Source organism: Delphinus delphis, chromosome 6 (assembly GCF_949987515.2).
Source record: "Delphinus delphis chromosome 6, mDelDel1.2, whole genome shotgun sequence".
NCBI lineage: Eukaryota > Metazoa > Chordata > Mammalia > Artiodactyla > Delphinidae > Delphinus > Delphinus delphis.
Genome location: NC_082688.1, coordinates 826,267 through 930,609, shown reverse-complemented (window position 1 = coordinate 930,609; position 104,343 = coordinate 826,267). Strand labels below are relative to the sequence as shown.

The following is a 104,343-nucleotide window of genomic DNA, read 5'->3' as shown; positions in this document are numbered from 1 at the left end:
AGGCCGCAGCGATCAGCGAGGGGGTCAAAGCAGTCTGAAGCCAAAGCAGTGGCCGGCGCGGCCTGCGCCCAGTCAGGGTTTGCGCGAAGGGGGGAACCCCGGACTCAGCGGGGACAGAGCAGGGGGTAAGGCTCAAAGAGACCCCGAAGTGTGCGCGGGGTCCCGAGTCCCGGAGCGCGCTGCACAGCCCTTGTCCCGTAAAACAGCGCTCAGGACACGCCAGCCCAGCCCGGGAGCCCCGCCCTCCGCACGAAGCTCCGCCCCCACCGGTGCAAGCACCGTCCCGTGACTAAGCTCCGCCCAGCTAGCCCCGCCCCGCGCAGGCCCCTTGGGCACCGCTCGGCACTGCCCCACCCCACCCCCAGCCCGCCCACTGGCACGGGCCCCGTCCCCGCTCCGGAAGCCTTCCGCCCGCGCAGGCGCCCTAGGTCCCGAGGTGGCCCTAGGTCCCGAGGCGGCCCTGGATCCGTCCGGTCCCTCCGCCTGCCGAGGTGCCATGGTTCCGCCGCCGCTGTCGCCGCCGCTCTGCACGCTGCCGCCCGGCCCCGGACCCCCGCGCTTCGTGTGTTACTGCGAGGGGGAGGGCAGTGGGACGTGGGAACGCGGCGGCTTCAACCTCTAGTGAGTAGCGGGGTCCGCAGGGCTGCGGGCAGCTCTGCGGGCGGTCCTGCCTGACAGCCCCTCCCCTGCAGTGTGACGGACGCCGCGGAGCTTTGGAGCACCTGCTTCACGCCGGACAGCCTGGCGGCCCTCGTGGGTAACAGGGCTCCTGGGCGGCCGGCAGCCTCCAGCACCCCACGCCCGCAGCGCGGACCACGTGTGGGATCGAAGGGGGCGGCCTGGGATTCCCCGGAAGGGTCAAGACACCCTTCCCACGGCTCTGTAGCTGTAGTCCTAAGATTGGTCCCGGGCGGCTCTGGGTCGGGCAGGTTTGGGGTGTCCCCAGTAGTCCTAGGGTGTCAGGCACCTGGTGACCAGTCCCTGTGCCCTGTAGAAAGCCCGTTTTGGCCTGAGTGCGGCTGAAGACATCACCCCTCGCTTCAGGTGAGCCCCTGAGGGGGGGCAGGTGGGATGGGGAGCGAGCGGCGAGTGGGTCTGGTCACAGCGCTCAGCCCGCCTCCTTTCCCAGGGCAGCCTGCGAGCAGCAAGCTGTGACTCTCACCCTGCAGGAGGACAGAGCATCCCTGACCCTTTCAGGGGGGCCCTCTGCGCTGGAATTTGACCTCTCCAAGGTGCCGGGCCCAGAGGCAGCCTCCAGGTTGCAGGCACTGACACTGGGCCTGGCAGAGCGCGTGTGCAGCTTGGAGCGGCGGCTGGCAGGTAGGGTGGGGGGTAGGCATCTCACACTCTCACTGGGGTCCCCCTGCTGGGGCCTCCATTCCTGCTTTCTCCCCAGCTGCTGCAGAGGAGACGGCCAGCAGCCCCAGGAAGAGCTCCCGGCAGGTGGGCCCTCCGCTCTTCTTACCAGGTAAGGCCTGTCACCTGTGACTTGGGTTGGGTGACTCAGTTTCCCCAGAGAGAGGATCTGTCTGTGTGGAGAAGGGGTTGTGGCCCTGGCATCCTGCTAGATTCAGGAGCCACCCTCCCTCATCCTCTTTTCCCCAGACCCGGATCCTCAGAGAGCTGGCCCTAGACCTGGGGTCAAGAGGCGGTGTCCGGGAGAGTCTCTCATCAACCCTGGCTTCAAGAGGTGCCCACCCACTCCCCCTCCCTCTTGTGCCCAGGGTCCATCCCTGGACCCTGCCCGCCCGCCCACACCCCCATGGTGTCATTCCCTCTTCTCTCCCAGCAAGAAACCAGCTGGTGGTGTAGACTTCGACGACCCCTGAAGGTGCAGCAAAACGTGTGACCGTCGGGAGGCTGCTTGCCAGGGGAGGGGCAGCCCTTGGGACCCTCCCACTGGCACCTGCCCATCGGGCTGCCAGGCAGGAACAGGCCTGCTCCTCCAGCCCCTTCCCCATCAAATAAACATCTTCATCTGGCGGAGGTCACAGAGGTCAGGGCCAGGCTCTGGTTCCTGGGGGCTGGCTCCAGGAGAGGGTTCGGGGATTGCCAGGCCTGCGGTCTGGGCGTGGGGCCGCATCAGGCTCTGCGCTCCATGGTGGAGCTGCCCGGCTCTCCCCACCTGCCCAGCTGTCCCTGCCTGGCCAGCCCAGGAGCCAAGAAGGTTGTGTGAGGTGGGGCTGGGGCTCTAAGAGGCTAGAACTCTGCTCTTGTCCCTCCGGGCACACGCCTCCCTGATGCAAACCCACGTGATGACCAGGGAGATGGGGGTGGCCTGCCTGCCACCTGGGGCAGAGCTGAGGAATGTGGGCCCGCCCTCCAGCCTGGAGACCCGAGTTGCCCAGACGGGGCTCTGTTCCCCACCCTCCCCAGCCATCCTGCCGCCCCACCCTGGCCTGACTGGTTTGGGAGCCCAATCCAGTCCCACCATCCCTGAGAAGTGGGGGTATGGACCGCGCGCCGCCCACTGGGTTCTCTGCCGGTCCTTCCTGGCTGTCATCTGGAGCTGAGCGTCTCACGGTGGGAGTTTGGGGGTGGCAGAAATTGCGGGGCTTCTGGTCCTCATATGTCCGTACCCGCTCACTGAGGCAGAGATGCCTTTCTGGGGCTGCAGAGGAGCAGGTGGGTGGCGGGGAAGGCGGGCGCGCTAGCGGGGGCGCACGGCGGGCCGGTAGGCCGCCAGGATCTCGGCGCTGTGTGGACACGTGTAGTTGAACTCTTTCTCCTGCAGGGCGTTGTCCGGGTAGCAGCGGACGCCGCGCAGCCCAGAGGGGATGGGCGCCTGGCGGAAGTGCGCGCACACCGTCTGCGGGCGAGGGGCGCGGTCGGGGTCTCCTCGAGGGTCCGCCCCGCCCCACCTTGCCCCCCCGGCCCGGCGCTCCCGTTCACGATGTGCAGCTTGGGCAGCAGCCTGCAATCGGCCAGCGTGAGCTGGTCGCCGTCCACAAAGCGGTGGCGTGACTCGCGCAGCTGCAGCTCCCGCGCCAGCTCGTGCTCCAGGGGCGCGCGCAGGTAGCTGTCCAGCTTGGCGAGGGCGCACAGCAGATGCTGGTACAGGGCTGGGGGCGGGGAGCGCGGTGAGGAGCCGGCCGGGGGCGCCACTCCCCCCAGCCTCGCCGTGTCTCCGGACCCTCCTCATCATTGTCCAGCGCGGGCACCGGGTTTTTGATGAAGGCGGAGAATTTGTGAAAGACGTCATTGCCCGCCGCGGTGGACTCCCTGTATCTGGGCTCTAGGCTGGGGAATCTGAGGGTGGAGGGGTTTTGGGTCAGACCCTTGCTGCCCCCTGCGGGGCCCCGGGCTCTGTCCTGGGGGTCCTGCCTGAGGGCCCCATCTTGCCCCTCCCACCGCACCGGGCCCTCACTCTGGGGGGCCCAGCGTCTCCTCCAGAAACTCCTCAGTCTGCAGCGTGTCCGTTTTGGCGTCGCCGTCATACAGCAGGACGGGCAGCTGTGAACCCGGGGCAAAGTCTTTCAGCACATCTGGGGACCTGTGGGCACAAGGCAGGGTGCCAGCGGCTGGCACAAGGCAGGGTGCCAGCGGCTGGCACAAGGCAGGGTGCCAGCGGCTGGCACAAGGAGGGCCAGAGCCAGCAAGGGGTTCCCGGGGCAGGGGCTCACCTGCGGGGTCCACGGTGGCGAGTGTGAAGGACACGCCTTTGAGAAGCAGGATCGTGGGGACTCTGACAAGAAGGGCGGTGACCCACGCTCTCGCTGTCCTCGCTTGCCTGGATGGGAGGCGTAGAGGGGCGTCGGAGCAGGGAGCACACCCAGGAGCCCCGCGGCCTCCCACTGCCAAGAGGTTGGAGCAAGGCTAGGGCTCCAACTCAGTTGGGCATGGCCTGGACAAGCGGCCGCGAGGGCCCTTCACTCGGTCCCTGGGAGGCGGGGAGGGCTGCAGCGCTGCTGAGAGCCTGGAGGCTGGGCCAGGGCACCGGGGTGAGGGGTGCAGAGGCGGGAGCCTGGCTCTGGAGCTTGGTCCCTTGGCCCTTAACTTCAGAGCCTGGGCTGAGGCCAGGCCCCTGGGCACCAGGGCCTGCAGGCTGGTCACAAGGGTGGGGTGGGACAAGTGAGCTGTTTCCGGAGTGATTTACTTTGCTGTACCGGGTACCTCGCTGCCCCGGGCTTCAAGGGTGGGAGGAGGCCAGGCCCTGGCAGCCCCTCACTGGGGTCGGCAGATCTAGGCACGGAGGGCTGCCTGGCACAGCCCCTCTTCTGCTGCATTGACCCCAGCCTCCACCGGGCCTCGGCACTGCTCCCTGCCTGCTACGTGCCCGCCCCCCAGGGGCTTTTCCTTCAGGAGGGCTGGGCTGTGCCCGGGAGTCAAGGCTGGGAGTCAGGGTGAGGCCACCCCAAGCCCTTTGGGAATGGTTCACCGGCGCTACGCCCCTCGCCGCCCCCACCTACACAGCCTCCAAAGGACAGCCGGAGCCTAGCGCAGGGCAAGGGGTGCGGACCCTGCCGCAGAGACCCACCCTTCAGCCCTCCCAGACCTTCTGCAGCCCGGCCAGCCCGGCACCTTGACAAACAGCCGGGCTTGGCGGTCTCAGCCATGGTGGGGAGCTTCGAGCGGCGGCAGGGCCCGGGCGAGGACCTGCGGAGCGCCCTTTAAGGGTCCCCGAGCGCCCCGCCCTCCCCGGCCCGGGAGCCCGCCCTGTGGAGTCACCTAGGTGGCGCACAGGCAGCGAGGGCTCAGTGCCGGCGTGAGGGTGTGACCGTGGAGAACTGAGTGCTGGGAGCTGGACCGGGGCGCCACGGCTTGGGGGGCGGAGTGGTGGAGGAGGCCAGTGCACTGGCAGTCGGGGTGCCGACCTCGGAGGGGGCAGCTCTGGAGCAGGGCCGCCCCCACCGTGAGCCCAACAGCCCTCCCTGCAGTGGACACCCCCCACCCCCCCGCACCCCCCCACCCCCCCCACCTGTGAGGGTTCCCAGCCCAGAAAGCCGAGGAGCGGGAGGGAGATGAAGAGCCCGGCCACAGCCTGTTTCGGCCACAGCCTGTTTCCGCATCTGCCGACCAGGGCACTACAGGAGTGATAAATCCTTGGGGGGGGCGCCCCCCTCCCACGTACTGACCTCCGTTAGATACAGCCCCCCCACCCCCACCCAGGGCAGGGCCCACATTCCAAACGTGCCCGAGGGGGACGGCCCGGCCGACCCCACACCCCTGCCCCTCCGTTGTGGGCTCAGGGCGGGTTTCTCCCTGCTCTTAACCTTTAAAAGAGAGAACGTTTGGGGTTAGAAGCCACAATCTTCTGAGCCATGGGGACCTCGCCCCCCCACCCCCGCTCCACCTCCCCACCCTGGACTGGAAGGAGGCCAGAGGAGGCTGGGGGAGTGGGCAGCCTCACAGGTGTGCGCCTGCCGGCCCGCCCCGATAAGGGCCACTCACCGGACTCCCCACACTGGGGCCCAGCGCCTGGGGGGGGAGGGGGGCTTAGGGAGGAGCCATCGTGGGGCAGCGCCACCTGGTGGCAGCAGTGGGATATGCACGGCGCCTTCCACTCCAAGCCCAGGGCCTCGTTCCCCCGTCAAGGCTCCCAGCCCGACAGACCCTCTCCGGAAGCAACAGTGGTCAGCGCTCCTGGCAGAGGGCCCCTGAGCCTGGGGCTGACCTCGACATACTGTGGAGTTGGGGCCTGGGCCTCCGGACCACCTGCCACCACCATGGGGCTGCCCTCAACAACTGGGCGGTCTCCTGGCTCCCTTCCTGCTTCCCTGCCACCCTGGAGAAGGGCCGAGGCCCCTCCACACCTGCGCCTGTTCGCCAGACGCCCTGTGTGTAAAGGCAGCCTTATGCGTCCGTTAGAAAAATGGTGGCATGGACAAATGAACACGCGGTGCAGAAAAAAGGAAATAAAACACCAACAGAACACATGACTGTGTTCCGTTGTACACGTATTCCAAGAACAAATGAGACCGACATGCATACGGTTTGTGGTTACAACGGGCAGAAATGTGGCAACCACGTTCTTGGCAAGCGTGGGGGAAACACACTCTGGGGGCGTCCCTGGTAAACACCTGCCACCGAGTCGTCCCCATAAGTACACGAGGGACAAACGGGTGTGCAGTCCCCCGGGGTGTGGCAGAGTCCCGGTGCGTCCACAGGGGCGGACGGAGGAGGTGGGTCTCACTAGCCTGAGATTTACTAGTGTTACAGGCTGAACTGTGTCCCCTCCAAATTCAGATGAAGTCCTCCTCCCCAAGCCCCCACCCCTCAGAACGTGACCATATCTGGAGAGGGGGTCTTCACAGAAGTAATCAAGTTAAGATGAGGTCATTACGATGGGCCCTAACCCAACATGGCTGTGTCCTTATAAAAACGGGAGGGACTTCCCTGGTGGTCCAGCGGTTAAGAATCTGCCTTCCAAAGGAGGGGACCTGGGTTCAATCCCTGGTCGGGGAACTAAGATCCCACATGCTATGGGACAACTAAGCCTGCGCGCCACAACTACTAAGCATGCAGGCCACAACTAGAGAGAAGCCCACGCACCGCAACGAAGATCCCGAATACCGCAACTAAGACTCGACACAGCCAAAAATACATGTTTTTAAAATATATACATACATATAGAAAAGGGGGAGATGTGGACACACACACACAGGGAGAGAGCCCTGTGTGAAGGTGGAGGCAGAGATGGGGGTGACGCTTCCAAAGCCAGAGGCCCCAAAGAAAACCACCAGCACCTGGGAGGGCAGGGAGCAGACCGTCCCTCACAGCCTCGGGAGGCTCCACCCTGCCGACACCTCGATCTTGGGCCCCCAGACGGCGAGAGTAAACGTCCGGTGTTTAAGGCGCCGCGGTTATGGTACTTCGTTATGGCAGCCCTAGCAAACCAGGCCAAGTGGGAGAGAGAAACCCAGCAAACTGAAAAACCACCCACTAGTGTATGTCACTCGGAGCCTATGCTTGTGTGTATCCTGCAGGCTGACCTCTGACGAGCACAAACACAGACATTCCATTTGTGTTTTCTATCCACTTGCATTGTATGAAATTTCTACCATGTTTCGAAGTTTTTAAAGAAGTGAGAACAAACCTGTGGTCACCAACATTAACCAGACCACAACCTACCCCAGCCACTTGCACTGTCCCTAAGCAACCCTCCCCGCCGTCCCTGCCACATGCACAGAGCAGCCCCCCGAGGGCCCTCGGGGGCTGCCCGCCCTCCTCCTTTCACAGTCCCTGCGGGGCAGGCTCGGCCTGGCCCGAGGTCCCAGGGCTGCTGTCCTCAACCTCATCCCTGTGCTGGAAACTCTTCTCTCCTGAGCCCCGGCCTGCAGGGGGAGGAGCCCACCCCTCCTCCAGGCTGACCCAGTCACCCTCCCCCACCCTGAGCCTGGCCTACGGGGCAGGGGCTGTACCTTGGCATCCAGTGCGCCCACCTTCACCCCACACCCCACCCTACACACGCAAGCTGGCGTGAACTTTTCTGTTTATTTATTTAAAACAAACATCTGTGCACTCCGTACGGGTCTGGCTCCCGGGTGGGCGGGCAGGGGGCCAAGCTGGGTGGGAGAGCAATGGCAGCTGGAGGGGGTGGGGAGGGGGTCCGGCCCCTCACCGGGCCGGTGGGGCCAGCTTCCCCATTTCTGCTACCCGGCCCACTGCCCCGTGGCGGCCCCCTCCCCGGCCCACGACAACGGCTCCCTGTGGGAAACCAGGGTGACGAGGCTCGTCCCGAAGCAGAATGAACAGGCGCCTTGGGTGGGACCTAGCCCCGCCCCCCAGTCCCAGGCTGGCAGCAGCCACCATCCAAACTGGGTGTAAGAGAACCGCCCGTTCAGGAGGGCAGGGGTCGCCAGGAGAAGTCGGGCGGTGCCTGGCAGCCCGGGTCACCCCGTGGCCCTGGGGGTGGTAGGCAGAGCTGGGCAGGGGCGAGGGGCTGGCCAGACCCCAAGGCTTTAAGGCAGAGCAGGGTGAGGGTGTGCGCAGCCCGGGGCCGGGCCAGCCTTTGGCACAATGAGGGGAGGGCGGCGCGATGGCCGAGGAGGGCGGGGCTGGAGGGGCCTGAAGCCCTTGGTCCTGGACCTCCCACTCCAGGGCCTTGGCGGGCGGGCACTGGGGGCACAGGGTGGGACCTCAGCCACCGCCCGACTTCCGTTCCCACAGCGTGACCTTGACCCAGCTCCGGCGGTCAGCAGAGCGTGTCCGTGTTGAAGGAGAGCTGGGCCTGGGGGACAGGGACAGGCCTGGTCGGGCGTCTGGCCCCACGCCTGCCCCAGGCTGGCCCGCACGCAGGCTCTGCCACCTCTGTCCGCCCTGAGCTTCCTCTCAGTGGTCAGCTCCCCACGTGGCCTGCCTCTGCCAGGCCGGTGGCCGCTGTCCCCAGGCTCTGCTCCCCCCACCTCCGCTCTGTCTCTGAAATGCCCTCCGTTTCCAAGCTGTGCTGGGATCTGTGTGGGTCTGTCTTCTCTGCCTGTGCCCAGGCCTCCTGTGTCCACTACAGTCCTGAGCACCAGGCGGGTCCCTCTGTTCCCGTGAGCTCAGGACAGCAGGGGCCCCGGGGCCACCCCCCAGCCCCACCCCCACCCCGAGCCTGGGCTCTCTGGCCAGCTTGGCTGCCCTGACTCTAGGACCCTGCTCACCCTCTCCTCCTCGAAGCTGATGAGGCCCTCGTCCTCCGTGTCCAGGTCCTCGGGCTCGTCGGCCACGAGCGCCCGCAGCTCAGTGGTGGGGGGCCGAGGCCGGAAAAGGCTGAGTAGGCGGCCCAGCGGGGACTGCAGCGCCGAGGGGGGCTCTGCCTCCTGCGGCTCCAGGTTGTCGCTCTGCTTCTTGGCGAAGTTCACGAACACCTGGTGGGCAGGGACAAGGGGGTGGGTGGGGGCCCGCCCAGGGGGGCCCGGCGGCCCCGGCCCAGGGCACTCACGTTGTCCAGGGTGGTCTGGCTGACTGAGTAGTCCTCGAGGCCCAGCACGCCCACCACCTGCTCCATCTTGCTGAACACCTGCGCCAGCGAGATGTGCTCCGACTTGAGCTGGTACTGCACCTTTGTGTGGTGCCGCTCCTGGCGGGGCACAGTGGTCAGAGGCCGCTCGGGCAGTGCCGCCCCGCCCCGCCCCTCGCCCCGGGGCCCCGCCCCTCGCCCCGGGGCCCCGCCCACCTTGAGCACGGCCTCCGGGAAGTTCCTGCTGAAGAACCGCACCACGTCCTTCACGTTCTGGCTGCCCTTGGTCCTCACTGTGATCATGTAGCCGTCCCCGAACCTGCGGGACAGGCCCTTGGCCCCAGCCCGGCCGCCAGGGGAGCCCAGCCTCCGCCTGCCGCGGCCCACAGCCCACCGTCCCTGCCGCCCCCGCTGCTCACCGGTTCTTCAGATGCTGGATGCTGCCCAGACAGCGCAGGCGCCCGTTCACCATGATGGCCAGCCGCGTGCACAGCGCCTCGCACTCCTCCATGCTGAGGGCGAGACGCACAGGCTGGCACGGGAGGTGGGGAGGGCCCGATGTGTGGGGGCGGGGGGGGGGCGGGGGCGAGCGGACCTGTGCGAAGTGAGCACCACCGAGCGCCCTGTCTTGATGAGGTCCAAAATGAGGTTCCAGAGGAAGCGCCGAGCCTTAGGGTCCATGCCTGTGGTGGGCTCGTCCTGGGGGTGGTGCCAGGCTCAGCTGCTGGACCCGTTCACCCCAGCTAGCCCCACCAGCTGCTTCCTGCCCGGCCCCCCAGGAAGACAAAGGCGGGGCGCTTGACCCCCATCCCACCCCCGGGCCCCCCACAAAGACAAAGCCGGGGCACTGGACCCCCATCCCACCCCGGGCTCACCAGGAAGATGAATGCAGGGTACCCGATGAGGGCAATGGCTGTCGACAGCTTCCGCTTGTTGCCTCCGCTGTAGGTACCGGCAGGCTTGTCCGCGTACTTGGTCAGCTCCAGCTTCTCCAGGGCCCACTTCACCACCTGGGAGGGAGAACGACGTCAGGGGCCCTCGCTACACACCAGCCCCCTCCCCCGCCGGGCGACCCTCACCCGGGCCTCATCCTTCCAGGGGATGCCGCGGAGCCGCGTGTACAGCTGCAGGTGCTCCCGGGCCGTGAGCTCATCGAACAGGGCGTCGAACTGTGGGCAGTAGCCCAGGCTCTGCTGCACCTGGAGCAGCTCCTTGAGCACGCTGAGGACACAGCGCCGTCAGCACGGGTCACTGCCGTCGCCCCGCCCACCCAGACACCCGCCCGCCCACACCCGTGCCCCGCACCTGTGCCCGTTGACAAAGGCCTCGCCCCCCGTCGTGCTCTCGTCGCCCGTCAGCATCTTGAAGGTGCTGGTCTTGCCCGCGCCGTTGACGCCCAGAAGGCCAAAGCACTCGCCAGGACGCACGCCCAGGCACAGGCGGTCCACAGCCAGGATGCGCCCGAGCTTCCGCGACTTGTACACCTGTCAGAGGTGAGTGGGCGGCCCACTCAGCGGGGCAGGCGGGCCGCCGCCCGGCCGGACTCCACCTGGGCCCCACCCTACCCCGAGCCCCGCCCCCACCCGCCCAGGGCCCACCTTGGTCAGGTTCTCGATTTTGACCATGTCGTTGTCAGCGTCGCCCCGCAGCACTCGCTGCCGCTCGCTGGCCACGTCCACGTCGTCCTCCACGGGCTTTGTCGACACGGGCATGCGCCTGGGAGGACACGAGGGCATGGCCGGGACCCCCGCCATCGCCCAGCGCTTGCCCCACCGCGGCCACGGCGGGAAGGAGGGCGGCGCCCAGCCTGGCCCCACCCCTCCGCCCCGCGAGTCGCCCGGCGCGCCCCCACTCACTGCGGCTGCCGCAGGAAGTTAAACTGGCACATGATGGTGAGGAGGAAGCCCACGAAGCCCTCGACCGCCATGGCCACCAGGCCCCTGGTGACAATGTCCCACTCGAACGGGGACTTCATCTTGTCAAACTGGCCTGTGGGGCAGCTGGTTCAGGGCTGGGCCTGGGGCCTCAGGAGCCCCCATTCGCCCCCAGGCCCGGAAGCCCCTCAGCCTCCCCGCCCAGGGGCGCACGCTGTCGCCCCCTGCCGGCCTCACCGATCTTGGCGTAGTACTCGTTGATGTACTCGTTGTAGGCCATCTCCATGAGTCCGTGGCCCAGGTTGTAGTTGGGGAAGATGAGGAAGCAGCTTTTCAGGTAACTGTTGACAACCTTCAGGTCCTGGAGGGTCACGGGGGTCAGGGCACAGTCTCAGCCCCGTCGCACCGCCATCCCATCACCCCAGCGCCCCTCCATCCCATCACCCCGCCGCCCCGCCCCACCTTGTCATGCTCAAAGAGCTGCAGTAGGAAGGTGGCCACGGTGGCCGTGATGCCGATGAAAAGGTTGATGACGATAAGAAACACATAGGCCGAGCTGGGGACCTCGAACCAGAAGGAGGCCGGGTACATGATGGGGGTGATGGACCACCTGCGGGTGGCAGGCGGGCGGAGGTCACTGGGCGGCCCGAGCCTGCCCTGCGCCCACTCCCCCCGCCTGCCCACTCCCCCTTACCCGTAGAGCAGGAAGAGGGAGAGCACGGCGGGGAAGTTGGTGGGTGACGTGTAGGCCGGCAAGTCAAACACAAATAGGATGATGACACAGCAGGTGGCCGGGACCAGGTAGTTGAGCTGCCAGAGCAGGGGTGGCAGGTGAGGGGCCAGGGAGGGGGTGAGGCCCGGGGGCGGGGGTGGGGGGCCCGGGGGCAGAACCGGGGGCCCAGCAGGGGACGGGGGGGACGGGACAGCCAGGGGTCTGGGGGCACACCATGTCCCACACGTAGTTAGCCAGCCAGTAGATGACAGGGTTACAGCCGCTGACAAACTGCAGGTGCTTGGCCTTGGTGGCCTTCTCAGCCACCAGGAAGACCACGAAGCTGGCCGGCACGAAGGACATGGCCACGATGATGAAGATGGCGATGACCACATCCGTGCCCTGCAGCCTGGGGGCGAGGCGGCCCTCAGCCCTGCGCGGCACGCAGTCCCACAGCGGCGCCCCCCACCCCGCCCGCCCCCGCACCTACAGGTAGTCCAGGGAGAGGCTAGCGCTCGTCTTGTTCATGGGGTGGTTGGTGACGGTGATGCCTGCGGCACAGGGAGGGCAGCCTCAGGGGCCTGCTCTGCGCCCGGCCTGGCCCACCCCCCGCCCCAGCTCACCCACCATAGGCCGCAGGGCTGCCCTTGCTCTTGGGCAAGTTGGCACGCAGGATGGCATTGTTGAGGCTGTTGAGGTAGGTGGGCATGCTGTGGTAGCCCTTGTTGTTGTAGAAAACCTGCGGGGAGTACACAGAGACCCCGAGAGCCACGTCGGTCCCTGCAGACCTCGGGCGAGGGCCAGAAGGGCCGGGGCCCGGGGCCAAGCGGCGCTCACCTGGGCTGCCCGCCGCACCGCGATCCTCCGCACCATGGCCGGGGCCCGGGCGCCAAACGAGGCTGGGATGGACTTCTGGACGTTGCCGAAGGTGATGGCCCCGTACCTGGGCAGCAAGCCGAGGACCGGTGAGCCAGGCGGGAGATGGGTGTCCGCTCCTCGCCCACGGCCAGCGCGCCCCTCCCGCCTGGCTCACCGGTGCAGCCGGAAGCGGTCGGAGGTAAAGAGCAGGTACTCAGAGACATTGTGGCCGGTGATGTCGGTCAGGATGTCACCCGTGACCACCCGCATCTGGGGCGGGTGCCCGCCCACACTGCCGGGACAGGAGAAGCCGGTGCCCTGCCCAGAGCAGGTGCAGCGGACGGGCTCCCGCACCAGGCGTGGCAGGGAGGGTGCCGACGTCCAGTTCTCTGTGGGCACAGCGGGCAGAGTCAGCCCAGCCCGTGCTGCCCCGAGCCCCAGGCATCCCCACCAGCCGGTACCTGGCGAGGAGGTGGGCAGCAGGGAGGTGTTCCAGGCCTGCGGCGGGTCCTCATCCAGGGACACGGGGGAGTCAGACGGGGCAGGCGAGGGTGGGGGCGGCACAAAGTTGGACAGCGGCAGCCCCTGCGTGAAGGACTCGAGGCACATGCTGTCGAAGAACCGCGTGGCCAGCAGGCGCGACTCACCACTGCTCAGGTTCAGCGTGGGCCCCAGCGAGCCGTTAGCCGGAGACTTGAGCACACACGTGGCGCCCACGCCTGACGGCAGCCGGAAGGTGCTCACCAGCTGCTGGGGTCCGGCGTCGGGGGACAGCCGCAATCTGAGAGAGCACAGAGCCAGTCTGGGTTCGGGGACAGGACCCCCCCTCCCAGCTCTCGCACCGGCCCCCACCCCGCAGGGCAGCCTGTCCCACGGCCTCACCGGTACTCCCGGCGCTCCTCGTTGGCATAGGGGATGAAGTTGCCGCGGGGCTGGGTGTAGTTGTGGTACTGGGAGGGAGACAGGACCAGCGGGGGCAGGTCGCCTGGTGGGGTGCATGGGGAAGCCTGAGCAGGTTTCTATGGCCTGCCAGCATCCCCTAGGCCCAGGTCCCCTCTTCCCAATACCCACAGGGCCCAAGCTTGGGGTCTGGACCCCAAGGAGGCAGGAATCCCAGATGAGCCTAGGAGCATGCCCACCAGCCTCAGGCGCAGCGCCCAGGCCCAGAGCAAGTGCGGGTTCCCCACATGGCTCCCGAGCAGGGCAGACGTCCTGATGCCTGGCCGGGCAGCCATACCGATCTCTGGGACGGAGAGTGCCACCGTCATAGCCACGCAGACAAAGAAGGCAGGTAGCAGGATCTGAGAGGACAGCGCCTTGGAGTTGCGTCGAGCACAGTGGAAGCGCTTCACCAGGAGCCCGTGGAACTGGCGCACCTTCAGCCACCAGCCCTCCAGCTTGCGGCTGCCCTGGCCGACCCGCAAGAGGGTCTCCGCCTCGGCCTCTGCACGGGAGGGGCTGCTGAGCAGGGGGCCCTAACCACCCTCCAGGGACCCTGCGGCCCCACCCAGACGCCGCCCACCTTGCAAGCTGACGTTGTCGGGGTCCTGCAAGTTGTCACAGAGGGGGCGGTAGTCGCCACAGACATCGGTGTAGCCGGCCCCCTCGTCACCACGGGCAGAGCCCACCGAGGACGCAGACTGCAGCGACACCTGTGACTGTGCCAGCTCTGCGCACCGGGCCAGGTTGCCAGCGTGACCCTCCCTCGACAATGAGTCCACGGCCCCAGGCAGCACGTCTTTCCTGGACTCTTTCACGTCTGCAGCGGCAGAGAAGCCACGGAAGGGGATATGGGGCTCAAGGCTGCCTGCCACCTGCAGGCCCGTCCAGGACCCCAGCCTCCACACTCACCTACCCACGGAGGGGCCCAGACCCAGTCTGACCCTGGGGAGATCTGGATCCTTATTCCCACCTAAGACCCTTGGCCCCCACAGACAGAGGAAGAGTGAGGCCCAAGTCCGGACCTGGTGGAGTAGGCTGGTGGGGGCAGGGGCAGAGCTGGTCAGCCGCTCTGGAGCCTCTCACCTGCCTCGCTGTTCTCCAGCGACTGGTCCTCCTCCGATACCTTAAGGAACACCTCCTCCAGTGTCGTGTCCATCAGCCCAAAGCTGCTCAGGTGCAGGGCATCCAGACTGCGCTCCAGGTGCTGTGAAAGAGCTAGGTGAGGCCCACCTCAGGGTGGGAGGGGGGACCGCACAGGGAGGGTTGGGCCCACCTCCCCTCCAGCCCCGCCTCCTCCACTGGCCCCGACCCGGAGCCCAGCCCCGCCTCCTCCAACAGTCCCACCTCCCCTTCAGCCCCGCCTCCTCCACTGGCCACGCCCCTGATCCCAGCCCCGCCTCCTCCAACAGTCCCACCTCCCCTTCAGCCCCGCCTCCTCCACTGGCCCCACCCCTGATCCCAGCCCCACCTCCTCCAGCAGTCCCACCTCACCCTGCAGCCCCACCTCTGCTGGCCTTGCCCCCGAGCCCTACCCCAGCTCCACCTCCTCTACCAGCCCCACCTCCTCTGCTGAACACACCTCCTGGGCAGCTCCACCTCCTACACTGACCTCTCCCCTGAGCCCCAACCCCTCCACCAGCCCAGCCCCACCCCCACACCTGAAAGAGGCGCTCAAAGGCTCCCTTCTTGGCGGCCTCGCTGGGCAGGATGTAAGAGAGCTCGGTGCTGGTGTCCGAGACCAGCAGGCAGGAGGCCACATGTTTGCGGATGAACTGGGAAACCTGGGGCTCGGAGCAGCTGCTCAGCTGGGCCCGACCTGGGGGGCTGGCTGTCAGCCCTGGCTCTGCGAGGGTAGGGAAGGCTTCACTCAGGGGCTGGCGGAGAGTGTGAGCCAGGCCCAACCAGCACCCTGGGCCCACTGGGGCAATGGTGAGGGCCCAGCCCCTCCACCTCACTGGTCTTGGGAAGGGGTCCGGGGTAGGCAGCCTCAGCACAGACCTTGGGGGTCCCCGGGCTCGGCAGGCCGCTTGACCAGCGTGAGGCGGTAGCCATCCCCGTAAGCACCCTTGAGAAACAGCGGGGAGCCACAGCACTTGAGCTTCCCGTGGGAGATGATGGCAATGCGATCCCCAAGCAGGTCGGCCTCGTCCATGTGGTGGGTGGACAGGAGGATGGTGCGGCCTGCGGGAGGTCAGGATTGGGGTCGGGGCGGGCGGCCGGGCAGGGCTGGGCAGGGGGCTGCTCACACCCACCCCGCGCCCCGCCCACCTGGCTTGTACTTCAGGATGAGGTCCCAGATGGCGCGGCGTGCGTAGGGGTCCACGCCGGCCGTGGGCTCATCCAGGATGATGGCACGGGAGCCGCCCACAAAGGCGATGGCCACGGAGAGCTTGCGTTTCATGCCGCCGGACAGCGTCTGCACCAGCGAGTGCCGCTTGTTGGAGAGCTCCAGGTCCTCGATCATCCTGAGAGCAGGACAGGAGGGTCGGACCAGCCCTCGGGAACCGGTGCCTCTGCCCGCAGCCTCGCCTCCCACCCGAGCCCCACCCACTTGTCCATCTCCTTGCGGATCTCCCCCTGGGCCATGCTCTTGAGCCTCGAGTAGAACCAGAGGTGCTCCTCCACCGTGAGCCGGTCGAAGAGCACGTTGTGCTGGGGACACATGCCCAGGTTCTTGCGGATCTCGTCCATCTCCGTGCGAATGTCGTGCCCGTAGATGGTGGCCGAACCCGATGTCGGTGGGAACAGGCCGGTGAGGATAGACCTGGGCGGGGAGGTGGGGTCATGGCCCCCACCTCCTGCAGGGAGCCCTCCCTGCCGCCCGCTCCGTCAGGAACTCCGGGCCGACCCCCACACACTCACATGGTAGTGGTCTTGCCAGCCCCGTTGTGGCCCAGGAAGGACACCACCTGGTTCTCGTAGAGGTTTAGGCTCAGCCTGTTCAAGGCCAGCTTCTTGTCGTTCTTGTAGACCTTGGTGAGCTTGTCCACGCAGACCACCAGCGGCAGGTGGGTGGGCTCCTCCTCCATGCCCCGCGTCTCCTCTGCACCAGGGCCGAGGGTCAGCGCCAGGGCTGCCTCCGGCCGCTGAAGCTCAGCCACTGCCCGTCCCCGCCCTGGTGCCCGCTCACCCAAGCGCCGGCTCTCCATGGCACAGGCCTGGTCCTCCTCCATGACGCTGAGGCGCGGCGCGCGAGCCCACGGCCAGCTCCACTCCCACGCTTCCGTCCGCCCGCTGCCCAGCCAGTAGGACTTCTGCAGTGGGAAGTACCAGGGCCGGGGCAGCCCGTACATGCCTATGGGGTAGAGGGGAGGCTGACCCAGGGTCTGGGGTCACTGTCAACCCCAGGCCATGGGTCCCCCTAGAGACAGCCTCCTCCTCCCCTCCCCCACCCCTCCCAAGGGCTGGCACCTGGGTGCACGGCCTCGATGTACCACGTGAGCACACCGTAGACGACTGCGTCTGCCATCAGCATGGTGACAGCCAAGAGCAGGTTGAAGTCGTCCCCTTCCACGGGCGACTGGCTGAACGTGTGCCACTGGATACCCACGCCCGCCACCTCGTACAGGGCGAAGTACTTGGAGCCCAGGCCGAAGGCTGTCGTGGACATCAGGGACTGAGGAGACGGCGGTGTCAGTGGGGGAGAGGAGGCTGGACACCCCCACCCCGGCCCACCCCCACGACCCTCACCGCGATGCACTTCTCGAAGGCGGTGATCTTGTCGTGGGCCACCTCCTCGCGGATCGCCACGTACATGTAGGGCACGTAGCTCAGGAAGTAGATGATGCCGCCACAGGCCGAGGCCAGCTTGGCCTTGGAGTACAGCACGGACACCAGGAAACTGGGGGCACGCAGGGCCACGGCTGTCAGCCACACCTGAACGCGCGGAGCCACCCTCGACGCCCACCCTGCAGCCCGCTGCCAGCCACACAGCGCTCACCAGAACATGATGGTGGCCACGGCGTAGACGGCCAGGAAGAGCCAGATGATGACCACGTGGCTGTGCATGAGGACCTGGCCGTACTTGAGGATGGCGGTCAGCGCCGTCACTGAGATGGAGAGCTGCACAAAGCCCGTGATGAACCAGGCCACCCAGTGCACGGCATTGTTCAGGCCCATGGTCTTCATCACCTGTGGGCAGGCGGGCAGGCATGAGACCTTGGGACAGGGGCACCAGGAAGGAACACCCTGCCCCTGCCTTGCCAGCCCAGGTCCGGGGAGGGAGGGCTGCCCACAGCTACCCCCCTCACCTGTAGTCCTCCCCCTTCTCTAACCTCTATCTTTTTTTTTTTTTTTTTTTTTTTTGTGCGGTACGCGGGCCTCTCACTGTTGTGGCCTCTCCCGTTGCGGAGCACAGGCTCCGGACGCGCAGGCCCAGCGGCCATGGCTCACGGGCCCAGCCGCTCCGCGGCATGTGGGATCTTCCTGGACCGGGGCACGAACCCGTGTCCCCTGCATCGGCAGGCAGACTCTCAACCACTGCACCACCAGGGAAGCCCTAACCTCTATCTTTATCGCCCCCATTCCCCACCTCCATCCCTCCCCTCTTCTCCCCTCCCCCATCTCCCCCTCCATCCCTCCCCTCTTCTCCCCTCCCCCATCTCCCCCTCCATCTTCCCCTCTTCTCCCCTCCCCCATCTCCCCCCTCCATCCCTCCCCTCTTCTCCCTCTCCTTCATCTCTTCCGCTCCAACCCCGCACCTCCTTCAGCCGATGCTCCTTCTCTGCCACAATGTGCTGGATGGTCATGGCCACGGAGTAGACCCAGGAAATCACCATGCAGAGCGGCATCATGTGCTCGATGACAAACAGAAAGCTGGGGAGGGGGAGGGGAGGGGCGTGAAGGTGGGGCTCCACGCCAGCCCCGGGCACCCAGCACTCGGTCCACACTCACTCGTCCCGTGTGTAGCAGGGGTAGGGGAACATCTGCACGTAGTTGCCTGGCTCCACCACGTCGTGGCCCACGAAGGTGTCAATGATGGCGCGCTCCATCATGTCTGCGGTGGGGGGCAGCGGTCAGCGGAGGCCGCGCCCTGCCCCCCGTGGCCCCAGGGCCGGCCCTCACCCTGGATCCAGACGAAGCCATACAGGAAGTAGAAGCGGCCGCCGGTGTTGGGCCCCGGCCGCCAGTAGGCCCTGCGGATCTCGTTGGTTTTCTCAGTGAAGCTGGAGTTCTGGCGGATCTTGTAGTGCACGTGGGGTGGCAGGGAGCCATCCTTGCGGGTCTGGAAGATCACGCCTGGGACGGGACGAGGGGCGGGGCCGAGGAAGGGGATGGGTGAGGGGCAGGGCCGAGGACCGGGCGTCAAGGGGTGTGGGGCTGGGAGGGACTAGGGGAGGGGGGAGGCAGAGAAGCAGGGGCCGGGACCTGCCCAGGGGACTGGCTCACTGGCAAACACGGTGACGTTGTCCTGGTAAGCCTGGTTGAGGGTGTAGTTGACGATGCTCTCCTCGTCGGGAAAACCCTTGAAGATGTCCACACTCACCTGCGGGGAGGGAAGGGGCATCCTCAGAGCCGACCCCAGGCACCAGCAGACCGCGGGGCTCGCCCACCCACCTTGGACATGAACTGGATCCAGCCGCAGGCCGCATTGTCGATGGTGTCCAGCTGCTGCAGGAGGACCGAGCCATTGGGCAGGGAGAAGTTGTCCTGGCGCAGGGCAGGCGGCAGCTCCTCTGGCGACAGGCTCAGTGCCTCCGGGTGCAGCCGCAGCTCTGCCACATACTGGGGGGTGAGGGAGGCCAGTTCAGAGGGTGGCCTGAGGACAGAGTGGGCTCCGTGCCACCCCCACCCCAGCCCAGCACCCCCAGCACCTGCTGCAGCCAGCGCAGGTGTTGCTGCAGCCGGCCCTGCTCCAGGTAGCTGCGGATCTCAGCTGAGATGTTGAGCCAGACCTGGGCGTAGTGAGTCACGTTGCCTACAAGGGCGAAGGTCTCGTTGGCCTGCAGAGGGTGAGGGCAGAGCATGGGGCTCATTCAAGGACCCCGGCCAGCAAGGGGATTCTCACTCCTTGCCTCCCCCCATGGCTGGGGGCCAGCCACTGGCCAGTCCCCACCAAGCACTAATCTTGGTCTGGCCAGATTCTACCTGGAAGCTCCAAGCCCTCCCCCTCCAGGCCTCTCTTCAGCGCCTCCGCTGAAAGCCCCTCTGCCCAGCTACCAGAGAAGCACGGCCTCCGGTCCCCCCCCCGACAAATACCTTCCCTGCTCCTTTGGGGGACCGCTCCACGCATCTCTTGGGCAGCCCTGACACTTGGTCCTCGTCCTCCCCCGTGGTCATCCTAGGGACCCCCTCCACAGCCTCTCCCTTTCCTGGGCCATTTCCAGCCCTGGTTTCTACTTTTTCCAGACAGGAGCTCTACCCTGGGATGGCCACCGACACTGTGCCCTCAGCTGGCCCCAAACCACCCAGCTGCCCCGCCCAAATCTCACCCACTGGATGCTGCTCTGGACGGTTTCTGCAAGCGGCCCCTCCTCTATCCTCACCAGCACTGCCCGGCCCTGACCATGTCCAGCCAGGCCAGGACCCTGCACCACACCAGCCATCCAGTGCCTCCCCAAGGCAGCCTCCAAAATGTCCTGCCTACAGGTCCCCTCACCCACAGAGCCTAGCCGGAGCTGGAGAGCCAGGGCCGCACCCCTCCCGTGCCCATTCTACGAACCACACCACCTGCCCCCTTCTGCTCAGGGGACCCCGGCCTGCAGAACCCTCTGCTCAGCTCCTCCAGTTCCTGTTCCAGACGACACACGCAGACCAAGTGCATCACACGGCGGACACGCGCACCTTGAGGATGACGCGATCTGCCTCGGAGCCCGCTGGCGCGTACAGGACCTTGGGGTTGCTGGTCATGAGGTGCACGAGGAGGCCCAGGTTCCGCTGCTCCTTGCTCGTGAAGCCCAGGGAGCTCATGTTGCCCCTCCGCAGCGCCTCGGGCTCGATGGTGCTGGGGCGGGTGGCGGGTGAGACCTCAGGGTGGAGTGGGGCGTTGGCAGGGAGGGGCGTGGGGCGGGGCTTCAGGGTGGAGCGGGGCGTTGGCAGGGAGGGGCGTGGGGCGGGGCTTCAGAGCAGGTCCAAATGTCAATTGACGGAGGTGGAGTGGGGGCAGTGGACCAAGCCCAGGGAGGGGGCGTCAGGAGCAGGCCTGGGGTCGGGCCCCGCCCCCACTTGTCTTCCCCCTACCCTCACCTTCTCCTGCCACCCACCTACCGGTTGTTGCCACACAGGATGGGCTGCAGGCCCGCCCAGAGCTGCACAAAGGCTGAGCACTGGCCCTGCAGCACGTCCGAGGAGGAGGCCGGGGCTGCAGCGGACGGGGCACCCTCCTCGGACGTGGTGTTGGAGCCCACGCCTGCCCCAGCCCCGGTGCCGTTGGCCGCCCCGCCAGGGCCGTTGGCTGGGGGCCCAGGAGGCCGGCCCGTGCAGGCACCCTGAGGCAGCAGCAGGGCCAGGGCCGAGAGGACATCCACATCCTGCAGAACCTTTTGGGCGTCCAACAGGTCTTCCAGCAGCGCCTGCAGCCGCCGGGGAGGGGCTGGCTGCGGCTGCGGGGCGGAGCCGTTGGGGGCATCCAGGCCCAGCTGAGGGGAAACGGGGCAAGTGGGGAAACACAGGCCCAGGGAAGGGAACAGCATCTGGGGGCTGATCTGCAGATGGATGATGAGGTCAGGGTAGACTAAGGAGGACACCCTCCGGGGACACGAGGTGGGAGGAGGGGAGCAGGCTGGGGGGCAGGGGGCGCAAGGCACAGCATTTACAGGGCCGCAGGCGCACCCGTGCACAGCCTCAGGCCCAGGAGTGCCGTGACGCCGTGGAGCCCTGGCAGCAGACCTGTGGGCCAGCTGGCGGGCAGGGCCTCACCTGCTGGGCAATCTTGGCCACATCCAGTTGGTTCCGGAGCTCAGCGGCCAGCCCAGAAAAGCGCTGGGCACGCACTGCAGCCTGACCCCTGCAGATGGCGTCCCGGTAGCCCTGCAGCGCTGTCTCCTGACCCGGGGGCACCGTGAGGATCCGGCCCAACTCCCTGGAGCCTGGCGTGCAGGTGAGCTGCTCCAGGAGGGCAGGGGTCAACAACAGCTCCTGGGGCAGGGTGCGGGGGAACAGCTGAAAAGGAGCCCCAACCAAGAGGAAACCAAGGGCCTGGCCCAAGATGGGGACCCTGCCCCACCCACTGTGCCAGGTCTGAGACCACCCAGGTTCTGCAACAATAGGTTGGGGGGGGCGGGCGGGTAGGGACGGAGACACATCACCATCCCCTCCCCGTGCCAACCACAAACTCCTGGGGACTCTCCCTCACCCCTAAGGGGCCCCTATCTTACCCACCCAAGCAGAGACACCCACCCAGAAGCAGGCAACGTGTCTCCCATCCCACTAAAAGTCCCCCTCACCTCCATTCGGAATAGGGGATTGCTGCCCTGGTGGCTCCAGGGCTCCGGATCCCTGGGGATGCCTGACCCCGCATCCAGGGCAGGTGAAGAACCAAAAAGCAGGCGATACACCTAGAGCGCGCGGGGGTCACGGCTCAGGCTGGGGGCGCAGGCTGGCGGCCCTGCATTTCCCACCCGAGACCAGGGGAGGGCAGAGCGGAGAGGCCAGGGCCGGGAGCGTCCCCGGAAGCAGACGCCTCACCTCAGGCAGGTCCACCTGGGCGGCCAGGAGAGCCTGGGCCGTGCCATCAGGCAGCGACAGGTTCTGCGTCAGGAAACGCCAGAGCTCCCGTGGGTCCCTGACCGCCGAGTCCAGAGAGAAGGAGGACACTGGACAGGTAGAAGGATGGGGCTGAAGGCCAGCCCTGCCTGGGGCCGACGTGCCCCGGACAGCCTCAGAGCTGAGCTCCCGGCATCACAGCTTGGTCACAGTGGCGGGCGGCGCGCCAGGCCCCAAGCACGTGCACCCTGAGAACTCAGAGCTAGCGTGTAGATAGCAGGGCCCGAGGCACACGCAAGCCCAGGGCAGGAAGCGAATGAGCTGGGCCTCAAACCCAGCTGACACTAGAGCTCGGGGCTTGGCCGCCTGCAGCAGACGCACTGCCCCACCCACCCAGGGCGCACCTGCAGGTCGGTCAAGGTGGCTCTCCCAGGTGTCCAGGCCAGATCTGAGGGCCTCCAGGTGCTGGCGCAGCGCCTCGAGTTCCGAGCCCAGGCTGGGCCTCGCGGGGTCAAACAGGTTGCCCTCCTCCACCACGCGGTTGAGACGCTCCAACAGCTGCGTGACCCTGCACCACCACCACTGGATGTCATCCGCAGGTCGCCTAGGCCTGGGATGGGGGGCAGCCGAGGTCCGAGGGGGCACTCACGTGGAGTTGGCGTACTGAAGGAAGCCAAACTCGTCCCGCTGGCCATCCGGGCACAGCGACTGCATGACGGGCAGGATGCCGGCAGAGGTGAGGGGGGCTGCCGTGTAGAAGGCTGGGGGGCGGGCAGGTGAGAGGGCCCAGGGCGGGGCCGGGGGGGAGAGAGGGACAATCAAGAAGGGGGAGGGAGACAGGCCGAGAAAAGAGATTTAGAGAAAGTCAGGAAGGAAAAGCAGCTTCAGGCAGCAGACAAGAAACAGAGGACCAAGAGTTCTAGTGCAAATGACCCAGCAGGTCAGAGGTCAAAGGGCATCTCACCATCCCTTCCCGACAACTCCCGGAGCGCCCCCCTTCCCTCGGCCAGTCAAGGCCAAAATGCTCTGACGCCTTTCCCGAGGATTCAGATGCGGCACTGCCCACAGGGCCCAGGGGAGCACGGGGGCCCCTCCTGGGCAGCGACCTCTGACCTCTCTGGCCAGCTGGTTAGCAGAGTGAATGCAGGAGCCCACAAGGGTCTGAGTGGAGAGTGGCCAGGCACCCCAGCCCAGCAAGGCGGGGCCAGGCAACCCCACAGACAGAGGGTTGACCCCGAGGAGCTTGACCTGGGAGCCACTGTGGTCCAGGGGCCTCCACCCTTGACCTCCCCCCACCCCCACCCACCGAGAGCCAGCCGCTCCTGACAGCGGGCAGGGGGCCCTGCAGGACCCAGCTGGCCAGGAGGGGCTGTTAATGCAAGCGAGCGGGCGGGGGAGGGCTCAAGCCGCACCAGGAGGCCCCGCAGGGCTCCCGTGGCTGCCGCCCGGGCCAGCCAGGAGGCGGCGGCCGCGCACTTACAGACTGCATGCAGGCCCGGGAGGAGGACAGAGACCGTGCGGGGGAGGGGCAGAACAGAACAGAGGAGAACAGTGAGAAACGGGCACCTCGGTCACCTCGCAGCCGCGTGGCCAGCCACGTCCTCCGGCCCGGCCAGCAGGCATGGCCAGGGCCCGCGCCGGGGGACGGGCACTCAGACTGCACCGAGACGTGCGTGTGTGCTGCAGTGAGGGCCTGCCCTCCCCGCCCACCCGGCTGTGCCCGGGCCCCTCCCCTCCCCCCAGGCCCCTCACCTTCCTTCACAGAGATGGTCGGCTTCTTCTGCCGAAGCCCCAGCAGGATGAAGAAGAGGACGAGAGGGATGAAAATCTCGAAGGCCAGGACCCACTGGGAAGGGCAGGCTGAGTGAGCCACTGTGCGGGGCAGCCCGGCCCCCCACGCCACCTGCCCAGCGCTGGGCAGGACAAAGCCAAACCCTCCTCTCCCTACCAGACACACGCCACCCTCCCCGCAGGGCCAGCCCAGCCCAGCCCGGACCCTCCATGCTCCCCCAGGGGCCACAGAAGGTCACGCCAGGCCCCCCCAGGGCCACAGAGATCACGGCCCCTTCTTTCCAGGACCTCTTTGAAGAGTGAGAGGGTCAGCGTCATCCGGCTCAAGCAAATCAGGTCTCCCACCCCCAGCCCAGATTCTGCTTGTCACACTGAAGGCCAGCAGAGACAAATCAGCCAGCTTGTGGTCCACTCTGACCCTTGTGTCTGCCCAGCTCATCTTCTCTCCCATCCGCAGGGGCACCTGGGCAAGATCTCGGAGGCAGTCTCTGGACTGGCCTGCAGCTCCCACACTCCCCCAGGGTCAGCCCTCCTTCCCGCCACTGTGGCGCCGTCACACCCCCACACAAGGGCCTAGGCGGGGAGGCCTGGCTGTAGCCCAGGGCCCTGAGCCTCCCAGAGGACCTGCTCAGGGGTCTGACAGCCCCCAGTCCCTGAGGCACAGGTCCCTCCTTCTGCCCCGGCCCCTCTCCGTCACCCCAGGTGACTCAGGCGGGCGCGGTGGCCCTGCCTGCCTGGGGCATCAGCTCAGGGCTCCCAGGGCAGCTCCTGCCACTCCAGGCTGGGTACCAAGGTGAGCCCTGCTGGGACCTGCTCGGAGTGGCAAAGAAGTACCAGGGGCCCAGGGGCCCAGACTTCTCTCTGTCTCACCTGGAAAACGGAAGGACTTTGCCATTCTTACCTCCACCTCTCCTGGCTCGGGCAGGGAGGAGTGCAAGGGGGAGGAGGACCTCGGGCCGGCTGCTCTTTGGGGGACCACCCCCAACCCTTCCCAGAGGCACCAGGGTTGCTTCACCCTCACCCCCCACCCCAAACAGACTTCAGAGCCCCCAGTGAGTGGCGCTCCCTCTGGCCCAGGGCCCGAGCCCGGTGCCCCAGGGCAGGGGCAGCTGCTGCCCTGTTTACTGGGCTTTGACAATAGAGCTCTGTGGTCTGGAACACCCCGCTGTGTGTCTGCGCCCCACGCCCGCGCCAGCCCGCGCCAGCCTCCACCCCCACCCGGAGCCAGGATCCAGCCCAGGGCCAGCCAAGGAGGCATCGTGGACTGAGAGGCGCCTGCCACACGCACGCAGCGCGAGGGTGGCTGTGTGCAAGCGGCATGCGGGAGGCCAGGGTCATGGCCGCGGGGCCAGCCCCAGCCGCACCCGCCCTGCCACCAGGCACCTCCACCAGTAACTGCAGCAACAGGCCTCGCTGCCTCCTCATTGCTATAGCAACGGCCGCGCACGTGCTGCTGGGAGGAGGGAGGCCTGCTTGGCGGGCGGGCGGCCAGAAGGGCATCTGGTTACGGCAGGCAGTACAGGTTCAGCCCCACCTGGGCGCCCCACCCAGCGGCCTGCAAGGTGGTCAAACCCCTGTTCCTGGAGACCAGCCTGCCACCCCATGCTGTCCCACTCCGGGCCCCCTCCTCCTGCGTCAAGGGGAGAATAGGTGAGGCCTGAGGATGGAGGTGCTGCCCCCCACTCCAGGGACTTGGTGACATTGACCTGGTCCCCCCACCAGGAGTAGCCTATGGCCCCAGAGTAGAACGAGGTCCAGCTAAGAGGGCACAGGCCACACTGACAGATGGAGAAACCGAGGCACAGAGCTTGGGAAGAGGGAGCAAGCAGGGCACAGAGATCCTTGGTTTCTACTCCCCAGACCAAGCTTTCCACAGGACACACGCCCCCCTCAGCGAGGCACACAGCACGCAGGGTACAACCTCTGCCAGCCGAGCCCAGGGGTCCGAGTGTGAAGCCCAAGACCCTCCCAGGAAAGTGGGGGACTGTGCCCGACATCTAGCCAGCCCCAGCCCATGGCGTGGGCCCGGCAAGGCCTCAGCCACCCTGGAGGAGGAATTTCTGGTTTGCTGTGGCCACAGACCGAGAACCTCCAGATGCCTAACCGTGCCCTGGAGTGCCGCGGGGCAGGGGCAAGGAAGGTTCTGGGGGAGGTCCAACCTGGCACGCGGGAGCTACTCCTGGGTGTAGGTCAGTGGGCACCTCCCACCTGCTTGTCAGGTACCCAACGAGCCACTGCTCCCTTCCCCGAGCCTCGGGGTCCCCAGTGGATGCTGGGGCCGTCATTGGAGCCTCTGCTCCCAGCCCCTGGGGGTCCCTCCTGCCAAGAACTCTGGGGCTGACACTACTGCATGCCCATGTCCCAATCCCCCTTCATCCCCGGATCCTGCCCTGCTGTCACCAGTGACCCAAAACCTGAGGTGGAGGAAGGTGCGCCAGAGGCTGCCCGAGGCTGCAGGCCTGATCATGGAGCCCAGTGCCAGCCAGCCCCGGGCGCCCCGGGCAGGGAGTGTACACAGCCCTGGCTCCCTGCCAGGGCCAGGTGCCCAGGGGAATCCTGCCAGGCCCCGGCGACGATGGCCACCCTGCCCAGCTGCAGGCCAGGGTTTCCCACTGTGCACTTCAAAACCCCTCTCAAGGAGGAACCCAGGCAGGAGCTGGTCAGCCCAAGGGGTCCCGGGGCCAGGGGGAACAGGAGCCTCCCAGACCCCAGACGGGCAAGAGGATGCCTCCGCCTCAGGCTCCATCTCCAGACCCTGACCTGCTCTGGGCCCCATCCTGGAAAATCCCCAGGGCCCAGTCAGGAACCCGAGCTGCCCAGGCCTCTCTGGTGTGTGTGGCTGCTGCCGGTTGGGCAGGCCAGCAGGAGATGCCCCTGTCCTTCCCAGGGCCCGAGCAGTGACGGTCGGCATGATGACATCCATGATGATCCCACCCCAGCACCGCCCCTCACCGGGGCTTCTGCCCCTGACAGCTGCTGTGCCCTGCAACCTCAGGCACAGGGCAGAGAGCAGGGGTGGTCACAGCTCCAAACAGCACGACCCAGTCCCCAGAGGAGGTTGGGTGGGGGAGATCAGAGAGTGGATCAGCTTCAGGGAGGATGGCCCCAAAGGACAAAAGGATGCAGGGACTCAGGCTGCCTGAGGCTGGCACAGCAAGGACACTGCCGGTGGTGAGAAAGCAGGAGCAAGGGCCAGTGGATGTGGGCGGGGGAGGGGGGAGGAGAGGTGCCTGCCCAAGGACAGAGGGCTGCTGCACGGAGGGGAGGGGCAGGGTCCCTGCAGGGGCGCCAGGGGGCTGGGCCCAGGGACCACAGAGCCTCTGAGCTGGACCCATACACCCAGCCAGCCCTCTGCCCCGGGAAGCAGAGCCTCTCAAGACCCCAGGGTCCCAGGGCCACCTCCCACCCCCGAAGCTGGCCCCGGAGAGTGCGTTGTGGAGGACGCCCGCTCCGTGACTCATCCGAGCACCACGAATGTCAGCGGACGCGGGCGGCGGGCCGGGCACTGCCGACCCCCCTCCCCGGAGGCCGGAGCGCGGGCAGGGGCGGGGGGGGGGGTGGTCTCCGGCCCTCCGCCCCGCCTGCCCGGGGTCCGCGCGTGCCCGGCCGGGCCGCCGCACGTGCTCGCGGGGAGCGCGCCGCTGGCCCCGGTGCGCGCAGCCTCCCGCTTCCGCAGGCCCGCGGCGCGCGGGGTCGCTCACCGGGCTCCGGCGCTTCAGCGTCACGTTCTTCCAGAGCAGCAGCTGCAGCTGGTGCAGGAAGCCCATGGCGGGGCCGCGCTCCGGCCGCCTCCGCGCCGCGGCCCGCTCCTCTGCGCGCCCCGCCGCCCGCCGCCCGCCGCGCCGCTCGGCATCGCCCGCGCGGGGCGGCGTCTCGGGCGTCCCGGACCGGTTCGGCGCTGGCTCCGCCCCGGCGGCCGCGGCGACAGCCGCTCGTGCCCGCCCCCCGCCTGCGCCGCCCCCGCTTAAAGGGGCCGCCCGGTGCCCGCCGCTCGGGCCCCCCCGCCCGCCCCCGTCCGGGCCGTTCCTGGAGCTCTGACCCGCCAGGAATGGCTTTCTGGTCGCCCCCCACCTCGCTAGGCGTTGAAGTGACGCGCCCAAGAGCCCACATCTAAACCAAGACCCCCGACTCACTCCCTTCCAGGGCGCTCTTCTCCCAGGGGCGCCAGGCCTGTGAGCAGCGCCCCACCCCCTTGAAACCCTCCTCCCACAGAGGCACCCCAAGGTCGTCACTGGCCCTGGCCGAGGGCGCCCTGAGGGGATGCTGGGAGCGGTCGTCCCCCACCAGGTCCCCACCTCCGCCTTGCCCTCCCCGCAGAAGGGCTGATGGCAGGAATTTCATCTGGACCTGAGAGACAGGTCCCAGTGCCCAGGGCACTTGGGGCCTGGAGGGAGGCAGCCGCCCACACCTGGGGAGGGGAGCTCCGCCTTGCATGCAGATCCCACCTGTGCACAGGGCGGGCCCTGCTCTCACCTGCTTCAAGGCTCAGCTTTCCTGCCCCACTGGGTGCAGCCCCGACCTGTACCCCTTACGAGGGGGTGGGGCTGGTGAGAGGGGCTGCAGGTGGGCTGCCCCACCCCTGTAAGAGTTTCCTGCGTTCCTTGTGAATGAGCCGCTTGGTGACCAAGTAGCAGGACTGGCCTGGCTGGGCTCGGCCCGGGCTGCAGCTCCCTGGGCCCAGCGAGGAAGGGAAGGGACCCAGAGAGAGAACTGCTCCCTGCAGGCGGGGTAGGCCGGAGTTCGGGGAGACTGAGGCTGCTCCCTCTGTGAATGGCTCATTTTTCTCCCTATATGCGAGGGTGAGTCTGGCCTCTGCACAGGGAGTCTGGGGTCCAGTGAATTCCGCAGAGGTGGTTTGGTGCCTGCCGGAGCCAAGCGGCGGGACAGCCGGAGGCCGGGTCTGAGCCGGGTGGGGCGGTCCATTCCCAGGGAGGCCAGCAGAGGTCAGGCCGGCCCCTGCGGGGAACAGAGGCCTGGCGGTGGGTTCTGATGGCTCCTCCCAGCCTCAGTTTCCCAACTTGTGAAAGGGACGGGCAAACCGAGTGGTGTCCAGCGTCTGGGCTGCACAAAGAAGACGCATCCTAAACTGAGTGGCAGATCTGGGGGCCGCACCTCCCCACCCCGTCCCAGCTCCTTCCTCACCGGGCGAGGAGAAGCAGTCCCGGGAAGAGGGGCAGAGCACAATCCCCAACCGCTCCACCCAGCAGCCTGAGGACACTTCCTTCTCCTCGGCCAGTACCGGGGCTAGGGCAGGGCCGGAAGTCACCGGTGGGCCTTTCCCACAAGCCACGCCAAGGGTGCGGGCAGCTTCCTGCCTCCACCTGCTGCCCACCCCACCTGGGGCCGGGGCGAACGCGCTCCTGGGGCCCTGTCGGTACCACCCGGAGGCTCACCATCGGCCTCCCCTCCCCCCGCACAGCCTGCCACGAGGGCTCCCTCGGCTGCAGCAGTAACCCTGGTGCCTCCTCGATGCCCGTGCTGCCGCCAGCCACCAGTCAGAGGGAACCCCCCGTCAAAAACCAGACCTCGTCACACCTCGGACACCCTGCAGCCCGAGAATGAAATCCCAAGGCCTTCGAGATGGGGCACCTTCCCCCGCCCCAGCCGCATTTCTGTCCTTGGCCTCTGCTCTCCGCCCCCAGGCCTTTGGGGAGTCAGGGAAGGCTCTCTGCTGCGGTGCCTTTCAGTGCGGCTGAAGCAAGCTGGGAGGACAGAGGTCTGGGATGGAGAGGGCGGGATCCAGCCAGGACAAAGGCCTGTGTGGCCAGGGTGGCAGCGGGAAGCAGACTCGATGCGTGCCATGCCATCCGTGTCCTTTGTTTCTTTATTGATTGGTGTCCCCTCCCCCGAGGGGACTGACTGCAGGCTGCCAAAAGCCCAAGAAGCTGGTTGGCTGTCTCGGGTCCGGGCCACACAGGTCTGTTCGCGGGGCTCCAGCCTGCACGTCCCGGACGAGGGGACCGTGGCTACAGGTTTTGCCCCCACAGACCTCAGGAGGACAGCCTTGACCGGCCCAAGGTATGATCAAGGTGGGGAGGGAGGGCCTCCGTAGCCTCTCATCTCTGATGGGCCCCAGCGACGTGCACCCCCATTGCTCCCTCCCTGCTCACACCTCTGCCCCCAAATAGTGGCTCCAGTGCCCACCCGCCTCCGCCTCCGGGCAGCCTGCCAAGGCTACTCTTGCTTCCTGGCCTCCATCCCCAGACCCCAAGTCAGCCTGTGGGTTGCCCATGGGGGTTGGTCGGATGCCGGGGGGTTGGATTTCAACACCCAGGCCTCCGCCCACACCTCCGGCTCCCAGCCACCTTCCCCTGCCTCCTCCAGCCGGCAGAGTTCAGGCCTGGAACCAGCCCTCGAGGTCCTGGTAGGCCTGGCCACGGGGCAGGTGGGGGTAGCGGGCGCAGATGGCGCAGAAGCGTTCCCGCCAGTCGCCGAACAGCCGCACTCGGAGCCGGTCTCGCCAGGCGAAGTAGCGCCGATAGCGGCTCTCGTTCATGCCAGCGAGGAAGGCGGCCAGCTCGTGGGCCGAGCCGAAGTCGTCCACGTGCACAAAGGCGTCAGGTGGGGCGAAGGCCTCGTAGGTGACCCTCGAGGGGCCCAGGACCACGGGCACCGTGCCAGCCAGCAGCGCATTGCGCCAGAACTTCTCGGTGATGTAGTCTCGGTGCTGGGAGTTCTCGAAGGACAGGTAGAAGAGGTACCGGGCCACGGTGGGCAGCAGGCAGTCGGCGCACAGGGGCTGCTTGCTGGCACGGCCGAACACGTCCACCTGCAGGTGGGGCGCCAGCTGCCGGTACAGCTGCACGCGCCGCTGCCGCTCCTGGAAGTTGCTGACCACCCAGGCGGCCACCCTGCTCTTGGCCGGCAGCGGCGGCGCAGGCCCCTCACGGGGCTCCAGGCGGCCGTAGGGCACGAAGATGTCTGAGTCACGCCGGTAGCTCAGCACCCAGTTGAAGACCCCACGGAGGCGGCCGAGGCCGCGGGTGTGGCTGGGCGACTCCATGGAGGCCCACACCCAGGGCTGCCCTTGCGGCCGCTCGGCTAGGGGCAGGCGGGCCTGCCGGGTCTGCAGCTCTCGGTGGTGGAAGACCACGGCGTGGGCGCTGGCCAACAGGCTGCGGTTGGTGGTCAGGCGGCAGTGGGCCACACCGTAGCTGCTGCAGGTATTGCTGGGCAGCTCTGGGGGCTGGCTGGCGAAGGGCCAGTGCCAGATGAGGATGGTGATTGTGGGCTGGGGCGCCGGAGCTCCCCCAGGGGCCGATCTGAGCAGCCACAGGAGCCAGAGGGCCGAGAGAAGAGCCGCTACCGCCAGGCCCCCCAAAGCCCGAGGCCTTGGAGCGGGGCTTACCCCTGCACAGGACACAGGAAGAGAGGCTGTCTCCTCGGGCTCACCCCAGGCCCCATCCTCCCAGCCCAAGCTTCCCCGAAGACCAGACACTCACCGGCATTATGCATTGGCAGCTCCCAGATTAATTACTCGAGAAGCCGGAGGTTCTCAAATCACAGCCGCGGCTGCACGGGGATGCCCTGAAATCACGGCTGCACCCCTGCACCCAGCCCCACCTCGAAACGCCGTCCTTTCATCTGCTCAGGAGGAGGGCAACCAGGGTACCTTCCCGCTCCCGTCCCGCCCTCGCCCCCGCCCCGAGGTGACCTATGGCATCGCTGCCATCCTCACCCCGCCTCCCCCTCTAGCCCTCTGGCTGCTGAGGGGAGGCGGCTACAGGAAGGGCGCCGAGCCAGGGTCCAGGACCGTGTCCCCCACCCCGGCTGGCCTCTGGAAAGGCCTGGAGGTGACGCACGGGGCAGGCACGGGAGGCAGGAGGAGGAGAGGGCCCGTGGGACCTCAGGGAAAGGGAGGCCATCCTGAGCGGAGGTGGCCCCCGCCCCAGAAGGGTGGCCCAGCCACTGAGCACCCAGCTATTGCCTGCTGCCCAGGCCTGGGGTGCCCGTGGACAGCAGGCACGCTTCCCTCGGAGGCCAGCCGAGCCCCGGCCAGCACCACCTCCCCCAGTGCTGTGTCATCACCCACTTCCCCTGCTCACCGCCCGTTCAGCTCCGCTGTGGGCTCCCAGACCCTCTTGCCGCAGATGTGCTGCACTCAGCTGTTTGCCAGGAGGCTGAGGTCTGTCCTATTCTTTGCTTCTAATTGGGCCACTCCACCCCACCCCACCCCTGCTGCCTCTAGGACACCTTTGTCCCAGAACCCAGGTTCCCAGAGAGGGGTTCCGTCCAGGGGTCCTAGGAGTGTCTGCCCACACAAGGCCCCAGCACGTGCCCGTGGTGGGCAGGTGCCGGGCTGGGCCTGGCCCCGGGGTGGGCTGTGGGGCTGCCACAGCTTCTTTTCCCTCCCAAGGAACCGTGTCTGTGGAAGCCCCGGCGGCGGGGCCCAGGTTCTGGCCGGGCCGGGAAGAGCTGCAGGAACCTGGGGTGGGAGGCCTGCCCTTGGGGTCTCCAGGTCTCTTCTTCCAGGTCCCACAGCCCAGGGTGGGAGTGGGGGCAGGGAGGGGGCTTTCCAGGCTGGAAAGGGAAGGAGTCGCTCTGTCCCTGGCGTGGGCAGGGGGCTGGCACCCGCTCCAGGAAAAGGAAGGCTGAAGTCCAGAGTCCCTCTCCTCCCCCGCCGTCCGGCCAGCCCTGGAGGCCCAGGCATGGAGGTCCTGTTCCTTCCCCTTTTGCTCTGGTTCCTCGGAGCTGGACGGCCCTGGCTCTGGCCTGCACCCCGCGCTCAGCCATCAGCTTCCTTCAACCTGGCTGGACGTGGCTGGGCAAGGCCCAGCCCTCATGCTAGTGTCCTAAAGGCCTCAGGCCAGTCCAGTTTTTGGAGGCTGCAGGCTGGGTGTCGTGGAAGGAACAGCAACCAGGAACCAGTGGTCGGATCTGCCGCCCACGCCATCCTGGGCGCCTCCCATCGCCCCGAAGTCCCTGTCCTGATCCACGCGGGCTCCCGGGGCTGCTGGCCTCCCCCAACTCCCGCCCTCCGGTGAGGACTGGCTGGTTCCCTCAGGGCAGGAACCGGGGAGCTGGTGGCAGACCCATGGAGGGGGACAGAGGCAAGTCCAGGAGAAGGGGGGCAATTTGGCCCCTCTGAGGCTCCCCACCCCCTGCATAACCTCTGAGCTGCGGTGAGGCCTTGTGCAACATCGTCCGGGGGGCGGAGCGGGGCCTGCGGGATCGGTCGGAAACCATCTGGTGGCCCAAGGTGTGGATGCAGCCGCCAGGCCTGGCTCCCGCGGGCCAGCGTCAGGCCCTGACTGGAGCAGACAGCTGCTGCCACCCCTGCCCTTCCGGCACCCGTCATTTAGAGAGAGGACCACAGTGGCACTGGGCCTTTGGTCCCACCCAGGCGTCTCTTCCCTGGCACAGGGGCCCCGGAGGAGACCACCCCCTCTGCCTGTGGCAGGCGCCCCTCGGGCGGTGGGGGAGAGCAGGAAGGAGCTGATCCCGCCACAGCCTGCCAGTGACCTGGCTCCTGGCTGCCAGAGCCTCTGCCCTTCCTGTTTGCACTGCCAGGCTGGCTGGGGCCCTGCCACCGGCCTCACCCACACCCGCAGCCCACTCCCTTCCTGGGTGGACTTGAGGGAACCTCCCCCACCCTTACGTGAGGTCGGCTGCTCCTAGGGGCCCCTGGCATGCCTGCCAGTCACTGGGGCCCCCCCCGTTCGTGAGAACCTGCTGGCTGGGAAATGGGGCTCCAAGGTTGGCCCAGAGATGGGTCAGAACGAGAGGTTCTCAGAGGAAAATGAAAAAGGTGAGAGCGTCTGAGTCAAAGGGAAAGTGGCGCCTCCTCCTGCCAGCTCAGCCCTGGGCCTCGGAGTCACTGGGATGCCGGCGGGCACCCACCTCCAGCTTAGCAGCCCGTGAGCATCTGGGACCCAGGAACACAGGGTCACTCCCGCAGCTGAGCGCAGGGCTGCTCCAGGGCCAGCCTCCTGGCGGGCACCGATCAGACGGCCCCCAGCCTCTCCCCAGGGTCCCTGCTTCCCACTGCCCAGGGCCCAAGGGAAGAGGATCCCCCTTCCGGCAGCCTCCGCAACGAGTTAGGGGCCAGCAGACCGGGTCAGGGAAGGGAGGGCAGGGGCTTGGGGTCCCCCAGGGAGGAGGGCCTCCCTCAGCCCACTCACCGGGCGCAAGGCCCCGAGCAGTTCCATGTCCGCTCCCCATCTGGCTTTTTTGGCCTCCACTGGCCCCAGGCGAGCTCAGACAGAGCCGGCCCTTGCTTGGTCAAATCCTCAACCACCCTTCCTTTCACAGGCCCTGGGGTGCAGGGGGCTGCCCTGGGGCTGGAGCTGCTGCTCCCGTCCCCAGCCCAGGTGCCCTGCCCACGAGCACTTTTCCTGGCCACCGCACCAGGAGCCCTGAGCCCACCTGGGACTCTCACAGGCCCCATCTCTGGCAGCCCTCACCCCACCTCCACCCGGTTCTCACTAGAGGGCGTGGGGGGGGAGCGGGGCCGGTGATGCATGTGTGCCTCCGCTCCTTAGGAAGCTTCCCTGGCCTCTGTCCTCCCGAGTGCAGGTGCCAGAGGGGGACACTGCCACAGCCCAGCATAGACCCTAGGGCCAAGATGGTGCTTGGCACAGGCCGCGGGGTGGGGTGGCCCCCTAGCCAAGAGCCTAGGCAGTGGGAGCCTCCCCAGCTGCAGACCCCAGGAGGAGATGTCCTCCCGCCAGCCTGGGTGGCTGAGATGCTCCAGGGTTCCGAGTCCCCACCCTGCACCCCCCCAGGGCCCTGGAGGAGCCCCCAGCAGGTCCTGGAGCTCCCCCTGGACAGGATGTGGCCATGCTCCACAGCCTGGGCAGGAAGGGAAGGAGGGCTGGCGGGGCTGGTGGCCTCCAGGTGGTCCACGGGGAGGCTGCTGCCTGCTGTGACTGCCCTCCGGCACTGCCCTCGTGCTGCTCCCTCAGCTGCACCCCCAACCTGGGGCGCCCTTGGCCACCTGCCAGCCTGGGCGCCCACCTTCCCAAAGGCACTCCCTGAGCCCCTGCCTCACCCTCTCTCTGGGAGTAAAGGGTGTGCGGGCTCCCTCTGCCGCCTTCAGCCCGCTCCTGCAGGAGCCGGCGGCTGGGAGCATGGCCACCAGGGGGCCTCTGGGCACGTGTCTGGACTTGGCTCTGCTCAGGCCCACCCCTGGGGCAGACAGCTGGGTAGCCAGGCTCTGGCCCTCTCTCCCTGAGGCGCCCCTCGGGCTGGGGCTGCGTGCTCCCCACTCCTGCTGCCTAGGTGCTGTCGTCTGGAAGGTGACAGTGGTCAGCACGTAGGGTGGCCGCTCTCTGCCCCGGTCAGGCCAGCACGAGGTGGGAAAGGCAAGTACCAGGAGCCCGGGGACTGACCCCAGGGCTCCAGGGGAGCCGCCGGCCCTGGGTCTGCAGGTCCCGCTGGCGAGACGGACTGGCCTGGCCAGATCAGCTGGGTGCCTTGCTCTTGAGTGAGAACTTAACCTCTCTGCCCCCCAGTTTTCTTCGTGGCCATTTCCCCTCACGATACAGATTAGATGACAGTGGACAGCGGTCCTCGTCGTCCTGCCTGCATCCCACCCTACCCTCATTCCCAGCTCCCTGTACCCGGCCCATTTCATCTCCCACACCAGTGCCTCAAAGGAAAACTGAGGCTTCCTGCTGAGGGCCAGCCCAAGGTCACGGCCCAGGAGTCAGGGGTGGGCTCTAGCCCCAGAAACATACCGCTTTAGGACAAGCCATTAGCTCTAAGCAGAGCCAACCCCATTTCCCCGGCCCAGCCCCACCTCAGGGACCTGACTGTCCCAGACTGGCTTTGTGCTCCCCATTCACGGCTGCCCCCATCCATCTAGGAGCCAGAGGTCCAGCATTCTCTAGACGCCCCACCCCTAGGAATCACTAAGGGGCTTCTGAACCCAACCCATCCCTCATTCCCAGCCTTGGGGAGGCAGACAGGTGTGATACCCACACCCTGTGTGCACCAGGCCCCGCTGCCCCTGGACCCCAGAAACCCCGCTGCCAGGCCCAGTCTCGGCACTTCTGACCACGAAGCTCGGCCACCACTCCGGGCCTTCAGCTGGAGGTCCCCTCCCCCTCCACTGGCCTCCTCGCTCCCTGGCGGGGGATTGGGGTGCACCAAGACCCAGCTCCTGACACTCAGGGCCCCTGCCACCTCTGTCCCCTGACCTGGCCCACCCACCTGTGTGCAGCCTGTGTCGCTCTGCCTGGCGTGCCCCCCGCACAGGGTGCAGGGGCCCACAGTCAATCCTGCATGCCGTCCCTCCCCGCCCTCCAGCCCATGTGGACACAGGGCAGGAACGGAGGCCTGGGGTGCCCGCTCCCAGCCCTTTTTATCACACAAGAGGACGGGGTCTTGAGGGAGGGGCACCAACTTCAGACTGGCCTGGCCCTGCGCCGCACTCCTCCCCTCCCCGGCTCTGGGGCACGAGTGTTGGTGGGGGGAGGCCTGGAGGAGAAAGAGGTTAGGGTGGTCCTCTGCCTAGGAAAAATAAAGCCTCCCTTCCCCAGCGGGCAGTGACAGGGTCTTCCCACGAAGGGCACAGAGATCCCGCCTCTCTAGGGGCGTGGAAGGAAGCCTGAGGCCCGCTCCAGGGTCCCTCCCAGTGGCGGGGAGGGGGGAGGTCAGTCTCCGGCACACCCAGCCAAAGTTTTGAAATGTACTTTAATTGGCTTGTCTCCCGGACTCCCAATCCAGGCCTTGTCTCTCGGGTTGTCTTCCTCCCCTCGACTGGGGGTGTCCAGATGTGAGGGGGCAGGTGCAAGGAGCAGAGAAGGTCCCTGGCAGCAGGGGGAGTCTCCCCGGCAAGGGCTTCCCAGCCGCCCCGGGGCCCCAGCCGCAAGCACACGCGTGTCAGGACACAGTCTCTTTAATGGCAAAGGCTGGGGCCTGCCCCTCCCCCCCCGTGGGCCGCGCATCCACGAGAGGGTGGGCATCAGCCTTCGGGTCACTGCAGCGGGGGCGCGGACAGCGAGGCGTGGTCGAACAGTGGGTTCCGCACCTCCATCTCTCCAGTCTGCGAACGCTGGCGTTAGGTGGGTCCAGGGCTGGGGAGGGACACCCACCGCCCACCCCCGCACTCACCGGGGCCAGGCCGGGGCACTCGTACACCGTGAAGTCGCCGTCTTCGTTCTCCTCGTCGGAGGAGGCGGAGTCCAACTCCTTGGGGGGCTCCTTATGCCTGGGTGGGGTCAGGATCGTCGGGTCCTCCCTCACCCTCCAGGTGCCAGTGGCCCGGGATAGGGGCGGGAGCAGCGGGCCGGGGTAGGGGTGGCTGGGCCAGGGGTGGGGCGGGGCGGGTGGGGCTTCTCACCGCTCCAGGCACCGCATCTGCTGCCTCTGGTGCTGGTAGTGGTACATCTCCGCGCTGTGCGCCAGCCGCTGGTCCCCGGGCTGCTGCGGGAGTGGGGAGACAGGGTCAGGCCGAGGCAGAGCGGCGGAGCGGGACGGGACGGGGCGGGGCGGGGCCGGGCGCGGCCACACACCGAGATCCTGGGCGTGGCTGGGGAGCTGGGCGCCTGCGGGGCCGCATAGTCGGCCTTTTGGGTCAGGCGAACGTCTCGCTGCAGCCTGCGGGGAGTGGAGACACCACACCTGAGACCCGCGGGGTCACCGCCCAGCCGCCCGGCCGCCCGCCCCCAGCCCGGCCCCATGCTCACCGACACCAGCAGAGAACGGCCACGGCAAGGGCGGCCGCGCCGGCCACGGAGCACGCCACGATCAGCACTGCAGGGAGGGGGCGCAGTGAGGGCAGCCTTTCGGGCAGGACCCTGCCTCCCCGCCCGGCCAGACTTACGGAGGGCAAGGCCGTCACCGCGCCCGCCCCGCGGCTCCAGCGGGGACATGTGCACAGGCCCAGATGACACAGTGGAGCGCAGGGAGGAGGTGCGGGGCGTGGGCGCTCCCCGCGTGGAGGGGAGGCCCAGGTTGGGGCCCCGGCCACGCTCTGAGAGCCCCAGGGTGGATGCTGCAGAGGGAGAGCAAGTTAAACGGCAAGACCAGGCCGGGGTCAAGGGCGGTGGGGAGTTGGACAGGGGAAGGGGGCGGGGTCTCACCAGCCTCCAGGAGCCGCAGTCGCCCCTCAGGCTGGGGTGGGGCCGTGAGCCTGGAGTGCCCCGCCTCCTGCCGGGCTAGCTCCTGGGCCAGGAAGTCGATCTCCTCTTCCAGTCTGGGCTGGGGTAAGCCCTCCCCTGGGGAGGGTGAAGGGCTATCAGGTGGAGAGGCCCCCAGCCCCTCCCTGGCAACACCAGCTACCCGGCGCCCTCCGAGAGGGAGAGAGGGAGAGGCCCATCTGGGAGCCAGCCCCAGGCCGAGGCCTCCTTCTCCCTGCAGGCTCCTCCCAGGCACCTGTGGCCAGAGGACCAGGTACCAGCCTACCTGCTCCTGGCCATCCCGGTTGCCATGGTGACAACTGAGGGAGCTCTGTGTGAGCACCAGCGTTCCCAGGAAAGCGGGCAGGGGGTGCAGGTGCTATGGGAACGTGCAGAGGCCAGGAGAAGGGCAGGGGTGCTGCCCCACACCCCACGCATTACCCACAAAGTGGTGGGAGGAGCACGGGGACAATGCGTCACCTGGCCCACTGCCTCCGCTGCCAAGACGAGCAGGACCCCCCAAGGAATGCGGAGAAGCCCCATTCTGCACCCCCGCCCCCACCAGGCCATCAGGAGGAAGGGAGGGCCGCAGCTGGGGCGGGGCCGCGGCTGGGTCCCCCTCGGCCCTGCCGTGGGCACCACAGTCCGGACAGGGGCTCCGAGTAGACGCCCCCGCTCAGCACCCAGAGCGCAGAGCATGCGCCTTCTGCAGCAGGCCCCCGCCCCGCTCGCTGCCAGGAACATGCTCCTCCAGGAAGCCCCTCCCAGCCCACCCAACTCTTCAGCCCCCAGAGCACCCTCTGCAATGCCCCATCACACCTGGAGTCACTCTGGCACCATCCCGACAGACTCTGGGCTCAGGCCGGCGGGCAGGGCACCGCCAGCACAATCAATCAGACAGGACAGGTGAGCGATGGAGAGAGAGGGGTCGCTGGGCAGGGAGCAGGGGCGGCCCAGCGGGCGGAGAAGTGGGTGCCTGAGGGGTTTGGGACCAGCCCTGCGGAAACCCAAGCCTGGGGAACTCTGACCCCGCCTCTCCCAGAATCACCCAGCACTTCACACTGGATACCTCTTGCCCTGGGAGGGGCTAACTGCCCCAGGCCTCAGCCCACCACCCAGCTCTGGGCTGGTACCATCTGGAAAGGATCGCCAGGCCACTTGGAGGGCGACTTGAGAGTCCCTGGCACCCCACAAAGCGCAGGAGACCTGAGAGCTAAGGCTGGGGTCAAATGTACCAGGTGGGGGAGGGAGGAAGCCATACCCTGGGGCTGGCGCATCCTGGGCACACAGAGCCCCTGCTGGTCCTCCTGGAAGGACTGAAGGCAGGGCCCACAGACACGTGCACCCGGGGGGCACCGCGCCCGCCTCTTCAGGGCACAGTCCAGGCTCCCAGGACAGACGGCTGCATCTGAGAAGAAAGCGGAGGCAGAACAGGGTCACGGCCAGCCTGACTCAGCCCCTGCACAGTAAGTAGGACTGTCCTGGCCACCCCAACCCCTCCCTACAGAGCCGGCCAAGCCTGGCTCCGGCCATTGTTCTGGGCAGGCCCTTCCTCCCCTGCACCGGGAATCAGAACCAGGAAGACAAACAGTCCTAACACTTATCGGAACTCTCTTGCCTCACTCCCTCCCCAGAGTCCACTCCCCTGACCTGAGCCAGCTCTCCGCACAGGAACTGTCCCCTACCATCCAGAGAACGTTAGGGCCTCGCAGCGCTCCAAGTCCCATCTCCAGTCTCAACCTGTCCTAGAGCGAGTCTCTCACCCCTGCCCAACCTGGGAGCCCCAGAGGGCGGGGCCCAGGTCACTCCCTCCCACCACCTCGGGGCTGTCTCCTATTTCGGGGCTGCCTCCCCACCCCACCGCAAACCTCATCATGACATCCTACAGCCCTAGAGGGCCAAGCTGGGAGACAGCACAGGTCGAATCACTGCCCCACATCTAACCACTGGCTTGTCCCCAGGGCACAGCCGAGCTGCTGGGGCTGGGGATACACGCGACGGAGTCTGCCAGTCTCACTTGCTTCGGAAACACAAGCCAGGCGGGGGTCACTCCTGCAGCCACCACTGCCAGGGACTGGGGAAGGCCTGGGACTACAGGCCAGGCCATTTCTAATTTGGGGCCCAGACCTCAGTGTCCTGTACACGTGACCAAGGCTCCCATTCTGATGCTGGGGGGTGGAGGGCGGTGGCCCTCTCTGCCTCAGTTTCCTCTCTGGATGCAGAAGGTGAGTTGCCTCAAAGCTGGGGAATGTCTCGGGCTTCTCTGGTGGTGCAGTGGTTGAGAGTCCGCCTGCCGATGCAGGGGACGCAGGTTCGTGCCCCGGTCCGGGAGGATCCCACATGCCGCGGAGCGGCTGGGCCCGTGAGCCATGGCTGCTGAGCCTGCGCATACGGAGCCTGTGCTCCGCAACGGGAGAGGCCACAACGGTGAGAGGCCCGCGTACCGCAAAAAAAAAAAAAAAAAAAGGTGGGGAATGTCTCAAGACCTGGGACACTAGCCCCATTCACGGGACAGCAGAGCCAGTGGAGCCGGGGGAGACCCAGCAGAACTGTCAGTGGTGTCTGGGGAGGTGCGGGTGGGCACATCTCGGAGAACCAGGACAGTCCCTGCTGCAGAAGGGTGACATGGGGCATCCGGGAATGCCCGCTCTGTCCTTCTCCAGACTTTGGCTGGCCTGGCTTGGTTTCCTTGGTAACCTGACACCCACAGCCTCTTGGCTGTAGGCATCCCTTCAAGGAAGTTCCAGCAGCTCCTACAGCAGGCGGGCAAGTGGGCTGAGGTTGCCATCCCAGGGATCCCCCCTCCAGCACAACCTGGGTCGGCAGGCGCCCGTATCAGTGAGCTGGGCCCAGGGCCTGGGCTAGTTAAACATTAAGCCTGTGCCAGCTGGTCCGTCTGGACCCCACCCACCAGCTGGGCACCTGGGGAGCCAGGCAGCCCCAGCCCCTAGTGCAGAGAACCCAGAATGCGCCAGAGCAAGGGTAGAGGCCTGAGTTCCAGAGCTGGCTCTGGGTTCCGGGTTCCGGGGCCTCCCTCCACTCCCAGTCCCCCACCCTGGGACCATGTGGCTGCTGCCCATTTAGCCCTGGGAAGGCCCCTGCTCCAGACTCAGGGTGAGGGACGAGGTCCCAGGAACAGCAGCAGCTGGGGAGTGCCTGGCACCCCGCCCCGCACCTGGGTGCAGAGCTGATGAGCAGCTGGGCGGCACCGGCCCAGCCCAGAGGCTCAGTACTGGGACTATAAGCCGTTTCCCCAGGAGGCCCCACCCTGTACGCCCTGGAGCCAGGCCGGCAGCAGGCAGCCTCCACCATCCCTGGCCAGCCATGATCTGGCCCTCAGGCCTCCTTGGGAGCCTACCCTGGTGGTGCCAGGCCTCTGTCCAGGGGTGCTGTGGCCAGGAGGAAGCCTGCCCTGCTCTGGCCTCTTGAGGCCACACATGCAGACCACACGCACTGCCCAGGTTAGCATCCCAGCGGCATCATACAGTGGTCACTTCTCTGTGCCTCAGTTTCCTCATCTGTAAAATGGGCTGAGAACAACACTTCTCCTATGGGGCTGCCAGGAAAAATGAGTGAAGTCATGGGTACGAAGTCTCCCAATTCTGCCATCTGGCAGAGTGCATTTTGGGTTCTGCGTTCCTGCAGACCTTTGGAACCCCAGTGCCCACCTGGGGAGCCAGGAGCATCTCCCAGGACCCTGGGCTCATCCCTTTCTGCCTCAGTCTACCTTGGGGGGTGCCCTCCAACCCCAAGCACAGAAGACAGAATGGAGGGGCCCTGCAGAGCAGAGGGTGAGTGTGGACGCAGAGACTGTAAGCTCCTCCTGTCCCCACTGAGGCCAGAGCAAAACCCTAAGCCTGGGACAAGCTGTCAGATGCCCAGGGAAACTTCAGACCCACCATGGCAGCAAAGCAAGGCGCATGTCCACCACCCGAGGCACAGGGACCGACCAGCACTGCGACTCCGACTCCAGGACGGACACCGGCAGTAAGGACGGCAGGCACCCAGGGCCGGGCCCGCACCCGCGGTGCCCGAGACGCGCACACACAGAAACGCCCACGGGGCAGACTCCAGGCCGCGGGGCCACGCAGAGAGAGCCCTCCTGAGACACCCACCCACCAGGCTCACGGACCCAGACAAAGACATGAAGCGAATCAACATCAGAAGCCGGCAGAAGCCCCATCCAGAGGAGCCCCTCGGCAGCCCGGTGCCGCGCCCTCCCCGCCGGGCCTGTTTTCCCGACCCGCGAGAGGCGGGGCCGGCGCGGTGGCTCGCAGGCTGGGCCTGCGGGGCCCGCGGGGCCTGCGAGGCCTGCGGGCCCTGGCGAGGGCGGCGGCGGGGAGGATGACGGCGGCGCCGCGCTGCCGGACCCCCGCCCGGCGATCCCCGTCCCCGGGGCGCCCCGCGCGCGGCCTGCGCCCAGTGCACTCGCTCACCCGGGCGGCGGGCGGCCGCACCGCGCAAGGCCGCGCCGAGGACGAGGCCAGAGAGCAGCAGCCGCAGCAGCCGCAGGTGCCGCGGGGAGGGCGGAGGGACAGGCGTCGCCATCCTTCAGCGCCGCCGCCGGGGCAGCATGGCACCGCGCGGCCGGGGGCTGGGCACGGGCTCCGGGCGCCGCGTCGGGGGAGGCGGCGGAGGCGGAGGAGGAGGGGGCGGAGGAGGAAGAGGAGGCAGAGGCCGAGGAGGCGGAGGATGAGGAAAAGAGGCGGCGGCGGCGCTGACGCTGCGGCAAAGGATCCGGGACGGAGGCTAGGCAGCGAGAGGCGCGCGTGCCGGGAGTGCGCCTGCGCGCTCCACCTGCGGGGGCGGGACGACGCTGTGAGGCTGCGCCCCCTCTCCCTCCCTCCGGTTCTGCTCCCCCTTCCACCCACCCATCCAGCCAGTCCTCCGGGTGCCTCAACCACTGCCGCCTGTGCTGCCGGGGATGTTCTCTAGGCTAGGGACTGGTTGGGGATGGGTTTCCCCGGGATGCGCTTCCCCCGGGCCCCGTCCCTCTCGGGCTGCTAACTCCCACCCCACCCCCACCCTCCGGGAGCGGAGGACCTGCCTGGACCTGGAAGGACACCAGGCGCACACAGCTGGACAGGTGCACAGAGGTGCCCAGGTGTGCGCAAAGACCCAGGCATTCAGACACACTGTGAAGGCAAACACACGCGCACAGAACGAGGTCGGTGCCGGCGGCCACGGTGGTTGCAGTGGGACGGCCGCTCTCAGTGAGGCCACCAGGGGGCAAGAGTGACCTGGAGCTACTGATGACAGCCAGCTGAGAGCTGTCCACGGTGCCCAGGTGACAGCCTTTTAGCTCCGGGGTGCCCCACGACAGCAAGCACTGTGATGCCCCCTCTTACCCCCACCGGCTGCCTCCTGAGAGCACCCGCACCCCATCCCACCTGGAAACCTCCCAGGCTCACGTTACTGAGAGAACAAGTGCGGGGGGGGGAGGGGGTGGGCCCCAGCACGGTGCTTCCCTTCAGCCCTTTGTGTTTCAAAACTTCGAAGATGGGGCTGGCTGCCCTCAGGTTTGTGAAATGGCTCAGAAACCAGCAGAAGTGTACGTGGTGCGTGCGTTGGGCAGGGGGGTGATGAGCGAACAAGGACTGCCATCCTCCCACACAAGGCATGACCAGACAGAAATAGTGTCTGAGCTCACTTCCCAGAAAGGGGGAGGCGGCGGGGAGATGCCGCCAAGACCACGCGTTCCCACGCTGGAGAAAACAGTGCTTAGGGAAGGGGGGTTGCAGGAGCGGCAGGTGGGGGCGGCTGATGTCTCTTGAGGACGCGGAAAACAGCACCCAGGCAGCAGGGACGCGACGTCTGGTGTGATTGCACGGCTTGGCGCCAGATCCAGGCTCCTGGCAAGGGTCATCCTTCTGAGCAATGGGCCCTTCGTCCGTCTTGGCCCCGATCTCCACATCCCCCGACACCACCTCCTGTTGAGGGTTTGCCCCTCACCTCCCCCCCCCCAGGTCTTGAGCATTGCCTGCACCCTAGGCAGCTGCCTTGCCCACTCACTCTCCGGCCTGCCATTCGCACCTGCACCCAGGCCAGCTCGAGGCCGGGGCCCAGACTCCAGTCTGGCCTAGGTCACTGCTGCAGATCTGCCATTGCTGCAGGGGCTCTGCTGGCCAGAGAAGACTCAAGGGACTCAGGGACTCTTTTAGGCCAACCAACTGGCAGCTACTCCAGGCCACAACCATGGAGCAAGAGACCAGGGTCAGTCAACACCACCCCAGGTCTGGGCCCAGAGAGGAAGGAAGTAGAAACAACCGGGGTCCTCCCTCGGGTCCAGGAGGGGGCCTGTGCACCCAACACAACTGCGGGGAGGGCTTCCCTGGTGGCTCAGTGGTTAAGAATCCGCCTGCCAATGCAGGGGACACGGGTTTGAGCCCTGGTCCGGGAAGATCCCACATGCCGCGGAGCAACTAAGCCCGCGTGCCACAACTACTGAAGCCCGCGCACCTAGAGCCCGCGCACCGCAACGAAGAGTAGCCCCCGCTCGCCGCAACTAGAGAAAGCCCGTGCGCAGCACCGAAGACCCAACGCGGCCAAAAAAAATTTTTTTTAACTGTAGCGAGGGAGGGCCGGCAACAGCAGAGACGCCCCACCCCACGGACATTCTCTCCACTGCTCTATGAAAAACTTTTTACTACAAAATTTTTACAAGTAGGCGCTGGGCTGGCTCCCAGCTTGTGGGCTCTGACCCTCCCCCTAAAACCCAAGACTGGGGGTGGGAGGGGACTCTCAGGACTCCATTCCCTGCGGACCCAACCCCGCATTCACAGGCTGAGGGCTGCGGGGTGTCTGAATCCCCACCCACAGTAAGAGGAGGAGGCACACTAGGCCCAGCGATGAAGCCAAGGCAGGAGTGGGCAGGAGGGCGCTGGAGCCGGTTGCCTTCGCCGATCCGGCCAAATGTGGGCGTGGTCGCCAGAGCCTTGCTCCCGGGCTTCATTAGGGACAGAGATGTTGAGAGTGGGGTGGGGTGAGGCATGGGGGACTTGGGGCTGGGGCAGCTGCCTCCAACCCGCCCCTAGATGGCGCTCGGCGACTTGGCAGAGCACGCCCGGTTCAGCAGAAGGACGAACGCAGCCAGGGTCATGGCGGCGAATAGCAGAAGGAGGACGACCCGAGAGCTGAAGTCTGTGCCCTTGCGCAGCCCGGGCGGGTCGGCGGGGATCAGGTTGGTCAGGTTCGGCATGTAGCCGAGCGCCCAGCCGACAGCGGTGTCCCCGGCCTACCGTCGGGAGGCGCGGCCTCAGCCTAGGCGCAGCCCGGGAGACCCCGCCCCCCCGCGCTCGGCCCCGCCCCCCTGCGCGCGGGCCCACCGGCTCCCACTTTCTTCTGGAAGGTCACGCCTCCAAAGGTGCGCTCGTCGAAGCCGTAGCCGCGGCACAGCAGCGGCTGCACGAATGTGGCCCCAGCGCAGTAGTCGGGCAGGCGGGCCCGCTCCCCCGGCGCCTGAGCCTGCAGCTGGAATGCAGGTGGGAGACTGTAGGGCCAGGGGCCACCGGGAGATCTCTGCCCCACCAGACACAGAAAGGCAATGCAGGGCTGGAGACCCCCCCGCAGGTCCCAGAAAGAACGAGGCTGAGGGGGCCTCCCCCAGGCAGAGCTCTTTCCTCAGGGCAGAACAGCGTGACTTCCAGATGGCAGCAAGAACCTGCGCCTGGGAGGGGGACCTCCAGGGGACAGCAGGGGTGGCCACGCAGCGGGCAGAGGGCTGCAGCAAACTTGGCGATGGTCGGGGTAACAGGAGAAGCTCTAGGCTTGACCCCAGGCCCCTGGGCTTGCCTCCCGATCCCCACTTTTCCAGCAGCCCCAAGTCTGTCTGAGACTAGCCACGAAGAGGACAGGATGGGGCCTCCGTCACCACCGAGCCCCACTCCAGAGACACTCCAGTGCCTCTCCCGGAGTCACCTCTTCCTCTGCATGTCCAAACCCCTCCATCCTTCACCTGAGCCAGTGTCCAGTCCATGGTGGCAGCCAGAAACCTGGGGGTTTCTCACTCCCCCACCCCCAGTTCTATCTGCTAAGTCTCCCCTGAGTCCTCTGCTTCTCCCCTGCTTGGCTGTTCTCCCCCACACTCTCCCAGCTACACGCCTCCCCACCCTGTCCACTCCATGCTCCCTGCTGCCCCAGGGCCTTTGCACTGGCTGTTCCCTCTACCCTCCTGATCTTGGTTCTAGGGTCAGGCCTCAGGGAGGCTTCTGCAATCTCATCTGGCTCCCGGCCTCCTTGCCGTAGCCTGGCCACTTTTCAAGTCTGATTAACAGTGTATCCCCCACTGCAGTGGGCACTCTGAGAGGCCTAAGACTCCCTCTACTCGTAGAGCAAACGAATGATCAGGACGCGTGACACTGGCTGGCGGAGCCCCCTGAGCAGCCCTGGAGGAGGGGGGTGCAGGCCTCACCTCACTCCACGTCTGGTTGCAGATGGTGACCACGGCCGCCTCTAGTTGCTGCAGGGTTGCCACGGGCAGCCCCATCCCAGTTCTCAGGAAGTCCACCGTGTGGAAGAAAGCAGAGAAGGCCTGTGAGGGGGGTACAGTCACACCGTGACCAGACCCCAAGCACTTCGGGGCACGCCCCCGGCCCCCCAACCCCAGTCCTCTGGACTCACAATGAACTTTCCAGGCAGAGGGGGCTGGAAGATGCCGTTGAAGGAGCGTCTAGAGAAGCGGCAGGAGGAGAAGTTAAAGAGCTCAGACATGAGGCCACGGCACAGGGCAGGGTCGCTGCTTCCCGACAGGCTGACCTTGGCGCTCCTGTTGAAGGTCTGGGGCCGCTGGGCTGCAGTGCATGGCGACTCATACACATCCTGGAGCAGCACATGAGTGGAATAGCCCTTCGGCCAGCAGGGGTGGAAGCCGTGGGTCTGGGCAGATGACAAGGGTGTGTGTGGCAACACCGCCACTCCAAGCACTGCCCACCATCCCCGCCCTAAGACCCTAGGAGGGCCTCCCCAGAGGACCAGCTGATAAATCTCCCACAAGTTCCACTTTGGCAACATCACTTCTGAGCTCAGGAGCAATCCATGGCTCCCCCTTCTTGCTGGACAAAAAGCAACCCCCTTAGGCAGGCTGTCCAGGTCCTCTGAGATGTGGCCCTGGCCCTCCTTCCTCCCCAGCCAGCCACTCACCAGGCTCACCTCCAGCCCCTGGGCCTTTACCCATGCTGGATCCCTGCCCACCTGTCCTTACAGCTGGTGAAAGCCCAACTTTGGCTCCTGGAGAAGCCCCCCTCAGTACGGCTGCTGTTCGGGCTCTGCTCTGGGCCCTCGGCCCCCACTCCCCCTGGCTCCCTACCTCCAGAAGGACTCAGTGGAGGGTACCTGGAGTGCACTGGCCAGCAGCCTCCAGAGGACCTGGTCACGTCCATAGCAGAGGAAGCTGTGGGCCGTAGAGCCGCAGCTGGACCTCATTGGCCGGATCCTCAGCTGCGCTGGCCGTCTCGAAGGTGATCTGTGTGGAGGCGCCCCCCAGGTCCATGGCCCCCAGCGTCCCCTTCCTTGGCCGGAACCACTGGCCCACCCAGCCATACTGTGGGAAGTGGAGGTTGAGGTCAGTCAGTGGGTGGGGGCCACCGGGCCCACCTTGATGAAGTTCTCCAGCAGGCAGTTGGCGGCCACCCAGCCAAACACCCCCTCATCCTGGGCTGAGAGGATGCGGGCATCACGGAAGTCAAAGGGATACTGGGTCAGCGTCTGTGTCGCGGACGCGAGCACGTTGGCCGCAGCCTCTGGATTGGTTAGGCTGTGACACAGGGAGGATTCTGAGGGACATCTTCCCCAGATGGCCGTGATCCTGCTGCTGGGGTGCACAGCCAGCCGAGGGGGCCGCAGCCCAGGGCTGCTGCGGGGGACATGCAGGGCCCGCCCTGTGCTGAGGCCATCGTGGTCCCCGGGGCCAGGAGGTCACTTGAGCAGGCGCATGCCCGCTGTGGCTCCCAGGTAGAGGGGCGTGCCCGCGTGTCTCTCCTTGGGCACATCCCGAAGCGCCTGGTTCAGGCATTCCACAAGACTCTGCCCAGCCCCAGAAGGGTTGTCAGCGTAGCTAGAGATGCCCCCACCTAGAGGGAGGCAGCAAGAGGGGCCTAAGCCTGGTGGGCAGCCTCTAGGTGGACCATAGGCCAGCAGGGCGGGGGTGGTGGGGGAGGGGCTTGCGCTCCTAACAGGCGGCAGTTGAGACCAGTTCAGAGACAAAAGGGCCCGCCCGTGTGCCACCCACAGTCTCTGAGCTGCCACCTGCCCAGTGGATGTGCACACAGGTGGCAGGACAAAGCACTGGCTATTGTCAACCCAGCCTAGCCTGCCCAGGGGCCTGCCTGGGTGTGCCCACTGGCTCCTCGGACCCCCTCCTGCCCCACCTGGGATGTAGAGGCCAGTCTTGGGCCAGGGAGGGCCCAAACCTTCCAACTGTTTCCTGGGGCTTCTCTTCTAGGAAAAGAAGGGACGCAGCCTGTCTTTGGGGGAGCTCCTGCAGCTCCTGCCTGGATTGGGCCCCACCTGGCATCAAGCAGCGGGTTCTGATGGCTGGTGTCTGCAAAGGCTAAGGCCGGAGAGGGCTCCTGAGACCCTACAGTGAGTGGGTGTCCAGGCCAGGGGGCGCCTAGTGCACAGGGGACCCTTACCACGCACATCACAGGAGCTGTGCTGGCCCACGATGCCTGTGTCGTTCTCTTTGTCCGCTGGCCACTTGTAGATGAACATGGATGTGTGGGAAGAGCCGGCGTCCAGAACGATGCCATACTGGGGGTGGGGGGAAGGTCAGCCTCGGGGGGCGCGGGGGCCTGAAGCCATGCCCTTTGACTCTCTCAGCTCTCCAGCCCACCCCACCCCACCCTGTGTCGAGGGTGGAAGCTTCAGAATGAAGCTCTGAGGCTCAGAGAAGGCCAGGGACAGTCACTGTGCCACAGCTTGCCTGGGGGGAGAGTGGGAGTGGAGGCAGATGGCCCTCTGACTGTGGGAGCCTTCCTGGCAAGGGCAAATGAGGGGCAGGATCAGAGTCAGGTGTCCCGGGACCACGCTTGGAACCTTGCCCGGGGGGGCATGAGGTCCCCAGGCTGCAGGAGAAAAGCTAGAGCTTCAGGAAGCGCCCCTTCGGGCCTGCTCTTCCTTCCTCCCCTCTGTCCTTATCTCTCTGACCTCAGCCCAACCTGAGGATGTGGAAGCGAAGGGGAAAGCTGGACTGAGGCTGCGCGTGGGCCTGCGATAAGCAGACACCCCCTCCCTGGGCCTCAAAGGCAGGGCCAGAGAGAGCTGCCCCGGCGCCACATGGGCCTTCCAGGCAGGTCTGGCGGGTGACGGTCAGCACCCAGGTTGCAAGAGTCACTTTCCAGCACCTGCCCCCAGGGGCCTGGATTCCAATAGGAGGAGGCGGTCTGGAGAGCATGCCCTCCTGAGCCGGGAAGGGGGCCCCTCTGGTCCTCTCCCTGACACAGGGAACTCCAGCAGCAGCAGGCCAAGTGGCCCGCCCCACCGCACCCCTACCGGGTGGTCGCCCTTGGCTACAGGGCACCCACCCCAGCGATCTCCATCCTGGGCTCCTGGGCCTTAGAGCACCTACCATCCACCCACGCATCAGGCCGGCCCACAAGCCCAATAGAGGGTTAGGGAGGGCGGGCTCCTGGAGGCTGAGTCTGGCGGGGATGTGTGGGGGGATCAGGCCTAGCCCGCTCCGACCCCTTCAGGACCAGCCAGGGCTGCCCCCTCACTGTGGGAGCCACCGGAGAGGCTGGGGAGGAGTCCCTGGGCCCCAGCTCCTGTCGCACCCCATCTGGGCCAAACCCCGAGGTGATGCCTCCCTGGAGGCCGAACGTGCTGGGGGCGCGGGCCGGGCCGCGGTCAGGGAGCCGCGGGGGTGTGGAGAGACGCCCCTCGGCCGCGCCGCGAAAGGCTCCGCGGCGGGCGCGGCGAGCGGAGAGCTCCCGGGACTTCGGCCTCCCGCACCGCGTCCCCCGGAAGCGCCGCTTCCGCGCCCTGGACCGGGACCCGGAGCGCTGGTGAGGGGCCTGGGACCTCATCCCGCCGGGCCGGGAGCGGAGCGCGCGGGGTCCCGGCTGCCACGCGGGCGCAGCCTGGCCCTGCTCGGTCCGAGCCTCTCCGCCCGGCGCCCCGGCCCAGCCAGCAGCTCCCGGACTGCGCCGGGTTGCCAGGGCGCTCCAGCGTGCACCTTGAGGGCGGGCGGCTCCCGAATGTCGCGGGTGGGGACACACAGCAGCAGGAGGCCGGCGAGGCCGGCGAGGCCCGCCGCGGCCAGCAGCAGCGGCGGCAGCAGCGACAGCGCCTTCCCGGCCATGGGGGCGCGGGGCGGACCAGGCGTTGACGGCGCGGCGTCGGGGAGCCGGAGGCCCAGGTCCCGGGACCGCGGGGTAGGCGCCTGGGGCGGGGCGCGGACCGGTCCACGGCTGCCACGCCCACTGGTGGGCCGCCCCGCCCACCTCCCGCTTGGCTCCGGAGCACAGGTGAGAGACGCGGCGGCTGAGTCACCCGCGCTGCCCCTCTCGGCGCCCTGGTCTCAGCCCTGGCGCCCTGAGTCTATGTCCCACCTTCTTCCTGTCCGCTCAGCCCCAAAGATTCACCCCTTCTGACCTGTCCCGCTGACCTGTAAGCGCCTGCCGACCACGCTCTGCCTCTGGGCACTCCGCTCCAGCAGGACCTAGAGAGCCCCCAGCCCCTCGGGCCTTAGGGCACGGCGGCAGAAGGCCTGGCCTGGGGGTGGGCTGGGCTGCCGCCCAGGCAGGCTTGTTCCAAGGGTCTTGCCGCTTCAGAGCCGGCTTTCCCCCGGCCTGGTCGTGAAGGAAGGAGGCAACGCCAGCTACAGGAACCACGTGGGCTCCTGGCTGGGCCCCTGCCATGCCCTCCCGGCAAGAAAGGGCTGGCCAGCCTGCGATGCTGACCCAGTCCTGGGCTGCATGGCAGGGCATCGCCCTGGTCACCCCCCAGGACACTGAGCTGACCCAGGCTGAGCCTGCTCTGGAGGTGCTGAGACCTCAAAGCTGAGTGCCAAGCAGGGTGAAGCCAGACCTACTTCACACAGTTCCAAGGTGACAGATGAGGGCACAGGCAGAGAGAGGAACAGGATGGCCACAGCCGCACCATGCCCAGAAACAAGAGAACCCACGCTCAGGCTGGCCCACCCCCCATCCCGGTGGCCCCCTTTTCCTGGGGGACCCAGAAGCCTGGGCTGGGGAGGCCAGAGGCTTCCCAAGGAGGGAGGAGGAGCCTCTGCGGATGAGGGAGAGGGTCCCCCAGGCCGGGCTTGTCAGCACCCAGGTCCCTGCACACTGGGCTAAGTGCTCAGCTGGTCGCAGGACCCAGCTCAGCCCTTCCACCCCATGAAATGCCTGGCCGCTATGCTTGGAATCCCCATGGGCCCTGTGTGCCACCCTGGCCAAGCATCACCCCCTTCTCTGGCCAGGGGCCACCCCCATTTTGTGCAAAATAGGAATTCCAGCAGCAGGGAGCCATGTGGCAAGACCACCCAGGAGAGCCAGCAGATGGGGGCGGGGTTAGGGGACCAAAAGGACAGCCTTTGATGGGCACAGGGTCTGGGCAATGGCCCGGCCGGGTGGAACCGGCAGGGACAATTGGGATCGCTGGGACGGCTGCCCAGGCTGAGGGTCTGGTGTCTCAGGCCCAGCAAAGGAGCCTTTCTTCCAGCTCAGGACCCCAGTGGGAAGGGTGGGCGACTCGGGACGTTGCTGGGCCTCCCCAGCCCCGCCGGGCTGGGTTCCAGCAGAGAGACACTGGGTGCGGCAGGCCAGCACAGGGCTCCAGGCCCCGTTTTCCTGCCAGCTCTCCTCCCCCTCCCCCAGGCCCTTTCTTCCACCCCAGAAAGTTCAGAGGAGCCAGAGGCCTGCAGTTTAGGCTGAAATGTAAGAGACAAAGGCGGCCCAGAGAGAGGCCTGCACATGAAAGGGCAGGAGACACTGGTGCTGCCGGCCGGCCCCTGCCCCCTCCTCACCCCTCTAGGCCCAAGGGAGCCCCACCAGACCTGAGAGGAGGGGTCCTGGAGAACAGAGAACTGGACCCTGCCCTGGTGCTCGTGGCAGGGGCCCAGACTAGCCTGGGGAGAGAAGAAGGGAAGAAGCCAGGGGACATGGAACAGCCACGGCGGAGACTGGGAGCGAGTTCTCTCCCAGGGAGACCAGGGCGGGAATCCCCTCTTGGCCCAGAGACTTCCTTCGATGGGACCCTGGAAACTGGGCTGGGGGACAGGCGGCAGGGAGGCCCTGGCAGGAGCCCACCGGCAGGAGGGGGCTCTGGCGGGGCAGCCCCAGGCCTTGGGCCTCCGGGAACCTCAGCAGGGGTGGGGCTCCAGATGTGCTGCACATGGCTTGGCCCTGGCTCCAAGCAGAGGCATGCGGCTGCAGAGAGGTGCCGGGAGAGGCCCTCAGGAGAGGGGTCCTCAGAACCCTCCTCCCCCCCGACAGGATCCAGACCTCCCAGGGGGGCCGGTTAAGGTCTTGGCTGTCCCTGGCTCAGTCTCTCCATCGGAAGCCACAGTGTCTCGTGGCTGAAACATCTCCTTCACTCACTGCGCCCTTTCTACACGTGCTCATCAAGTCATTCAACAGACGTTTGCCGAGCACCTCCTATGGGGCCAGAGGCATACCAGGCTGCGTGCATGCACAGTGAGCGAGGGATGCTCACGGACTCCATGGCATGTGGGGGGACCCACCACCGGTCCAGGGGAGAGCAGGCTTGTCAAAGGCTCCCCGGGTCAGGGGAGGCCCGTGCTGCCTCGTGAGATGCAGCAGACAGACAGGAGAGCAAGTGCGGTACACATGCCCTGTGGAAAGAATCACAGTGCAGGAACAGGCATATCAGAGAGCCTTCGGTTGTCCTGACCAGAGGTGTCTACTCTCTTGATTTTTGTACTTGCTACTCTCTTGCTTTTCTTTATAGTTTTCCATCTCTCTAAATAATATATTGTGCTATTTCTCCTGGTTGTTTCTTTTTTTAGAATTTTATCTTTTATTTATTTTTGGCTGCGTTGGGTCTTTGTTGCTGCGTGAGGGCTTTCTCTAGTTGTGGTGAGCGGGGGCTACTCTTGGTTGTGGTGCGTGGGCTTCTCATTGCGGTGACTTCTCTTGTTGCGGAGCATGGGCTCTAGGCGCGCAGGCTTCAGTAGTTGTGGCACACAGGCTCAGTAGTTGTGGTGTGCAGGCTCAGTAGCTTTGCGGCATGTGGGATCCTCCTGGACCAAGGCTTGAACCTGTGTCCCCTGCATTGGCAGGGGGATTCTTAACCACTGGGCCACCAGGGAAGTCCCTTTCTTTCTACTTTTTTTTTTTTTATACTGGAATACTGTTCTGGGATTTGCTTCTTTCACTCCCACTGTATTTTTGAGATTCAGCACGCTGGCTTGTGAAGCTGTAGATGGTCCGCCCTGTGGCTGCATCGTCCTCTGCTGTGAGTGTTGCAAAGCTCGCATTTCAGCTGTGAGTGTGTCGGGGGTCCTGGCTTCAGGCTGTTTTCACTAAGATTGCTCCTGTGCACATTTGCACGCGGGCAAGCCTTTCCCTGGGGAATAGCCTAGGAGCTGGTGACCAGAGCGCACCTGTGTGTGCAGGTTCACCTGCAAATAGCTGCACTGTTTTCAGGATGGTGGCGCCACCTGGCGATCTCAAGAGCACACACCACCATTTTGGTTGGTATTGTGCAACTCTTGGCTTTCTCTAGTTGCGGTGGGCAGGGGCTACTCTTCGCTGTAGTATGCAGGCTTCTCATTGCAGTGGCTTCTCTTTTTGCAGAGCACGGGCTCTAGGGCATGGGGGCTTCAGTAGTTGTGGTTCGCGGACTTCAGTAGTTGTGGCTCACGGGCTCTAGAGCGCAGGCTCAGTAGTTGTGGCACACGGGCTTAGTTGCTCCACAGCATGTGGACCAGGGCTCAAACCCGTGTCCCCCGCATTGGCAGGCGGATTCTTAACCACTGCGCCACCAGGGAAGTCCTCTCTTTGAGCTTTTAATGTCATTTCCTTGATTACTGAAGAAATAGAGTCTTTCCTGTCTTCCATGAGGCATCTTTTCAAATCTTTGTTCATTCTCTAGGGATTGTTTATCTTTTCCTTATAGATCTGCAGGAATTCTTTATGTATACTGGGGACACGAGTCCTTTGCAGTGAAATCATAGAAGTGCTTGATTAGTCCAGATGTATCCATTTTCTGCTCTATCATTTGCTCCTTTTGGGTCCTGTACGCATAATCTACCATGAGGTATTTATCCACCGCTAATGGATTGGCATAATCTTGTTTAAAATATCCTGTTAGTGGGAATTCCCCAGTGGTCCAGTGGTTAGGACTCCACGCTTCCACTGCAGGGGGCACGGGTTCAGCCTCTGGTCGGGGAACTAAGATACTGCATACCGTGCAGCAGGGCAAAAAAAAAAAAATCCTGTTAACATCTACTTAATTTCTGCAGCATATGTTATTATTTTTTTAAATTGCTCAGTCATTTTATTTCTGCCTTTTATCTCTTTTATTCTTCACTATTCCAGGCAGATGCTTCTGCACTTCACTAGTTTCCTCAATCAAGTCTTTGCCTTCATGGATGTTTTCTATAAAGTGTGTTTGTTTTCTATTTCACTAATTTCTGCTCTAACCTTTATTATTCTTACTCAAATATAACTTTATGTGAGCAAGAGTTTTCGTGTCTCTTTTGTTTGGATGTTCCCCAGCATCAAGAAAAGTGTCAGGGAATTCCCTGGTGGTCCAGTGGTTAGGACTCCATGTTCACTGCCAAGGGCCCGCATTCAATCCCTGGTGGGGAAACTAGGATCCCACAAGCCACGCAGCGTGGCCAAAAAAAATGTGTCAAGTACATATATATAGTCAATAAAAATATTTTAATATAATGTGTTATAATTTCTTTCTTCTATATTCTTTGTATTTATTTCTATTTCTTTTTCCAACTTCTGAAGTTCAATGCTTAATTCACTTCTTACAAGGCTTTCTTCTTTCCTGATGTATCTAAGTGTCTGTATACATTTCCCTCTGGTCTCTGCTTTTGAGGCACACTCTTTTTATTTTCATTTAGATAATTTTTTTTCATTTTCATTGTGATTTCTTATTTGATGTATGAATTGTTTAGATGTGGGTGTGGGTTTTTTCCTTTTTTAAATTTATTTTTTCCTGTTTTTTATTTTTTGTGTATTTTTTCTTTTTTTCCTCCCCTTTTTTTTTTGTTGTTTCTTTTGGTTTTGTTTTTGGGGGGAAAGTGTGTGTGCTTTAATATCCAAAAGTCTGGGCTGTTTTCTAAGGTACCTGCATCGTGGTTGCATCATGTAGTCTGCATGAGAGCAATCTTTCGATATTTGTTGCATTGCCTTTTGGGCCCAGCATGTGGTCATGAGTAGTTATAGATGCTCTCTGTGTGCTTGAGAAGAATTCTCCAATGAGTGAGTGTCTCGGTCTGGATTTGTCCATTAGATCAACATTACCAATAATGTTCGAATCTACTATATCCTATCAATTATCAAGAGATATATGTTAAAATTTCTCACTGTGATGGTGAGTCTGTCAATTTTTCTTTATAGTTCTGATAAGTCTTGCCGTATAGATAGATAGATAGATAGATTTTTTTAACATATCGTACAATAGCAAAACCAAGAAATTGACATGGGTACAACCTAAGGAGCGTACTTCTCTCTCACTGGTTTTACTTGACTCATTTGTGTGTGTAGCTCTCTGCAATTTTACCACACGTGTAGCCTTATGGGACCACCACGGCAACCAAGAAATTCAATTGACCCATCCCCACGAGACCCCTCACACCGCCCTTCAGCCAACCCACACCCTCCATCTCCATAATCATGTTATCTCCCGGTTGGTACATGCATGGGTCACACACAATGTATCCTTTTGAGATTGGCTTTCACCACCCAGCATAATTTCCCTGAGGTGCATTCATGTTGCTGTGTTATCAATAGTTCCTTCCTTTTCATTGCCGATTTGTATCCCGTGGTGTGGATGGACCATAGTTTCTTCAAACAGTCACCCACAGAAGGAAGGACATTTGAGCAGTGTCTGGTTGGGAGCTACTACCAGTGAAGTTGCTATGAACAATCATGTACATGTTCCTGCGTGAAAATAAGTCTTCGTTTCTCTGGGATAAATGCCCAAGAATGCAATCGCTGTGTGTATGATGTGTTAGGGTGCTCCAGAGAAAGGAAAGAGAACCGACAGGAATATATATATGGGGGTGGCAGGGAGGAGAGAGGGAGAGAAACAGATTTATTTTAAGGAATTGGCTCATGCGGTTGTAGGAGCTGGCAAGTCTGAAGTCTGCAAAGCAGGTCAGCAGGTTGGAACCCAGGAAAGACTGGATGCAGCAGTCTTGAGCGCAAAAGCAGTCTGCAAGCCGACATCCTTCCTTTCGGGGTTTCTTGGTCTTTTCTCTTAAGGCCTTCAACTGAGTGGACGAGGCCTACCCACACTATGGGGAACAATCTGCTTTACTCAAAGCCCACTGGTGTAAACGTCAGTCGTATCGAAAACATACCTTCACGGCAAATTCTGTGTTTGACCAAAGGGTTGGGCACCCTATCCTAGCGAAGCTGACACGTGAAGTTAACCATCATATGTGGTGAGTCAATTTTATGTTATTTTATTGGTTTTTAAAAATAAATTTATTTATTTTTGGCTGCGTTGGGTCTTCATTACTGCGTGCGGGCTTTCTCTAGTTGCGGCACGCGGGGGTTACTCTTCCTTGCGGTGCACGGGCTTCTCATTGGGTGGCTTCTCTTATTGTGGAGCACGGGCTCTAGGCGCACAGGCCTCAGTAGTTGTGACACTCGGGCTCAGTAGTTGTGGCACGCGGGCTTAGTTGCTCCGCGGCATGTGGCATCTTCCCGGACCAGGGCTCAAACCCATGTCCCCTGCATTAGCAGGCGGATTCTTAACCACTGCGCCACCAGGGAAGCCCCTCAATTTTAGTTTTAAAAGGAATTGCCAAATTATTTTCCAGAGTGGTTGCATCATTCAACATTCCCATCAATAATGTGTGGGTGAGCCAGTGTCGTCTCCCCATACTCACCTGCAGTGTTACCAGCGTTTCACGTTGGCCACTCTGATTGGGGCGTAGCCATTCTCACTGTAGTTTTTTTGTTTTGTTTTGTTTTGTTTTGTTTTGCGGTACGCGGGCCTCTCACTGCTGTGGCCTCTCCCGTTGAGGAGCACAGGCTCGGGACGCACAGGCTCAGCGGCCATGGCCCACGGGCCCAGCCGCTCCGCGGCATGTGGGATCTTCCCGGACCGGGGCACGGACCCGCGTCCCCTGCATCGGCAGGCGGACTCTCAACCGCTGCGCCACCAGGGAAGCCCTCACTGTAGTTTTAATTTACATTTTTCTAATGGCTAATGACATTGAACATTTTTTCACATGCTTATACGCCATCTGTATGTCCCCCTTGGTGAAATGTCTGCATATCTTTGTGATTTATATTTTGGTATTGGGTGATTACAATTTTAGGGTTGCTATACCTTCCTGGTAAATTAAACATTTTATTATTAGATAGTTACTCTCTTCAACACTACTAATGTTTCTTGCCTTAAAATCTATTTTGTTTTATATTAATGCAACTACCTGAGCTTTTGTTTTTTGGTGTCATACTTCAGGTGTGTCTCTTAAAACAGCTTATATCTGAATTTCTAAAAATCCAATCTGATGACTCTTTCACTAGAGAGTTTAATCCATTCACATATATTGTGATTACTAACATATCCAATCTTATTATGTGTTCTCTTTTTTAAAAAATTTATTTATATTTATTTATTTTTGGCTGCGTTGGTTCCTCTTGCTGCGCACGGGCTTTCTCTAGTTGCGGCCAGCGGGGACTACTCTTCCTTGCAGTGCGCGGGCTTTTCATTGTGGTGGCTTCTCTTGTTGCAGAGCACAGGCTCTAGGCGGGCGGGCTTCAGTAGTTGCAGCACGCAGGCTCAGTAGTTGTGGCTCGTGGGCTCTAGAGCTCAGGCTCAGCAGTTGTGGCGCACAGGCTTAGTTGTTCCGCGGCATGTGGGATCTTCCCGGACCAGGGCTCAAACCTGTGTCCCCTGCATTGGCAGGTGGATTCTTAACCACTGCGCCACCAGGGAAGTCCCTTATTATGTGTTTTCTGATTTTTTTATTTTTTCTTGTAGAGTTGAACTTCTTTTCCCTTTTCTCCCCCATTTCACTGTCCCTCCCTTCTTTGGAAGGTATACACCGAATAGCAGTTATTTTATCTGGTTCTCCCAGTTATTGTAACATACATATTTAATAAAATAAAATATAAAGTTAATATCTTTTCCTTCCTTATGATCAATTATACTTTATTATTTTAACACTTGATGACTTTTTAAAATTTACTATTAATTAATTAGGTTGCGCTGGGTCTTAGTTGCGGCAGGCGGGCTCTTTAGTTGCGGCATGCATGTGGGATCTAGCTCCCTGATCAGGAATCAAACCTGGGCGCCCTGCATTGGGAGCGCAGAGTCTTAGCCACTAGAGCACCAGGCAAGTCCCTGAACAATTATACTTCAGAATTGTTTCTCTCCAATCACTCCTCCCCATTTTTATGGCATTACTGACATTATTTGGGTCCTGTCCTGCTCTCCCACCAATCATCATCATTAATTATTGTTACAACGGAGACAAGAAACGGCGATGTTTTGCCGACAGCCGTGTGGATGTGCTGTCTTGGAAGTGGGTCCTGCCTGTCAGTCGGCATCAGGGGAGACTGCAGCCCCGGCAGATCATCTTCACCGCAGCCTCACACGATTCCAGGCCAGAGCCACCCAGCTCCTAACCCACAGAAACGGCAAGAAAATATGTTGCCTTAAGCCACTAAGTTTTAAGTTGCCTCGTTCTGCAGCCACAGATAACTGACTCACCCCGGTCTACGATTCCTTCTTGAATTGTACCTTCTCTCTGAAATCCTTCTCTGGAATTTCCTTTAGTCAAGTGCTGTTGGTGGTAAACTCTCAACTTTGTACGGACATGTTTTTAGTTTGCCCTCACCCTCAAAAGACAGTTTCTCGGGACGTGGGCCTCTAGGTTAATAATTACGTATAGCATCTCAGCCACTGACGGCATTTCGCTCTCTCTGGCCTCTGATGCCACTGTGGCAGCTCTTTTGCAGCAAATTGTTTTTCTGTTTCTGGATTCTTTAACAATTTTTTTTTCTGTTTATTTTTATTTTCTATTTTTTTCTATAACAAACATCTATAAGCTACATAAAACACACATATGCAACCCCCAACTAAAATCCTTCCATAGCTCTCTAACAGAGCTCAGGAAAAAGTACAAACTCCATCCATAGCCCATCGTGCCCTGGCTCTACGCCTCCTGAACTCTTCCTCTTCTAAACCTCTCCATTCCTGGCATGACCCATGTGCTCCCTTGCCTCTGTCTTACTCATCATCTGAGGCTTGGTTCAGGTATCCATTCACTTTTCAACTTGTCCAGGAGAGGTTTTCCCTGAACTGTCTCTTCACCCCTCCCCCAGTAACCACACCTGCCCCCAACCCCACAGTAAAGGTTAGAGACGTCTCCCTCAATGTCTTTAGCAATCTTTTAAGAGAAAATGTCATTTCTTTTTATTCATCCTGGCTGGGATCCACTGGGATTCCTGGATCTGAGAATTGATATTTTTAGCCAATTCTGGAAAAATTTAAGCCAGTTTAACTTCATATATTGTCCCTCCTTCCCTAGCCTCTCTCTCAGGAAATCCAACCAGACAAGCAGCCCTCTCCCCCTTATCTTTCAAGACCCTCCTCTCGTCCATATTTCTCAACTCTGTCTCCCTGGGCCGTGTTCTGGACCATTTCCTAAGCTCTGTCTTTCAATTCACTAAGTCTCCCTTCAGCTATGCTGAAATTTTCCATCTGAGGTCCATTTGAGTTTTAAATCTTTATATATATTTTAAATTCCTGGTTCTATTAGACTCTTTTTCATGTTATCGGTCACCTTTACAGAAGAAAAGATTACACTTTTTTTAACAGAATAAGAAACTATAAAGACTATTCCCTGTTCGTATTTTCTGGGGTCTCTTTTATTTCTGCAGGCGTGCGAAACACAGCCATTTTGTGTTCTCTGATGATTGAATATCTGAATCTGCTGTTTCTGCTGGCTCTCATGGTAGATTCTTTCCTTGTGGTGTTTGTGAAAATTTTGTTAAGCTGGAGATGCTCATTTTCCTTGGAACTTGGTCCGTAGGAAATCCTTGAGGCCTGGTGGAGTTGCGTTGCTCTAGAGCAGAGATGCTCAGCTAAGGGCAACTTTGCCCCCCGGGCCCTGGCCATGTCCAGACATTTTGGTCATCACAACTGAGTGTGTGTGTGTGTTGCTGGCATCTAGTGGCTAGAGGCCGGGGGTGGTGCTAAACATCCTACGGGGCACAGACAGCTCCCCCAAGACTTAACGCGGCCCCAGACATCCCCCGTGCGTGGCTAAGAAACACTCGCTGCTCTAGCGAGGACGTTTGCTTCCACCAGCCGCCTGGGCCCCGCCAACCTGGGGCCACTCACAATTCTCCCCTTGGGGTCTCTAGGGCCGCACAGGCAGCCTGATTTCAGACTGCAAATGAATAGGATGCATTTTCCACCCTGCGTGGAAAGCCAGCGCCACGAGGCCTCTCCCTGAGTCGCGGGTTTCTTCCACACTCACCCTGCGGCTGAAGGGTCTGCCTTCTGTGGGCAGTACCCCTGGGGCAGACACTGGCTTCTGGTCCTGCCTTCCAAGTTCCGCGAAGACCTCAGGGGGAAAGCAGATACCCTCAGGGCAAAGGCTACCCCCTTTGCCGTTTCAGCCTCTGCCGGTTCGTTCCCTCTATATCCAAGGTGCAGGGCTGGGCAGGAGCCAGTCAGGTGAAGCAGGAAGTGGGTGTTCCCAGGGACGGAAGAGCACTTGCAAAGCCCAGAAACGGGAGAGCCCGGGCCGGCAGGGCTGGGGGCCGGGGATGTGGAGGCTGAACCCTGCTTGGGGCCTGGGTCTGCCCGTTTGTTTAGCATCTAAGGTCCGTGGGGAGGACCAAGCAGGCCAGCTTTGGCCCAGGCATGAATCCAGTGAATCCCCAACACCATGCCCTCGGGGCTGCCCTGGAACTGGACACAAGCAGAACCCCCTTCTTAGAGGACACCCTCCATCTGCTCCTGACTGAGGGACAGCCGCCTAGTCTTGAGCGGGGCAAGACGCTTTGGACCCCCGGGGCCAATCACCCACTGAACCTGCAGGTGTCCCAGCCCGCCCCAGGTTCCCCTACTCCGGGCCCCATCTGAGACACCACAGCGGGGCCTCCAAGGCCGCAGTCACCAGCGCATGTGGCGCCCTCTGCTGGCCACTCTTGGGAACGCAGCCTAGTGTGATCAGTGCCTTCCACTGGAGACCCCAGGTGGGAGGGGAGACACACCAGCTGCCAGGGCTGCCCAGATCTGGTGAACACGAGGGGGTGTCCCCCACTGTCCACTGACAGTGGCAGGAGCAGCTTCGGGCTGTGTGTTGGCATGATGGAGTCCCACCCCAGGTCAGGCCCCCAAGACCAAGATGGAGTCAATGTCTGGGGTCTCAGGACATCCTGGGGTTAGGGGAGCCCGGACTGGAAGGGAGGAAGGAGGGCGGTGCTCGGGCTGGCCAGGGCGCCTTCAGCCTCAGGGCTGAGTGCCAGGCCGCGAGGCCCCTCGTCCATGCCTGGGGCCGGCTAGATGAAGGTGGAGTCCAGGGGCCCAGCGTCCTGCTGGCTGAGGGCACGGGCCTCAAACAGCTGCTTGATGAGGGCGGACTTCTCCTGCTCCAGCTGTGTGATACGCTCGCTCTTGTCGGTCACCTCCTGGGCGGGCAGGAGGGCAGTCAGGGCCTGCCCGGCCTCCGGCCCCGGGCCACGCACCCCGCCCGCAGCTCACCTGGGTGAGGAGCCGGTTCTGCTCCTTCAGCATGAGGACGGTCTGCTGCTGCCAGCTGGGGACCGCGGGCGAGGCGGGCGCCAGGGCGGGGCCCAGGGGCCCTGAGGAGGACGAGGGCAGAGCCTACAGGAGGGCACGGTCAGGCAGGCCTGGCAGCCCTGGCGCAGCCCCTAGGACAAGGGTGAGGGCGGCACCGAGCTGGTCTGGCGAGCACTCACCCTTCCGGCACAGGCCGCGGCCAGCAGCTCCCCCAGGCATCGGGCCACCTCCTGCACCTTGGGTAGCAGCTGCCCCAGCAGGCGGGGGCTCCCCTCAGCCCCGAAGCCCTGGGAGGAGAGTGGGGGAGGGGTGGTCAGAGCGCAGGCCGGCCAGGGGCAGCCCCAATGCCTCGAGGGGGGTCCCCACGGGTGGGGGGAAGTCACTGCTCTGAGCTGAGGGAGCCCAGGGGTGTCGCAGCAGGTGGGGAATATCACGGGGGGGGGCGTGGCCCAGCATTCTAGGTGGAGGGACAGCCACTGTGCCCAGCTGGGGGTGCCCGGGTTTGGGTGGGTGATCACTGTGTGTGTTGGGCGAGGGCCACTCTGCCTGGGGCTGGGGGGCAGCCTAGCCCTGGACAGCATCACTCACGGCACTGGCCCTGCTTTGGCCCAGGCGGCGCTGGCGCTCCTGCACGCGCTGCAGCTGCTGCTGGTACCACTCCCGGCCCCGTGCCATCATCTCCAAGCCCTGCAGTAGCACCTCCTGCTCCTGTTCCAGCTCCTTCATCTGCTTCAGCTGCGACACACGGGCACGCGCCATGCCAACGGGCGTAATAGCGGGTGCCGCCTGCACCTGTCTATGTCCGCAACTCACCCAGCCCGCACAGGAACGGGCCCACCGGCCCGTGTGCGCACACCCGTACTCGCGTGAGCCCTCCTGCGCTGGGAAGCACAGCCCGCCTCCTCCTCCGGGGGGCCCTGGCCTTCCTCAGGCCCTCCACGCAGCCCTCCCCAGGGGAACCTTCCCCTCTCTTCACGGTGAGTGGTAGCCCCCGGCTGCTGGGCCGGCCTACCATAGCAGGGAAGCAGGCAGGGGCCAGCGCAGTGCTGAGGAGGGGGCCAAACGTTCCCCCTAAAGGACTTCCTGACCTGGCCGCGGGCCGGCCCGCAAGGGGATTCAAAGCAGGATGGGGAGAGAGGTTTAGAACTGCCGACGTTCCTGCCACAGAATCCCCCAGAACCCGAAACCAGCTGTCCCCTCCCGGGCAGAGGGGTGGTCCAGCAGGCCACGTCTGGGGGCCAAGGCCAAAGCCAGGCAAGATGGAGAGCCCCCCAGAGCCCCCCGGGCCCTTACTCACCAGGTCGCAGTCCACACCGTTGGTGATGGTGTGTCTCCGACGTTCCCCTCGGGCACGGGGGCCCCACCGGGCGTCCCCCACGCCCAGCTCCCGGGCCCTGCAGGCCACTGCATCTGCAGCAGAGGCGAGGGCCTGGCTCACTTCCAGGCCTGCCAAGTCAAGCTTGACTCCCCCAGCCCCGCAAAGGCCCATCCCGGACCCCCTGCCAACAAAACCCAGCCATGCAGAGCCAGGTGTGCCGGCCTGCATGCCTCGGGATTCCTCAGCAATTCAGAACCTCCGCACCCTGCCGGTGCCAGGCTGGGGTCTGGGCCCCACTCGACCTCCACAAGCTCCCCTCACACCCGCCTTGGGGACAGCCGTGTGGCCGCTGAGGCTGCATGTTTGCACACACCCCACACACACGCCTCAGGTGTGAGCTCCCTGAGGGCAGGGGTTTCCTCTGGCTCATCTGTGCACACCCAGGGCCCGCACCTCAGGGGCTCAAAGGCTGCTAGGTAGGAGACAGCGAGGCGGCCTCTGGAGTCCACTCCTGTCTCCTTGCCCACCCAGGCCCTTTCAGGGTGACTGGAGTTCACGCAGGAGAAACGTGGGGCATGGGTGGCAGAGACCTGACTTCTCCCGGGAAGGTGACAGCAGCATAAAGTTAGCTCCCTGCGTGTGTGCACCAGCCGTGCCCTCAGCAGGCAACTCCTACAGCAAATGTGGCCAGCTGCAGTCGGCTGGGGGCTGGAAAGCCAGGTACTTCCCTGGGAGAGCCTCCTGGAGGGCCAGCAGGCTTCCCTGGGGGATGGGGGCGTATGTGCAGGGCTGCCCAGGAGGGCAGGAGTGGGGTGCGGGTGAGGAGGGCACCCTCCACTGGCTCCCTAGCCCTGTGCCCTGCCCCGCACAGTGCTGGGCGGGTGGTGCAAGAAGGGGGCACAGGTATGCCTGCTCGGGGCACGCCCAGAGGACTGGCACCAGGTGGCCACGCAGGCCACCAGCCAGCCCTGGCAGACAGGCTCCAGGCAGGCCGAGTTCACGTTCCAACCTGCCGGGCTGCCCGGCAAGCAGAGAAGGCACCGCGGGGGAAGGGGGACAGGACACCCCGGAACACCTGGGCTCGTCTGCACTGTCAGGTCTGCAGGGCAGCCCCGGGACCCCCAGAGGACGGCACGCTGGACGCCCAGCGGCTGAGCAGCAGGCAGAGGCATCAGCACCTGTGTCTGGGCCTGATAGAGCAGCGGGTACTTATGGAGCCCAGGCCGGCCTGCTGTGCACTCTGAGCTCCGAGAGGGAACAGGAAGCGGGACCTGGGCCTCTGAGAGGGCTTGGGAAGCTGTGCGCATGGAGGCCTTTCTCCTCCCGGGGTGCTGGGGGCTCTTGGAGCTCAAGGTTTGGCGCCCAAAGAGTGTGCCACACGCCCTGGCTGGGCCTCTGCCTGCAAAAGGTGACAGCGAGAGCCCTGGCCTGAAGCCGAGAGAGGGACACGGATGTGAACCCTGCCCCGTGGCGGGCAGCAGCCAGCTGCCCGACCCCGGACCTGGACCTCAGAGGGCTGCAGTGAGGGACCCCACGTCACACAGGGCACCAGGGCAAAGCCGGGGGGGACGACAGGACTGAGGCCGCCAAACCCCAAACCCACGGCTGATTTCCAGCTGTGCAGCCGCGTGGATTGCGCCAGCCCTGGACTCAGGCCAGGCACACGCAGAAGCCCACTCCCCTACACACACCTCGGGGACGGGGAGGCCGGGCAGCGAGGCGCCTGCGTGCGGGAGCCTCAGCCTCGGGTGGGCTGCTGGATTAGCTCACCAGGGAGGCTAGGGGGTCGCCGCAGCTCCAACTGGCAGTCTTGGGCTGGGGAATATGTCCAAGCCTGGGCGGGGGGGTCCAGCGAAGCTGGCAGAGCGGTGGGCAGCACAGAAAGGGCTGGCAGCTGCCCGGGTGGAAGGCCTGCACCTGCACAGGCTGAATGGGCCGAGGGGCCCAGCCCCCGCCCACAGCCATAAAGCAGGTCTTGTTCCCAGGGCAGACTCTGGGGGACAAACAGGGGACCATTCAGCCATCTCCTGTCCCTGCCAAGTGGACCGGACGCCAGGCCATCCCCAGGGGCTGTGGTCGGTCCCTCCCAGGTGTCAGAGGTGCCACGGCTCCAGGCCTGGAAAACTGGGCTGGAGACCACCCACCCCTCTGCCTTTTCCCGGCAGCTACGCCAGGTCCTCCTGCACCACCTCTGGCAGCTCCTGCCTGCCCCGGCCTCAGAGCGGGGCCGCGCGCCCAGGCCCCTTGGCGGAGCCGTCAGACTGAGAGGGACTCAAGAAGGCAGCAAGGGCCCTTCACAGTCTGGGGGTCCTCGCTCTACACCAGTGAGAACTGCCTCTGCCTAAGTCACCAGGTGAGCCCAAGGGTCCAGGTGTCCCCAGGTGTGGGCAGTTACTGGAGGTGGAGAGCCCCCTCATACTGGACAGGTTCCCCGGTGCCCCGCTAGGATTTGGTACAGAGTGGGTTCCTGGTGGGGGTTGCTGAGTCACCCACCAGCCCCTTGGCCCGGGTCCCTGAGCACACCGGCATGGGGACGAGGTTTCTTCCCCTCCGGGCCGCCAGGTGTGTACCAGGCTCAGAAGCCGATGAAGAGCTGTCCGCTCTTGTCCCCCCGCTGGGAGATGCTCGGGCAGCACCTCTTCGGTGCGCCGGCGAGGGGAGCTACGAGGCGGGGCCGAGGTCCGCCCCGCACTCACCAGCGTCCGTGTTCGGGCTCCGCTCCAGCGCCGCGCCCTGGGGCCGTTCGGGCTCCTCCGGGCCGGGCGCCGCCTCCGCCGGGCTGCACAGCTTCTCTAGGCTCCGGGCCGCGCCACCCGGGCCGGCCGGCGGGGGGCGCGCGCCCAGGGGCAGGGGCTTCCTCTCCAGGACCGTCCGCGGCTCGTCGGCCGGCGCGAACACCAGGCGCTGCGGCGGCGGCGGCTGCCCCCCGGGCCGCGCCGGGCAGCCTCCTCGGGCCGGGGCGCGCGCCGGGGCCCGCGTGCCGCCGTCGGCGCTCAGCAGTGAGGTGCGCAGGCCGGCCACGAAGCGCTCGAAGGTCAGGTAGCCGCTGGCCGGGGCCACCTGGCGCAGGCCCTCGAGTACGCCGCGGGGCAGCTCGCGAGCGTCGGCGCCCTGCCAGCGGGACTCGATCTCGCGCAGGTGCACGATGCCGCGCCGCCGGTCGTCCAGGATGTCGAAGAGGGTGCGCAGGCTCTGCAAGAAGGCGCGCGGCAGACCCTCCGTGCCGGGCGCGGGCGCGGAAGGCGGCCCGCGGCCGGGCTCGGCCATTGCGGCTCCGGCCATGGGCGCCCGCCGGCACGCCTCGGTCCTCGTCCTGCCCCGGGCTGGTCCCCGCGTGGCCCAGAGTCCGTCCCCGCGCGCCCCGACGGCGGGCCCGGCGGCACGCAACCCGTCGCGACAATAGCTGCGACTTTTTGAATGGGCTTCCTCGCGTTGTCAGCGCTCATTAGCATTCGCGGCGGCCATTGGCCGAGGCTGACCCATCTCCTCTCCGATTGGCTGAGAGGCCGGCAGCCCGGTTTGATTTTCGAGCGGAGGGGTCGGAGCCTCGCGCGGAGGCCCCCGGCCAGTAGAGGGCTGGGTCCCCCAACTCTGCCTCCCTCCCGACCTCGCGGGTGGGGGAGGGACCCCTGAGCGGCCCCCTTATACTTCCCAACCCCCACCACACCAGCCCTCCCGCCGCGGTTCCGCCCTTGCGGGGTTTGGCCGCCCAATCCACCTCCCAAGGGCGGGGCCAGGCGCCCTGCAGAAAACCTGTCCCCAGGTGGCCTCCTGGGATATGGATGGGGAGCACAGCCCTCCTGACACCCACCTTCCCCCTCTAGCTCCCCTGGGCGCTCTTCGCTGAGGGTCCCCCGGCGCAACCCTGGGGCTCCTTTCTCTTGCGCCAGGCGGGCCCCAAGAGGATTGTGGGCTCCAGCCAGCTGGGCGCTTCCCCTCACAGAGGCCTCTCTGTCCCCACGGCTGCTAGCTTTTCCTCTGGCCCCTGGGGATAGCCTGGCCTTTCCTGTCGGCTGCAGGACAAAGCCACGTTTCCCGTGTCCCCAGATTCCCGTCTGCTCGCAAGGTCCTCTGCTCCGGCCCCTTACTCTGGCTGGTCACTTCCTCCAGCTGCTCCTAGGGCTCTCATGGCCTCCTCAGGCCAGCTAGGCAGCCGTGTGTACCGCCGCCACCACGGCCTCTGGCTTCATTTCTAGCCAGGATGTGGTCACTCCATCTGGGCAGTCTGGGAGGGGACAGGGCTTAGCCTGCAGTCCAGCTCTGGGAGGCCATCTCAGGACCAACCGGTGGAACCCCTCCCCCAAACCAGGGACGTACCCCCTGGGACCCCTGCCTTCACCACAGCCTGTCCTCAGACCCTGCCCTGCTCCCTCCCCTCCCCTGACAGTTTTCCACATGCAGCTGGCGCCTTGCCACTGAACACTGCACATGTGTTACCTGCTGCTTCAGAAGCAGACTGTCCGCCTTCAGGGGTAAAACAGCAAAGAGTCGCCAAACACCTCCTCCAGACAGGCTGCTGGCACAGGGCTCGGCTCCACCCTCTGGCTGGCCTGCCTACCTGGGTCTCTGTGTCCTTGGGCCCCAGGCACTGCTCTGTGTCTCAGGCTGTAGGGGCAGCTGCCCTGGCCAGGGAGTGTCCTGGGTCCATTTCTCCCCTGGGGTTACCCCTCAAAGTGAGGACTCTTTTGTGGTAAGGAATCTGGGGGTTACCTAGAAAGCCGTGAGCCTGGAGTCACCCCATGGAGACTGGTCCGTCCCTGTCTTCCCAAAGTGTCAGGACCAGCCGAAGTCCCAGGGGGCATTCAAGCCATTTGTCCTACAGTTCATCTCCCCCCTCCTTCTCTGCTTCCAGCAACACCCCCCCCCCACTCCCCCATCCTTAGGGTACCAGCATTCCCTCACCTCTGGGCCTTTGCACTTGCTGGCTTTCCTACCAGGAACACCCTTCCTGTTTGCTCCTGGCTCAGCCCTGTGCTCTCTGGAAGCAGGGCCTGGTCCTCAGTGGTGCTCCGTGGAAACCACCCTGGAGGTCGCAGCAGAAAGAGCATCTTTGTGTGGGATGCCAAGCCAGGGCGAGGCCTGTGCGAGGGGGAGGCCTGGGGACAGCTCTATGGGGGTCAGTGCGGGTGTGGAGGCCGGCGGCCGGCGGCCAGCGGACAGCGAGTGGTACTGCTGCCTCTCAGGGCCACGTGGCCAGCGGGACCCAGACGAGACTAGGGCCCTTGTGAGCCTGCGCCCACTGTGTTGAGGAAGCAAAGGCCTCTCAGGGCATCTAGGGCTGTGGGGAAGGTGGCCCCCGCTGGCCCTTGGTCTGTGGGCTTTCCGTGGCCCCGGGCTAGGCACTGGAGGAAGCCATGGAGGCAATTGGAATCAGTGGCAGCTCTGGGCGTGGGATTAAGACGTGGCCCCCGTGTCCTTCCTATCCTGAAGTCTGATTATTTCCTCCTTCCAAGCTGCTTTCCAGCCTGGCCCACTTTCCCAGCGGCAGCTTTCAGATTTGCTGTCACCTGGGGCAGTTTCCTAGAGCCCCAGGCAAGGCAGGTGCTCTGCGGCCCTTAAACTTTTTGAGGTAGCCACCTCAGTTGTACCTTTCACTGTGCCAGCCTGGAGCTCCCTGGAGTGGGCAGGGGCCCTGGGCCCCTCTGTCCCCAGCTAGCACGGGGTGTGGGAGGAGGGACAGGCACCTGCCTCCAGTCTGGAGCGGACCCCAGGGCTCTCTGGCCTCCACTCCCACAGTGACAACCAGGAACTCTTGTTGGCCTTGGGGTCCTGCTCCCCCGAACCCTTTGGACTAGGCCCTAGTCCAAAGGAAAGGTGACTTCACGGCCACAAGCGTGCCCTTGGCAGGGGTCCGGGAAGCTGTCGCCCGCCCCTGCCTCCTTGCTTCTCCCGCGTGTTTGCGCCCCGGCTGCCCGGGTGGGTCAGCTCCCGCGCTCTTGGCCCTGCAGGGGCCTCTGGCTTCCCAGCCCCGATCGTCCCAACCCTGCTGATCTCACTTTCACCCACGCCTTGAGGTGGGATTTAGGGGTTACCCTGACCAAGATGGACCCCAAGTTGATGTTCTGACACCTGCCTTCCAAGGCACGTGTGCGGGGGCAGTAAGAGCTGGGTGGACTCTGGCCTGGGGTGTGGAGCCTGCTCTGCTCCCTGCTTCCCTGCCTTTCACGTCCAGCTCCAGCATCTGCCCCGGGCCACCCTTCTCTGCCACAGGCTACAGGAGCAGGCCATCCACTCATTCAGCACGCGCTCTCGACCAGTTGTGTGGCCCAGTCACTGTGCTAGGCTTGGGGTCCAACACGTTCGTTCCGTTAACAAACACTGACTGAGTGTCCACTGTGTGCTGGGCGTGGATCTAAAGTGAGGGACAGGGCTTCCCTAGTGGCTCAGTGGTTGAGAGTCCGCCTGCCGATGCAGGGGACACGGGTTCGTGGCCCGGTCCGGGAGGATCCCACATGCTACGGAGCGGCTGGGCCCGTGAGCCATGGCCACTGAGCCTGCACGTCCAGAGCCTGTGCTCCGCGATGGGAGAGGACACAACGGTGAGAGGCCCGCGTACCGCAAAAAAAAAATTAAAGTGAGAGACAGAGCAGTGAACCAGACAGCATCCAGCTCTCATGGGGTTTACTTCTCATCGGGAAGTCAGGCAGGGAAGAATGTAGAAAGGCACGAAGGAACAGAAGAGGATGGGAAGGTCTCTCCAACTGTGACTTGTGAGGCGAGATCTGGCAAAGTGGGGCAGAAAGTCACGTGACTTTCTGAGGACGAGCCATTCAGGTGTAAAGGCCCTGAGGCAGGCTGACTTCTTTCAGGTCCAGGAGAAGGTACAGTGGGCCCCCAGGAGGCTGTGAAGCGCCACGTCCTAACCCAGAAAGGGTAGTGGAAGGGGTGGGGCTCTATGGGCAGAACCTGCCTGCCAGGAGAGGCAAGGGCCTTAACACAGGTTCCCTGGGACAGGCTGGGGGAGATCTTACTTTTCATTTTGGGTCCTAAAGCACCATTTGAACTTGTTTTAACCATGGGCATGTATTATTTTCAGACTTAATAAAACTCATTTCTAAAAGAAAGTTTTGTCTTCAAGTGGCTGAAGCTACTCTTTCATATTTTTCACAAGGGAGTTTGTAAACAGCAAGATGTTTAAAACCAGATAGCTAAGTAACAAGGCAGGGTGAGGGGCAGCTCCTGCGCGGTTCCGGTCACGTGGCAAGGGGAAGGAGGGAGGATGTGAAGAAGGGAGCCCCCAAGGAGGCAGGGTGGCCCTGCTGGGTGGCACCCAGCCCTGCTGGTGATCTGGCTCTGTCCTCCCCAGCCCAGCCGTGAGTCGGCTGGCCTCTTCACTGAGCCCCGGACTGTTGTCCCCGGCGCCAGGCGTCTTGGTAAATGCAAACAGGTCCACGGGCAGGGACAGACCCTAGCCTCTCCCTCGGGTGCCCCGCCCCCCAGGGCTGTGGGCAGGTTGGTGAATTAGAACTGAAGTCAGTCCTCCTGCGCCTCCGTGGGCAGGGGCGGGGCTCGGCGTGGCCTCCGGGGCCGAAGAGAGGCGGGGAGGATCGGGGGCGGGACCGGGGCGGGATCGGGGCCGAAAAGAGGCGGGGCGGGCGGGGGTCCGCGACCCGGCCGCGCTGGGCCTGGGCGGGGTCAAGGCGGGGCGCCCCGGGCCCGCCCAGCTGGGGTCGGCACCGCCCGCCGAGTCCCGTGACGCTGGTCCGAGAGCGCGGGTCACGAGTGCCAGCGCGGCCGACGGCGGCGGCGACATGGCCTCGGAGCTGGACGTGCGCGCCCGGCTGCAGCGCGCCGGCCAGGAGCACCTCCTGCGCTTCTGCGCCGAGCTGGCGCCGGGCCCGCGTGCCGCGCTGCTGGCCCAATTGGAGCTCCTGGAGCCCGAGGCGCTGCGCGAGCACTGCCGGCGCGCGGCCGCCGCCTGCGCGCGCCCTCCGGCCCCCGCGCCTGACCTGGCCGCGCGCCTGCGGCCCCTGCCTCCCGAGCGCGTAGGCTGCGCGAGCGGGGTCGCCCCCCAGACGCGGCGGCTCTGGGAGGAGGAAGGTAGGCGGGGCGGAGGTCCAGGCGGCGGGCGCCCCAGCCTCCGGAAGGCGGCCTCGCCCACAGAGCGGGGCGACAGGGGAGGGGGTACTTGGAGTTCAGTTTGCCTCCTTCGTGAAATCGACGCTCTCACACGCACCAGCTCGGGGCTGGGGTTTGGAGCCCCCGAACGCTGCCATGCTGGCAGCCGCCCCTAGGCCGCACTCCCTGGGGAGAGTGTTCTGTGCTGGGCACGCCTGGATGGCCAGCTGCCCAGCCCACGTATTGACAGCAGGGGACCCATAAGACACTTGCACACGCTCCTTTTCACACCAGCGCCGGCGCAGCTGCGCCCTTTGCCTCTTGGCCTGGAGGGGAGGCAGTCGCTCCTGCAGGGGAGCCTGCCCAAGGCCCCTGCTGGACAACTCCGGCCAGGCCCACCTGGTGTTTCCTCTGGAGGACCTATGTTGGGAGTGAACCCCGGAGGATATGGTCAGTGCCTCGGCGGGGCCGGGGCAGGGTTAGGTTTGGGTGAGGCCCAGGCCCAAATCAGAATGCTATCTGGATCGTTCTGTTCTGCGACTATCAGACGTCTCACCGTCCCAGGCACAAGTTTGGTTTGCTCTAAAACGAAAGGGTGGTTGTGTGACGGGTTCCAGGCATCCCCTCATGGCGCCCCATGCCCCCAGGTTTCCACCAGATCGCCCTGAACAAGGTGGCTGTGCTGCTGCTGGCTGGTGGGCAGGGCACTCGCCTGGGCGTGACCTACCCCAAGGGCATGTATCAGGTGGGGCTGCCCAGCCAGAAGACCCTGTATCAGCTGCAGGCAGAACGGATTCGGCGGGTGGAGCAGCTGGCTGGCGAGCGCTATGGGACCCGCTGCACCGTGCCCTGGTGTGCCCTCCTGCGTTACCCTGGCCCCAGAGTGATCCGCCCCGTGTAGCCCTAGCCCTGTTCTACACCAAGACTTGAACCCCAACCCCAGCACAGCCCCGGACAGAGCCCAACACCCACCCAGGCGGAGGCCTGACCGCTGCCCTAAGGCTGCACCCTGATGTCAGCCCGTCTACCGGAGGGGCCAGGCCCTCCAAAAGCCTGGCTCAGGCTTGCCTCCCCTTGCAGGTACATCATGACCAGTGAGTTCACTCTGGGGCCCACAGCCAAGTTCTTCAAGGAGCATGACTTCTTCCACTTGGACCCCAACAACGTGGTCATGTTTGAACAGCGCATGCTGCCTGCTGTGACCTTCGATGGCAGGGCCATCCTGGAGCAGAAAGACAAGGTTGCCATGGCGCCAGGTACACCCCCCATCCCTGCGGCAGGGAGGGTCCGCCAGGCCTACCACGTGGAGCTGGCTGGGGGTCAGGAGGCCGGGGACAGAGGCCGCATGGTCCTGAGCCAGTGGCCTTCCCTCTCTGGGCCCTGATTCCCACCTGTCACGTGGAACAGCCGCAGGGCTACTTGGATGGCGACAGACAGCGGCCTCAGGCACAAGGCCCAGCCCCGGGGGCCCTCGCCTGCCTCTAGCGCGCCCTCAACTAGCTGGCTGAGGCCGGCAGGAGCCCTTCCAAGACTCTTTGCTTTCTCCCTCTGCAGATGGCAACGGGGGCCTGTACTGCGCGCTGGCGGACCACCAGGTCTTAGAGGACATGGAGCGGCGCGGAGTAGAGTTTGTGCACGTGTACTGTGTGGACAACATCCTGGTGCGACTGGCCGACCCGGTCTTCATCGGCTTCTGCGTGCTGCGGGGTGCCGACTGTGGAGCCAAGGTGAGCCTGCCGCCCCCTCGCGTCGCCCTCGCCTCTCCTTTCCGCCCGCCCTCCGCGCCCCGCCCTGCCCTCCGCGCCCCGCCCTGCCCTCCGCGCCCCGCCCTCCTCCCAGGCCCTGGCCCCGCCCCTTCCTCCCCCGCACGCCAGGCCCGACCCAGTCAGCTGTCCCCGCCCGTCCGCTCGTGGCGGCCGCAGGTGGTGGAAAAGGCGTCCCCCGAGGAGCCGGTGGGTGTGGTGTGCCAGGTAGACGGCGTCCCGCAGGTGGTGGAGTACAGCGAGATCAGCCCCGAGACGGCCCGGCTGCGTGCGCCCGGAGGGGGCCTGCTCTACAACGCGGGCAACATCTGCAACCACTTCTTCACGCGAGACTTCCTCCAGATGGCCACCAGGTGTGCAGGGCGGCCAGCCGGGCCACAGGGACTGGGGGCAGACCTGAGCTGGGTGGGGCTGTGGGGTGCGGTACGGAAAGGGTCTTGCGCTCAGACAAGCTGGAGGCAGCAGAGCGCTCCAGTATCTGGTACAAGGCTGTGGCCGAGTGGGCGTGGCCCTGCTCCCGGGAGGGGGCCGTTGCCCGTAGGCACCACGTCCACCCCGTGGCTTGGGCAGGGATGTGGCCGATGGTGCCCAGCTCTCAGGCCGGGGTGCCTGAGGATGCCTGGCCCTCCAGAGACAGGGCTCAGCCCCCACCGCCCTGTGCCTGCTGTGTCCATCTGTCCACCTGCCCCGGCTGGCCGGGCATGGGGGAGGTGGGCTGGGGCTTCAAGATGTCCTGTCTGAGCTGTGTCTTTCCTCCCCTTGGCCTCCTGTCCCCCAGGGAGTTCGAGCCCTTGCTGAAGCCACACGTGGCTGTGAAGAAGGTCCCCTACGTGGATGACCAAGGGAATCCAGTAAAGCCACTCGAGCCCAACGGGATAAAGATGGAGAAGTTCGTGTTTGATGTGCTCCCGTTTGCCAAGTTAGTGGAGAAGTCATTCATTTCTTCCTCCTTCCCTTCCCTGACTTGGTGGTGGTTCTGAGGCCCAGCCAGGCAGGGAAGTGGAGGCTGGGGGCTTCACAGTGGGAGTGCCCTTTTGCAGGGGGGAGCTGGGGGGCTGCAGGCGGGTCTCAGGGCAAGAAGGCCAGAAGAAGCAGCCCCTGGGGTGGGAGCACAGGGAGCGTCTGGGGCAGTTGGAGCCCTTGGGGTTGTGGACTTTGGGGGGCACCCATGTTCTCTCCTGAGCCCTCCACCTGCCCCTGGCCGGGAGCTAGGAAGCTGTTTCCAGGCGAGGTTGCTGGGGACTCCCAGGGTATGTGGCCCTCACCCTGGGGTCCCAGGTTCTGGGGTGGGGTTGGTGGGAAGGGGAGGGAAGGGAGGACTAAGGGCAGCTCCGGAATCTCAGGAACAAAGACTCACGCGGTGCCTGCGGGGCCCTCCCCAGCCTGCTGCCTGCAGACCAGACCCCCACGTAGTCCTTGTTGCCCGGCCTGGCCTTCACCTGCCCAGGACCAGGGCGTCTGGGCTGGGAGGTTGGGTCCCCAGCTGTCGTCCCCGCCCTCCCAGGAACTTCGTGGCCTTCCAAGTGCTGCGGGGGGAGGAGTTCTCCCCTCTGAAGAACGCTGACTCGGCTGAGAGAGACAACCCCTCCACGGCACGGCGGGCCCTGCTCGCTCAGCACCACCGGTGGGCCCTGCAGGCGGGAGCCCACTTCCTAGACGCACACGGGGCCCGGCTCCCCGAGCAGCCCAGGTGAGCGTGGGCTGCAGGGTGCGACCCGAAGGATGGGATGTCAGGGTGTCGTGGCCCAAGCCCCAGCCCCAGGGCCCTGCTGGCTGTGCTGTGGTCTGAGCTGGGGTGGGCACTTCCGCCCCGGCCCCACACCGAAGGCAGATGGCTATGTGCCCGGCCCCCGGCCCTCAAGCTCTGCTCAGAGCCCCAGGGGACATGGGGGTCACGCCTTCCCTGCTCATCAGAAGCTCTGAAGCCAAGACCCAGGCGTGACATCCAGAAAGCGGCACCAGGTCATTTTTCAGGGTGCAGAAAGAATAAGACCTTAGGTGTCTCCTTCTGTGATTGTCAGCGGCCGCCCCCTAAGTCTGGTTGCCCGGGCTCTGTGTGAGATGCCTGCGAGGGGCGAGGAGGGTTTTCCAGCCTAAGTCAGAGCCTGCTGCTCGGGTGGGGTCGGTGCCCGGGGCCCAGCTGTCCGCGAGGAGGGCGGCAGGTGTGGTGGACAGCTCGGCTGGGTGGGGACTGGGCCAGCCAGTGTGGGAGGGCAGGGGAGGGCCCTGGGGTACGCACCCCCGAGCAGATGCTGACAAGTGCACCCCCCAGCCCACCCGGCAGTGGAGAGCCTCCAGCCATCTGCGAGATCTCGCCCTTGGTGTCATACTCCGGAGAGGTGAGAGCCGCCAGGCCCATCTGGGGCTCTTCTGGGGTCGGGCTTGTGTGGTCAGAGGACGGGGGCGGGTTGGGAGCTTGGTGGGAAGTCACAGCTCTGCCTCAGTCGACGAGCGGGGTAAGCGGCCCCTTAGTTGCAGAGGACTTTCCGAGACGTGGGCTGCGGTGAGGTGTCGAGAGGCCTCGAGGGGTCAGGGAGGACAAGCCAGGTTCATCGGAGCCTGGGGTTTGGGCCGGTGGGAACGTCGCTGGGGCAGGAGACCTGTCTCCCCTTTCTCTGGAAAGTTCTGGCCTGCACTGGGGGACGGCTTGCCCTGACCTGAGGTCTCAGGACATCCAATCCTTGTTTCTAGAAGCCTCTCTCCCCTGCCCCTCGCTGACTCCAGGCTGACTTGGCATCTCACCCGGAGCCCAGGGGCTGGATACCTGGGCATCATGACCTGCTTGTTTCCAGGGACTGGAGGTGTACCTGCGAGGCCGGGAGTTCGGGTCCCCACTCATCCTGGACGTGGACACGGCCAGGACACTGCAGGCCTGACTCCCTCCTAGACCTGCCGGCCCCAGGGTCCCCAAGGCTGAGGAAGCAGCCCCGGCCTGGGCTCCAAGGAGGAAAGCAGGCTGCTCTGAGTTTCTGACTGAGAACATGGACCACAGAGGGTGGGAACTGTCCCGCCTCCCGCTCCCCTGGGCCCGTGACCGCAGGCCTGCTGTGGGCGCACTCGGCCTCTCTGGCTTTGCTTCTGCTGTGGGGTCCAGGCCGCAGGCAGAGGGACTCAGGACCTTGCGCAGTGGGGCTCAGAGGAGGCTGATGGGAGCCCGAGGGAGTATAGCCGCTCCGGCCTGAGCTGAGGCCTGACGGGACAGGACGGGGCAGGACGGCATGGTGGCTCCCCGGCCCCAGGCGAAGCCGCACGGTGAGAAGCAGCAACCGCCCCGCGCTTCTCTGCAGAGATGAGGACAGTGTCCTCCCCTCACAGGGCGACAAGTTGGAAGCGGCTGCCCCTCCCTCCCTGGCAGCTAAACCTAGGGGCCGCGGCCCAGCCCCCTTCCCCGCCCGGCTGAGACCGACAGCAGGTCCGGATGGCTCTCCGGAAGCTTGGCCTGCACGCCTGGCACTGAGTTCTCTCGAGTTCCGCCCGAGGCCTCAGCCCCCAGGAACCAGTGGGACTGATGCCGGTGCTGGGGGCTCCCGTGGTGGCTGAAGTCTGGAGTTTCACCAGGAGGGGAGCGCCGTCCCCGCTCAGCCTGCTGGCAGCTGCTGACGGATCCCGGGGCTCACACTCCGCCCCTGCTCTCTGGGGCCGTGGCCCCCTTGCTGCACCCCGGCAGCCTGGCCGAGGCAGGGAGAAACCAGCTGGCTCTGGTCTCTTGCCCCTGGCGTGGCTGCTCTGGGTGCCAGTGCCCGATGTCCCATCTGGAGAGCAGCAGGCGGCACCGGCCTCTTCCTGCTGACGTGGAGCGCATCATAAAACGCAGCCTGCCCAGCCGACGCCGGCCGCCCCCTCGCCGCTCCACAGTCCACGCGCAGCAGTGCTTTCCCCCGGGAAGGATGCTGTCCGGCGGTGGGTTCAGAGGCGGTGATCCCTCTAGCGACTTGGAGTGGACGGTGGCTGCGTCCACGCCTCCCGACCCGGGTGTGCCGGCGGGGTCAGGGCCACGCCCAAGGCCCACAGGACGACTTTGCATCCATCCAGGCGCTGCCATGTTTTTCAAGCCTCAGAATCGAACCTTGTGCCTTAGTTTCCTTCTCCCCGCTGCTCCACAGGCGAGCAGAGGGCCTGGGGCAGCGGAGGGTCGCCAAGGGGGAGGCCGAGGTTGAGGCTCCCGCCGCGGCCCAGGGGCTCCTAACTGCCACACCGGGGCACCCGGCAACTTTTTTTCTACACAAGTACAGTTAGTGGGGTAAACTGTTGAAGCAGCTCGCTTTTGAAAACCCTTTTTATTTCCACGGGAAGTTTCACACAGCACAGAGGGGTCCGGGGTATCCTGCACTGGGTTTCCTGCAATGTTTGCATCTTCCGTGATACTAGGACACCGTGACCAGGAGACCCTGCTTGTGCTGAGCCCTTTCTCACAGGTGAGGCTCCCCTGTGCCCACCTAGCACTCGGGGGCAGCACGGTCGGTGGGTCCCTTCGCCACAAGGGCCTCCCTCCTGCTCCCTTGAGGGCCACACGCCCCCACCATCTCTAACCCAGACGGCTGCTAGTGAAGCAATTGAGTTGAAAGACGGCAGACCCTCGATTTTCCACAGAATGTGGGGATTCCCAATAAACACGAGGTGCTATGATGCCGCCCGGCCTGCTGACTGCAGTTTCTGACCAACACGTGTGGGAGCAACACCGACTGTTCCCAGGGCCGCGTCCATCCAGGGGCTGCAGCCGGCTGGGCCCTGAGGGGACAAGAGCCCACAGGCTGTGCTGACCCCGCTCTGGACCACCCAGGGATCTGCCCCATGCTCCGTCTAGCTCTTTCCCAGGGTCTCAGGGGAGCCCGAGGTGACCTAGTGGGGCTGGCACCCTGGGGGCGGGCCCAGAACATGCCCTTTGAACCAGGTCTCGGGGGGCGGAGGCTCCTGCGCCCTCAGGTTTGACAGCCTGTGACTCGCCCTCCTGCACATGCATCCTCCAGATGCCAGCGTTTCCCTGGTAACTCACTGCAGGGAGGGGTGCGTGAGGACATCGCTGGAACTGCCAGCAGAGCTGTGTGTGGGAGAAGACCCGAGGAGACCCCAGGGACGACCCCTAGAAGGGAAGGGGCAGGAGGGAGGAAGATCTTTCTGGAACGGGTTCAGACAAGCCTAGGAGCTGAGCAGTAGGTGCACGTGCTGGGGAGCCCTCCTGAGGCCCAGAAATGTCAGAGCTGAGAAGGCAGGAAGCAGTGGGCTCCCCATGGAGGGAGTGGGCAGTTGGGGCCTGGAAAACACCAGGGAGGGGCCCTGAGCTGAGGGAGGCCTGAAGGGGGAGCTTGCTTGCCCCTGGGCCCCCCACTCATCCCTGGACAGGAGGAAGGCAACAGCCCAGCCAAGGAGACTTGTCACCACCCTGAACTCTGTTTCCTCCCATGGACTTTCCCACAAGTGAAACGTCCCCTTTTTCTCCGCAAAGTAATGGTCCTGTGCTTTCTTCTCCGCACTTGCCTGTGGTTAGCCGTGGTTTGCACGTCCTGAATTCTAATTCCTCTGCTATTCCCAGATAAACTCATCTTGCTGGTAAAAGAGCTAATAGCTGCTTTACTTGTAAAGTAGACATGACTTGGTGTCCAGAAGTGCGGTCTGAAGGAGAAGCCTGGGGGCTGACGGCCCTGCCACCCGATGCCCTTGGCCAGTCTCTGGTATTCAGGCCCTCCTGGTTGAGCTCTCTGGCTTTATCTGGGATCCATCTGTTCTGTTTTTTGGCTTTTGGGGAAGGCTCTGTCCTTTTGCTGAATACTTGTTTGTTCTCCTTATTGGAAAACAAGGAGACACGAGGTGTGTCCGCCCAGCCTGTGCTGGAATTTTCGTAACACTTCTTTGGGGTCACGTCATTTAGGATTTTCTCTTTTGCTCTCGGGAAATCCTCTGAGAGATGCGATCCCAGTCATCTCGATGCCCTAAGTGCGGCCCCTCTTCAGGAACCTCAGCTGGCTTCATGTTTAAAAACTATGGTCCCGGGCTTCCCTGGTGGCGCAGTGGTTGAGAGTCCGCCTGCCGATGCAGGGGACACGGGTTCGTGCCCCGGTCCGGGAAGATCCCACGTGCCGTGGAGCGGCTGGGCCCGTGAGCCATGGCCGCTGAGCCTGCGCATCCGGAGCCTGTGCTCCACAAAGGGAGAGGCCACAGCAGTGAGAGGCCCGCGTACCGCAAGAAAAAAAAAAACTATGGTCCCTTAACCAGAAATAATTCAGAACACTAGTGGCCATTGTGGGGAACTTTGGTTTTCCCCAAACTTGTTTGTCTGAGAATCAACTCAGAAAGCCATGGCTCTGAAACTAAACAGACTGAGTGGGATTTTTTTTTTCCAGCCTGTGGGATCTTAGTTCCTCAGCCCAGAGATTGAACCCGTGGCCCCTGCAGTGGAAGCACAGAGCCCTAACCACCGGATTGCCAGGGAATTTCTGGGATGCTTATTTTCATTTGTACCCTGAGGCTTCCAAACATACCCAGGACTCTAAAATTGCCTCTTTACAAAATACTACTTGTAACCTAACTAATGGAGGCGAGCAAACACTTGAAAGAACACGAAGTGGCTTCTGAGGCCTTTCCCCTCCCCTCCTTGTGCCCCCAGCCCCGCCTTCCCTTCACCCCCTGCCATCCCCACCTCCTCTGGGCCTCCCACCCCCTCCTCTTAACCCTCCTGCTGAGACTCCCCTTTTTCTCAAAACCTCTGCCCACTTCCCCCTCCCCTGAACTTATTAAAGTTAAACCTTCTGGGGGTCCAAATGCTAAATCCCTAGTGTTTTATGTTCCCCGAACTAAGTAAAGTTGAATTGTTAGCCATCCATAGATGGCTAACAATTGGATTCAGAAAATCCAAAGATCTTCTGAAAGTAACTGAGAAACCCATAGGTTTGCTGAAGAATTTAACATTAGTGATTCAAACTTGTCAGCCTGGCTTCTCAGATATGTATCAGTTAGTCCACAGGCTTATTAGTGAAGGTCAGGCCCCATACTGAATGAAACCAAGTGGGAATCTGGAAGGGATTTGGAAAAACAGACCCTGACTCTTGACAGGCATGGGGACTTGCTGGAGATCTTTACTGAACATTTCAAAAGCTTTTCCTAAGCTTGTTGATGGGAACAAAATTCAGGCTGGCAGGCAACGATCTGACAAACGTGTTCACAGCTATTCTAGTCGACTTCAGGTTGTCCTTAAAGAAAATTCTGGTCTTCCTCTGGAGACTGAATCTGTACACGAGCAGGACACTATGGGGGCCTTCCCAGAACAGCCCCTCCCCCCCACCATGTCCTCCACCTGCCTCTTGTCTGTAGAAAACCTTTAGTCTCCCAGGCCTTCCCCGAGTTCCAAGAGTACCTTTAATCAGAGAAGTGAGAAAATGCAGAAGAAAGAAAAACAAACAATACCAAAAAACAATAGTTTAGCCATTAAACAAAGCCAAGGACCTTTAGTTCCTCCTCAAGGGCTATAGATAATATTCTGAGCCATGTTCTTGAGCTGTGTTGCAGATACTGAAAACCCCACCAGGTGGAAGAAGCTAACTGTATTCCGTCCCTCCAGCATGTAGACCCCAGACCAGTTGGAACCAGAAGGTTGATGATGCTGATTCCCAATAACCTCACCACCAACCCATCAGAGAATGTCCAAACTTCCCTCGCGGCGCAGTGGTTAAGAACCCTCCTGCTGATGCAGGGGACACGGGTTCGAGACCTGGTCCGGGAAGATCCCACGTGCCACGGAGCATCTAAGCCCGTGTGCCACAACTACTGAGCCCGTGCGCCACAACTACTGAGCCCACGTGCCTACAGCCCATGCTCCGCAACAAAGATGAGCCACTGCAACGAGAAGCCCGAGCACTGCATCAAGGAGTAGCCCCCGCTCGCCGCAGCTAGAGGAAGACCGCACGCAGCGATGAAGACCCAACGTGGCCAAAAATAAATACTTTTTAAAAAATCAGTAAAGTTATTAAAAGAAAAAAGTGTCCACGAGCTGATCACACACCCCACAACCCTCCTCCCTCACCCTGTCTTTAAAAACCTTTACTTGGGGCTTCCCTGGTGGCGCAGTGGTTGAGAGTCCACCTGCCAATGCAGGGGACGCGGGTTCGTGCCCTGGTCCGGGAAGATCCCACGTGCCGCAGAGCGGCTGGGCCCATGAGCCATGGCCGCTGAGCCTGCGCGTCCGGAGCCTGTGCTCCACAACGGGAGAGGCCACAGCAGTGAGAGGCCCGTGTACCACAAGAAAACAAAAAAACAAAAAAACAACAACAACCTTTACCTGGAAGAGTTAAGGTAGTTTGGGTCTTTTGAGCACTAGCTGCGTGGACTCCTTGCTTAGCGCCTGCAGTAAACGCTACCCTTTCCTTCCTCACACGCTGGTGTCAGGAGATTGGCTTTACTGCATGGACGATCAGACCCAAGTTTGCTTTGGTCACGAATCCACTCAGGTAGCCTTTAACTCTGTGTTCATTAACAGGCGTAACTGGGATCCTTCCCTTCTAGATAAAAGGACCAGGGTTGAACCGGAAACCGTGTCCACTCCAGATTTAGCTAATTTAGCCACCAACTCATCTGCACTCTAGACTATTCAACTGAAAGGAAGTCCACTCAAACCCTTAACCTTCAACTCCAGCAAATGAAGGTCCCGAGACAAAACCCAAACCCTCCTAGTTCCTGCTATTATCGCAAAAAGCCAGGACTTTGGGGAAAAGATTGTCTCAAGTGTAAGTGCTTCAAGTGCCTTCAGCCCTCTAACCAGCCTTTCCAACGCCCTCCTGACCACCACCAACGGGCCTCTGAGGAACCACAGGGGTTCTTCCCAACCCTCCCTCTTCATCAGCTCAGAAAAACAACTCTCCAGATTGGGAATCAATCTCTTGGCACCAGAGCCTCACTCTCAGTTCAACTGCGGTAAAGCAGCCCCGGCCTCGGAGCACGAAAGTGATCCAAGTAGTGGGGGTCTCTGATGAACCTCAACAGGCTCCTGTCCCTGAACCTGCTCCTTTTTGCTTAGGCCCCTGAGAGATACCCACACTTCCCTCCTTAGTCTCTCCGCCCCTATTCATTTATTGGGCCAAGACAGCTCAGCAAATATGCTGGAATTGCTTTCTCCCAAAAGGGGAAATAATTCTAGAATTTCACAGTAACAGTCAAAATAGCCAACCAGGTGAGTTCAGTGACCCTTCACTGGCTTGGCTTTGCTTTGTCTCTGACGGTCCTGGAGCTGATTCGGGAGACGCTGATCATTTATCCCTGCTGAGTCAGCTACCATCCTCCTTATGGGCAGAACTTCTCCAACTGATACTGGCAAAACCCACAGTGCTCTTCCCATTAAGACTCAAATAGGTCCCTCGAAACCTCTCCCCAGAACTAATCAATACCCTCTGAGGAAAGAAGCCCTTCAAGGTGTAAAGCCCGTAAGAGGATTCCAAGGCTCAGAGCCTCACTACCCCTTGTGCTAGTCTCTGTAATACTATTTTTTTTTTTTTTTTTTTTTGTAATACTATTAAATATAGCCCGTGAGAAAGCCCAACGGCTGAGGATGGAGGCCTGTCCAGGACCTGCAGGCAGTAATCAACGTGCTGCCCCTCGACACCCTGTCGTTCTTAACCTCCATACTCCACTCGCATCCGTTCCTACTGAAAGCACATTTTTTCACTGTTATTAATCTGTGCTGCACACGCTTTGCAGGCACACCTCGGAGATATTGCGGGGTTGGTTCTAGACCGTTACAAAAAGGCGAGTATCACAATAAAGCAAGTCACGTGAATACTCTGGTCCCAGTGCATATACAAGTTATGTTCATACTCTAATGCAGTTTATTAAATGTGCAATAGCATTGTGTCTAAAAAACGATATACGTACCTTAATTTGAAAATACTTTATTCCAAGAAATGCTAACCATCACGAGCCTTCAGCAAGTTCTAATATTTCGCAATAGTAACATCAAAGATCACTGACCAAGGTCACCATAACACATATAACAGTAATGAAAATGTTCGAAAAATTCCAAGAATTACCAAAATGTGGCACAGAGACAGGAAGTGAACAAATGCTGTCGGAAAAATGGCGCCCACAGACTTGCTGGATGTAGGGTTGCCACAAACCTTAAATTTGAAAAAAACACAAGATCTGCAAAGTGCAATAAACCAAAGTACAATAAAACGAGGTGTGTCTGAATTCCAGTTGATAAGGCTAGCTGAGACCTTTTCAGCCTTCACTTGGGAAGGACAATACATCTGGACAGGAATGCCCCAAGGTTTCACTGAAATTCCTTCCTCCTTTTCCCAGGCTTAAAGGCTGATGCGGATGCTGTTTCCTGCAGCCTCTACTTTATTACAGTATGTGGATGACTATCTGCTCTGCTCGCCTCCTCAAACCTCTTCACAGGAAGACATCATCCAACTGCTAACACTTTTGGTTTCAAAGGAGCATTAAAGCCTCCAAGGAAACACTGCAGTTGCTCGAACTCAGGATCGCTCTTTAGGTCACCGGATCTCGGAACAAGGACGCAGTAGGATCCAGGTAGGCTTCATGGCATTCTGAACTTCCCCAAACCTAACAGTAAGCCCCACCTCCAATGGACTTTCATACAAAGCAGCGCTTCCCAACTGCCCTTTTTTCTCTGTAAAGTACTATTGCTTTCCCTGGTCTCTGGACATGGCTATTACAGGCTACATTTGCACACCCTTAACTGCGATTCCTCTGCCATTCCTGAATAAACTCATTTTGCTGATAAAATAGCCAGCTATTTTTAAGGTTGATAGGTCCATGGATGAAAACTCCCAGAGCCTCTTACTGTGCAACGGGCTCCCCGTCCTCTCGCTGACCCCGGCCCCGCCAGGCCCCAGCCCCTCCAGGCTCTGGGGCAGGCACCCGGATCAAATCCACCTGGTGGGGGAGGGCGGGGTCGAGATCTGGGGTCTGGGGCGCAGAGGCACCCCGCCGACATGGCGGAGCGGTGGCACACCTGCCCGGTGTCAGCGCCAGCCCGAGAAGGCCCGGCCCATCCCACGGCCCACGGGCCCTGGGGAAGCCGCGCGGGGCCGCAATGACAGGGAAATCCCAGGGGAACCGGCTCGAGCGGAAACCCCACAGGCTGCGCAGCCACACCAGCGAGATGTGCGCAGGAGCGAGCAGGGGGGGCGTGACGTCACCGCGCACGCACGGAGGCGCGCCGTGGGATGTAAGCCCGCACGCAGGAGCAGCGACGGCGGGCGCAGGCGCAATGGGACTCCGAGGGCGCGGCAAAGGCGCATTGGCTCAGAGCGATGGGCGGGGAGTCGACGGCGCCGCGATGGCCGCCTACCGGCGTCGGACCTGCCGGCCTCACTGCCTAGCTCGGAGCCGGGCCTCTTGACGACGCCAGAGGGCGAAGCTCCCCGGCCCGCTGCCGCTGTCATGTATCCGCCGCCGCCGCTGCCGCCGCGTCGGGACTTCATCTCGGTGACGCTGAGCCCCGGCCGGAGCTACGACGGCGGCCAGGGCCTGAGGCGGCGCTCGTTCTGGCGGGTGAGGGGCGGCCTGGGGGCCTCCCCGGGGCGAGCGCACGAACGCGGCTCCCGGGGTCTCGGGCTGCAGGGCCGAGGCGAGGCCGGCGGAGCCTGAGCCAGCACGCGCGGGCTGCCGGTCTTTCCCCGCTGTCCCCGTGGCAGCCAGAAACGGTCTCCGCGTGGGTTTGCATTCTCCTCGAACGCGGGCCCGCGCGGTGTGTCGTCTGCAGCAGGATCATCCCAGCCTGCGGCCCCTGCCGAGAGGCAGCTTCCTCCGGTTCAAAAGCAGCAGAGCCCACGCTGGGCTCCGGAATTCCTCGTCGCCCCCACGGAGTGTGTCACAGTGGGAGAGATTTCCAGCTGTGCTCTTGTCGGTAAAAAGTGTCATTGTCTGTCTCAGAAATGGAAGCAGCTGTCGCGGTTACAGCGGAACGTGGTCCTCTTCCTGCTGGCGTGCCTGATGCTCTGCGGCCTCCTGTCCTACATCAGCGTGGCCGACGAGTGGAAAGGTACCAGCTCCACGATTCCGCTGGGATCCGTGGGGGTTCCTGGGGTCGGACTAAGCGGCAGCAGCGCGCTCTCGCAGCTGCAGGAGGCATAGACTCGACACAGTGGCAGGAAGTCGAAACAGAGAAGCCTAGAGTGTTCCCAAGCCTCGGCTAGGAGGTGGCTGTTAATTTGAGGTTGTGTGACTGTTCCCCAAATGTCTGCTGTGAGGACCAGCATCTCACCCTCTCTGTCTCGCAGTGAGATTCAGGTCCTGAGGCTGAATGCTGAGTCCGAACGCGTCGCGTGGATTCCTCACACGCGCTACCGGGAGCTGGGAAGGGCCGGGCAGGGTGCCAGAGAGGAGGTGCAGGGTCCCTTCTGAATTGCTCTAGGGTGGCTTCTTTGAGGAGGAGGGCTACAGAGCTGCTGTAGGTTTGCTCCAGTAAATGGCCCGTGTGCCACCTTGTGCCCTTCCCGAAACGGAAATCATAAAGGCAGAGCAACGGGGATGTGGGTGGGGATAAGGACAGAAACGGCCAGGTGCTTTGGAAAAGGTTTGATTCCCTTTGGCCATTCTTGAATTGCTTGAACGGCCCTCTCCGGAGGTCCCGCCGCGTCCTTTTACACGGAGTCATAGCTGTGTGGTTGCCGTCTCGAGTGCACGTTGAATGTTCTCCAGGCTTTGTGGCGAATTTGAGATAAAGTAGATTCTCTTGTTTAGCCGTGGGCAGCAGGTCGGCAGAAGGGCCGAAGATGAGACCCGCAAATCCACCCGTCTTGCCAGCTCCTCGGAGAGCAGCTGAGAACCCGGAAACCTTCGCGGGGGCGTCACCTCAGGTACTTTGAATAAACTGTACGTGGAGTTGTGACCCGGGCCCGTGCCAGAAGCATTTCGAAACAGTGCGTGCTGTTTCAGACAGTCTGGGAAGGGTTCTGTTTCTTACCATTTGTTTGAGGTTTTAACCTCACACTCCTTGCTCTGGGCTGGTTGGATGAAGGAGACGGGGCAAAGGAAGAGGGCCATTCTGTCCCTCGTCTTCTTTGTGCATCTGCTGTGCCGGATCCTTGGTAGGTGTGAGACCCATCCCTTTTCTCTGGGAGCTACTGGCGGGGGACACGCAGGTGGGCACTCCGCTCTGGACCTGCCCGAGCGTCATTCGGGGCCTGGGAGAGAGGTTTGGGAGTGTGCAGGTGCGTGGTGCCTGCTGTCCAGAAAAGGGGAAGTAGGGGCGAGGCCTAGCCCTGGGGCGCCTTCCGGCGGGGGGGACGTGGGGCGGGGGGAGGACGTGGAGACTAGAGGGCAGTCTGGGCAGCCAGAGAGCCAGGGAAAGTCCCCTGCAAAGGGCGGTGGCTCTGAGGGGGATGGCCTTGGAGAACCCAGGGCGCTCTGCACCTGGGGACACCCTGCACTGCGGGTGCGCCGAGGGCCCCCCAGGGAGAGGATCCTGGGACGGGTGCTGGCCTCACACCCCTGCAGGGCTGCCCCGGGGAGACACAGGCAGCCGTTCTCCCCGTGTCTCACTGGAGGGTCTGTGGGTAGAAGAGGGAATTTCTCCTCCGGAGCCACGAGCATTCTTCCTGCCGCTTCTGTGGCTGCTCTTCTGCCTACCGACCTTCACGGTCCTGTGAAAGCAGAATGCGGCACGTTTCCCCACTTCAGCGTCCACGACCCCGTCTCTGGTGTCTAGGAGGGGCTGGACGTGAGGGGCTGAACACCCGTGTCTCCCCTGGCACAAGTCCTGGGGCCGCTCGGACCTCCTCTCGCGCTCAGACGCCAGCCCTCGTCCCCAGGACCTGTTTGAGCAACGATGCATCCTTGTTTCGGCCACACCCGCGCTCTTGACCATGGGGGCCCAGCTGGGTGGGGTTTGAATCCCTGGAAGGAGAATGCTTTCCGGGATCTGCCAGCAAGGTTTCCACGGATGCTGAAAAGCAGAGTCTTCTCCATTCACAACTCAGCGTCCTCACATCCTGGAGGGGTCGCCATCATGCGCACTGGTCAGGGCTGGCTGGGCGCCAGGAGGGGCGCTGCCCTCCCCGCAGCGCTCTGTCACTGACCGGCCACCCCTGCCACGCCCTTCTGAGGATGAAGCTGGGGAGTCCGGGCGCGGGCCTGCGACGGTGTCTGCGGCTCCATCCATGGGGCCGTGCTGGCTCTCACCCTGCCGGCCCTGCTACCCTCAGGGTCTGACACCCGGAAACGTCCCTGCCAGCGGCTTAACCCACTGTCCAGGGTGGCACTCACCCGTTGGCAGCGCCTCCAGCCGGGTAGTCAGGGCCAGGAGCTGGCGAGTAAGGGGCTCCTCCCAGAGCTGCCCGCCATATGAAAAATGAAAACAATTTCCTCTGGGAAATTGCAGCTGCTCCGCCAGTCCACAGTGCTCCCTGCACGGGGCCGGGTCAGACGGGGGCAGCGTCCCAGATGGACGACTGAATCATTTCACGAGTGACTCTTGTCTCTGCTTGTGTCTGTCCAGAAGCCTCCAAGGCATTTCCGACGGGGACCACCCAACCTGCAGATCAGAGCCCCCGATGGAGACGCCAAGGACAGGAGGCAGGACGAGGCCCAGAGGAGGGCAGAGGCAGCCGGCGAGGCTCGCTGGGAAGACGATGTGCAGGGGAGCCGCGTCAGGTACAGCAGAGCTGGACTGAATGGGGACGCAGAGGCCGCCAGGCGGTCTCTGTGGTGTTTCTTTTCCTGGAAAAGAGAGAAGCAGCCTGACGCATAGTGCACCTTCTGGTTTCTGTTCCTCGCAGACAGTGTGTGCCCCGTGGGGGGTGGGAGGGCGTGGAGGCCCAGCCTGAGCCCAGCTCGGCTGCGACCTCGACCTCGACCGCGGGGCCTCAGCACCTCTGCCCCTGCCCTGAGCTCTCTCTCTACTCCCGCTGCAGCTGGAGGGGCACAGGGACCGAACCGGAGCAGGGCCCCCCGCTCCCTCCGAGAAAGGCAGAGGCCGCCCCCAGGCCTTCCCCGCAGGCCCTCAGGATGAGGAACAGTCCAGGTAAGGTCCCGCCTGCGCCCTCTCGGGCCTCCCCCGGGCACTCTGAGGGAGGGGGCGTGCGGACACGCACAAGAGCGGCGGGGCGGCGGGGGGCTCCTGCTGTCCCAACAAGCGCTGCTCAGCCTTGGACACCCGGGTGCAAGGACGCACGGGTCTCGGCGTCTGGCACCCCTCAGAGCTTTGCTGACGACGTGGGGCTCCTTGGTGGCTGTCGTCCCGTGTCCGGCGCTGCAGCCGCACAGGAACGTGTGTGCGGGAGGCTCGTTTCCTGCCTGTGTCCGGGCAGCCAGGGGCCTTGGGTGCTGCGGTCCTCATGTCGCCCCTTGAGGGCTCAGTCTGTCCTGTTCCCATTCCATGGACAGGAGAACTGAGTCTGGGTCCCCACTGGGACCCTCTGCTCTCGGTGCTGGAGCCCCCAGGGAGGACAAGAGAGCCCGGAGTGGGGACTCGTGGCCATGCACGTGGGGACACGGGGCGACCGTGTGGGGTTAGAAATGGACGGCAGAGCCGTGGGTGTCGACACTGACGGGACATGTGGTGAAGCTGTGGACACACGTGTTCCCCTGCGCGGTAGCCACGTGTGTGCACGTGGTCCCCCCGCGTGTGGCGGGAAGCAGCCTCTGGACGCGCCCCGAGGGCGCCCTGGGGAGTGTCGGGGTGGCCTTGGTGGTTCTGCTCCCCGTTTCGTCCCCGTTGGAAGTGTCCGCAGCTGATCGGGCAGGACGCAGCACCGCCAGACAAGGTATTTTTGTCCGGGTCACCAGCGCCTGTCACGTTTGATGTCCCCAAACCAGACTGCACATCGCAGCCGTAGTGGTCCCGCGGCCTCCGATCTTTTGCTCTGCGAGTGTTCACTGCCCCCCGGAGGGTGGTCCCCGCCGGGCTCTGGTGGAGGCGGATGGGCCCGGGCCAGGCAGCGGGTCCTGCTCAGACCTTCACTGCAGCCCACGGTGCCCCCCGTCTGCCTCCCTCGCCGAGGGGCTGCAGGACAGCTCTGTCCGGGCGCCCACGCCCCGCTTCCCTCCTCGCAGCCTCGCAAAACGAGCGCCAGAAGGCTGTGGTCGCCGCTTTCCGCCACGCGTGGGCCGGATACCGCAAGTTCGCCTGGGGCCGCGACGAGCTGAAGCCCGTGTCCAAGTCCTTCAGCGAGTGGTTCGGCCTCGGCCTCACGCTGATCGACGCCCTGGACACCATGTGGATTTTGGGTCTGAAGAAAGGTATCCGCTCATCCCTAGCTTGGGGGGCCGAGCTCTCGTGCGTGACCCTCGGGCCCGAGCGAGCCTGGCCTGGAAGGTGTCCACGCGCCGTGTCCCGCTGGGCTGCGCCTCCCCTCGTCCTGGGCGCCAGGGTGGCCGTGCTGGCCGTGGGCAGTTCCTTCGTCCCCTCACGTCCAGGCGGCCTGGGGATGCTCAGGCCAAGTGTCCCCGGCGCCCCCTGCCCAGAGCTGAGTGAGGCTGTAGGTGGGCTTCCAGGGGCGTTCCCAGCCCGTGTTTCTGTTGCAGTCAGGCGGGGCCCGGTGGTGGGAGGTGACACGTGATCTGACGGAGCCGCCAGCGCCCCGAATCTCTCCCTAATGTCCTCCTGTGCCGCGCAGATGGGGCTAAGTTGGGATGGTGTGTCTCTAGGTGTTTCTAAACCGGCATTTTAAACACCTGCTTTAAGTTTTCTGATTGGGCTGAAGACCGCCTGCCACTCACTCGCCCTCGTGGTCCTTTGTAGCGTGGCTGTGATTGTCGCGCACTTGACCTCGTGCTGCATGGCCTTCCCCCAGCTGCACACTGGCTCGATTTTTTTTGCGGGATTGGAAGCCTTCAGGGTACCCTCTTGCACTAGGAAGTGATGTTGAAACCCTGCAGGGGATGCATGTGGCCCCAGAGGGAGCAGTCAGGGAAACGCTTGGACTGTTAATTTGTTCCTGTATCTCTGCTGTTTCACGTGATAGAATTTGAAGAAGCCAGGAAGTGGGTGTCCCAGAAGTTACTATTTCAGAAAAACGTGGACGTCAACCTGTTTGAGAGCACCATCCGTATCCTGGGGGGTCTCCTGAGCGCCTTCCACTTGTCCGGGGATGTCCTCTTTCTGGAAAAGGCCGTGAGTGTCCCGGCACCAGGGCGGCTCACGTCCTGGGGGCCCTGGGGTCTCGAGTGCCGCACAGTCGGTCCTTTGCTCGTGGGATCAGGGTGGGGAGGCGTTGTTCGCAGTCTGCGCTCCCCTCTGTGCGCTCGAGCCTGTTTCCGTGCACGTGCGTGGCTGAAGTGGCCCCGCTGCCCGCAGGCGTGGTCATTCAGAGCTGGTTGAGTCCAGCTCGGTTTCTGCAGCTCTTCAGGGGTGGGGCCACATGAAGCCAGCAAACTCAACTCTCCACTGGATTAGGTGGAAACGGGTGACAGGTTAGTGTCATGCCATGGAGACAGGCCGCTCTGGGACAGGGATCATTGACTCGTCGCTGTGTTGTGTATCAGGAGGACTTTGGAAATCGGTTAATGCCTGCGTTCCAAACACCCTCTAAGATCCCGTACTCCGACGTAAACATCGGCACTGGAGTTGCCCACCCACCGCGTTGGACCTCTGACAGCACGGTGGCCGAGGTGACAAGCATTCAGCTGGAGTTCCGAGAGCTCTCTCGTCTCACGGGAGTTAAGAAATTTCAGGTATGGAGGGGCTGTGCTTCCAGCTGGAGCGGGTTTGCAGCGGGGCCGTCTCTGCTTCAGTGGGGCAGGTGCAGGTCTGTGTGGTCATTGATCCTGGGGCCAGAGACCAGTGAGTTTTTGGTTTTGTCCCACGTTTTTCCTGGTGAATCCCATTATCTCGTGATATCAGAGGTGCAGGCATGAAAGGCATTGACTGGAGGGTGAGTCCTCTGCCTGGCCCAACCCCCGTGCAGTCCTGTGTCCTCAGGGTCCTGGCAGTGGACGTCTTGTCGTGTGGCGCTGTGCGTGGCCCCGGGTCCACCTACTGTTGTCCGGGACTCTTCTGAGCCAGCGAGGGCGGCCGGCTCTGTCGTGGCTGCTGCCGTGGGATATGTGGAGTCACCGGGTTTTGTAGCCAGTTCAGTGCAGATGACACCGTGGTCGTCCCAGCTGTGGCACCTGGACTGTGCCCACGCACATGTCTGTCCTGGGCGGGCGGCTGGAGCGGTGTTGCTGGCATGGCTCCTGCTGTGTGGTGGGACCAGCAGGTGCACGTGGAACGGAGGGCTGACTTGTGGGTTTTGTTCTTGGCTCTCTGTGTGTTATTGCCTCTAGCAGTGTCTGCTCACCGCCTTAGGCAGGGCCCCTCCTGTGGACGATGTCTCTGCTTGTGGGCCTTCCTCTAAGGTTGCCTCTATTCCTGCAGCTTTTTTTCTCCCTCTCCTTTTTCTCCCTCTTCTTTTTTTTTAAAAGATGGCATTTTATTTGTTTTATTTTTTTAATTAATTAATTACTTATTTTTGGTTGCGTTGGTCTTCGTAGCAGTGCGTGGGCTTCTTATTGTGGTGGCTTCTCCTGTTGCAGAGCATGGGTTCTAGGCATGCAGGCTTCAGTAGTTGTGGCTGCAGGGCTCAGCAGTTGTGGCTTGCGGGCTCTAGAGCACAGACTCAGTAGGTGTGGCGCACGGGCTTAGTCGCTCCGCTGCCATGTGGGATTTCCCGGACCAGGGCTCGAACCCGTGTCCCCTGCATTGGCAGGCGGATTCTTTTTTTTTTTTTTTTTTTTTTTTTTTTTTTTTTTTTTTTTGCGGTACGCGGGCCTCTCACTGTTGTGGCCTCTCCCGTTGCGGAGCGCAGGCTCGGCAGCCATGGCTCACGGGCCCAGCCGCTCTGCTTCATGTGGGATCTTCCCGGACCAGGGCACGAACCCGTGTCCCCTGCATCGGCAGGCGGACTCTCAACCACTGCGCCACCGGGGAAGCCTTCCCTTTTGCTTTTAATTGAGATTTAGTTTACATATCGAGAAATCCTGTCTTCTGTGTACACTGCGTGTACTCACATGTCTGTGACCGTCATCGTTATATAATTCCAGAACAATTCCCTCACCCAGATTGAACCCAGCACTGTTTGCCGACCCCCCTTGGCAGCCGCACAGGGCTGGGCTCTGGCATGGGCCCCATTCTGGTCAGTTCGTGTCCCTCCTGCAGTGACTGCAGTCTGGGTGCTGAGTGAGCATGGAGTCCTCAAGGTTGCAGGACGGGTCAGAACCCTTCCTTTCCAAGCGCAGACAGGCTTCCTCGTGTGGGCTGACCGCGTGTCTGGACGGTCACCTGCTGAGCTCTGGCCTGTGTCCCACTGGGGATCTTGACAACACGGCTCCTGTCGGGTCCCGTCCTGCACAGACGTCCTCGTGTGTTGTCCAGCCATGCTTGTACCTCTTCGTGGGTGTGTGACTGTGTCTCGCTGGAGCAACTTTTCTGACAGTCAGTGGTTTGTTTTCTGAGTTTGTGTGTTGGGCTGCTGTGTATCTTCGCGTATAAGTGAGTCATCAGGTCCCTTGCCCATCGGTGGACTGAAGGGGTCGTGTGCATGTTGTCAGGACGCATACACGTGCTACGGTGGCCACGTGCTCCTAAGATGTCCCCCAAGGGTGGGGGCTGAGAACCGTGGCGAGGGCGGGGTCAGCCCTGTGGTCAGGCCCGTCGGGGCGACAGCACCCAGGGAGCGCAGCCCGCCCTGCTCACTGCGCTGCCCTCCTGTGCCCCAGGAGGCCGTGGAGGAGGTGACCAGGCGCGTGCACTCCCTGCGCGGGAAGAAGGACGGGCTGGTGCCCATGTTCATCAACACCAACAGCGGGCTGTTCACCCACCTGGGCGTGTTCACCCTGGGCGCCAGGGCCGACAGCTACTACGAGTACCTGCTGAAGCAGTGGATCCAGGGTGGGAAGAAGGAGACACAGTGAGGCCCGTTTCTCAGCTCTCGGGGTGGTGGGAACTGGCAGCCGCGCCTGCTGGGGCAGGGCCCCTCCGCGGGGTGGGGTTCTCCTCACAGCCTGTGTGCAGAGCCAGGGCCCGGCTGGCCGCTGGGGTCCACGGCTCGTCAGTGCCGGGCAGCCGGGGTCTTCCTCGCGCCTGTGGCCGCCCCTCTGGCGTCCGCTCCCGTGGCAGACGACCGGGGCCACCTGGGCCTCCTCGAGCTTAGTGCCCTGACCCTGAAAACGCACGCTTTCCCGGGGAGCAGCCGTAGCTCCTTGTCAAGGTTGGAAAATAGAGATTAACCCTCAAGTCTCAGGCCCAGGGGTGACAGTGACCCAGAATCAGGGGCAGGGGCAGCTCCAGGCCATCACCCACGGGTGAAACGAGGGTGTCACCCACTGGGGAGCCCGCGGGCTGGTTCAGAGAACCGGGGTGAGCGCGTCGGGGCCAGGGGCTCGGCAGAGACTGGTCTCTGGTGGCCCCTTGGGGCTGGTTGGGAGGCACGGGCCCTGGTGAGGGGCGGGGGCAGAAGCCCACGGGGCTGACGCGGGCCTCCACGCGGAGACTGGCGGGGCACCACCCCAGACAGGGCAGCCGCGAGAATGGGGACGGGCGCTCAGGGTCGTGCCCTTTCCCGGAACACGGGCCCCGCTGGTCCGCACAGGCTACTGGAAGACTACCTCGAAGCCGTGGAGGGCATCAGAAAGCACCTGCTGCGCAGGTCTGAACCCGGCCAGCTGACCTTCGTGGGGGAGCTCGCCCACGGCCGCTTCAGCGCCAAGATGGTGAGCCTGGGCTGACGCGGCCAAGTGGGGTCTTGGGGCTCCGCCCTCTGTCCTTGACATCGGACGGCTCTGAGACTCCGGACGTCGGAGGGAACCATGCGATTCTGGCCGCGGAGTGTGAGCCGTCCCGAGTGGACGTGGGCTGCGCAGCCTGGGCTGTCCCGTGACAGGGGGAGCTGAGGTCTGTGTGGTGCCAGGGCCCCTCCCCTGCTCCAAGCCCCGCCTCCCGTGCTCCAGGGGACCCCTGCCCCCAGCCCCCCTTCCCCCGCCCTCCTGCAGCTGGTGTTCCATCGGCCGTTTGGGGCAAGAGGTGAGGGAGACCCGGCTCAGCATGGGCTCCCCGGGAGGTGGTGGTCCTTCTAGCAGCTTCTGCCCTGTGCACGTGGGGCCCCGGTGTGTGGCCTGCAGTTCAGTCCCCTGTTGGAGCCCTGCCGGCACTCAGGCCTGTTGGCTCCTGGGAACACGGGAGGCCTGATAACGCTGGACCCGTGTGGAACCCGTGAGGCCGCAGGTCCATGGTGGTGAGGTGACCCTCTGATTCCAGGACCACCTGGTGTGCTTCCTGCCGGGGACGCTAGCTCTGGGCGCCCACCACGGCCTGCCCGCCGACCACATGGAGCTGGCCCAGGCGCTCATGGACACCTGCTACCAGATGAACCGTCAGATGGAGACGGGGCTGAGCCCCGAAATCGTGCACTTCAACCTGCACCCCCAGAGGTCCCATAAGGACGTGCAGGTCAAGGTGAGCCACGCCGGGGCCGGTGCGGCGCAGGGGCGCCAGGGCAGGGGCGTGGCGAGGCTAATCGTGAGCCCGCATCCCTCCCCAGGCCGCCGACAGACACAACCTGCTGCGGCCCGAGACGGTGGAGAGCCTGTTCTACCTGTACCGCCTCACGGGCCAGCGCAAGTACCAGGACTGGGGCTGGGAGATCCTCCGCAGCTTCAACGCGTACGCGAGGGTGAGGCCGCCCGCCCCTGGGTCTCATCCCCAGCTCCTCGCCGTCGCCTGCCGCTGGACTGGGTGGGGGAGGGCCCAGGGGGCCAGGGCATCCCTCCTCCCTGTCTCGGGGGGCCAGCCTGGGTGGGGCGGGTCCCTGCAGCGGCCCGAGGTGCACAGGGCGTGTCCCTCCTGGGTCGTCTGTGTCTCGGCCGCTGCTCCCCAGGACGGGTGCCGTGACCGCCACCACCCCCGCTGTGCTCAGGCCCAGCCGCCCATCGTGCAGCCGGGGCCATGGCTCAGAGAAGGTCTCGCCCTGCACAGGGCCCAGGGCCCAGTGCCCAGCCCAGCAGAGCTGAGACTTGGTCTTTGCCCCGTGGCACGTGAGGTGCTGGGTTGTACACCCCTCGGGTGACCTCCGGGCTTTTGCAAGACCTGTACAGGTTTTGGAGGTCGCACTTTCCATCTGGCCACTTGCAGGCTGCTGGCATCCCCCAGGGGGTCCCTGGAGGAACCACGGCTGACCTCCGGGGCGGCCAATCCCCTTGTGGGCCTTGGTGTCCTCACCGCCCCAGACCCTGCCCTGGGGGGCCTCTAGCCTGCAGCCCTTGAAAGGGCTGAGCCTGCGTCATGACGCCGTGGCCTTGGCTCTCGTGCAGGTCCCCTCGGGCGGCTACTCTTCCATCAGCAACGTCCAGGACCCGCGCAATCCCCAGCCCAGGGACAAGATGGAGAGCTTCTTTCTGGGGGAGACGCTCAAGTACCTGTACTTGCTCTTCTCCGACGACCCAGACCTGCTCAGCCTGGACACTTACGTGTTCAACACGGAGGCTCACCCCCTGCCCATCTGGGTCCCCTCCTAGGGCGGGACGGCTCCCGAGTGGGTGCTGCCCGGGGGACTGATGAGTCCTGTCATGGAGCGTGCCTGTGGGCAAGACCCTGGCCCTGACCTTGGCTGTGCGATGTCCTCCCAGCCGGCTGGAAGTGCTCCAGGCCGGGCTGATGACCGAGGCCAGCGGCAGCTGGGCCAGGACGTTTCGGGGCCTCACAGCTGCTTGGGGTGGCCGCTGGGCTTCTGGTGCTCTGCCACGGGTCTGGGCTCCTTGCCTGGTTCTCGTCGGGACACCGTTAGGAACAAGTAGGAGTAAATCAGTGCTGTGATTCAGGGAGGTCCCGTCCACCCGGGGAGCCTCTTCCTTCTTCCTGAGAAAATGAATTCGTGACTACATTCCTGAAACCCGAATGCCCTCCTGCTGGCCGTGCATGGCTTCCTAGGGGTCCTGGGCCACACTGGGTCTCCAGAGCCCATGACGAGATCAGAGACAGGTGCTGCGGGGACAGCCTGGGTACAGCTCAGCCTCGAGGCCTCACAGCCTGTGAACACGCCCCAACCCGGGGGTCTCAGGGGGCATCCGTGGCCTCATGGGGATCTGGGCCCCTGGCTGGCTGTGCTGTTTACACGTGGGACTCAGGGATCCTCCCCTTGCCCTTGCAGGGGCTGGGCGGGGCTGGGCCGGCAAGTTCACTGGCTCCCAGGCCAGCCCTGATGGATGGACTTTTCAGTGGAGATAAAAGTACATTTGTTCTAACTGGCACCTGCTGTGTCTTTGTTTCCGGAATCGCAACTGTGAAACGGGGAGGGGCGGCAGGGGCAGTGTTTGGGTCAGGTCTGACGTGTCCAGAGGTCAGCTGTGCCCCTGCCCCCGGGGGGAGATTTGGGAGCGTCAGCTTCCCAGGGCAGGTGCTGGCCACACTGGTGCCCAGGGTGAGAATATGCCTGTGACGGTTGCCGGCACCAGTGAGCATGGCGGGCCCTACCTGCTCTGCCCGCTTCCCTGGCGTGTGGGGTGTCCGCGCCTGGGGCTCCTTCTCAGGGTGCCTGGTCAACCTATTTCATTCCTTCTTTTAAAAAATAAATTTATTTTATTTAATTTTGGCTGCATTGGGTCTTCGTTGCGGTACGCGGGCTTCTCATTGCGGTGGCTTCTCTTGTTGCGGAGCATGGGTTCTAGGTGCGCGGGCTTCAGTAGTTGTGGCTCGTGGGCTCTAGAGCGCAGGCTCAGTAGTTGCTCTGTGGCATGTGGGATCTTCCCGGACCAGGGCTCGAACCCGTGTCCCCTGCATTGGCAGGCGAATTCCTAACCACTGCACCACCACGGAAGCCCTCACTCCTCTTCTTCAGCTGGCTCCATCCATGCCTTAGGACTGACCCGGGGGTAGCTTTCCAGAGAGAAGCCAGGATCCTGGGCCTCGGCTGGCCCTAGCTCCCAGGCCCTGGTGACCCTGCAGGACAGGCCAGCCCCTTCTCTGTGCTGAATGTGAGGAGACTTCGTTCTTACCCCTAGAAGCCTCTACACAGGCACTGGACCCAGGGTCAGCCAGGGCCTGGCCTGTTGCTGTGGCCCCTCCTCCGCTCGCACCTTGTGCGCTCCCCCTCAGGCAGGGCTGCCGCCCTCCACTTGCCCACGGGCCCTGCAGGCTCCGTGCCCGGCAGGTGCCCGGCAGGTGTGCGGGGCCCGTGTCTCAGTCGGCCTCTTGCCCTGCCTCTCACGGCTGTGGCTGCCTGCCTGGCACGACCTCCCCAGCTGGGGGGGCACGTGATGCTCCCTGTCGCTACCCCCGCCCCCCATACCCCAGCGCAGGAGCCTCTTGGGCAGCGGTGGGTGTGGGACTCGGGACAGCAGGGTTCCCACACGGTGGGGCCTGAGTCCGCCGAGTGAGGCAGACTGCCCCCCGGCCCCACCCAGGCCTGGCCCCAAGCAGGGGGACTTGGGGGCTGCAGGGCCCCCCAGACGGACACTGCAGTGGTTGGGGACGAAGAGGATGAAGAGGACAGCTGAGAAGGGAGGTGGAGAATCACCGGGGTGGCCTCTCGTGGTGGTGTGGATTGGCCACCGCAGGAAAGGCCGGTATCCCCCGCCACCCAAGGCACAGATGGGAGCTGAGGACGCTGCTTTATTCATCAGCGGAGTTTAAGAGGGGGCGTGAGTGTGTTCACTGTGTCCAGGGCCTCAAGACAGGACAGGACGTCGGACAGGACATGCCTGACAGGCCACCAGTGTTTGTCCGGCCTCTCCCTCGGGCAAGGCCCTGCCCACCCTGGCCGAGCTCCCGGTTCAGGATGTCGGGCCAGGGCTCCTCCCCCGCTTACTCGCCTCAGGCTCCCAGCAAGTCCTCCCTGGTCCTGCTGGGGGAGCACCCCTCAGCCTCGGAGCCCCTGTGCTGTGCCAGCCGCAGCCGCTGCTCATGCCTCGCTGCCTCGACCCACTTGCCGATGAGGGTGGCCTCTAGCCTGCGCGCCTCCACGACAGATGCGGGGTCTTCTGGGTGGGACGCTCTGAGGAGCAGGCGTGGGGGGCACTCAGCAGGGCTGGCAGGCCCCGAGCCTCACACCACCCTAGCCCACGTCCACCCATCGGCCCAGGCCAGGTACTGCACCCCCTCCCCAGGCAGGACCGCACCTGAGGTCCAGGTGATGCGCTCCCCCGTGGATGGTGACGGCGAGGACTGACATGCTCAGGTTGCTCTGAATCTATCATTGAAGGAGCATCCGTGTCAGGGGTGCAGACTGTGCTCTCGGCCTCAGCCTCGCAGCACAACCTGCTGGGAGGCTGCATGTCCCAGCCTGTGGGGTTCAGTTCAAGCAGTAGTTTGAGGTGACTGCATAGACTGAACGGTCCCATGAGAAATGAAAGGCGAAGACGAATGAGCCAGAAGCCAGGCCGCCATAAGCAGCAGGGGAAGAACCAGCAAAGGGAGAGGAGGGAACAAGGGAGATTGGAACAAAAACCAAGGAGGTGCAGAGCCAAGAGTGCCGGGACCCACACAGGGCAGGGACTTCCTGGCCTGACTCACCCCTCCCCCGGCCCAGGGGTCCAGGTCACCGTTGGAGAAGATGATGTTGCTGGCAGCCGTGAGGTCTGAAACGGACAGAGCAAGCAGTGGTGGGGACCGGGTGGGCCCCCCCCAAGTCTGTGACCCAGGGGCTAGGGAGTGTGGGAAACAGAGGCAGCTCAGTGCAGGGGGAAGGATGCCGCCCCCAACCCTGTCTTGAGCCTCACCGCCTCCCCCAAAGCTGGTCTGCAGCCAGTCCTGCCGGGGCCACACGCCCCACGTGTCCAGGCAGTACTGCTGGCGCAGGGCTTCAGTGAAGGGCAGGTCAGGGAAGATGTCCGACACATTGTTGCTGGAAAACGTCAGGTTGATCTCAGTGCAGGCCTGCGGGACACCCGCACCACCATCAGGCCAGGGGGCCAGGACACCACATGTAGCACCCCATACCTGGCAGTCCCAGGCCCCCAGCTCCCACATACCTGGTAGTCCCAGGCCTTGGCATCAGGGCCCAAGCCGCAACCCGTGGGGTCGGCACAGACCTGGTACTGCAGGTAGATGTCATAGCAGGGCTCCGTGCCCGAGGAGTTGTACACCAGGCCTGGGGGAGAGGGGTACTGGGGCTGGGTGCCTGGACACTCACCCTGCCCCTTTAGACGGGTCCAGCAGGTGTCAGGGGCTCTGGGGTCCTATGGGCCCAGTGAGGAGTGGATCTGTACTATCAGCTCCTGTCCTGGCTGCTGAGGGCAGCTGGGCAGCCCACCTTGATGTTCTCCCTCCCAGCAGGGTGGGCCGAGGTGGGGTGTGCTGCCCTTTGCACTAGGGACCTCCCAGAAGGCCCTTGGGTTCGCGCTCTCCAGGCTGGGCCATGAGGGGGATGGCCACTTCCTGCCCCAGGGACCAAGTGGAGGCTTCTGCGCTCCCCGCCCCCGTACGGCCCTCATTGCTGCCCGCCCACTCCTCAGCCCACCCGCTCCCCTGCCAACACTGGGCCCCTCACGCTTGACACCAGCCCAGGCAGGTGGGCAGACGCACCGGCCAACGATCGGAGCCCCTTGATCCTCTGGCTCTCGCTCAGCAGCCGGTCGCAGCCAACCTGTGGGTGCCAGCAGAGCCCCTCAGCCGGCCACCCCCCTCGAGACCTTCCCTAGTCCCAGGTCCCAGAGTGGGTGCAAGGTCCTGGGGCTGGCCAGCTCTGACCACCCCAGGGCAGCCGGGCCCTTCCCTATCCACAGGACACTGCCCTCCCCGGGCTCCCGCCAGCCAGGGGTGGGTGCCTCGCCTTGACGGGGTTGGCAGGAAGGTGTCCCACGAAGTCGGTAGGGTACGGGTAGTCCATCATGGCCAGCAGGGTGAAGGCATTCCGGGCAAACCCGAAGAGTTGGGTCAGGTCCCCTGGGCCAGAGAGTGGCCAGCAGGTGCCGAACTCTTGGCTGACCGTGTCATAGGCTGCCAGGAGGAGCAGGACAAGGGCCTCTGGAGTCTTCAGGCACACGTGGGGGAGGGGGAATGGGGGGCAGGGAGGCAGGGGGCGGCCTCCTCACCTCCCTGTAGGAACAAGTCCTTGATCTGCCGGAAGGCGTCCCGCACGGCCTGGGCACACTTGGGACTCTGGCCCTCAAAATCCTGGAGGAAGGAAGGGTGTGGCTGCACCCGCAGCCTGGGCTGCTTGGGGGAGGGGTCGGGGGCCGGAGGCTTCACTTACTGCTGAGACGTCGCGAAAGAACTGGTAGGGGTCACCGAGGCCTGCCACCGAGACGACAGGTGCGCTGGCTGCCAGTGCCCCCGCCACGAGGTGGGGGTACTTTATCCTCATGTAGGCGCTGAGCATCCCCCCATAGCTGGGCAGGGGCGCAGGGTTAGCTGGGTGGCTCCCCACGCCACCCTGCAGCAGCCCGCTCCCGCCGGCCCCAGTGCGCCTCCGCGACGACACCAGCCTCCTCTCTCCTTTCTCAGAGCCCCCCACCCCATGCCTCCAAAGGACCCCAAACTTCTAAGACCCACAGAAATTCTGGCCGGGGCCAGGCTTGCATTTGTTCCGGGAGAGAAAGGAGACGAGGACGCACCTCCCGCCAAAGGCGATGGCGGGGGCGTCCTGGGCCCCAAGTTCCTGCCGAAGCGCCCGGAGCAGCCCCGCGTAGTCGGCCAGGGCCTGCTCCACCGTCAGCAGCTCCGTGTACCCGCGGCACGTGGACCGCTCACCGAACGGGAGAGACTTTCCGTAGTACCGCTGTGGGCAGGAGACCAGGGGTCACTGACCCCGCGCCCCGGTCTGGCCCCCACTCCCACCCCCAGCCCCAGCCGGTACCCACGTGCTCGGCAAAGACGACCAGGGCCCCCTGCTGCGCCGCCAGCTCCAGGATGAACCCCGAGTTGTTGGCGAAGGACCACACGTCCCCCTCGTTGCCCGTGTAGAAGAATATTGGCCCCTCGCCCCTCTTCCAGAACCTCTCTGTCGGATGGAGGCAAGGGGGCGGGTGAGGCGTGGGGTGCCCGTCCTCACCCGACAGCAGGAACTGTCCCCAGGGCGACCTCACCTGACAGCAGGAACCGCTGGCGGAAGGTCTTGTTCCCAAACCTCTCGAAGTTGAAATGGTCCAGGAGCTGCTCGAAGTAGGCCTCCTGAAAGTCAGGGTCCGTGGCTCTGTGGGCTGGAGGGCACAGCGCTCAGCAGGGGGCACCTGGGGGTGCCGGGTGGGGGGCCCGCGGGCCGGCACTCACCCCCGGCCTCCAGGCTGCGCAGCTGCAGGGCCAGCACCAGGGCCAGGGCCCACGTCGGGGCCGCCTGCGGCGGGGAGCTCATGTTCACTTTGCCCGCCGGCTCCGGGTCACGTGGGCGGGGTCACGTGACCGCAGGACGCCCTCACGTGACGGCCTGGGCGGGGCTGTGAGCAGCTCTGCCGTGTCCCGCCGGCGGCCAGCTTCCGGGTCCTCAAGCTTCTGGCGCTCCTGTGTCAACACGAAGATGGTCGCTGTGGGGGCACAGGAAGTGGGCAGAGGGCTCGAGGGCCCGGTGCTGGGGCGGGGACGTGCCTGGCCAGTCACCCGTCCTCTAGCGGCCACTGCTGAGGGCCGGGCGCCGTGCCACACACGCACCGGGCGGAAGTGCCTGCCCCGCTGCCCAGCCGCCTCCCGGCCGCACGGCGTTGTCCTGGGTCGGGCCCCCCAGCGGGCAGCCCCAGGGGAGGGTCACCGTCAAGGGCAGGGCTGGGGAAGTCCGCCTCCTGAGCAGCTGCTCAGAACGAGCCCTGAGAGGGAGGGAGGGAGCCTTAGGAGGATGGGGGTGGGGGCTCCGTCGAGGAGGGTCGGCCGCCGTGGAAGAAGAGCCTGTCCTGTCCGAGCAACAGTGAGGGCCCGTGTGGCTGGGCAGGGGGCGGGCGAGCGGGGGCCTCGGAGCCCAGGCAGGAGTTTGGGCAGCTGGTGGGGGTGGAGAAGGCTAGGAGGCCAAGCCTGGGATCTGGGACCCCCTCCCCTCCCCATCAGGCCAGCCCCCTCACTGGCTCCGCAGTACCCAGAGGACGGAAGGGCCACCTCTCCCCCGGTGCCAGTCCAGGGCCCGGTGAGGGGCCAGACAGGCCAAGCTGGGCGGCCCGCTCAGCACAGGTGGGGCCGTGCTGACCACAGTCCTGCTGGGGACGTGGGCAGTGAGCCAGGCAGCAGAGGGAAGGGGAGCCACCCGTTCCCACTCCCAAGACTGTCCCCGGCCAGCTCGACCCCCAGGCTCTGCCCAGGCCTGGACTGTCTGGTGCTGGGACGGCCCAGGCTGGGCTGGGGTCCTGGGCTCTGGCCACAGCCGGGAAACCGGGCCAGCTGGCCCATTGGCTTCCCCTCACACAGTCCCAGGACTGTTGCAATGGCAGTCAGCATGGTGACAATGACTGTCCATCACATGACACCACCCTATGGGTGTAGTCACCCTGAGGTCACCCAGTGCCACCCCACAATCATCCCACAGCCCCTGTCCCCATCCCCATGTCCCTGTGTCCCCGTCCCCATGTCCCTATCCCTGTGTCCCTGTGTTCCTCACTTTCCCATGTCCCCATGTGCCCACCCCCGTGTTCCCATGTCCCTATGTCCCCATCCCTGTGGCACCATCCCTGTGACTCCATGTCCCCCACGGCCCCGTGTCCCCATCCCTGTGTGCCCACCCCCGTGCCCCCATCCTTGTGTCCCCATGCCCCCTTTTCCGTGTCCCTGTGTGCCCAGGTTCCCATGTTCCCATGTCCCTGTTCCTGGGTCCCCATCCCCGCACCTAGGGATTCCTGTCCTGTGTTGAGAGAGCTACACTTGAAGGCCCCCAACGGCCTCTTCAGGGTGGGGGCAAAGACAAGACACAAGGACTCACAGCCCCTTCCCCTGGATGGCAGCCCCTCCCCAGGCTGCTCTCACTTGCATCTCTTCCTCTATCAGCTCAGGGGCCTGATCCCAACACCCCCACCACAGACCCACCGCGTTCCCCCCTCCCAACTCTCCAGGCAGCTCCTCCATGCCTGGGGTGGAACCGTAAAGGCCCAGAGAGGTGCATTCTGAGACTGTCCTGCCACACCTGGTGACCCTGAACACTCGGGTATGCCTAGGGGTCCAGGGCCCTTCCCCCAACTGCCTGGGGCCACTGACTTTGGGGACAAAGCTGGGGCCTGATTCCCCCTCCACAGCTGACAGATTTGGGGAGCCAGGCCCAGTCCCTCATCACAACCTACTCTGCCCTTTTCAGACCTCAAAGCTGCCAGGAACCAAGGGGGGGGAGGGGGGATGGATGGGAGGTACCAAAGTAGGTCCCAGGGCTCTCAGCTCTGGCCCATTAAGTTATACACTTTCAACCACATTTAAATGCATTGGCTTTTCCCCCCCCAAACACAAATAATCTTTCACTTACTTACTTATTTATTTATTTGGCTGCGCTGGGTCTTAGTTGCAGCCTATGGGATCTTTAGTTGTGGCATGTGGGATCTAGTTCTCTGATTAGGGATAGAATCTGGGCCCCCTGCATTGGGAGCGCAGCGTCTTAACCACTGAACCACCAGGGAAAGTCCCTAAATGCACTGGCTTTAACGCATCATCATTATTTCTAAAACGAGTTCATTTTTCCAAACAGAAACCATTCACTCATTAAACAACAACTCCCAATTCCCCCTCCCCCAGCCTGGGGTGACCTCTATTGTCCGGTCTCTATGAATTTGCCTATTCTAGATACCTCATGTAAGTGGAATCATACAGAATTTATCTTTTTGTGTCTGGCTTGTTTCACTGAGCATGACGTCTTCAAGGCTTGTCTATGTCACAGCTTGTGTCAGGATTTCCTTCCTTCTTTTCCTTCCTTTTTAAGGTAAATAATATTCCATTGTATGAATGGCCCACATTATGCACATCCGTTCATCCATCAGTGGACACCTGGGTTGCTTCCAACTCTTGGCTATTGTTTAAAATGCTGCTGTGAACCTGGGTATACAAATATCTCTTCAAGACCTTGCTTTCAATTTTTGGGGGGGTATACCCAGAAGTGGGATTGCAGGATCATATGGTAATTTTATGTTTCATTTTTTGAGGAACCTCCATATGTTTTCCACAGCATCTGCATTTTACATTTCAACCAGCAGTGCACAAAGGTTCCAATTTCTCCACATCCTTGCCAACACTTGTTTTCTGTTTAATAGTAGCATCCCATGAGTGTAAGTGGTCTGTCATTCAGATTTTGATTTGCATTTTCATGATTAGTGACGTTGAGTATCTTTTCATGTACTTATTGCACATTTATAAATCTTCTTTGGAGAAATGTCTTGAATGGGCAAGGGGTGTCCCCAAGCAGGTCCCAGTGCTCTCAGCTCTGACCCACGCGGCACCTGCAGTTATGCCCACGTTCATGTGTGTGTGTGTGTGTGTGTGTGTGTGTGTGTGTGTGTGTCTGTGTGTGTTAAATTATACATAACATATAAGGTACCCTTTTGACATTATAAAAGGTGTTTTCATTCTTCATTTTGTTGAGTTTTAGTTTTTTGTTAATTTGGGTTTTTGTTTTTGAGGTTTTGTTGTTTGTTGAGTTTCAAGAGTTTTTGTTTTTGTTGTTGAGTTTTAGAAGTTTTAAAAAGTATATTCTGGTTATTAAACCCTTA

General features: G+C 63.5%; 10 protein-coding genes across 15 annotated transcripts; 3 read left to right on the top strand and 7 right to left on the bottom strand.

The window, feature by feature from the left end:
- Positions 1 to 349: 349 nt before the first annotated feature.
- PAXX (PAXX non-homologous end joining factor) lies at positions 350 to 2,016 on the top strand. Of its 2 annotated transcripts, XM_060013733.1 has the most exons (7): positions 350 to 621; positions 693 to 753; positions 995 to 1,044; positions 1,130 to 1,320; positions 1,397 to 1,468; positions 1,606 to 1,690; positions 1,790 to 2,014. In XM_060013733.1, exons 1-7 carry the CDS (start codon positions 497 to 499, stop codon positions 1,827 to 1,829), a joined length of 624 nt encoding a protein of 207 aa, XP_059869716.1. In that variant the 5' UTR covers positions 350 to 496; the 3' UTR covers positions 1,830 to 2,014. The 2 variants fall into 2 exon arrangements, with proteins under 2 accessions (XP_059869716.1, XP_059869717.1); XM_060013734.1 differs by lacking the exon at positions 995 to 1,044 and having other exon boundaries at positions 1,170 to 1,320; positions 1,790 to 2,016.
- Positions 2,017 to 2,409: 393 nt separating this feature from the next.
- On the bottom strand, positions 2,410 to 4,556 carry CLIC3 (chloride intracellular channel 3). Its single transcript, XM_060013640.1, is given in 6 exon segments — positions 2,410 to 2,809; positions 2,881 to 3,062; positions 3,134 to 3,249; positions 3,368 to 3,688; positions 3,690 to 3,794; positions 4,522 to 4,556. Coding segments are annotated over 6 exon segments (918 nt in total). The 3' UTR covers positions 2,410 to 2,650.
- Positions 4,557 to 7,420: 2,864 nt separating this feature from the next.
- On the bottom strand, positions 7,421 to 27,551 carry ABCA2 (ATP binding cassette subfamily A member 2). Of its 2 annotated transcripts, XM_060013731.1 has the most exons (48): positions 27,406 to 27,551; positions 23,666 to 23,759; positions 22,563 to 22,674; positions 22,318 to 22,481; positions 21,896 to 22,023; positions 21,655 to 21,765; positions 21,128 to 21,346; positions 20,477 to 20,847; positions 20,054 to 20,213; positions 19,084 to 19,212; positions 18,827 to 18,994; positions 18,659 to 18,755; positions 18,335 to 18,508; positions 18,164 to 18,266; positions 17,971 to 18,085; positions 17,211 to 17,401; positions 16,961 to 17,111; positions 16,682 to 16,886; positions 16,401 to 16,565; positions 16,133 to 16,313; positions 15,822 to 16,034; positions 15,539 to 15,735; positions 15,269 to 15,451; positions 14,929 to 15,113; positions 14,354 to 14,474; positions 13,851 to 14,087; positions 13,566 to 13,772; positions 13,211 to 13,313; positions 12,790 to 13,109; positions 12,504 to 12,717; positions 12,308 to 12,413; positions 12,098 to 12,209; positions 11,961 to 12,021; positions 11,705 to 11,879; positions 11,453 to 11,568; positions 11,221 to 11,368; positions 10,996 to 11,119; positions 10,741 to 10,873; positions 10,483 to 10,600; positions 10,190 to 10,368; positions 9,964 to 10,105; positions 9,760 to 9,894; positions 9,480 to 9,583; positions 9,304 to 9,396; positions 9,101 to 9,203; positions 8,867 to 9,004; positions 8,586 to 8,792; positions 7,421 to 8,170 (listed from the first exon to the last, which is right to left on the bottom strand). In XM_060013731.1, exons 1-48 carry the CDS (start codon positions 27,469 to 27,471, stop codon positions 8,135 to 8,137), a joined length of 7,314 nt encoding a protein of 2,437 aa, XP_059869714.1. In that variant the 5' UTR covers positions 27,472 to 27,551; the 3' UTR covers positions 7,421 to 8,134. The 2 variants fall into 2 exon arrangements, with proteins under 2 accessions (XP_059869714.1, XP_059869715.1); XM_060013732.1 differs by lacking the exon at positions 11,961 to 12,021 and having other exon boundaries at positions 12,094 to 12,209.
- A 1,967-nt stretch (positions 27,552 to 29,518) lies between these two features.
- On the bottom strand, positions 29,519 to 31,273 carry FUT7 (fucosyltransferase 7). Its single transcript, XM_060013237.1, has 2 exons — positions 31,147 to 31,273; positions 29,519 to 31,054 (listed from the first exon to the last, which is right to left on the bottom strand). The coding sequence occupies exons 1-2, from the start codon at positions 31,157 to 31,159 to the stop codon at positions 30,039 to 30,041; spliced, it is 1,029 nt and encodes a 342-aa protein (XP_059869220.1). The 5' UTR covers positions 31,160 to 31,273; the 3' UTR covers positions 29,519 to 30,038.
- Positions 31,274 to 36,322: 5,049 nt separating this feature from the next.
- NPDC1 (neural proliferation, differentiation and control 1) lies at positions 36,323 to 42,557 on the bottom strand. Of its 2 annotated transcripts, none has more exons than XM_060013730.1 (9): positions 42,204 to 42,557; positions 39,029 to 39,175; positions 37,732 to 37,866; positions 37,473 to 37,643; positions 37,336 to 37,402; positions 37,162 to 37,246; positions 36,990 to 37,069; positions 36,761 to 36,857; positions 36,323 to 36,692 (listed from the first exon to the last, which is right to left on the bottom strand). In XM_060013730.1, exons 1-9 carry the CDS (start codon positions 42,313 to 42,315, stop codon positions 36,624 to 36,626), a joined length of 963 nt encoding a protein of 320 aa, XP_059869713.1. In that variant the 5' UTR covers positions 42,316 to 42,557; the 3' UTR covers positions 36,323 to 36,623. The 2 variants fall into 2 exon arrangements, with proteins under 2 accessions (XP_059869713.1, XP_059869712.1); XM_060013729.1 differs by having other exon boundaries at positions 36,990 to 37,072; positions 42,204 to 42,556.
- A 1,852-nt stretch (positions 42,558 to 44,409) lies between these two features.
- On the bottom strand, positions 44,410 to 50,062 carry ENTPD2 (ectonucleoside triphosphate diphosphohydrolase 2). Its single transcript, XM_060013236.1, is given in 10 exon segments — positions 44,410 to 45,001; positions 45,103 to 45,237; positions 46,178 to 46,297; positions 46,387 to 46,641; positions 47,098 to 47,161; positions 47,163 to 47,305; positions 47,359 to 47,518; positions 47,684 to 47,834; positions 48,396 to 48,513; positions 49,937 to 50,062. Coding segments are annotated over 10 exon segments (1,476 nt in total). The 3' UTR covers positions 44,410 to 44,797.
- Positions 50,063 to 59,777: 9,715 nt separating this feature from the next.
- SAPCD2 (suppressor APC domain containing 2) lies at positions 59,778 to 66,411 on the bottom strand. Of its 2 annotated transcripts, XM_060013234.1 has the most exons (6): positions 65,698 to 66,411; positions 62,981 to 63,093; positions 62,272 to 62,418; positions 61,863 to 61,970; positions 61,645 to 61,767; positions 59,778 to 61,571 (listed from the first exon to the last, which is right to left on the bottom strand). In XM_060013234.1, the coding sequence occupies exons 1-6, from the start codon at positions 66,281 to 66,283 to the stop codon at positions 61,443 to 61,445; spliced, it is 1,206 nt and encodes a 401-aa protein (XP_059869217.1). In that variant the 5' UTR covers positions 66,284 to 66,411; the 3' UTR covers positions 59,778 to 61,442. The 2 variants fall into 2 exon arrangements, with proteins under 2 accessions (XP_059869217.1, XP_059869216.1); XM_060013233.1 differs by having other exon boundaries at positions 59,778 to 61,767.
- Positions 66,412 to 70,720: 4,309 nt separating this feature from the next.
- On the top strand, positions 70,721 to 77,548 carry UAP1L1 (UDP-N-acetylglucosamine pyrophosphorylase 1 like 1). The gene is made up of 9 exons (XM_060013727.2): positions 70,721 to 71,041; positions 71,707 to 71,911; positions 72,140 to 72,315; positions 72,614 to 72,786; positions 72,982 to 73,175; positions 73,601 to 73,741; positions 74,327 to 74,512; positions 75,095 to 75,161; positions 75,615 to 77,548. The coding sequence occupies exons 1-9, from the start codon at positions 70,753 to 70,755 to the stop codon at positions 75,696 to 75,698; spliced, it is 1,515 nt and encodes a 504-aa protein (XP_059869710.1). The 5' UTR covers positions 70,721 to 70,752; the 3' UTR covers positions 75,699 to 77,548.
- Positions 77,549 to 82,912: 5,364 nt separating this feature from the next.
- Positions 82,913 to 96,317, top strand: MAN1B1 (mannosidase alpha class 1B member 1). Of its 2 annotated transcripts, none has more exons than XM_060013725.1 (13): positions 82,913 to 84,324; positions 84,706 to 84,814; positions 85,516 to 85,631; positions 87,272 to 87,426; positions 87,687 to 87,796; positions 88,828 to 89,013; positions 89,739 to 89,887; positions 90,259 to 90,447; positions 92,473 to 92,663; positions 93,345 to 93,465; positions 94,010 to 94,207; positions 94,293 to 94,424; positions 95,062 to 96,317. In XM_060013725.1, exons 1-13 carry the CDS (start codon positions 83,584 to 83,586, stop codon positions 95,263 to 95,265), a joined length of 2,601 nt encoding a protein of 866 aa, XP_059869708.1. In that variant the 5' UTR covers positions 82,913 to 83,583; the 3' UTR covers positions 95,266 to 96,317. The 2 variants fall into 2 exon arrangements, with proteins under 2 accessions (XP_059869708.1, XP_059869707.1); XM_060013724.1 differs by having other exon boundaries at positions 94,293 to 94,414; positions 95,062 to 96,246.
- Positions 96,318 to 96,486: 169 nt separating this feature from the next.
- Positions 96,487 to 101,383, bottom strand: DPP7 (dipeptidyl peptidase 7). The gene is made up of 13 exons (XM_060013726.1): positions 100,955 to 101,383; positions 100,771 to 100,884; positions 100,546 to 100,685; positions 100,300 to 100,463; positions 99,939 to 100,074; positions 99,778 to 99,859; positions 99,516 to 99,682; positions 99,269 to 99,329; positions 98,716 to 98,834; positions 98,464 to 98,620; positions 98,258 to 98,322; positions 97,864 to 97,934; positions 96,487 to 97,739 (listed from the first exon to the last, which is right to left on the bottom strand). Exons 1-13 carry the CDS (start codon positions 101,034 to 101,036, stop codon positions 97,559 to 97,561), a joined length of 1,539 nt encoding a protein of 512 aa, XP_059869709.1. The 5' UTR covers positions 101,037 to 101,383; the 3' UTR covers positions 96,487 to 97,558.
- Between the last annotated feature and the right edge of the window lie 2,960 nt (positions 101,384 to 104,343).

Coding starts and splice junctions, on each gene's coding strand:
- SAPCD2 (XM_060013233.1), bottom strand. CDS start 66,283: ATGGCCGGAGCCGCAATGGCCGAGCCCGGCCGCGGGCCGCCTTCCGCG. Junction 63,094..65,697: donor GAGCCCGAACACGGACGCTG/GTGAGTGCGGGG, acceptor CCTCTGCTGCAG/ATGCAGTGGCCTGCAGGGCC. Junction 61,768..61,862: donor CCGCGGCCTGTGCCGGAAGG/GTGAGTGCTCGC, acceptor GCCCTCCTGTAG/GCTCTGCCCTCGTCCTCCTC.
- NPDC1 (XM_060013729.1), bottom strand. CDS start 42,315: ATGGCGACGCCTGTCCCTCCGCCCTCCCCGCGGCACCTGCGGCTGCTG. Junction 37,073..37,161: donor CAGCCACGCCCAGGATCTCG/GTGTGTGGCCGC, acceptor CCACTCCCGCAG/CAGCCCGGGGACCAGCGGCT. Junction 36,858..36,989: donor CAGATGCGGTGCCTGGAGCG/GTGAGAAGCCCC, acceptor GACCCCACCCAG/GCATAAGGAGCCCCCCAAGG.
- DPP7 (XM_060013726.1), bottom strand. CDS start 101,036: ATGAGCTCCCCGCCGCAGGCGGCCCCGACGTGGGCCCTGGCCCTGGTG. Junction 100,464..100,545: donor TGGTCGTCTTTGCCGAGCAC/GTGGGTACCGGC, acceptor TCCTGCCCACAG/CGGTACTACGGAAAGTCTCT. Junction 97,740..97,863: donor GCGCATCACCTGGACCTCAG/GTGCGGTCCTGC, acceptor CCTGCTCCTCAG/AGCGTCCCACCCAGAAGACC.
- UAP1L1 (XM_060013727.2), top strand. CDS start 70,753: ATGGCCTCGGAGCTGGACGTGCGCGCCCGGCTGCAGCGCGCCGGCCAG. Junction 71,042..71,706: donor GCGGCTCTGGGAGGAGGAAG/GTAGGCGGGGCG, acceptor CCATGCCCCCAG/GTTTCCACCAGATCGCCCTG. Junction 73,176..73,600: donor TTCCTCCAGATGGCCACCAG/GTGTGCAGGGCG, acceptor CCTGTCCCCCAG/GGAGTTCGAGCCCTTGCTGA.
- MAN1B1 (XM_060013724.1), top strand. CDS start 83,584: ATGGATGAAAACTCCCAGAGCCTCTTACTGTGCAACGGGCTCCCCGTC. Junction 87,427..87,686: donor GTGCAGGGGAGCCGCGTCAG/GTACAGCAGAGC, acceptor CTCCCGCTGCAG/CTGGAGGGGCACAGGGACCG. Junction 94,415..95,061: donor ATCCTCCGCAGCTTCAACGC/GTACGCGAGGGT, acceptor GCTCTCGTGCAG/GTCCCCTCGGGCGGCTACTC.
- ABCA2 (XM_060013731.1), bottom strand. CDS start 27,471: ATGGGCTTCCTGCACCAGCTGCAGCTGCTGCTCTGGAAGAACGTGACG. Junction 23,760..27,405: donor CGCTGAAGCGCCGGAGCCCG/GTGAGCGACCCC, acceptor TGCCCTTCCCAG/TGGGTCCTGGCCTTCGAGAT. Junction 16,566..16,681: donor CATCGAGGCCGTGCACCCAG/GTGCCAGCCCTT, acceptor TCTACCCCATAG/GCATGTACGGGCTGCCCCGG.
- PAXX (XM_060013733.1), top strand. CDS start 497: ATGGTTCCGCCGCCGCTGTCGCCGCCGCTCTGCACGCTGCCGCCCGGC. Junction 754..994: donor CGGACAGCCTGGCGGCCCTC/GTGGGTAACAGG, acceptor TGTGCCCTGTAG/AAAGCCCGTTTTGGCCTGAG. Junction 1,691..1,789: donor ATCAACCCTGGCTTCAAGAG/GTGCCCACCCAC, acceptor CTTCTCTCCCAG/CAAGAAACCAGCTGGTGGTG.